Here is a 124,709-nt window from a genome sequence, read left to right on the forward strand (position 1 = left end):
TGTAAGTAAGAAAAGTAACAAGTAATTACTAATTACTTTTGCTGTTTAGTAATTAGTAAAGTAATGTGTAAGTGATTACATTTTTCAAGTTACTTGCCTGATACTGGTGGAGGTGTCATAGCAAAAACCTCTCTGTAAGGCTCCTATCTGACTCTTCAAACTTAACTGAAGCAAAGGGGGAAGACCTAAGCTCAGCACTGAGGCGATCCAACAGTGGAGGCCTGTTTCCCTGCAGAACAAAGTTAAGAGGATGGGAAATATTTAAAGAAATGATTCCCTGTGGCAACTCCAATGCCTTGGCACTGCTGAGTTTCCATATAAAGATAGAAACTGTAGGACCCTGTCAACTGATGTTTCCTGCTTTGACACCTCACCTAGTAAGCAATAGCTCAACTCAACTGTCTTCTACTTCTAGTTTACAGTATCCATCTTTCAGCCCCTAAAGAGAAAGCCCTCTCAGGCTGACCCTGGGGGTGGTTCTTTCCGTAGTCGAGAAAGCTGCTCTATGCTTTCCCTGCCTATTATGACTTGCAGGGCTAAAACTAACACATACTACCATCAAATTTACATGTCAGCAATCTATTCTTGTCATGTCAGGCTTTGGAGAGAGGTTGGTCCTTGGCCGCTCTGTCTTGAGGCATTTCTTTCCAGATGTCTGGAGGCAACATCTGGTGTAACATTCCTCTGTCCCTCAGTGGGAATTACCTTCAGGAACTCCTCCTTTGAAAGGAGCCATTTAAGCCCTTTAGGCAAAATCTGTCACCAGTGGATAATGTACAGCAACAGAACTGTTTTCTCCTTCAGCTAAGGAGAAGTATATGAAGCTACATTAAGCACACTTTATCACTAAGACTGGACAATTGAGTGGAAAATGTTCGCTGGTTTGATGAATTGCAATACAAGTCACATCCTGCTGATGTTAGGGTCAAAATTTGCTGCTAACAGCATGAACTGATGGATCTGTCCAGCCTTGTGTCAGCGGTACAGACTGGTGAGTGTAATATAATGATTCTAAGAGGCTTTTCTTGGCACACAGTACACCTCTTACTAACAACTGTGCACCATTTGAGTGTCACAGCTTTCATAAACTTTGCTGTTGACTGAGTGAATGGATCTAGGGACATGACAGTGGCTTAATTTTAGTCACAGCTCAACCATGTGAACCACGACTAATGTCAAAGAAGATGCTGTACTAGAGCATCTTTAAGATTAGTTGTGGTTCACTCACCATATCTGAAATCTGAGCTGAACCAATTCCAGAGAATAGAAAGAGTCACCTGTGTGATCTGGAAGATGTCAAAAATGAAATGCACTTTTTGTTCTATTGTTCATTATATTACAATCTTAGATATCTGTTTTTCCTTAAAATGCCTGCAGAATGTCCTGATTTGTTTGTCTGATGAATGTAGACTTCAGTACCTGTTTACAGACAAAGTGTTTCACCTAGCTCAGTTTGTGTTAAATGCTTACGAACAGCCTATGAGAGCACTTTATGTCTTATGTGTTGAAGGCACAGTCTGTGCCTCAGATAATAATATAGATTGTGTTCATATTTGGTTTGACATTGATGTATGGAGGTGTATTATATTTGTTCTTACACTCTCATTAAGTTATTGCTCTTATTTGTTATGTTTGTAGTGTCTTGTAAGCCCATGCGGGTTGGGCACCTTTTGGTGCATGACACTTTGAAATAAATGACCTTACCTAGCTGAGTGTCCGAATTTCATATCTGATACTCTCAGTGCCATTGTGACAGAACAAATAATATATCAGTGACAGATTTAAACCCATTTTCATAGAGTTGTAGAGTGCAAAGAAACTGCACAACTGTGAAGTTAAAAGCTAATAAAAAAGAGTTTAAGCTCACACCTGAGCAGAGACTATGGTTAATCTGTGAAAAATAACCAGGGCATATTTCTTAAAGATCCCCTCCAGACATGTAAAAATACTGGAACAATGATGTGTGTCTGATATGGTTATTCCACAAAAATACTATAACTACCATGTTAAAATCCTTAAATTGGCATCTGCTCCCTCTCACTCATTAAAATTCCAGAATCTATGAATACGCAAATATATTTAATTTCATAAGTTTAACTACTGGATACAAGATGTCTCCTACTTCACTGTAAAGTCCATTCTCAGTGTATGTGCACTGGAGGCTTCAAGTTTCCACATCACACTAAGTTGCGCACTGGACCATGATTGGCTTCCAAACTTAAAATCTGATTTTTAATAAGCACAGAGAAACTTTCCACTTTCAGCAGATGAATGTGAAAACATTAGACCTTCTAGTGTCAAACTCTGCACATACATCATCCTATACAGTGAGGCTCAAACATTCAACTGGAGGAACAAGAGGAAAAAGATATTTTTGAGTTGCTTTTCATTTATTTATTTATTTATTGGAAATACTTTTATTGGCTTTCTTACAGAGAGACAAAGATCGATACTACTCTCATTTCTGTGTGGTAAATATGAAGCTACAGCCAGCAGGCAATTAGCTTAGCTTAGCTTAGCATAAAGGCTGGAAATGGGGGGAAGAAGCTAGCCTAGCCAAAGGTAAGAAAATCTGTTACCTTCGTATTGTTTAATCTGTAAAAAAAAATACAGTACCCCCTGTTTTTATGCTAAGCGAAGCTAACTGGCTGCTAGCTTCATATTTACCATATTACCGACATGAGAGTTATATTGATCTTCTCATCTAACTCAGTGAGAAAGTGAATAAGTGTTATTTCCCAAAATTATGAACTATTCCTTTAAATACAGAAGATGCATTTTTTTTATGGTTAAGTAACATCAAGGACGTATCAAGGTATGTGCATTAAAATAAAGTCAAACCACATAAGCAACTGTTAAGCTCTGCTCTGCCTGCATTGATAATGTAGTTAAAACAAAAGAGGCGATCAGTCATCGTCCTGCCACACACCACTGCTCTAAGTGCATTTCACAGTCAGAAGAAAGTGACGAGTAAGCACTCTCACTGGACAGTTTGGTCTTAGGCCAATGTACACCCTCTCTTATTGTTGTGTGTCCCTTTGTTTTTCTATCTCACACTCGTGCTCTCCCCAGCAACAGAAGGTGATAATGGTAGAGCGTACAGTATGAGTCTGAGTGGTTTGACACAACATGTTCTGCTGTTGACACTCGTTATGTTATGAGGCTTTCTGACAGTTGGAAATGTTTACTATAATAGCCGGTACTGACTGGGGGGGCTTGACCTGTATAACAAGGTTTACCACACAGGTCAGAAATCAAAGTGCTTTTGCTAGCATAGCAAAAAAAACATATTTGAAGTAAGAGGCCTCTTGTCACCGTTAGATGTAGAAAAACCTCATGTTACAGATAGAAGTCCAAATGCTGCTGCCAGAGTCCTACAAAGAAAAGAGCAAATTTGATCACATCACATCTTTCCTTAGATCTCTGCACTGGCTTCCAGTTTCAGAAGTGATTATAAAATTTTACTTTTTATCTACAAATTCCAATACTGCATTGCTCCACAGTATCTCTCTGATCTGTTTATCAAACATGAACCTGTAAGGCTGTCTAGTTTTTCCCAAGGGCCAAATCAAAAGTTGGTGAAATGGCTTTTTGTTTTTATGATACTAGCTGCTGGAATACGTTTGCTAGACTGTATTAAATGTGCTTCAATGTTAACACTGCTGCAGACCAAAAACATCCCTCCTTGTTTTTAAATGTTCTTTCCTTTCTGTAAAATAGATTGTAGCTCCATAATATTCTATAAAAGTAAACATTTTGCTCTTCTCTCTGTCTTCTCTTCTTTGCTTTACTTTGTGTCTTTATCCATCTGTTTGCTTTCTTTTTGTGTCACATTTTAATGCAAGAGATCACTGACAGAACATGGTTGTGTATCAGTGAGATCTCTGACCCTTCTCTGAACCTCACAGATATGACAATAACACGTAATCAGTACTCATTAGATCTTCATATTGTGGCTAATGTGTTCAAATGAGGTCTCAGTCATAGTCTTAATGGTCTATTTGTTTTATTATATTACTCATTGGTGGTTTGTGGTTTAAAAAAAGGTCTGAATGTAGGTCAACAGTGCAATATCAGAGAATGATATCATCTACAGACTTGTAAATTAAACTGAATTGTTCATCAAAATACACTTCTGACATGTCGTTACTCATTTTATATCATTACATTTGGAGAGGCAAAATTACTGTCTTCTGAGTACACTTGGACAGCTCAGATGTTCAACTGTCCTTCCAGCAGTAAAGGTTAATTTGCCCGATAACACAAATTAGTCTGAGCCCTGCAAAGTCTTAATTCATTGGGAAATGTTGATTAAAACATTAGCATATGAAAAGATTAATGACCTCAAAGATGCTCCAGATAAAAGCAGTCAAAAGTGGTCGTGTTAAGTCGACCACCAAGATGAATCCCCTTTGATTGAAAACACTTTTTCGGGCAGTTTCTACACAACTGCACTGTAAAAAAAAAAAAAAAAAAATCATTAAAAAAAAAATGGTAAAAAGTCTGGCAGCAAAAGTTGCCAAACACTTACCATCAAATAACAGTAAAAAACCTTTAGTTATTGTACAAAGATTTATTTTAAAAATACGTATATTTACTTTGGACATTGTCTGCATTTTTACAGTCCAACCATTGTAAAATAAAAAGAAATTATAAAACATTGCTAGAATGTTAAACAAATGTATTAATCTGCACAAAAATGAAAAAGATTGCAGAACTACCTTAAAATTCCCTAATTTAAATGAGGACTCTTGTTTTCATACAGTAATCTTTGGTAAATTCATAGGATTATCCAATCCATCCACAAGACCTCCCCATCAAAGTACAGATTTCTGGATGTAAAACACAGAAAAATTATGTAAAATTACATTCCGTCTCCGATCGGAGCCCTCGAGAGCCTGTAAGGTTTGAGAGGGCATGGCTGGGGACCCTGGACAGGGGCCTTGACGGGAGCCCTCGAGAACCTGTAAGGCTTGAGGGGGCACGGCTGGGGACCCTGGACAATGGCCTCGACGGGAGCCCTCGAGAGCCTGTAAGGCTCGGGTCTGTTGTTGTTGTTTCTTCGGCCATTTCTGCCAATAAAATGTCTTACATGCAAGTGATTTGACTTTAAAGGGTATTCAATAGCTGTTAATTGAAACTCACTGTAGTCCTCACTGTTAGTAGTCACTTACACAATAGTGTATTGAGAAGGTTACAATAAAAATCTGTAAATATGCCACTTGTGAAAATTCTGCTAAAAGCAGTGTAAATTAACAGTAATGTGTATTATTATTAATTTGCACTTTTCACAAGTGGCATACTTACAGATTTTTACCATAAAGAGCAAAATGTACAACATACTACTCAACACACAATTGTGTAAGTGACTACTAACAGTGAGGACTGCAGTGAGTTTCAATTAACAACAGCTACTGAATACTCTTTAAAGTCAAATCCCTTGCATGTAAGTCTACAGTCTATTGGCAGAAACAAATACATTACTGTTCTTGGTTTCATTACATAATGTTTGTGTGGTACCTGTGTTAGTGAAGAGCTTGGTGGCCTCCGAGACCTTCTCTGTGTAGACTCCAGGTTTGTCATCATCCATCCAGTGACCACGTGGACAACCCTGGCAGCACGGCCTCGAATAGCCCCAGCACAGTGATCCAGACCGTCAACATCTTTCTCCTGCAGAGCGATGACACACTTATTCACATCCTCCAGCATGTGGTTCTCTGGGGACATAAAACAATGATGCAGTTGTTTATATGTTTTGTTAGTCAACCACCTTATTGCAAACATGGCACAAGCCTGCCTGGATACAACAGTTAGAAGTTAGTGTGGAAATGTGTTCTTTTTTTTTTTAACCGGAGACATGCTTTAACCAAAGATGGAACATGTTTGTACCAGTATAACTGAGGAAATCCCCAGCCTTCATCCAGTCTTTGCATAGCCTTGAAATCAAGAGTGCCGCTGGGAGTCCGACTGGCAGTGAGATGTCACTGTTGGGTAGATTTGGTTCATCAAAGACAGTAGCAGAGCAACACAGTACATAAAATAAGTGCAACGGAAACATCAGGTCGGACTGCTGTGTTTAACCAACTGACTGCTAACAGTGAGTTTAAATTTTAAGTATTTTTTTCCACAAACCTTGTTACTTGATATAATTACTAATTACTAATTATACAGCTGTTTGAATTGTGACTTCAAATGTTAAGACAAATTACACAACATCAAGGTGTTTCTTTCAAACCATGTCTCACTTTATTATCATTTTAAATGAATGATGCTAAACATTTGCACACAATTATAAAGTAACAGAACAAAGCATGGAGCTTATTCAGGTAATTAAACATTCAAAAGTCATTTAAAACGTAAATATTTAAACTAGTGTAGTCTGTCGGAACATTGTACACAAATAGACATAAACCAAAATATATCAACATGCTCTTCTAACTGTTGCATGTCAAAAAATGCTGGGAAGATTGAACTGGAAAAATTATATGGTTAAAGAACAATGTAGCCTAAGAATCTGATGGTTCGGTACAGTATATCCAATTGTTGCCATGTACTAATGCTCACCACATTATTGTAACCAAATACCTGCATCTTATATCAGTGCCTGTTTGTTTGTTTTTTTAAAGTGGTATTTTACATTTAAAAAAAAAAAAAGTCCCTCTAATGCAAGTTGTAACCAGACTGTCCAAGTGAGTGTTTATAAAAGTTTGTAATGAGCGAGTGAATGACAGAGAAAGTGACAGTCACTACGAGTAACCAAGACTAACTCCATGAGTAACTGAAAAGTGTGGCTAAGAGACTGATTGTGTGGGTGAGAGGGTTTGCTGATTTATACCAAGTCCAACTCAAAAGTCCATTAGTTTCTTTAGGAGACTTCATACAAAAGGTTTGACGTTCTCCACCTTCGGTGACCAAACGGGGTGCCTTTCTCAGGGTTTATCCCTGTGAACCGCCTGAAAAACAAAAACAGTGTATATTACAAACATTATTATTATCATCATCATCATCATCATCATGGAAATGTAATGTATTTTGACAATGCTACCAAGCAAAGCAAAAAGGAACTCACCTACTGATTTGCTGGATGAAGATGGGAGAAAAAAAAGAAAAATCATATGCCGCTTTCCAGGTGTACATGTGCCAACTCTACTGTTGTAGAGCGCTGCAGCCGGCTGCTGCCACTGCCGTTGCGAGCTGCTACAATAGTGTGATTGCATGCAGTAATCACACTAATTATCAGCCTTGACCTACAGTATTACATACACACATGCTGACACTCACACAGTTTAGACATGGAAATGAAAGGACTGTTTAGTACAACCCCAAAAGTTAAGAGGTATTACAGCACCATGATGTAAAGCTGCCTGTTCTTTTACTCAACAAATAGCTTGACTCAACCAGTGAATACTGAATTGTGTTACTATTGAATAGTTAGTTAACATCTTTTGTCATTTATCTTTCCTCTTAGGCTCAAGTTTAATTTTATTAGCCGTGTACCCAAGGGTTCCCCCAGCACCACCGCTCCAGTAACTGGTTGCCTCATCTGAAGTGGATACTGGCCTTTAACTTGAAACGTTTTTATTGGTGAGCGATTTCAGTTCTTCAGATTTCAGTTCTTCAGTTCTTCAGATTTCAGTTCAGTTGTTGCAAACATTTTCAGTTTCACATCTGTTTTGAAGACCAAAGAAATAATATTGCTCATAACTTCAAACTAGGGCTTGACTAACAATTATTTCTTGACTCATCAATTAATTGTGTTGTCTATAAACTGTTAAAGTAGGAAAATACACAATTTTGGTGTCATTTGCAGAAGCCCAAGGGAACTTCCTCAAATGTCTTGTTTTGTCCAACCAACAGTCCCAAACCCCAAGATATTCAATTCACAGTGATGTAACATAAAGAAAAGAAGCAAATCCGTATTTTTTAGAAGCTGGGACCAAAACATTCTTGTGAAACAATTATACAAAATTAAGATATAGTTGCTGATTTAATTTTCTGTTGATCAACTTTCTCAATTAAACGTTGTAGCTCTACTTCAAACCCTGCCCATATTACATTTTTGACATTATTACTTTTACACTTAATGTAGAAAAAACAAAAAAAAAATGTAAAATAATACACTAAATTTCTGTAGAATAACTTTTTTTTTTTTTACAGTGTGGGAATGTTGTGATGGAGATAAGTGATTAATGTGCTAAATATATGTATTGAAAAAGACAGGTGAATAAGCAAATCAGTTTTGGATAGGATCCATGTCTTCAAATTTACAGCATGTTTGATTCTTCAAAGGCAAAACAACACAATGAAGCCCCTCATCCCAGCAGTCAAACCCTTCTATCGCTTTCTGATGTTTTTGTGTCAGTCACTCAGATGACTCAGTGGAGCCTTTAAACATAATTAAAGAGCTTTTCTAAAGAAAAAAACAATTTGAGGATAATGCTTGTGGTCTCATCACACCACTTAGTCTATAAAATCACCCGAGACAAAGTTGAGGTAACACCACATGTGTCACATAACTGAAAATATAAATAGCAGTGGAGCTGTGAAAAAGACAACCTGGTCACATTAGCCTTATCCACTTATAGGAATCCACTGAAATAATGAAGGACTTCTTTTGCCATAGCCTACATGTTTTTAAGATTCTGTGTTCTTGTCTTTTCTCTTTTTTCAAATCCAATGTTCTTGTTTTCTCCTAAGCTTGTTTTGGAGAAACAATGGAAGATGTTCAGTTTTTCATTCATCCATAAATCAAGCGAGTTTTAACTTTAAATGTTTGGAAAGATAACAAAAATGTCAACTTTTTCTGATGACAAATGATTTTTCTTCATCACTCTGCAGCCTTTGACTGTTCTGAAAAGCGATGACGTAATTGAAGGTTATAAAGCCTCGTGCAGCCAAGGCCAAGACACCTCATTCTTTCCACTTGGTTTACCTGCTCAGGTAATATCATGTGACTGCTGCTGTATCCATGGCAATGAACCCCTGCAGATGCCCTCGACCCGGGTTCCTCTGACAGGCTGATTAGCATGCATGGATGAGGCCTGAGCTCTTCCCCGATTGGTCCTGTCAGCTCCTGGCATGGGCTCTGGCTCACCCCTGCAGAAAACCCAGCTGGCTATGTGCTCCCCCCGCCCCCCAATCATGCTCACGCCTGCTGTATTCCACATGACTGGACTGGTCCTCCAGGTCCCAGAGACCATGCTCCTACACACTGAATATCAGTGTCACAATGTATCACTGAATCACGTGCAGTGATCTCTCTTTGTAGTCGCCACAATTTTTTTATTCAATATAAAAAAATATGCAGCTGGAGCAGCAGAATCCATAAGTCTGCAAACAAAAGAGGTTTTCCTTGACGTTTGGTCTTGCTACAGAAAACTGATATGTTCTTATGTCATCATATTTCCAAATTTGCTTTATTGGCATGAATGTCACAACAACAATATTGCCAAAGCAAAGTGTGTGTGTGTGTCTAGGTCATTCACTGTCCCTCAGGTTGTGGCGTGTTAATACATATTAGGCAGCAAGATATGCCCTGTCTCCTTCTCCTGGGAGTATTTTTAATTTTGAGAGGTCATTAAGCCCCTTGAAATCTGAAATGTAAGAGTTGAACTTGTTAAAGTGAATGTTCCTTATTTCATTGAATGTTTTACATTGTAGGAGGAAGTGAATCTGTCTCAACCTCACCTGTGACCACATATTCTGTTTTCTGTTGGTTGTCATGATTTTTTGTGCTGCCCTTTTTCGATTGGCACTTCGATTGTCACTGATCCTGTACTTGTTTAGTATCTGTCTCTTCTTTCTATCTCTGACAGCAGAGAGATATTCTGCCAATTCATAATCTCTTTTTAGGGCCAGATAACATTCTAATCTGCTTTGGCTGATAGTTTCTTTCCAGTGTTCCAGATAGGTTTCTTTACATCGCATTATAATTTGATTTATTCTGATTGGTGTTTGGAAAGCAGTGTTAGTGTGAGACTGGTCAGAGAGTGTCTGAGAGGGGACAGTCAGTCTCTGCACCAACTGACATAGGGGACTCTTTTCTTGGCTCAGCTTATGGGTTTGGAGGGCTTTGGAACGGATGATGTCTAGGGAGCTGGACTTACGGTGATTAAAAAATTTGAGTGCTGTCTTTTGAATGTTAATTATCAGTGGGTATCTGCCTAATTCTGCTCTGCATGCATTTGTTGTTGTTTTTCTGTATACATGTAAAATGTATCTGCAGAATTCTGCATGTAAAGTTTCTGTTGGATGTTTGTCCCAACGGCTATAGCTATGATGACTGAGTGGACCCCATACATGCCATACAGCGCAATGGACAGGATGACACTATCAAATATTTTAGATTTTAATTGAAATTATAAAATTTTCTCTTAATTGCATTTAAAGCTCTTTGAACCTTTTCTTTTAGTGCATTCGTTGCCATATTGAAACTCCCTGATGCTGTTATGTCTATACCAAGGTGGGTATAACTCATACTATGTTCAATGATATGATTGTTCATGGTAAACCAGTATTTGTTCTCCTAACATCTGGGGCATTTTTGCAAAATCATGACATTATTTTTCTTCATATTTACTGCCAGGGCCCAGTATTGACAGTGATCTACTATGCCCAGCTGCTGCTGTTCAGTGGGAGACAGTAGAACAAGGTCATCAGCATGAAATAGAGACTTCACCTCTCTATCTAGGGGGGAGAGGCCAGTAGCAGCACATTGATCCAACTGAACAGCAAGTTCATTTATATACACATTAAATAAAATTGACTTAAATTGCAACCCTGCCAAACACCTCTTCTCTGGATGAAGAATTCAGTTTGTTTGTCTCCAATTTTAACAGCACATCTACTTTCTAAATACATTGATACACAGAATAATTTACCTAGACAACTGCTGACACAGATGTCATAGTAGTTAGTAGGATCTGATTTGTCCTCACTCAATGCATGGCGGAGATAAGCCCTTTGCACCAGATGTCAGGAAAACATCCTGACCTCACTGTAATACTACAGTAAAGTATATTATACTTTACTGTCTTTAATTGTTTCTCCTAATGTTTAGAATTTGTATAATAAATTGATCTGAATTCATTTGATTTATTGGTATTCTTTTCATTATTTTCCCTATCTGTTGCCTTTCTGCAAGTCACCATCTGAGGGGGCGATAAACAAAGACGTCAGCTGAAAAATATTCTTTGTACAACCCGTCAGCCGTCACTTTTGCCCACTCGTTTGATTCTCCGCTGCCTCTGTCCCAGCCCTCCAGCCCAGATAAAAAGGAACCTCTTCTAAGGTGTTTTGCGAGCATTATAAAACGGTTGCCATGGATACCCAGTCTGAACAGGCTCCACATACAGGCAGCAGAATAGGAAATGACAGATGCAATATTTCACATTTCAAAAATTCCTCTTTCTCTCGTCAGCGCAAGCTGATGGGCCGTTGTGTTAAAAATGCCAATGATCAAGACCCTAAGAATAGGTCTGTAAGGCTATTAGTTGTGGTACGTAAAGCTCCATTTGAGGGGCTATTTGTTTCTTGCTCCACAGAGGTGGGTTGAATGGTATTTTCCGCCTCATTTGGTCTTTGTTGTTTCTCCCTGAAGAGATGACCTATATTATCTAGAATGAGAGATCAAAGAAGGCTTTCTCACTGTGATCCCATGAAGCTTGCATCTTACAAGCCCTGAGAATCATCCCTGATTGCACAACTGCCTCACTGCACAGCGAAAAATGGCCATGAAGCTAAACAGTAGAAAAACAGCTTCTTTGTAGCTGCTCAGCCTACAGGGTCCATGATCCTGCAATTTAGGAGAAACAGAGCTTTTGATGTTGAGGATTGTAATTACTGTCTATTCTTTAGATAATGCACCCCCTGCACGTTGCTTTTTATTATCCTCTTCATAAGCATGTTCAGAGAAATTGGTGGAGAAGACTTTTCTTCTGACAAACTTTTGGTACAGCTCCTGAAAATTTAATCTTAAAAGAGCTGAACTCTGTATCTAGGGCTGTCTTCCATTACAAGAATATTCAATATAACCTCCATATTTTGGCTATGAATTCCCATTAGTGCTGCTAGCAGATGATATGTGAGCTAATGCTGGCTCCTATTTGTGTCTATGGCCCTGGTTGCCTATTCATCAGCCATTTACACTGTTGAAATGAAACAAGGTCACCAGTGGGAACCAGCTACCTGCTGGGAGCAAGTGTTCACCTGCTGCTCTCCACAACCACCCCCCCTCCCCCCGCCTGTGTTCTCATGTTCCTTTCTCCTCGGCAACCCAACAACTGGTTCCTCTACCGGGTGTCTTGTTCCATTTCCAGTGCTCCCAATGATGTCAGAGACACATGGATTCCAAACATAGAAGCGGATGGACCAGAAATGCCCATATGTCTCCATGACCTGTATCAGTCGCTACATTGTCATGCATCTCATTAGCCACAACCAGTAGCTGCAGATGGACCCTAATGGTCATTCATCAAAAGAAGGTTCTCTCCCTACAGTACCTGAGCAGACAATGGTACAGATGATGGTTACTGTGGGAAACTTTGGTGTGATTTATGAGGAGGTTCTTAACTCCACTGTTTGAATTACCATTGTGCAAGACAATGAAAATTGTAGCCTCAGTCCAAAAATGAAGGTCAACAGATTGATGTGTTTGCATTCAAGAAGAATTTGGCTTTCAAACCTATTATTTCTTCTTGGCCCTATTTTTGAACATCTGTTATGATTTAAGCATGAAGGTTTATTCTCACAGTTCTAATGGATAATCCAGGTTATATGTTGGTCTTGATATTCTATATTATTCTTATTACAAACAAATCCCATGAAAAGACCAAAACCAGCAATGAGTTGATCCCACTAACAAGTATTGCTTGTGTAGCCAAAGTTTTATGTAGCTTATTCCTCTGTGCTGTAGAGCTCCATTGTTGTCCAAACTATTAAAACAACATAGATTAGCCCCACCGTTGTACTGGGAACCATTCTTTATTTTGAGTCAGTTTCCACATACACCATCCTGGTGCTGTGAATGCCCCAACAAATTCACTATTTTCACCTGCTTAAGTAATGTTTGCTAAAAACTACAGTGCCCAGTTGTTTTAGTAAATTACTTTGCCTTCATTAAAAACAAAACTACAATATTTAGGACCCTGTTTTTAAAGCTAGTTTTTTACACAGACAGTGTAAGGAAATAATAATATAACATTATGATAATAATGCCAGCTTTATCCTTTCAAGAGGCACAAACTTCAGTCCTGCAACAACTCAAACCAGAGCAGCTGTTTTCTGTTTAATTGGTGACCGCATCATCTCCCTCTGATCTCTAAATGCTCTGAGCTACTATGAATTCATTTCTATGGCCTCAGAAGGGAGCATGGCTTTCATCCCTGCAACTGTGAAGCTCTCTGACTTCTGCAGCAACAAAGGCATTAATGATGACAACGTCTCCAGGAGGAAGTCGATTTCTCACTGAGCCCACATTCCAAGGTTCCACATTCCCAATTAGCTAGTAGAGCTCGGGCTTAAGAAATGAAATGAACCCCCTGCAGCTCCCGATGATGCTGCTGGAGATATCTCTTAGCTGCTAACCATCACATTACAGGCAGAAATAACATCCAGAGGAGTAAAGGGAGCTAGAGGACGAAGTGAAATGACATGACTGTCTCCTCTGTGCAGATAACAAAGCCGGTTAGATTTCAGAATGTGAAACGGAAATCCACTGGGACTGTTTTGACACTACAATGTATGTGAGCCCTACCGTGGTGCACCGTCTCCTGGGATGCCTGGATGGGTGAGGGATGATCTATTTTTTGATAAGCATCAGAAAATGGTATGAGAAGATCTGATACAGATGGGATAGAACTATGAATAGGAGGCACATCATTCATGGCAGACAGGACAGGAGAGTGGTTTCTTAAATAACTGTGACAGACATGATATGATCTCTAAGGAATAAACTGAATTATTGAATTACTGCTACACTGTGGATGGGAATGTCCCTCCCAAAGACGAAATCCCCAGTATTAGATTTGGTTGGTATCTCTCTCCTCTCTTTTTCTTCTCTTTCATATCTCTCTTTTCTCTCTCCCTCATACTCTCCTTTGTCTTTCTTTGTGACAGTGAATACCCATTGAACCCCCTAATTCATCACCATGCTCTAGGTGAGTTTAATTACAGTACCTGGGGATGTCTTGATAATAAATGTTTAAATGTGTTAGAGTAAAGCCATTAGTGTGATTTGGGAGGTCTGCAGAAATAATGTAAATGGCATTGGAGTTTCTGCAGAGTCTGCAAAGTGGTACGCTTTCATCTGTAGGTCACAGAATCTATGTTCCCCATAACAATGAGATAACAATAACCAGAATATTTCTCAAAAGCAGCATCGTAGCCAATAACCTAAGTAGTATAACCTAATAACCTAAAAGCCCTGTGTAAATGACTTGAAGTTTTTCCTCCACTTTAATATATTGAATTAATTAGGCAGATCAGGTGCTGGAACATCTTTGGCACAGAGCACATTAGCCACTGTCAACAAAGATGCATTTGGGGGTTCATCAGTGAATCCCAGACCTCATTTGGTGGGTAGCAAAGCTAAAAACAGAGGAAGCATGAAATATGTCCGTTTAAACTTCAAATGAAAATCTGAGACTCTGTTCTCAGGCTGATTGCTGATTGGAATCAAGGGTTGTTGAGTAATCTCTTGAATATGAGGTATTAACTGAGAGAGTGATGTGTTGCTGATGCTGATGATGTGAGTGAGGCTGCAGACTCATGGTGTGGTTTTGGTTGGATTCTGCAGTGGAAGTTATTTCCAAATGTATATCTAAAAAGTCAAAATGTACTACTTTATTTATGGCATTTTTGTGCTAAGCTGCTTATGCACAGCTGCTTAACAGATAAGGGCAATGGGACACTTGGACAGGCTGATGTGACTTCCACCTGAGCCCCTCCAGCAATTAGACCAACTCGCCAACAAGAATCATCCAATGTGGATGTAACACCTAGTGTACTGGTCTGTGTATTACGTCAAGTATTATCCAGAATTTCATATTATTTCTACAGACTTGTGACAAATTAAAGGACAAACCAACAGAAATGTTTTAGTAAATTGTTGGGTTACTATGAGCAGCAAGAATGGCTTCTATGCCCCAACTGGAGGGAAGACAGTTCCAAAAGATTATTTGGTGATTTGATGGTGGTGGTGGAGAGTGCTGTTTAACACTCCATGATTTACATCATTTTTACACTCATCAAACCATTCATTCTGTGACCCCTCATGCCTTGTATTGATCTGCATTAATTATGTGTCTCCACTCACTTGCTGTCAAAATGTACTTCTGCAGAATTACCTGTCTGTTAAAATGATTCATTTCAGTTGATGATTTTGTAATGATTTGTAATAAGACTGTCTGTCTTTCTCTCTTGGATACCTTGGAACAACATATTTTGGAACATTTGTTCACAGCAACAGTTTTAAGATGTTGTAAGCCTCTGACAGGCACTCAGAAACATCTGTTGTGTGTCACTTCATCTTCCTATATTACACAAGCTTAAAGCTATACTGAAAGCTGCTGCAGACCTATAGACCTACGCAACACCACGGATTAAAGACAGCTCTTTAAACCCCCCCTGGATTATTTCCTATGTCCGTGTATGGCATGGCTTTGCCTCCAACTGCAGCATGCACACTGGGAAATTTTTTTCTGTTCCTTCCACTAATTTATGCCATAAACATATTTCTGGAGCATAAATTCACTCCCCTCTGCCCAGTATAGCTGCTGCTTCTGTCTCCAGTCTCACATCACTGAAACACATCTGGACTGTCATATTTCATTTTGTTAAACATGCGGACGCAGGATACAAGCAATTATAGCAATGTAACCCAAGGGGAAAGGTAGATAGGATGAGGCGCATGATGTACAGGATGATAAATTTGGTGTATTTAAATTTGCCTTTCTCTGACCTCACCTGCACTGTGTGCAAATTGAAACCCATAACATAGTGGGTAATTTATTCATGCAATGTATTTTTTCACCTATTTATCAGAGGCATGTATATGTAAATAAGTTTGTGCTTGTCATTTGTCATTGCTAGCATAAAAACTCCCACTGTGCAAAAAAAACGTATATGGCACAAACGCAGCTGGCATCTGTATGACAGCCAATCAAGTTTAATTCCACAGGTTACTGCTTTTTCTGTCAAGACAGAAAAGAAAAGCTTGAAAAACAAAAACAATCTGTAGCTCTATAAGAGTTTGTTGTATAATATGCTGTATGATAAATGTCCTGATCAGCCCTCGTTTCTCACGTTGCCCAATAATCACCACCAATGGAAATGCGGTTGTCCCGCCCCTGCCGGTCTATTGTGAATGCGCGTTCAACTGGAAACCACTCTTCCAGCTTTGGCACCAAAGTGGCGCACCACGACATGCACAGCTGAATGAGGAGTGCGCCTTTGAAGATGCTTGACTGTCGAACCACAATTTCTGGTAAGACACGCGTTGTTTTATGATTTTATTTTTTTTTAGTTTTTCTATTAGCCTACCAGCAGTTTCTGAGCCTTTACCTTCGGCTGAATATCCGTGCTTCTTCTGTGTTTTACAGTCGCATCTGGTTCCACATTGACTTCCATTAGGCTGTATCGAGGTAGAACGGGGTTTGATTAGTCTTTTAATTTCATGGCAGATTGGTTTATTTGGGGGAGTATATTCGATCTTGAATAAATCGACGGACAAGAGTTTTGATGTCAGGAAGGCGTTGGACTTGGAGCAATGCGCACTTCAGTCGGTTCACTTTTATTCGAGAGATTAAGACGATGACTTTGTTGCAATTTGATAAGAGATATTTCGGTTTGTCTTACATATGTGACGCCTCATCTGTCAAATATGCGTGAAACACACGTAAAAAAAAGGTTATGGAGTAAGAAAAAAACAGTATTTTAAAGGTGGTGCTATTTAATCCAGTTAAACTTTTTTTTTATGGCTGTAATATTTCCATTGAAAACCGATTCTAATAAGTTGGCAAGACAAAGCTGTCAAGACTGGCATCACTGGTTAATCCAGGGTATCATTATTACACAGCTCTGAGTTGTAGTGTTAGTTATGAAAGCATGGGCTTCGTCAGGCCGTGAAAGAGGTGTGGATATTTGTCATTCTGTCTGCACCTTGCGAGCCCAAATATACAATGTTTAGCTTTGTGTTGGAGCGAGATGTGTCGCTGTGGCTCTGGATATTATCAGGGCACCTCCAGCCTCATAGCAGCTCATATTTTCTTCACGGGCTTTCCAACAGAAGGGAAACAGATGCGCCGTAATGTCAACAGTCGATTACTCATGCAACATTGCGCGAAAATATGCGCCCCCGCAGCTCGGACCGAGCGTCAAAACCACCCTCATCTCCATCCTGCCAGACGAGCATCTTCTAGACAAACCGAGGAGTTGGCAGCTTCCGTTCAGCACCGCAGACAGAGACACAATCCGACTTGTCCACACCCACTTCTGGTCTACGTTACCGCTGCCCTTCTCTCCCCAAACATAGAGAGAGATCCGCCTACGTTTTATCAGTTTTAGTGCAGGTTGACTTGCTCTAGCCCAGGAGGCATTTGAGTGGATATTGGATGTGATATAGAGAGAAACTAGCTATAAACAGCAGCTGACTACCCGCGTGTTGTTTGCTGAAGCTCAGGTGCAGAGCTCTGTGTTCTACTTGCCGTGGGAACTGCCTGTAACAACTTGGATCATAGAGGGATTTAAAAGGCCTTCATTGTCATTATTTTTGGCTGTTAAGATTGAGAGATCATCACCCAAAGCAACCTTTTGATAACGTCTTATTAATGGTCTGAAAAGAATTTGTGGAATAAGTTATACATGAGCCTAAGCCCTAAATCATACACAATTACGCACGATTAATCAAATTAAATACCTAGCTACCAGCACAATCAAGGAGGGAATGCTAGAGTCTAATTAATCAGCCTTATCCTCCAATTATTATTCACCCCATGTGGCTGAAACTCTTCAGCAAATGTCTGTAATGGCTTTGTTGCACTTTGGACCAGGGCATCTGCTATTGTGCAGGATTATCCCAAAAAACCAAAAACAAATGTAAACATCCTGTGTGGCAGAGAATGTGTTGGTGTGTAAACAAATGGCTAATAGCTCATATTTGCCTTTGTGATGCCTAATCTGTGGAGGACGCTGTCATCTTGAAGCACAGTTGCGTTGGTTCATGTTGAAATGGATTTGGGTGGAAAGCATGAGGGAGAGCGTTGGTAGGAGAGATTGGTGGGAGAGAGGAAAGGCAGAAAGAGAGTAAGGAAGCGAGAGTGAGGTGGAGAGAACATGCCTGCTGGCCTCCTGTCTGGACACATTACCTTTCATTGGCTGATATCGCACGGGCACTGCTGAATATAGACAAATAGCACTCCTTGTTCTCCGCTGTCAACTTAGGTACTTGTCTCTGTTTGGCTTACATCATCGTATTTATAGATTCAGCAGCAGCAGATGGATGTTATCTGTCGGTTTCGTGTCCATCTAATGACTAACATTCGATCTGCTTTTAACTGGATTTATGCAGAGAAGCAGTGCAGATTCTACCTGTAGGATGATCATGGGTACAAGGTTGGATTAACCTGCTACTTGACCCCAGGGCAAAAATGATCTGTGGGCCCCCATTAAATCCCCTCTCCCCTTTTCTTCTGACGTATTTCCGTATTTCCAGTATTCTCAGTATTATATCACCAGACAAATTTCAATTTAATCACATTACAGCAAAGTAATTGCTCTAGAGTGAACCTGGGGCCTTTCCCTGAACATCTGGGGTCCTGGTGTAGATGCCCGCTTTCCCCAGTTGGTAATCCAGCCCTGCAATGGGTGATAAATCTGGATTACATGTATAATCTCTTAGTGAAATGAACATATTTACTCCAGCTGTTGCTAAATGTCTAAACCTTCTGCTTATCATGTATATAATGAACCTAATGTTCTTCCTCTTCTCTTTTGCATCCTGTCAGGTTGAGTGACAAGCCTGCTGTCCAATCGCCACCATGATAGCCACAGGTGGCCTGCTGCGCATGAACAGGCGCCAGGATTCACTCCGCTCCAAAAACCGAGCGGAAAACAAACGGAAGCGGAAATCCAAGAAAAAGAAGAAGAACGATGTCGTGGTGGTGAAGGGGAAGCTCAATCTGTGCTCCCCGGCAGGTTTGGTGGCTGCTGTTGGAGTTATAGTTCTCATGGTTGGGATTTCCATGGCCGTGCTGGGCTACTGGCCCAGCCAGAACCAACATGAGTACCAGGAGCGCCGCAGAACTGGAGCATACCACCCCAACAGGATGAGTTACTCCAAAAGCCCACCTGTTTCCACCAACGTCACCAATGATAAACCTCCTTCCGGCCAGAAAAATTTATTAAACCATAGCCATTCAAACAGCAGCGTCCCTGACCCCTCTCCTCACTGTGGCTTCCTCTGTGACTTTCTGAATAATTACCTGTACTCAGACAATCTGAAAGTCTTTGGACCGCTGGTAATGGGAATCGGCATTTTCCTCTTCATCTGCGCCAATGCAGTACTCCATGAAAACCGAGACAAGAAAACCAAAATCATCAACCTGAGGGATATCTATTCCACAGTTATCGATCTGCACAGCATACGGTCAAAGGAGTACTCTCCTCTCAACGGTTTGGTGAACTACACCCAGTCGAGGAGTGCCGAGGGCCCGTCGGGTTCATTCCCTGCAAGTGGGATGCTCGCTCGCAGTTCCTGGCCCTCCACTGGACTCAGTTTCCAGAGCGAGTTAGGTGGTGACGAGGTGTTCAGACGCCCGTCGTTGGCCAGCAGGCCGCGCAGCTGGTCCAGAGATGTCCAGACATTCACAGACACTGTCTACAGCATCTACAAAGACTACAGCAATAGCAGCGAGCAGGCCCCACAGCCCCGACAGTGGGAGACCACCTCTATTGTCACCTCCTCTGTGAACGCTTTCACCCTTCCTGTCATCAAACTGAACAACTGTGAGGTGGAGGAGTCTGAGAGAGCAGAGGCAGAGGGGCGCTCAGAAGAAGGGGTCGTTATTGAGACATCTGCTGAAAACATTAGAGAGGAAGGACAGGCCATCAGCAGCCAGATTGACGAGACGGATGCCAAGGAGAAGGACGCCTCAATGACGGATCCCCCCCCTCCCCAGCAGAGCCATGAAGACACATCCACAGACGCAGCTGACCAACAGGGGGCGCAGCAGGCCCAGACTCAGCTCCAGTGGACCCCACTGTTTCCTCCATCACCTGTTGCCAGGGCGATGGGGTCACGGCTGTCGCTCAACTCCCTCACGGATCAACCTAGGTCTGCACGCCGCTGCAGCCTGTCTGTGTCTGTGTGTCGTCAAGGCGACAGAGCCAGGCGCTTCAGCTGCCCTCGTCTGGAGCGCTCCAACAGTAAGGGCTACATCAAACTGACTGACCTGGGGGGCGAGTCCTTCGAAGCCCCTGACACAGACACTTCTTTAGTGGCCGCTGAACAGAAAGTAGCAAAGGACGCAGCAGCAGCAGAAGCTCAGGGAGAGGAAGACCTGGTCATACCCAACACCTCTGCAGAATCCTAGACTCATTTTTGCTGACGAGCCTCTTAAAACTCTTTGATGTCTTGTTCTTTGCTTCATACCTTCTTCTCTGGTTGCTGTTGTGAGGCTTGCCATTACAGAAGAAAGGAAACGCGGAGAGTAAGCAGCTAAGGACTATTGAAACATAGCCATGAACACTCAAGGGCAAGGCTCTTTATAAATAAACCACATCCACAGCTAAATATTCAGATGTAATTTTTCTATTTTTTCAATGTAGCAAGAGCAATACTAAAGACTTGTAAGGAGTTTTAGTAATGATTTGTAAAAAAGAAAAATCCTAGACCAGATCTGATTTGAAAACAAAGATGAGGTTTAGCTTTTTTTTTTGTATAACAGTAGGGCAAACATTGTAGCTTGTAGAATTGCCAAAAAATGTCACTGAAAACTACTGTACCACCTGTCGTACTGTAGCATTAAAATATGCCACAGAAACCTAAATAGTCTAGATTTGTTTCTCTACATTGTTATGTGAATACCACGTGAATAGGTGAACTGAATTGAATCTCAGGTAGACGTTTGGTTTAGGATCGGGACCTTGAGGATGAGGTCATCCCTATGTGCACACTTGTTTATATGAAAATTCATGGTTGAATAAACTTGACTGTAACACCTCTGTCGGGTCTGATAGGTATCCTTGTGTGATATTAGATTAAATGCAGGGAATGCGAAGTAGATTGTTTGCTCCAAATAGTTTTACTTGCATTAAGAAAAATTAAAAAGATGAAGAACTAACACAAGTTGGCCTACGAGTGATTGAGTGTGTTGCAAACCGACAGACTGTATAGATTTTGTTTTATTGCACTTTTGCTGGACCTCTCATTACTGGGAAAGACTGCAGTGGTATTGATGTTACATTATCTGTGCTAACTGATCTGAGACCAGCAACCTATAACTGACCTTCACAACCTTCCCTTAAGTAACTGGCTTCATTTTTTAAAAGGGGGGATTAGCAGAGTAATCTGCTGATTAAAATTGATGCAAATTAAACAAAAAACAACATTAAGCATTTTAGAAAGGCGTTGGCTCACGACAAGCCTGCAGAACAACGTCAATACTTCTTGGATTTCACAAGTCTGCAACTGCAATACTATTCTTCCAAAAGATACTCCCTCATTTGGTGCTAATGATGGTCGTGGAGAGCGATGTGTCACACATCAGACCAAAATGTCCCATAGGTGTTCACTTGGGCTGAGATCTGGTGACTGCAAATGCCATCTATTCATATAATGCATGTGATTCACGTCATTTCATAGTCACCGAACTATTCGGTGATGCTTTATTTCCTGTATGGAAGCCTCTGCCTTCATTGTTTCTTCACTCATTTACTCTGGTTCTCCTTTAATTTGTCAGCAGTTTATACTTGCTTCCACTACATATGACATAACTTGAGAGGCTCTAAGTGAGGCTGCAAGAATTGGAGTAGTTAAATTTTACAAGTGGTGGAAAGAAACTACATTTACTGTACTCAAGTACAATTCTGATTTATGTGAGTGTTTCCATTTTATGCTACGTTATGCATCTACTCCACTACATTTGAGGTGGGAGTGTTGCATTTTTTACTCCACTGCATTTATTTGACAGCCATATTTACTAGTTATTTTGCAGGTTAGGGTTTAACACACAAAATAATTTTAAAAATATGAGGGATTGTTATAGATTTGAACTACCCAACAGTATATAAAACAAATTAGTGCCACCTCAAGCAGCACAAGATTAAAACGCTGCTGACATATTTATATATTAGTAATGATATTCCAATATAAGATAATACAACACTGGCAGGAACCATTATGCTGCATAATGAGTACTTTTATCACAGTTTTATCACACACTTTTATTACAGACGGGAACAAATTAAATGAAAATCTGAACAAATGAGGGAAGAAGTAAACCAAATGTGGATGCTTCCATACAGGGTACACGAGATGACAGAATGGTTTCATATGAGTATGGAAATAATGTGAGTCATACTATGGTCACAGTTCCCAGATCTCACCCAACTGACCCAATTGAATACTTATGAAAGAGTGCGGAACTAATGAAAGTGCCCTCCATCACCATCATCAAAACACCAAATGAGGGAATATCACTTGGAGGAATGAGGAGAGTTCAGAGTCTATGTCAGGGAACATTCAAGCTGTTCTCGGGGCCTTACTGTCCACTGTCCTTTCATTTGTCACCCATCTGTATATTTTATATACTTTTACTTAAGTAATCATGAATGACTTTTACTTGTAATGGTGTACTGTATATGCATATTGGGGTATTACTACTGCATACCTTCACTGAGTTTCACATGTTCACACTTTATGCACACTGAAGGCATCTTTCAAAAAAAAACCGTTCTTGGTTTGGAGTCTTATCATAAAAGCATCAAATGCAGCTCAGCCTAACGTGGCCATCTAGTGGTCATGTGATATGGCGATTATCATCACCACCACTACCAGCAGGTGGCACTGGAACTGTGCTGGTTGAGTCGTTTTCGTGGGCGTGCCCGTTTAAGAGTACTACGGGGGCCGTTTTAGAACCAGGAGGGGCGGGGTTAGCTCGGTCCGTCTCTGGGAAGGTTTGCCAAAACTGACGCTTACAGGTGTCTATTCCTTTCCACCCTGGCGAGCCCCACGTCGGGATTCCTTGTCCCCGGTTACACACACTGACCTCAGCTGGTGTTAAGGGAGCCGGTATACGAGTCAGGTAAAGTGCTCGGTTGTGTTTATTAAGTTTATTTCACTTGTTTGTGCGCTGTTAAAAGCCACAGAAGCGCTTTGCATACAGTATCTAAACTGTTGCTGGACAGCGAATCAAGTGCGTTTTGCGTGATCTGGGCAGCATTAACCAAACTGTTAACATCTGGAAGGGTCATTTCCAGACTCTGACTCAACGTGTATCCTGTCAGTAATGTTTTGTTTCATTTTTCATTTGTCTTTCTGTTTCAAACTTCGGGCTCTTCAACATACTGTGACCTGCTGCTCGTCTGCTGACTTGGAATGTGAAATGGTGAGTCCCAATTCATTCACATAAGCGGGAAGTAAAAAAAAAAAAAAGAAAAGGAAACGAGTAACATACAATAGTTTGTGACAGTTACTAGTCCTGTGTTTAAACTGAGTATAGCCACATAAAGTGAGATTCATTTCAGCTTTTCCAATTAAGGCTACAGGGTCAGACAGATTGCCAAAATGTCAATTTAAGTGTTAATAGTGTGATCACAACTGTTGCTTTGCCTCATGTTTAATCAAGAAGATCATACAAAAAGTTGTTGTAGCAGCTGTTTTAAAGCTTCCACGTCCTTGGCTTTCTAGTGTTAAAAATACCAAACTGTGACATTTGTTCCCATTGTGTGTGTGTCATGGCGGTCTACAAAGTCTGTATCAGCATTTTTCTCATGTTTTATTAACTTTGAGTGCTGCTATCCTCATAACTGCTGAGCAAACACTAGTTTTTCTTCATACTCACACATTCTTATTCAGACACACACACACACACACACACACACCTGATCAGACGTTTGCTGGGCACAGGCACACTGTTCGGAAATGGGAAGTTCTCACAGCATGTGTTTCCGCTTATATCCTCCCCCAAAATAGAAATGTGAATGAATCAAAGAAGGAAGAGCTCTTTGTTTTAATACTCTCTTTCATAGACTCTCGGCTGCACATTTAACATCAGAGAGGTCCTGAAACACTTAACTGCCTGGTAATATTTCTAAACTTTGTGATGTCATAAAGGTACTCATGGCCTTCATTAAGACTTACTTAATATTTAATGATTAAAAAACATCAGGATTTCGGATGGACCATTGATCTTTTGTAGTGCCCGTTATCACAGTTTAATAGTTTTAACAGGTTTATGAGGTTGAATGATGAAGGTTAATGTACAGGACCAGAGAGATAAGACTGGGCAAAGTCCATAAGACTTGTCATGTTGATTGGTTGATGGCGGTATGTACAGTCCTGCACGTTTCTCTGTAAGTGCCCCTGAATGGACAATTGGAAGGATTTGCTGAGCTAGGACTCCTGCAGTCACCATGACTGAGTCACTTACCTCAAAGAAATCCTAGTTTGGAAAAATGCACTTGCTGTACCTTATATGCAGGGGAGGTAGTAGTGTCATTTCCCTCTTTATCTATTTTATAATATAATAATGTATATTTCCATATGTATTTTATTTAATTATAGTATTGAGACTTGAGATCAAAGGCTTAAAGATAGATAGATAAGAGACAGGAAGAAAAGTGCTTGATTGCTCCTCGAAAGAGTACTTTCAAACGCTGCATTCTAGAGATATCAGAAAATCGGAAATTTGTATTTTCTCTAACATTGCGGTTGACCATTTATGAACTCAGGCATTATTTCCAAAAAAGAGGTTTCCAAGATGCACTTTTAAAAGTCACAGTCACATGTCTGTAAATCTATTTTTACATCTGTGTGGTTTTATTTAGAAACAAGTGAATTCGAAATGGAAAGTTGCACTTCCACTTGACAAAACTCTACTAACTTGCTAGTAAGCATTCTCAGATATACAGTAAATTACGTGATACTAACTGTAACATGGGAAGGTGTATTTAAATTTTGCGGGTGACCATGTATCTTGCCTGGTTTTTCCAAGCCGGACTGCTGGAACACAGGAAGGTTGTAATTATGGGCAAGCAGCGGGGAATTTCCAAATTCTGACTCTGACTGGAATGCAGCATATGTATCGAAACTGTATTTTTTAGCAGGTATAAAGTCTGAAGATGTTGTTTAGACATTACGATTGAAAGGCCAATTTTTATGACCTACCTGAGAGAGCGTTTTGTGACCCCATTGACCTTGTCCTTTCATTCCTCACTATCTTTTGGGCACTTCATATACAATGACATATCAAGGTTATATCTCATTTCTACAGGTCAAGGAAAGAGTCATTCATGTTCTCATGTATTCCTTGTACTGCTGCAGATTATAAGGCTTTTAGAGGCTCTACAGGAGTGATTTCCTACGGTTGTTTTGATGCAATAGTCCAAGTGATGAACGCTATCTCTGACTATTCATCTTAAGAATTTAAATCAATACCACTGTCTGTTCAGTTCATGATCAATAGCACATGCATTGTACTAGAGGAGAGGACATTATTTTACCTGCTGCTCTTTGATGCTGTGACTCATTGTGCTGTGTCTGTATAAAATGAGGGATATGGAAGGGCTATGTATGACTCAGAAATAAGGGTCAAAGGTTAAAAGAAATAGTCTGCAAATCTCTGACACAATCATGATTTAGTGATAAGACATGCAAAGGTTGGAGTTAAGTAATGTCGGTAGACATTCATTGGATAAAAAAGGGCAAAGCTAAGTACTGAGTTATTACATTAAACCCACAATCTTCCCACAATGCACTTATGACCAAGACGGTGGGCTAACTATTAAACTCCCAGTGAAATGAGAAATTACATTTTTGATCTCCGTAGGTAATTGTTCATATAACACTGTCCTGGCTTTAAACAGTATATGTAGAAATATTCACAATTGTATAATTTTCTCAGAACTGAACTCTGGTTTTCAGAACTTTTACATTATTTTCACTTATTGGAAAGCAATATACCATTTGGCATACTGTTTTACTAGTAGGCAAACAGTAAAAAATCAAACAAATAGTACAATAATAGATAATTGGAAAACAATCTCTATCATTACAATCATGTAAAAACTCTGAAACTCTGACCGTTTATAAGTGACATGAACCCAAAACATCCTGATTGCTTGCCCCAAGACACCAAATTTGCATTATTTAGTATTTCATTTACACATGGAGATAATGTTTGAACTTAACTACTTTTGAGTAGTAGTCGCTTATCTAAAATGGAATTACATTGTATTATGACAAAAGACAGCAATTTTTATTGTGACTTTAAACATGGGGAGAGGACATCACAGGTCAGGCCATCATGCATCTGTAAGTTCACTTGCCATAGTGTCCATCAACACATCTTCCTGAGCAAGACACTGAACCTGCTCACTTGTTATTTTTACTGTGACATTAAGAACTGAAAGTGTAAAATGCAAATTAAACCATAAGGACAGCTTTTTTTGCCCCCAGGTGCACGGTTGTTTGTAGTCAGCTGAAGTGAGCTGAACTCGACACGTGACTGCATCACTGCTTACGATCACCAAAGCCTTCGGGGGCTGGGAGAGATAACACGTATGACTCAATCTTGTTGAGTGGAGAGATAAGCTTGTTGGGAGTCTTGTTATCTCCCACTGTTGCCTGATCACTTGAGAGCGGTATGGGGCTGTCTTTGCCTTATAAAGCTACAGCTCCTGGGATGGCACCCTGACAATTGCCGGGTATTTATAGTGGAAAGTAGGGGTTAGCCTCGAACTGTGCAGAGACCTTTTGTTTCCTGCCAAAAAATCGATTGCGTTGCTACCAGAGTATTGCTATAAACTAGCATTGGGTTTCATTCTGCAATTAATCCAAACTACCGTGTGTCCCCTCATCTTTTGATTAGCTAAATATGGTAAAAAAACAAAAAAACAGTTTGCATAAAGGAATATAGCAACAACACTTTGTTTTTAGCCATGCTAGCGGCATGGCTTTTACGAATGGCTATGTTCGTTTTGACGGTCAGTTGTTCAGTCCATCATTTCGGCTCTGATTGAAATGTCTTAACAACTATCAGATGGATTGCCTTGAAATTTTGCAGAGACATTCATGGTTCTCAGAGGATTGATCTTAATGACTTTGGTGTTCCCTTGACTTTTCCTCTAGCAAACATTTGTAGTTTTGAGTGAATTGTCTTGATAACTATTGGATGGATTGCCGTGAAATTTGGTACAGACATTCATGTTCTCCTCAGGATGAGCTGTAATAACTTGCGATCCCTTAACTTTTCATCTAGCACCATAATCAGGTCAAAACTTCCACATTGCAAGACTAATTCTTTCCCAGCCTCGGCTATACTTTGTGTAATATGCTAATTAGCAAATGTTAGCCTGTTAATATGCTAAACTAATATTTAGAACACAATACCCGCTTAACATCAGCATGTCAGCATTGGCACTGTGAGCACGTTAGCATGCTGACGTTAGCATTTAACTCAAAGCATCACTGTGCCAAAGTACAGCCTCACAAAGCTGCTAGTGTGGCACAGTAATCAGCATCGTGTATGTTCCTTTGGGTTTACAAGATTAAATTGAAGTATAAAAGCAAAATAATTAAGCAAGTGTAGATGAAAACTGCCATATCAGTATCAAGAGTCAGGTTGACAACATTGTGTTCTTTTGGTTTTAACTATGTCTTTAAAATGAAACCAAATAAGTCTCACATGTAAATGCTGCTACTTGGACACCTTACTATTTAAATTTTTCTCCTAAACTGAAATATATTCTATATTTTAGCAGTAAGCTGTGAAGGTAAGAGTGATTCCAGTTACTGCTGCATTTTTTTTTTGCTCCAGCCACACACTCCACACGTGCTGCTCCTCCCTTTCTTTTAAAAAATGCCCCCTGTGTAATCATCTGAAGGGTGCAAAGCTTACCGCTTACCAAAGGTTAGAAATACGCACCACATTTATGATCCCTCAAGATAAGACATGCTTCCTACATGCTAAAAAAAGGGAGTGCTCCTCACCATTTTACTTACTTATTAACAGTACGATTTAAAAAGCCCGACTTAATGTTCAGTTTCTGTTGGGAGATGTAGTATGATGAGGATGTGCTCAAGGTAGGGGGTTGATTCGGGAGCTTTGGCCCAGTTTGGCGTGTCAAAATCAGACTCTAATTTGGCATGTATGCTTGCTGACCTGCAGCCCTTTGGGAGTCGAGGCATTTACAGCTGAGTAGAGCTCGACAGCAGGGGACAGTAGCTTTGGCTGGTTAGAGGTGAAATACAAAGCAGAGCTGGAGCCAGTTCACTTTGAGTTCATTCAGTTCAAATGTAATTTCTAACTACAATTATCGAAATTACAATTAAGTCATCATTGTTAATAATGTATTCAAAGATTGGACACTGGAACCTTTTTTTAACATCAGTTGAGAGTTTTCAATTTGGATATGAGTTAATTTTAGAGCAATATAGGTTGGCATAAATGCAGCATATATCATCTAGTGAAGAGAGTGTCTGGTAAATTCACTGATAACGGAGGCTCAATGTGTGCACGCCTGAAGACAAAATGGAAATGTGATTCTGTGTTTGGGCAAAGATCCTTTTAGTCTAGCAATTATTTTCCATCTGACCCCAGGGATGGCAGGGAATGCTGGCCTGGACTTGTTTTTTTTTAATTGAATCACATGGGTGATTTACCATGTATTGTAAGGGACATGTTTCAATATAATTATATACTGATGAAGTGCCAGCTTGCTTGTTCTGACCACGGCACTGGAAATTGGATTTCTGTAATGATGTTCATAAGGTGACTGATTTTGGAGACCGAGCATATACACATATTCATACACACCTGATTAAGATTTGAGGCAAAACTTTTTTCCCCCAAAAAACGTCAGCTTGCTGAATCACATGTAAATGAAATACTGATATAAAATTAATTCATTATATCTACTTAAGTTGAATTAAATATGAAAAGCAATACCAAATTGCTGTGTAAGCAGGAGAAAGTTTTAAGTATCATCAGTGTGATACAACTTTCCTCCAATGTAAAGTTTCAAATCAAGCTAAATAAAAGGGGCAGTAGCAGTATTACTAGTTAATGTTGTGCATGAAGGGAAACAAAGTTATGTTCTCCTATTATTATACTTGTCAAGATTGTAAGAAAAGACACTGGAGGAGTCATGTGGGTGCCGGGCAAGATGGCTGCACACCAGCTGAGCTCTGACAACCCACCTCAAAGTTTTGTTTATTAGAACATATTTATTCCACTTTCTCTGGTTATAGCTGCCCTTACAGTTAGAAAACTGTTTATTTAATTCACCAAGAGTGTCAACAACTTTGCAAGATGTTAAAGCCTTCTAAGGGCACTAAAGTGAACCTTGTGGCTACAAGACAGAGCCCGCAGCCAGAAAGTCACCTCACACCACTGAAAAAGAAGGACCAAGGTTCCAACATGGAGAATTTGCTAGTTGAGGTTGGTTGTATTAGTGTGACTCTTCTTGTAGTGGCCGCTGATGTATCAACGATAAAAGAAACGACAACGAAGCTAGAAATGTTGTGAACTGGGTCGAGGACCTTGAGAACAAGAGCCAGCGCAATAATGTCAGACTGATTGGTTTATAGGAAGGGGCAGAAATGGGTGGTCTGATTAAGGGTGTCTAAAGCATTATGTCTGAGGGATTTGGCATCTAACTGGATGGGGAGTTTGAAATTGAGAGAGCAAATCCAGCCCTGGCCATTAAACCCGGCGAGGACCAGCCCCCCAGGTTGGTGCTGATATGATCCCTGTGCTCCTTGGTGAGAGAGAAAGTCCTACAAGCAGCCAGAGCAAAGAGAGGAGTGGCATGGAAAAGATGTGAAGTTTAACTTCTTCCCAGATATTCCCACTAAGGCCAGGAAGATGATGCAGGAAACAAAGGCGAGGTACACGCTCGCCTATCCAGCTGTACACTTTACATGGAAAAGAAAAAACAATTTCTTTACTAACAGTGCAGAGGCCGAAAAATTTATTGAGGACCAGTGTGGGGAATAAACAAGATGTGCTTGCAATAACAGTGGAAATAATTTTTCAGGTATGACAGGGTGGGGAGAGGGAGCAGGACAGTGATTATTATACCAGAGGCAGGTCTATGAGCTGGCATAGCATGAACCTTACAATGTGCCTTCTCTTTATTTCATTTCCTTTTGTGGGGTTTATCCTGCCTGTTTGTTTTTGTGTGTTGGTTAATCTGGCAGGAATATTTGATTTCTTTATAGTGGGTTGTATGATTTATCTGTTGTTTGTTTATTGCTTGAGCATGCAGCACTTGCAGTATTTATTAGTTATAACTGAACATGGAGATGGAGTGTGGCAACTTGTCTTTCACGTAGGGAATTTTCAGTTCAGATGCAGCCATTCTGGAAAATGTATGTTTGCACATGAGTGCATGAAGTTTAGGACATGAAAATGGTTCATTTCATATCATGGAACATGAATGGATGTAGTAACCCATTTAAGAGGAAAAGGATCTTATCATACCTTAAAGGTAAACAGATTGATGTTGCATTTGTGCAGGAAACACATTTTAAAGATGCTGAAGTACCGAAATTTAGAAGCGACTGGATGAGCCAAGTATTCTACTTGTCACTTAATAGCAAACAAAATGAGTAATGATTCTAATTAAAAAAACTTAGTTTTGTACTGCTTGCGGAATTTAAAGACAAAGAAGGGAGGATAATTTGGATAGATGCCCTTATTAACGGGGTGAAAGTGGTACTTTGTAATACATATGCACCTAATAAGGAAGATCCTGACTTTATCAATGAGCTAAACAAAACTTTGGGCACCGAAGAAGGACAAATTATTTTGGCAGGAGATTTTAATCAAGTGATGGACCTTGTTACTGATAAAAGCAAATTTCAGACTTTACTGGTACTGAGGGATAGGGCTGCCTTACATATGCTCACAGATGATTTAGGTCTGGTGGATACATGGCGGTTTGGCTCTGTCTGTAATTGTGGATCAACACTGTGTATAAAAACTTAAGCCTGCTGTTATTAAAAATAGCATAATTTCCCCATTCTTCAACATCTCGCGAGGAACACGCCGAGGTTGCCCCCTCTCTCTCTGTTGTTATTCACAGTTTTCTTGGAACTTTTGGTAATCATAATTAGAGTAGACATTAATATTAGAGGGGTGAAGGGAGCTGGAAAGGAGCATAAGCTGATGCTTTATGCTGATGATATCTGATTACTTATTAGCAACCCCTCCAACTCCTTACCACCATTAATGAACGCCATCCAGTTATATTCTGATTTGTCTTGTTTCAAAACCAACTGCAGTAAATCTGAGGCTATGCCACTGTCAAAATCTTGGAATTCAAATCCAGTGTTTCAATTCAGTTTTAAATGGGTGCCAGTTGGAACAAAGTATCTAGTGGTTAAACTCAGTCCGAATCTGGATGAAATAATTACTTTAAATTATGACCCACTACTGGGCAAAATAAAAAATAATCTGGATAAATAGGGAGTACTGAGACTGTCACTTTGGGGTAAAGTGAATGTAATCAAAATGGTTGTAGCTCTAAAACATGAAGCCCAGAATCAAAAAGAGTAAGATGTGTATGGGCAGGCAAAAAGGAGGACTTGGTTTACCAGATGTTAAGGCATATAATCTAACTTTCAACACAACCAAACTAGCCAAACATTGGGTTAGAGCTGATCCAGATTTAGATTGGGTAACTATAGAACGGAGCCTGGCTGCACCATATTGTCCCATTACCGTTCTATCACAACAGGTGGAAAATAAATATCTAAATCCCATACGGTCTTACTCAAGGAGTGTGTGCACTACGATCCATAAAGCTTGTAGACCAGTCATACTCCTCAGTCCTCACTCTGGAATAACCCTAAAATGTGCATTGGGAAAAGAACAGTGTACTGGAAAGAAAATTCTGAAAGAGTAAATATAATCAGTGATTTGTATGAGAAAGGGATACGTATGTCATATCTGGATCTGCAGAGGAAATGTAAACTTTTAAGTAAAGGGAATTTCTGGAATTATTTACAGATGAGACACTATATTGGTAGTAAACTCAAGAACAGTGAATCACTAAGTAACCCTTTAGCTGAATACTTAATGTTATCTCAGGAAGTTCATAAAGCTTCAGTGATTTATAGTGTTCAAACACTCCGTGGGTAATTCCTGTAATAATATTAAAATAATATGGCAGAAGGACCTTACAACTGATATTGAAGATAATGAGCGGTCAGATATTATATCAAATGTGGGGAAAAACATCAGAGAAGCTAGAGGGAAATTAATTCAATATAAAATAGTACACAGATATTACTCGACACCAACTAAACTTCACAAAATGGGAATTGCTGATAACAATCGAGTGAGCCGAGCACATATTTGCACTGGTGTAAAATCTATATTGGGGAATTGGTTGGGTTCCTCTCTGCCTCTACACCCACGTTTTTGTCTCCTTGGTGACAAGACAGTGATACTTAATATATCGAATAATAAATTCAGTATTTTAAAAGTTGGTCTTATCACAGCTGTAAGACTTGTACTGCAAGATTGGAAGAACCCTAAGTGTCCCAATGGAGGAATGGAGTGATGAAATGATTAAGATTTCATCATATAAGCACATGTTGGGAAGAATTAATCATCGGGGGGGGGGGGCAACAGAGAGTTCAGTTTTGGTTTCATGTTAAATTGAACTTACAATAGTTAATTAATGACCGAACATCTCTTGTGTCCATGGCTTTATTTTAAGTTAAGGGAAGGCCGTCTTCTGTTCTGTGTAAATATCCTGTACTGTATCTGCTCTATCATATGCCGTACTGCTCCAAAAAACATATAAGAATTTTAATTATTAAAAAAAGGAAAAAAGAAAAGACATTGGATTCAAGGTTAATCAAGGTCAAGGTCAACATTTATGACCAGTCTGAGCAGAGGAGTTGCACAGGAACTAAGTGTCTGTACACAGCAGAAAAAAGTGAAGACTTAAGCAGCCACATAAGCTAAGCAGAGTCCAGAGATCACATGTTGTCTGTCCTGTGTGGTATTAATCATTCTGCTGACCAAGGGCTGTTCTGGAGGCTGTGAGGAGTCATAGATCTGCACTCACGCTTATCTGCGAGTCACTATACATACAGAGACAGAGGACTCATAGACAATAGAAACTCAAAACATCAGCTATTATTGTAGAAGTCTGGGCCTGATATTTCAGTACTGCAAATATTTCCTTGAAGCATCAGTTATCTGTAAAACTAAAGTTATTTGATTTAATCTAAACTTCCCATGTACAGTATCATTGTCAATCAAGCACAGTTGGTGATACTTCAATGGAGACACACAATTTCCTGTGCAAGGGAACAATTTAATATATGATTATTACTCAAATCAGCATGTGATAGCAAGTTTTTTATGAATTTTTACAGAAGTAAGAAAGGAGAAATGAAGTATGCTCGAATATTTGTGAGTGTTTTTCCAATCTAGAAATCTACTGTGGTTTTAAAATGAATTGAAGCAGTGAGCAGTGAGTCTTTGTCTTATAAAACTGGTCATATTAACATTAAATCAAGAAACTTTTGGTTTTGCAAAAGCTATGCAAGTACTGCAGATTCCACTGAAAACAGCTCTCATCCACTATTAGCTCATTGTTTTCGTTCTCCAGACTGACAAAACCAAAACAATGCCATTGATTATAACTGAACGCAGGAGGCCACACAAGTCAAACGCACATCAGCACAAAATGGACTAGAGCTGAAGTAAACAAGTGACTGGTGAAGAAAAATGGACTGTCAAAGAGAGACAAATATTTTTGTTGTTATGTTGGTTGATGAAAGCAAGCCAAAAAAAACAAGTGAATATAATACTGAAATTTAATAGGTGGACAAAAAGGGACTCTCAGAAGATGCACATGTTGCTCTGTTTTTGCCAGATGTGTAAGAAGCCAGTTGTTTTCTAACACAGTAGCTATAAAAACCTAAAAGGCTGAATGCACATGTGGTTTTTTTTTTTTGGTTTCGTTTTTTACAACAAACGCTTTGACATGTCAATTAGTAACGTTAATAATGGCGGCGTTCTGTTTAAGTGTGCACTTTCTAGGTCCATGGTGTGATTGATACTGGCTCAGTAATGGCATAGTGAAAGCCCGGCTGTAAATGGGATGGACCCATAATTAATTTTATTAGTTACACGTGTGTTGTATCTGCTTTAACAATCAGATACATGCTGTGAAAGTGTCGTATTCACTGAGAGTTTGTCTCTGTTTCTTTCGCCCCTTAGTGGCCATAAAGCAACTTTAAAGGAAAATGACACCTTAGTTGTTTTGTGATAAAATTGATGTTATTTGTATCGACTTTTTTACAGATCATAACAACAACGGTATGACTGAACTGTGCAAAATATCTTCCATTTCTCTCTTTTTTAATGGCTATCATGGAAGTTACTTATTACCTTCAAAGGGGAGCAACATTTGATCGAGTTAATTAGCTCAGCCAGGTCGACTTTGTAAGCTTGCCAGCATTTCTTCCTGTATACTTCCTTGAGTCTTGTGCTTTTATTTCCTTGTCTTTTGCCTGTTAAATATTTTTATTGCATTCAGTTTTTATTAGCTAGAATCAGGTTCAGTGGGTTTATCTTTGTAAAGCACCTTGAAAAAAATGCTTTTATGATGACATTGTCCTCAAGTCTGAAATATACATCACCAAACTAACAAAAAAAAAGGATCCAGACATGTAAGCCACATTGCAATTAGCTGTTTTTAACGATGCAAGCATATAAGCATGGATGTATGATTCAGGGAAAAGCTAGTGTGTAAGCCCTCATTTACAATTAAAGATTGTTTACTGCATTACAGGCGCACAGTCACCACCCACTGGCCAGACGGGCCCTGGTGAGCAATGTCTGAGACGATCAGTCGGGTCATGACAACACTGTCCCAGACTCCACCTGCTCTAAATGTAGATAACTATTGTTTGGCTGGGCAGAGAACAGACACCCTTGTTAGCAGTGACTGCCTGTCGTATGTAGAAAGCCTCAGTGCGGTTGTGTCAATTTGTTTTGGGACTGTAAACAAGGTTATCATTACAATAATGTCTGGGCTTTGAAAAGAAGAAAAAAAAATGAGGAAATGAAAGAGCCAGACTTTAGAGAAATGTAGGAATTACAGTATGTAAATTTAGTTACTAAATGTTCACAACAAACCACATATTCTTCTCAATAATGCTTGAACTTGTGGGGTTTGTTTTTTCATGCTGTATTGCCATCAAAGTACATACTTTTCCTTAGACCCCTTTGTGGTTAATGGATGTATCACATCATGCTCAGGATGACAACCAAATGAGTTATTGCAGCGTCTGAGATCACTGTGAGAAAACTTTCCTTTTGACTGCCCTCCCCAGGTGTTATTTTTCCTCCCTGCATAGAGGGTTACAGGAATATTTTGTTACATCTATTGTCAGGCCACTGCAGCTCTGAACCTCACTCTCTTTACAGCTGGTTGCTAATAACTTTGGTGTTGTAGGAATTTAAACTGTCACACAAATAGTAGCTAAATCACCTTGGACTGTAATGTGGATTATTTGTCATGCAGAACCGCAGCAGAGAAAAAAATCTCTGAAGCTGTAATGTGCATGACCGTGTGTTCATATTTGTGTACTGTACAGTATGTCTTGGCATGCAGTATACTACTTGAGCATGAAAGCAATTAAATGAAATAAAAGTCAAATGGGTGACCGAGTTGGGTCAAGTTCCCTTTGGGAGGCGGGAGGCAAAAACCCACAAATCCCTAGAGGGAACAACCCAGACACTAATTAAAAACTTGCTTTTATGTCTGTATTTGTGCACGCACGACCACATAAATGCACCTAGAGGAGGGCAGCAGATGTGTGTGTGTGTGTGTGTCAGTGTGTTCATGTGCTCACCATTTGGCTCGTACTTTTATGTCTTGTGTTATGTTTTCAATGGGGAGGATATCATAAAGTGCTCCAGACTGGGTGCATATTGTCAGTAAGTCTGTTTGAAACTATGCTAGTATTTTCTGCAATATTTAGTTCAGTAATGGAAAAAACTTTCAGATCCTTAACTTAAGTAAAAGTACCAAAAAGTATCAAGTAAAGTATCAAAAGTAAAAGTACTCATTATGCAGCAGAATGGCTCCTGTCAGTCTTATAAGATTATAGATTATATTACTGGATGGTGCTGGTGAAGAGTGAGCTAATTTGAACTATTATATATGCTGTTGGGTAGTTTAATCTATTTCAAAAACACACCATACATGTTGCATGTAAAATTTTAATCTGTGAACTAATAACTGTCGCTGTCATATAAATGTAGTGGAGTAAAAAGTACTATATTTCCTTTTTTTAGATGTTGTGATGTGAGGGAAAAAGTTGCACAGTTGTGAGCTGGTAATCTTCCTCTGGACAGATCATGTGAGCTGTGTAATTTTGGAAAAGTGGAAAGTGAAACCAATTTTCTTTTGCACAGTACATCAGAGCTGTAATGATTAGCCAACTGACAGAAAATTAATTGGCAACTATTTTGATGGTCTATTAATCGTTCCGAGTAATTTTAAAGGGGGGGGGGAAATGCTATAATTCTTTGGTTCCAGCTTCTTAGATGTGAATATTTTCTGGTTTCCTTAGTAAACTGGATATCTTTGTGTTGTGGACTGTTAGTCAGGACAAAACTAGACATTTTAGGTTTAATCTTGGGATCTGGGAAACAGTGATATTTTCTAAAGATTGATCGATTAGTTGCAGCCCTAGTACACCCTATGATGATGTAAGGATTTTTAAACAAATCCCAGACATCTTCTGGTGTGTGTTTTGATGTGTTTAAGTTGGTCATAGTAATTTTGCCTCAAACGCCTGGAAAAGAAAGCAAAATTGACTTTTATTTATTTAGTTTCTTGTTTTGTTTTGTTGTTTTTTTTTTAGTATTTGTTAATAATCAACATGCATTCTGGATCTGGCTTTTATGAATTTGTGGTGTTTTTACTCATATTAAGTAGCCTAAATAGGAACTACTTAAGAACAACTACCTCAAAATTATACTTAAGTACTAATTCAGTTTCATCTAATTACATTACCTTGTGAATACAGATTACTCGCACTGCCTTTTCCCAGTAAAACAACAAACCTCGTGCTATTAATTCCTCTGCTCCGTGTGCGCGTGTGTATATATATGTCTGTGTCTTTATATGTGTGTGTGTGTGTGTGTGCGTGTGTGTGTGTGTTTGTGTTTGTGTGTTGGGTGGGGGTGCTGCTAAAATAATGCCCCGGCTGTCCTGATATCCCACAATTCTACTCTCAGCTGCATAGTGGAGTTTGATAGGCTGGTAGAGAGGGGAACTGCAGCAGAGTAGCACCGCTGTCAGGAAACAGGAGCCCACTACGAATGCAACTCGCATAACCAGCTTGAACGAGGGACGGTTTACCTGGTAATAAACCTTTTCTTTTCCTGCTTTCTTCGCTTTATTTTACACTGAGACTGTCTTACATGAGATGCACGCTTCCCGGTTTGTACAGTTTCTTAGTTTTATTTCTTCGCATGCCTTAGTCGGGTCGTTTTGACCACAACACCCGCGGCCGATGACAGATAATTAACATTAAAATACACTTCCCACTGTATCCACTCAGACGGAAAAGTCGACAGGACGTAGCTAACCGTGTCGGCAACATTTTTCCGTTATGTTTTTGTGTTGTAACCTTTCTTTGCGTAACATTGTAGCGATATGTTTTGTGTGTGTGGGTTTTTTTTTTTTTTTTTTTTTTTTTTTTTTTGCTGAATGGGCTGCCTGCGGCGGTCGTTATTTTGTAGCTACAAGTCTGAGCTTTGGACAGATATTTCAAAGGAGCACACCGCTTAAGGTAGGCTAGCGTGTTCTAGTTTCGTGGCAGAAAGTGTTAAATGGGTGAGAACAACACGACAGAGATGCTTTTACAACCTATTTCCCCGCATTTGACATCAATGAAGGACACCGCTGAGTCACTGGCACACGCCGGAGCGTTTTGTAGGCAATTAATGGATGAAAATTGTCACATTGTCGGAGGTTAAGATGGTATTCTTGGGTGTTTTTTGATCTGCAGTGCGGTAGGCGTGGTTAGGGGCAGGATGACACGGTCTGGATCCTCTTTTTAGCATCCTTACATCCTTGTAGGCAGGGAATGCAATGGCCGGAGTCTGACTTGACAATTTAATTGAGATGCACAGTAAGCTGTGCATTGGTAAGCAGCAACATTGTAGGCCTTGTTTGCAGGGTTGTCACAGTCCATTCAGTGAGAGTGCCCCTTTGATCACAGCCTTAATTTGCTTCAATATGGGTACAGTGAGTTGGAAAATGCACATAGTTATCTTTCTGTCCCACTTTTGATATATATATATATATATATATTAGGAGGATGGAGATCTGTCAGCAAAACTTAAAATCTGTTGCTCAAGTAGCTCATGCCAGATTTTATTTTCTACAACCCCAAAGCACAAATTTGTCTCAGAGAGCTTTTCAGTCTGCACAATTTACGACAGCCTCTATCCTTAAACCCGTGATTTGGAAAAGGAAACACCCCAAATAGGCTATATGATTACGTCACTGTAAACTTTCTGTTGAGCACCACAGAGACACAATTGGGTCATGTAAAGTGGGAAGTAGCAACAGCCTCTTTTCATTGTTTTTGTTAGTAAAAAAGATCAACAATGATTAGTTTTATTTTATGCTAATATTTTACATATAAATGGTATTTATCAAGATACCTTCCTCTTAAACTGTGAGTGATTCTCGTCGGGTAGAACAGGCCCCAACAGAAAGCAAAAGTAATTTTCAGTAGCATATATGTTTTGCATTTTGTTATGGGACAAGATTAGAGTTTCCAGGCCCAGGCTGGAATGTTTTCCAGTGAGCAGACACGGTCTAAACAAATTTCAAAAAACAAGCGCGGTGTAGACTTGTCCCAACAACACAAAGGCTCCATTTTAACATAATGTTCTTCAGCAGACATGATTGGTAATCAAGTCACAGCTGATTTACTGATTACCTATAGCTAATCTCATAAAATGTTTAATCTCTACTGGCCCTTCTCAGCGCCTGTTTAAGAAGTTATTAGCTGTTCATCAAGCTGCAAAAAGATTTAGTTCTAATCTTCTACATTAAGTGAGGATTTTCTTTTTTGTTAAAGTAGCAGCACAACTGGATTGAGAGCTACTAACTCCAGCGAACACATTTTTCAATAATTGCTGTCCTCGTCAGCGCCTTTTGGTGATGTTTGTGCCAGGCTTTGAAGGAAACCAACCCTGGCCTTAAGCGACCAACGAAGATACACTGATGGTTTCACACAATGAGGTGTACAATCAAAACGATATGTTAGTCGGTCGGTCTGTCTGCTGTAACCCTGAAGGGTCTTGCTGCAAGAGAGAGTAATGCTAAGAATGTAAACGCAGCAAGCTGATGGGATTTATGGCATCCTCAGCAAAAATGCTCTCAGCCACAGATTCACCTCCTTGTTGCTTTCCTTAAATGCTGCTGTGCAGGTTTGGATCGTTTAGTTCAGTCATGTCTTTGATGGTTCAACTGAATTTTTTGGAAGTCTGGATGAAATAGGGTGTGTTACAGCTTTTAAATGACTAAATCAAATGTGCAACAAATGTATTTTACCCATTTGTGAGACTGTTTGTACGCGAGTGTCAGGGAAGATCTTCCATCTGGATGATATGAATATATGCCAAATGTGTCTGTAGCCCAACGCTATTACAGTAATATGAAAAAGAGTCAGCTTGAGATGTTTTGCTGACTCACTGATGTTATGTTTTTTGACATTTGTAGCTCGGTAGAGACGTTTATAACGTACAAGGAATGGTTGGATGTCTTTGCAGGCTCTGTAAATGAAATACTAGTCTTGCATTGCCAGATCTGTGTCCACACTTAGTTTGTGCTGCACCAGAGCAGGAGAATGTTCTGGCTAAACATACTGAAGTAGAAAACGGATCTGGGTTGTTTGGATTTCTTGAATTGTCGAGGGCATGACTACACATTGCCAAACATTGACATGTAACATGCTGTTAAGGAACATTTTCTACACGTCCAATACATCCAATTCAACATGTAGCTTGTTAGCTTGAAAATTCTCACTAGAGTCAGACTTACAGGTAGTTCCTCATTTTATGGCACCAATTTAGGTGCGCTGGCATTTTGGTAAAGACATGACGGCCTGTTGTCATCTCCTCTGCTGGCCGATCCAGCTAAATTTGAGCTTTGTCCGTTCCAGTGCTTCTTGTTTTAATCGTTCAATTCTGGGTTCTTTGGGAATGATGCAGGAGAGCATATTTGGCATAAGTCTTAAAGGTTTCTAAACGTCTGGGCCGCAACTAAATTATTTTCAAAATAGATTAATCTGATGATTACTTTGTTGATTATCCAATTAATCATTCGGCCTATAAATGTCATAAAACATTGAAAAACACCCATCAATTTCCAAAAGTCCAAGATGATGTCTTCAGAGATCTTGTTTTGTTCAACCAACAGTCCAAAACCCCAAAAGATGTTTAATTTACTACAATGTAAGACAAGGAAAAGCAGCAAATCCTGATATTAAAGAAGTGGGAACCAGCTATTGGTTGGTATGTTTTTCTTGAAAAATGATTTAAGCAATATTTGGTTATCAAGAATTTTTAACAATTGATCAACTGTTGCAGCTCAACACAATTTAGCATTTAATAAAAATTGTTAAAAAGTAACAGACAGATCTTCTCAAAAGTAGTACTGACTTCTGTTGTTGTGACAGCACTACCGTCACCACTGGTTGCCACACATACTGTGCATGCCGAGCTGAATCTAATGTTGCATCTATTATAAGTCACTGTTGTTAGGAGTATTTGCCGAATATCTAAATGTAAAACAACAATAAATATCAGAAATGAGTGTTGCTACCGAAGCACGTGATTTGCCTACAACATTCATGACAAAACATATCAATAATTTCGTCAGTGTTGTTGTTTTGAAGTCAGGACTGTTAAAAACTCTTTGGGGAGCAGAGTTGTCTCAATTGAGTGGCCATACCAGCTACATAGTATCCTGTTACAGTAGCTGGGTTTGTGTGTGACAGCTGTCAGCCCCGCAGCCATGTAGAGAGGGTCTCATCATATACGGTAGGCCTGCTCAGGATGGGCTTTGACGTGTCAAGAAACGCCAGCTATTCCCCTCCGTGTAACCTCCACAAGCCCCCCAGGGGGGCTATGGGTGTGGGGGCAGGGGTGGCAGGGATGGGCCCAGCTGTGGTGTGCTCCGGCTAATGGCACTCAGCACAGATGGCAGCTCGTCATCCTTCCCTCTGTGTGTGTGTGTGTGTGTAACTCCATGTGCGCAGGCCACTCTCCAACAGTGTGCATTACAATTACAAATGGACCTTAAAATGGAGGTTGTATGCATGGGACAGCATCAAAGCATTTAGTGTCAGCGATCAATTATGTAACGCAGCCACATACTGATAAGCCTATACCAAGCTTTTAGCATTGACATGAGTCTCCACTGCAATAAATAATCTCACTGCTCCATCTCAATGTAATGTGATTTTTGATTTAATTGGTTTGCTCAGTAGCAGACAGACAGGTTTGACTGTTTATATTGGGAACAAAGACATGGCGGGGGGGGGTTAGGAGTAGTGACATTATTGATCTCCTGAGGATGATTTGTTTCAACAGGAAGACACGTGAGTAAGTGGATTCTGGCTGCCCCACCTTAGAAGTCAGACCACTAAAAAATATTAGCTTTTATCAGGTGTGACTGAGGACAATATATCTGAGGTGACACTTGATAAAATGATCATGATAAACGATAATCTGCGAGATAAATTTGATGGCATCTTAGGGTTAATTTTTGCAGCGTTTGTTTTTTTTTTCTTAACATTCTTTTATATGTCAGTCACGGTGGCTGTCATTGTTCACTTTAAGTGCTGAGTTCCTCTTTGATTAAACATTTGTTGCTAATGACAGAAACACATGCATCACTTCCTGTGTGTCCTGATTTTCCAAGTAAAAAACTCACCAAACGCAGAGCAGGAAAAGCCGTCATGATCTAAGAGTTTGAATCTCTGTTACACAATATTAATCAGCAATAGAGCAGCAGAGAATATGTTTATTTATTTGAAAATGTCAATATTAAATTTACTTTTTCTTGTTTTTAATTGACCTAGTTGAGTTTCATACTCTTTATGATAAGCCTATACTAGTGCAGTCATCAGCTGTTTCTGTATACAAGCAGAAATCCAGGGCGCTAAATGAGTTGTGAATACAGCTTTCTGAATGCATAATGTATGTACCAGTCCATGGTGAGGCACACACACACAAGGCTACTGTGTGGGCCGTTGTCTGACCCTGTGAAGAGCGCCTGTCACCAGTGACTGAACGTATTCTTCCTCCATTTCTATGGTGCTAAGATGTTCCTTTCCTTCCCTCCTACTATAGTTCCTGTTTCATAGGGGCGTTAAGAGAAGCAAAGGTTAGCTGTGCAGCCATCGTCTGTCAGCTGATTGCTTGAGCCCCGCTCTTCAACTCTGCCACACATGACACAATAGAGAAGCAGAGAGGCTTTGATAGGATTCTGGTTGAATTGCCTCAGTGGTCTTTTAGAGTTGCTTATCTGTCCTCAGAAAACACGTTCTTTTAAAAGCCACGGTTGGAATTTGGGTCTTGTGACTTCATCACTACATTCACATCGCTGCTACTCAGACCCGTAATCGAGATTTGGTAATCTACTGTACACTATGCAGACTTTTTATAGCACCTGAAGTCACTGATATTTGAAAGGGTTTAATCAGCATGTGGTGTTTGGTGACCCATTATGCTTCAGCTCCGCACTCCTGACTTCTGTGAATGCAAAGGCAGAAGTGTTTTGTTTCATTTCCAAAGTCCAGATTTACTGTTGCTGCTGCTGCTGCTGCTTCTGTAAGTCAACATAATTCTGATCCATTTTAACACTAACAAGTGGTTTTTGTTACTTGGCTAAGATTTATTTGGGTTTATATTGTAATCTTCTTTCAAGTTAATTCCATAGGGATTCAAATCCACTGCTCATTACCAAAGAGAAATTACCCTTCGGAGTTCAAAAAGCAATTTCCTGTGTAAGAATTTGTATTATTCTGAAATATAAAAGGCGGTAATACCAAATGATATTGAATCAAGAAGTTCCTTTGATTCAGGAATATAGAAATAATGTGTCTGTCACCGAGTGTGAGAAGAAGAACAAAACAACACGGAGGCATGAGGAGGGCATGGACTCCAGCTGTTAATAATCCAGTTATGTGCTTGCCAGTTCAGTTCACAGCAGGACAAGTGGAGTTAGGCATGTGGGCCAAATTTAGTCCTCCTTAAAAGCCTCTGTAAATTTTAAGTTTTTCTGACCGAGACAGGTTTCTTATTACAAATTGTAAAATATCTTGACCCACAAAATGCTAATTCAAGCTTTTGGCATTTCCAGATAATCAATACCAGCTGGTTTTTCTTTTATTTTTTTTTTTCTCTTCATTGTGTTTTTGGGCACAGCACTCTGTTGTCGTTGTTTTAGCATTTTAGGCTCTGTGTCAAAAGTTTTTGGGGGATCACCTCAGCTCACAGTGTGGGCTTTGTTGATCCAGAGGCTGCTGTCCCCAGCTTCGGCTGGAAGTCTGAGATCCTCCCACCCCAGAGTAAACACGGCCCTATAAATAGAGCTCAGGGAGAAGGAGGCCAGCAGCAGAATGACAGGCATCCAGACTACAAACCCCAGATTCTCTGTAGCAGAGGCCCACTGTCCCACGCACACACACACACACACACACACACGCCCTCCAAACCCCACATCCCCAGTGTCAAAGCCTGTGGGTACGGGTAGCACAGGGGCCCCCAGCGCGATCTGTCCTATCTGTCATCTTTGTTTGGCAAAACTGGCTATTAGATGTTTCCTCTCATTACCCAGTTTTAAGCCCATGGGACTGCATCTGTCACTGGTATGCTGCTATTCACAGAGGGAGAAGGTCATGCTATGAAAGACATTTGCTGGTGTGGTTCAGATACCTTGGATGGTTGCGTGTAAACAGATAAACTGTAGACTATGAAATCTGTCAAGTGCAATACTGAGGAAAATGCTACTCTGATTGCATTCTTTGATTAATAGATAACTGTTTAGGCTTTAAATTCTGGAAAAAAGGACAAATCCAGTCCAATTTGTCATCTTTTAATTGCTTATTTTGTTTGAACAACAGATAAAAAAAACACAAAAGGGTTCAGTTGTTGTTCATATAAGATTGAAAAAAATAGTAGATGATGACATTAACTAATTATTTTAGTGTTTTGAATAGGCTAGCACCTAGATATGTACATCATTTCACATTTGTTTTAAACCAGTTGTATCCAGCTGCTGAGGATATGTCAAAAGATTTTTATTTTAAAGTTTGTGGATGTTGAAGCAGTCTAAGTACTTTCTGTTATCAACAGCTGAAACCCCTGAGATTATTGAGAATGAGACTTGAGTGCACCTAAGCCACTTCGATTAATTACACTTTTATTCTACTGTCAAACAACATCCACATGTATGCATTTGCATCAGAGAAGAGCTTATCATTAAACAAAGCTGAAAGCAACAGTTGATTAATTTACAACAAAGTCAGCTGACTCATCAAGTCGTCTCCTTTACTCTCCTCTTTCATATCACTCCAGTGTGATTCACCATGACGACTGAATCAGGCGCAGACTCGGAGGCCAAGCAGCAGCAGGAGAACAAGGAGACAGAGAAGGGGACAGCTAAAGCAGCAGCTGAACCCGCCTCGCCTCAGAACCAGCCGGAGCAGCTTCCCGCCGCAGTCGGACACAGCACGCCGGCCAGGAAAGAACAGGTCAGCCTCTTCATAACCACATGCTCTCCCTCTGTGTGAAATGAGCCTGCAAAAAAGGAGTATATACAGCCAGTTGTCATGGAATTATCACGCACCTAAACTTTTAACATATTTTTTTCTGACTCATTCTTGTAAAAATATTCTTTAGAAATATAATCAAACAATGATTTTTAAGATGTAAACACTGTACATGTCCCTCTAGATAAGGCTTGAATTTGAGAAAACATTACACACCATGTATCCCTCCCCCCTGAATGAATTGTGTCTTTGTGTGGAAAATGTAAATGAACATGCAGAGAGGGGGAAAAAAAAATACTGACAACACCACCAGTGTCCTCAATGACAGTTACAACCCTGCATGAGATGCATCACGTCGACAAGTAAACTTATCTGTATGAGCGCTTTCATGCTTAGATCGAGAGACACCTGACAAAGTGGTTTTCAACCCTCATATTATGTCAGCTGATTGCACTGATTAGCACAACTTCACACAGCTGTGGGGTTAATGAGTAAGATGAGCTACTGAAGTAGTAAAACCTCATGGTGTTTTACGTGGTTTGTGGTTTAAAGGTGCAGTATGTAGAATTTAGTGGCATATAGAGGAACAGACTTGGCAGAAATGGAATATAATGTTCATAAGTAGGTTTTAATTAGTGTCTAATCCCATGAAAATAAGAATCGTTGTGTTTTCATTACCTTAGAATGAGCCCTTTATATCTACATAGGGAGCAGATCCGCTTTGATGGAGGCCGCCATGTTTCTACAGTAGCCCAGAACAGACAAACCAAACACCGGCTCTAGAGAGGGTCTTTCATGTTTTTTCGCAAGTTTCGCAGCCAACGTAGATTCTCCTACAAATTTGGAAGGGGAGGGGGGGGAGGGGGAGGTGTATTCATGTGGTTGCAATCTGCAACCTCACCGCTAGATGCCACTAAATTCTACACACTGGACCCTTTAAGAGTTTAGGACAATGAAATGAACACAAATCACCAAAATGTTAGTAAAGTTCGATTGTTCTGGTAACACCTGGTAAGGCTGACTCTGTTGACCAATGATGAAGGCTCTTATTAAAGCACTTTTTGCATAAAACAGCATTTTTTTTAATATCACAACCTTGATTTTTAAGATTCCCACCACTTTGACGCTTATATCGTCAATTTTAATTAGAGCTGCAGCGATTAGTTGATTAATCAATCAGTCAATAGACAGAAAATTTAGTGGCAGCTATTTTGATAATTGATTTATTGTTTTGAGTCTTTTTTTTTTTTAAGAAAAAATTCTCAGTTCCAGGTTCTTAAACGTGAATATTTTCTGGTTTCTTAAGTCCTCTGTGATAGTAAACTAAACATCTTTGGGTTGTGAACTGTCAGCTGCGACAAAACAAGAGCTTTTAGGTTGTGTTTTGGGCTTCGGGAAACAGTGATCGATATTTTTCATAATTTTCTTACAGAATAAGCAACTAATCAGTTAATCAAAAAAAAATACACAGATTAATTGATAATGAAAATAATCGCCTTAATTTTAATAAACAAAAACATCTACCATGTACCTGCACCATTGTGGACTCAAACACTACTTTGATATTCTGGTATAGAGCAGACGTTTCTAGTTAAGTGACTGTGGCCTGCATCCTGTCCATTTAATGTCTTGGACAGTCCAGGTCGCTACCGATGTTATCTGAACACTAAGTGCTTGTCTGCAGATTTCGGCCCAAACAACTTTCAGGGCTCACTATCTAATCAATCTGCAGATTGAATTTCCAGTGCTTCCAAACTGCAGGGGGACTGTCTCAGACTAAATGCAGATTCCTGCTTATTCACTAAATTATTAGTTGAAGGGAAAAACAGTATGACTTGCTGTACACGCATACGCATTTTTGTCTTCAATATGTGTAGTTTTGGCAGTCACAAATATGTTACTGACGTAGTTCCAGGCACTTTTTTATCCAAAACAAATTACTTCCATTTGATGTTTATGCACAAGCTTGAAGTCACACCAAACCAGTTGTGACACAAAGAGTCACAGAAATAGGACGTTAACTCACTGCAGCAGGTTTGAAACCCCTTTATGTTTATTTTTCATCTGCACAAGTCAAGATGTTTCTGTCTGATAGATGCAGCCTTGAGAGTAAAAAAAATAAATAATTTAAAGATCTAAATGAAAAACTAGGTTGAAAGATGTTTGATTTTCTGTATATAAAGGTTCTCAGACTGCATTAGTGCTGGGATTAGCTTTTGAGCTGTCCTGTCATGTTATTTTTACATTTTTGGCATGTACAGTAGCTGACAATCCTGTCTGAGAATTTAAAATAAGTGTAACAGTTGATTTATTTCAATTCCGTAGATTTCTACCATTTACAAGCGGACAATATTAAAGAGTCAAAAGGTCAGAGTCACCGCAGCCAGACGCAGACTCTGAGATTTGTTTTACCTTCTTATGAACTGCCATATGTTTGAGCACAAAACCGCAATTTGAGCATGCTCTGGTTCACAACCCCTCTGACCCAGCAGTGTGGCGTTTATCACAATGTGGTAGAAGAAGAATGAAGTATGGGTGAAAAGGGGTGTTTGATGAAGTGAAGAAACAGAGCATGACTTTAGATGTGAATCATAATATGGTTTAATGAGGGAGCGGCAGAAGCATTCATTATATCCTGGGCTGGGAAACAAAAAATCGTAACAAAATTTAAATGTCTTAATGTGAAGTAACAAAGCTGCAGGAAAGGAAGTCAGGAAAGGTGATGATACATGCACTTCTCAAATGTATCATTCATTTAAACATCAGAGATTTTGCTATACAGCGTACATGTATACTCTTCTTTCTAATATATCTGGTTGTATTAGTCCACCATTATGATCAAGCACTCTGATGAGTAACATACCATTCAATATTACATTATATATATATATATATTTTTTTTTTTAATTTAATCTTTATTTAATCGGGTAGTCTCATTGAGATTGATCAGCAAACAGAAACAACTAAAGCCAGACAGTCACGATCAACAAACACTTAATAAAAACAGTTCTAAGAGTCACAAAAACATCAAATAATAAAGCTTTAAAATCTCCGAGGGGTATGAAAGACTCTAGTTTGAGGGCAGTTTGCAGGTCACTCCATTTTAAAAGCTGCATAGTACCTGAAACCAGTTCTGCTGAGATCAGCGAACACATATCAGATGTCTAAGGTTAAGTAGTTACTGGGTCGTGTTTCTCTAGTTGCAAGATTTCAATGAGAGAAGAGATGTGAGGTAGTTTGGAAGCATTTATAGATGAATATAATGAGATGATTATTTCTTTATGTGTGTATGGAAGAACATCCAACCTCATGATACAGAGAACAATAAAGAGCATAAATTCTGTCATTAGTGACGAAGCATAATGCACCAGGATAAACAGCTGCTTAAGTAATGATTGTTGTCTACAAACTGGTTAATAATATAGTTTATATCATTATTTGCATCATGAAATTACTTTAATGCATCCAATGAGATCTTGAATTTCTCTTTAGGGCTGCTACAAGCAATTATTTTCATTAGCAATTAATCTCTTGATTATTTTTTCCATTAATCAATTAGTTGTTTGGTTTATAAAATGGTAAAAACGTCGAACACTGTTTCCCAAACCACAAAATGACGTCCTTAAATGTCCTCCTTTTGTCCTCCTTTTGTCCCCACCAGCCTAAAGAATGACTCCAAACGATTAATCGATTATCAACATAGTTAGCAGTTAATTTAATAGTCGGCAGCTAACCGATTTTCTCTATTTCTTTCATTTACATTTGCTATTTTTAAAACGTTCAACTCTGCATTTAATTATACTGCACAGCCCTCATCGTGTCACGCCGAGGTTGATGGATGATGCTCTGCAATTGTCAGAGCTGTGTGAATTGGCAGGAGCAAGGCTGAGAGAAATCACAACACTCTTGACACGACACTGTCAGCCTTCCCTGTGAGACGCATGCCCCAGCAGGGTGCACTTATGAATGAAGTGACCTCCGTTTACAGTCTCTCTACTGTGATTTCATACATCTGTGGTGCTTGTCTCCATCTGTCATAAATAATCTGCAAATACATCCTTTGTTTTGTTTTTTTTTTTTGGTTTTTTTTTGCAAATTCTAACTTAATCGAATCAAAATGAAGCTGTCACTGTCATGTTCTCTAAAGGTGATATTAAGGTGATAATTTTCCGGTGTGGTGAAGCATTTGAATATGTCCACACGAGCTACAGTAGACACGAACAGTGTGACGGATATAGCCTGAAGAACCAGATAAGAAATGTGTAATATAAGAATGAAAAGTGGCATTAAATCCACTTTTGTGAGGAAAGAAGGAAAAACGTCTTAGAGCCAAAGGCCTCTTTTTCAGCATAAAGTCACTCAGGAAGGGCTTTGTTTTCAGCGAGGTGGAAAATTGGATTTTCTCTGTTTAAGACAAAATGGCGGTACACCTCTAGCTCTTCTCAGTGGGACCTTATTACATTCACTCAGGGTCCCAGTCTCTATTTTTAGGTCGTAGACATGTGACAGAACTCGTGGTTTTGTCAAAGACAGCTACATTAAGTAACTGACCTGTAGGGCCGGGGGGAGGCGGTTAGGTAAGGAAAAGGTGAGCTGAAGGTATTTTTCATTTCTGGTCTGTTCCCTCTTTGAGCCTACAATGATTATACTCTCTATCAGAACATCTTTAGTCATCCAGTAAAATAAACATACAGGGCTTTATAGTCATGAAAAGCAGAGCAACCTAATGGTTTACTATAAAGGGAAACAAATCCTCACATCACATCTGCATCAAAAAACATCCAGAGAGCACACTGGTTTACATATAATTGTGGTATATAGCTCATCATTAAGTCCCACTTGTTTTTCTCTTTTCTTCTCAGGAGCAGCAGGAAGAGGACCAGGTATCCCACAGGTCGTCCACCAGTCGTCTCTCCAGGTCTCCTTTAAGAGGAGTGAAGAAGGTGAAGATCATGCAGTGCAAAGTCACACTGCTGGACGGCTCTGACTACACACTAAATGTAGAGGTGAGACCCTGCGGGTGTGATGGGGGTCGTGGATGCGGGAACCGAACGCTTGCAGTTTGTTTTAATGTACCAGTAGAGTAGGGGGTCGATTTTAAAGATGCTGCGTTTAGCATTTTAACATCAGTAATAGAGTAGAGACAATTAATCAATCAGTCAGTTGACAGGAAATTAATTTTGAAAAAAATAATTGAAAATTGGTGCAAAAACACCAAATATTCTCTAGTTTCAGCTTCTCAACTGTAAGAATTTTCAGCTTTTCCTCATCTGGTTTGATAGTAAACTAAGTATCTTTGGTTTTGGACTGTGTTTGAAGCAGGTCAGGCTTTTAATTTCAGGTTAAAACAGCTTTTAAATTTGCAAATAGTTCAATTCAGTTTTCACTATTCTAACAGCTTTTGCACATTTGCTTACTTACTCTGCGTGCACATATGATATTTGCTATTCTGTTTTTTTTTATGCTCTGTGTATGTAAAGTAAAACCAGAGATCTAGAGGGACTCTGCGTCCTCTTTGCTAACGGGGTTGGAGCAGGGTCTCTGAGAAAGTTATTTTCATATTTCGAAATAAGTAATGCAACATGTGGCATGATTTACGCTTTGTTTCCAAAACATTAAAAATTATGGTTGATAGAGAACAGCAGCTTTTATTACTGCATTAACATATCAAAACAAAAAAAAATCATCACCACCTCCCTTGATTCTTACACTGGTGCTGCGTTCTGGATTTTTTTTTTCTGTGTATTAATCTCATGATAAAATGACATAAAACGAAAATGTGCTATTTTGACAACCCTTCTTAGAAGTAGGGATTTCATGGATATCACCGCATGTTTACATTTGCATTGAGTTAAATTGCTTTGTGGGATTTGTTTTTTGTTGCTCCGAAAAAAAGCTTCTCTGTGTAGTCTCGAAGAAGAAGAAAAAAAATTATTCATAAGACAGTTTTTATATGTTAAGTTCTTACGTCAAAGCTCACCCACCATCCAGAAATAAACCCTATGAAGAACAGAGAGCCAGCAATCAGTGAAAAACATGTGTCTTTTGTGTTGTAAATGTGAAGCTTATAGCACCGCTAACCTAGCAGTGTGGCTTTTATCATAATGTGGAAAAATTAAATATGGTAATGGGATGTTTTGGGAAGAGAAGAAATAGAGCATGAGTTGGTTGTTAATCATAATGTGTTGAATGAGAGAGGAGGGCGAGGTGTAGGATTGATTCTTTCATCTTCTTGGCTGGACCGTGTTAGAAAAAAAAAATTAAATGTATTAATTTAATTGGCCAAAATAAACACCCACGATAAAGCTGTCTCATAAGTCTTGTAAGGTTTTGTCGGATTTCTTTTGAACATTTTAAATTTGCATTGTGCAAGATCGCTTCTTAAGGTTAGTTGCGCTGCGTAGCCTGGAGGGGAACAATAACTCTTATGATCTAAATCTCCTAAATATCCAGTATCCAGAAATAAACCCACAGATGCAAACAGATCCCACAATGAGTCAAGAAAATGTCTTGTAAGTGTAGGAGCTCCGCAGCATAATAGCCGCTTTCTGCCCTCAAACAATCATTCTTTCTCTTAGAACATTATTAATTCAGGAATAAATCTGAATAGTGAACTTATTTGGCATTTCACCCTTACATAGTTTCTTGCCTAACAATACAAAGTTGAGCCTTCTCTCAAACTTTTCAAGCCTTTCAACTTTGTACATTCCCAAAATGTGTGTGCAGGCAGCATGGGGGAGTACCAGACCTTCCTCCTTCTCCCCCCCCGCCCCCCCAAATCTCCTTTTGAGCAGATTCCTCCCCACCAGGGGCTTGGATAGAGGGATTAGCCGACTGTTTTTTGGAGGTGGCGGTGAGATGAGGGGTTCTGACCGTGAAATAGGAGCATTTGTTGGAGGGAATCAGTGTCATTGACTCTGTGTGTTGGCATGATTACTCGATGTCCCACTGCGGCGCTGGAAGGATTCTTAAGGACGGAGATCTGAAAACGAGGGGTCAGTTCGGACTTCTTACCCTTGAGACGGACCCTGAGTTCATTTCTGAGCCGCTGTTAATTTAAAGCGTTGCTCCAGTTGATGCACACATGCTCTGAATAAACTGAAATGGCAGTAGAGTAAGATTTAGACTAAACACATGGTGATTTTTCCCATAACTTACATATTTATACGCATAAGAGCATATTCATTTATCCAAATTAACAGGTAGACAAAAATAATTAAATCACATGATTGAAACCTGCTGTAGCTCCAGTTGAAACACAAAACACAAAAATGCTTATTTTTTTATCCAGAAGTTAGATTCTAAAATATACAGTATATGATGAGAAAAGAAATAATTGGCCAATTTATTGCCTCTAATTAGTTTGTAGGAGCTTTTCTTGAGAAAAAAAGAGCAAAAGTTGATCAAACATGGCATGTAAACTACATTACATACCCTAAAGTTGAGCTTTTACTGTATCCACAACAACTTTCCTAATTATCATTTAATACATCGAGCCCCCATTTAAAATTAAATGATATGTCTCAAGTAGTTTATACTTGCATAACCCGTGGTAGTGCGTACCTCTTGTAAACATCACTGTTTACGGTGTGTGTGTGTATTTGTGTCCAACAGCAAGTGTAGAGTATTGAATGACCACGTCCCATCTGTTTACTATCCCGTAATCTTCCAGTCCCGCCCCCCCTGCCAAGTCTCACCCCACCTCGCTGCGTTCCAGCACCGACACACACTACATGAGGAACACTTAGAGATGACCAGATTAGGTTGGAGTGCAGTAGAGGAAATGTAAGCAAGAAAAATAAATAAGAAGGAAAATTTTGGATTCATCTGGAGTCACCTGTATAAAAAACTGAAATGTTCAGTTGAGTTTTTTTTTCCGATACTCTGTTCCACATGTTTTCATAAAGCGTCTCCTGCACATTTTATAGTTTGGCTAGTAAACTACTGCCAGGAGCTCATTGGCCTACTGGTGCTGAAACAATTATACAGCAATCCTTTTGATAAGACATTTATTTATCAAGCAAAAATGAAAAACACTTGCTGTTTCCAAAAATAAGGACTTTTTTTTCTCTTTTCATATCATTGTAATTTGAGTATTTAATCTGATAAGAACTATTTTAAGTCATCACCTTTGGTTTTTGGGAAATTGTGATAGGAATTGGTCATTATATTCTGACATTTTATAGACTTTATTGATTAATCGACCAAAAAGAATCAATAATTGAAGTTTTAGTTACACTTCAGCAAGCCTGTGGACTTTAAGTCACAACACTGTTTAGAGATAACAGTCTGTTCTGCTGCTCCATGTGCTGCTGACTGAATGAGACACCTTTTTTTAAAGAACAATCTTACAAAATCAAGTGGTGCTAATTGTAGCTAGTGACACAGCAGTCATGAGTCACACCTGAATGATGCTGCGAGGTCAAAAATACCTGTAACCATAGTAACAATATCTTCACAGATACATTTTATACAGTAGTTACTACAGTAGTTCATCATTAGAATAAAAAGCAATAGAAATCAAGAAAGACGGCTAAATAATCGTCTGGATTACCCAGTTGGTCGAATCCTAACTAAGCTAAGAGTGAAACACAGTCGACACAAGCCAAGTTAGCTTATGTTGTTTCACCCAGTGATGCAATTGAGGTCAGAGGATCCTCAGATAGTTGCCAGGGATTCCTCTTCCTCCCTCCCTATCCCATTTGAAACCAGTCCAAAATGTCAAGATTTGACATTTTTATCCCCCTGACCTTGTAGTTTTCAGCTCAACTCAATTTCCTCCTGAGGGAAAAATGTCCTTACTAATCGTTTCCTATCATTTTCTGCGACACAAAACTGCTGAACCTCCTACGCTTCACTTTAGAGGGTGTTAGCTCTCAGTGAAGGGGGAGGCGGAGGGGTCTCACATCACGTTGTCACATATATCTATCCTACCTCCAGCATTCATGACAATGCATCCTAGTATATTTTTAATACAAGATCCAGTTCCTTCATATAATATATGAATCTCCAAACACACTCAGTAAATTTGGAAGAGAATATCTTGTAATTGATCAAGTTTCATGTTTCTTTTCTAATTGGAGATCATTTTTCCTTCCAGTTTCCTGTTTTTTTTTTTTTTCCTTCTTAGTGAAGCCAAAATTCAAGCCAGATCAGCAGGCTTCATCCTCTGCACACATTTTTGCTACTTTTTTTTATTTTTTTATCTGTTTGACAACAATTTGAATAATCCTAAAGAGAGGTTTGCAGTTCACAACCTTTTTTTTTTTTTTGTGTGTGTGTGTGTGTGTGTGTGTGTGTGTGTGTGTGTGTGTGTGTGTGTGTGTGTGTGTGTGTGTGTGCGTGTGTGGAGGCTCTGACAGTAAAGCCAGGGTTAAGTGTTCGCTGAGAAGCTACTGTCACAGCAGGGCAGCAGTAGTCTGACAAGACTCTGCTAATTCCCTCAGAGATGTTCTTCTGGTAGGATTAACTCTGCCACCATCGGCTTTATTGCTCTGTTAAAATCACGAACATACTGTACACTCCAGAGCCTCTCATTAACAGGATGTGCGCATGCTTCAAGTCTACATGTGCGGACGCTTAAACATATATGGCATGTGTCCGTATCACTACCATTCCTGTACACTTGCCAGGTCTCCGTGTGTATTATATTAATGAGCGTGTTACTCGTTTAATGACTCCTGCTGCTATAATAAGCTGTGACAGCGGTTTTTCGGCGTATCGAGACGTGAAGAGCTGGCTTAGGCTCTGTGCGGGCTGGAGCCGTCTGTGTTGTGACTACTCGAGCCTTAAAATATCCCCATCTGAGCTGGTCAAATGAGTCTGTGAAGTCCAGCCTTCCTCCAGCGGGCAGATGATTGAGCTCCAGCTGATAACATCCGGCACGCAGTTAGAGACGCGCTATCGATCGCCCTCGCGTAGCTCATGTTCACCTCGGGTTCAGAATTTTGAAGGTGAATCATGCTTTTTATAGAGGAATCAATCCAGAGTGGTCTAGCTTGTTGAGGGTGTGGCTGTGATACTATGAGGGGTTAGACCATGCGGTGTAATGTGCTGTATCATCATGATGTTTCTCTAACTGTGAAAAAATTAATTTCATGTCGCTGTTCCGCAAAACCGGGTTTCGAGGATGAGTCATTTTTATTTGATTATCTCAGTTTAATTAAAAAGAGAAGAAAGGCAAGAAGGGGAGTTTAATCCCAAAGCATCAACATATTGCACAGCCTGTTACATTTTGTATGCACGGTATTTTATTTTTATCATGTGTACAGAAATTAAATAAATTGAATATAGCGTACATAAGGCACACAAATGTGACTTCCTATAACATTCTTTCTATGATTTCAGGCAATCCAGTCAGAAGCTGCTAGAATTTAACAATCCTAGATCTTGACATAAAAATGAAAAATCAGTCGACACATATGGAAAATATCTTCAATTTTGGTGATACAATCTTTTTTAAATAATAGTTGCTTGATTGTAAAAGGTGGGATGATTGTAGTGTGCTTGTCAGATAACTCTGTGTTGAATAAGTGGTTTTTGTTGTTTTGTTTTTTTTTCCCCCCTCACAGAAACGAGCCAAGGGCCATGAGCTCTTTGATAAAGTATGTGATCACCTCAATCTACTGGAGAAGGACTACTTTGGCATCACATACAGAGATGTAGAGAATCAGAAGGTAAAGGAAAATGTGTATGAATAACAATAAAAGTGGCATAGTGTGAAGCAGATTGTTGGAAAACAATCAAATATATGCAAAATTACACTAAAACTTTCCATAAAACTTTCCTATAATTTAAAAGACTGTGTTACCATGATGAACTTATTCATAATGGCAATGTTTGATTAAATTTCTTGGATTTTAAGTCCAGCAACAGTTATTTACTTTCCAATAATTGAAAATCAGTTATGATTTATGTTGTCTGTTGCAGAATTGGCTGGATCCTTCCAAGGAGCTGAAGAAGCAGATCAGGAGTAAGTACAGTAATCTAATAAAGCCACTCAAGTATCCGGAGTATTCCTGTTTTTTTTTAACAGCCAAATGAGGTGTATGCGGTTATAGAAAGCTGCTTCTGATAATTTAATGTTCTTTCTACGTCTCAGCTGGTCCCTGGAACTTTGCTTTCAACGTAAAGTTTTACCCTCCGGACCCCTCCCAGCTGACTGAGGATATCACAAGGTGAGTTAGCGTTTAAATCAGGCCGATTGATTTGTGATCTTTGGCAGGCATTTGCTTCTTTGATGTAACACTGTTAATCAAGCCTTCTATATAAGTGGACTTTTAAGTTTCAGCTTTATTGATTTGGAAAAATGTAGTTTTTAAAGGAAAATGACAGGACAGAACAGATTATGCAGATAAAACTATATTAAAACCCCTTAAAAGGTCTCAAAGAAACAAGGAAATCCAGACATGCTGGATTGGAAAACAAAATCAAAATGACTCGACTGTCTTATTCTGTCTCTTCCCTGCTCTCTTAGGTACTATCTGTGCCTGCAGCTGAGAGATGATGTGGTTTCAGGCCGTCTACCCTGCTCATTCGCCACCCACACGGTCCTGGGCTCGTACACAGTGCAGTCTGAACTCGGAGACTATGACCCCGAGGAACTGGGCAGCGACTACATCAGCGAACTGCGCTTCGCACCCAACCAGACCAAAGAGCTAGAGGAGAAGGTCATGGAACTCCACAAGACCTACAAGTTAGTCTCAGCATCATTTCTAAAACGCTTCGATGCAGTCCTGGACCGTGATTGGATAAAGCAGGCGTCATTCATACAGCCGCCCGATATAGAGAATGAATATAAACCCCAGAGAATATGTAAACTGGGTGCAATAGTAGTTGATAAAAATATGATTTTCGCATTTAGCAATCAGTCACAACACATAGAGCTTTTTTAAATACTGTTTCTAACATACGTTCATTAATGGACAAGTTGTAGATTGATGAATATTATTTGGATAAAAATGTTTTGGATTTGCTTTGTTTTAATTCATTTTTTCATTTTTTTTATTTATTTTTAAGGACAACACATGTTACAGTGTTAACAACCTTGCTAATTTTCAGCTGCAGTCCTTTAACAAGATGCTCTGAAATAAATTAAGTGACGGTTAACAATTACAGACAGAGGACAAGAAGATGCCATAAGGACCGTAGCAATAAAATGAATTCTCAAGACACTGCACAAGCCACGCAGAGCAAAACACTATTACAATAATACAGCAACAATATCCACTATTCAGTACATGTGGCCAATGCAAGCAAGACGAGGCAACAAAACACAACCAAGCACTACTGATTATAACCATTTTTTGACACATGCAGAGCAACAATAAGACATAAGACATGAATAAAATATGATAATCATAGTGTTAATCTTTGTAAAATGTTAAAAGATGCGGTTACAAGTTAGTAGAAATGTAATATCATACACCTAACACATGAGCCATCCAGAGTCATAATTATCTAAAAAATGAATGGAAACGTCTTTTCTTTTTCACAAGCAGCAGAATTTCACAGCCATTTGTGTGTCTTAAAGAGCTTTTTCCTCTGAATGAAAACAAAATCACAGAAATGATCCTACACATACAGCTGACAGTGTTTTTTCAATTTGAAAATGTTGGGTTTTAATATTACAATTGTACTTTTTATGTCCCAGGTGTACATCTATTGAGTTAAACCCTGCATATTACAACTTAAAGTCAGTCATTCAGGCTACCTGAATGATGTTCACAATCTAGGATAATAATCCATTCTGAAAGGCAACATGTCTCCAGATATTTGATTTGTGTTTTCCTATAAATGGATCTAGCTGGTTGTCCTTTTGTCTGAGCCTGCAATTCTCTCTGTATTAACAATGATTTGTGTTTAATTCAATGCAGTCTTGTCTAGCTCAGTGGGTGGAGCGAGACCGTGACAGTGCCAGGATTAGGTTTTCTCTAAAGGCCATCTATGCTAAAAATTGATGCACTCATGGTACTCTGCAGAGCTTCAGATGAAAGCACCCATAAAAACAACCATTAGAACAAAAATGTATCATTTTGCAGAGGCTTTAATGCAATAAAACTGTGAATTTCTCCAGTGTTATGTATTTACATCGATCAGAAAGCATCAAACCTCCCTTCGCTATAGTCACTTTACTGTGCTTGTCGACTCTGCACGTCTGATCTGTCGTGTCCTTGTCCAATCAGGGGGATGACACCAGCTGAAGCAGAGATGCACTTCCTGGAAAATGCTAAGAAGCTGTCTATGTACGGTGTGGACCTTCACCACGCTAAGGTAACACATCTAAAAAAAAAAAAACTCAATTTATGGTCTCAAGTCAAACTTAGTCATATACAAAACTTAGATGGAGGCAGCTCATCACAGCTGTAGATGTCAAGATTGGTTAAAAACATATTAACCTATTAAACATTGTGTTGCAGTTTGGGAAATGCGCTTATTCACTTTCTTGTTGTGAGTCGGATGATGAGCAGATTGAAACCGCTTTCATGTCTGTTTAAATATGAAGCTAGAGCCAGCAGCCAGTTTGTTTAGCTTAGAATAAACACTGGAAACAAGAGGGAAAAGCTTGTCTGACTCCAAAAATAACTAAATCTACCTACCTGTAATTCTCTCTTATTGACAAGTTTTATATCTTGTTTGTTTAATCAGTACAAAAACTGAAGTAAAAAAAAAAGGTTTTACAGGGGGTTGTGTAAGCGTTTTTCCCAAAACATTAAACTATTCCTACTACTACACCACTATTCCTATTCCTAGTAGTTTTCAAAAATGAATCTGTCGCTCATGTCTCCAGTATCGGAGTCTCAAAGATTCATTAAGAAGTGTGCAGGTGATATTTTAAATATAATAGTTAGATCTAACATATTGCACTCACGCAATCAGTTACAGACGCTTGCTTCCACAAACAGCACTGCTTCAGAAACATCATGGCTGCTACAGTAATGCCTCAGTTTAACATGCCACTGCTGCACCGCTGATTGACTGTCATTATGTCACTGCTTCTTCTGTGAATTTGAAGGGTGAGAGGGCAGGGGGGTGGGGGGGTGGGGGAGGGGTGTCTGGAGCCCAGCTTGACTCGAATGATTTTCTTGCCGTTTGTAATCCGCCGGCCAGATGGGATCAAACACGACATTAGAACACAGGCAGTAAAGGGAGTAGTGGATTACAACAGCAGGACCCGCTGTCATCACAAAGGCAAATTACAGTCATCAGTCTCGATATGAATCTGTTATCAAAAGCGCTTTCGAGAGCGAAAACGGGTCGAGACGCGAGCGATGGAGAGGATATTGCCCCCTCGCAGATTTAGATCCATCAGAACGGAGGAGATGACAGAGATGAGGAAGAGGCCTTGATCAGACTGAGCAAACATCAATGCTCGCTGTTGGATATGTGAGTTATAGTTTTGATATACAAGAGAAAAAAAAAATATATGTACATCAGACCAGCATCCCTCTTTTGTCTTTTCTCCTCTCTCATTAAATGCAAAGTTGATAGGGAGTCTCTATGAATGCTTGGCTCCAGCTGAGGGAGAGGTAAGAGGCTGCATTCCATGTGCTTACCTGAGTGTATCGAGTGTACGTGTGTGTGTGTGTGTGTGTGTGTGTGTGTGTGCGTGTGTGTGCGTGCGGTTGCTACTTGTGCATGGTTACATTACAAAGTTGTCATTTCAACATCCTACTGTTACTTATAAGACTGGTTGTTCCTGCTTCGGATCAGCACTCCCCTCTCAAACCGTCATTATTGGTTTCACCTGCTCATCTCAGGCTTTGTGCAGTGAAGAGCATCATTTCGTGCTTCATCCAACATTTCTCTCCCCCAACCCCCCACCCCCCCTCTCAAGACTTCACTGTTGCTTTTTGCCACTCAGTGCCTCACGACTCATTAATCAACGGCACCGCAACCTGCACAGAGAAGATAAGATTACCATATGCCTGATTCCACTCTCCACCTGCCTGCTTTACCCTGTTATTATCACAAACTTGGCTCTGTTCAAATCTTCTTTATCCTGCTGTGCACAGACTCCTGAACACCTCCCATACGGTATATGCTGTAGAGTTTGTGAGGTTTATGTTATTCAGAACATAAAAATAAAAGAGCAATGTTGTGCTCAGTGTCGGGAACAAAAGTAGCACTTTATGAAGGAGTTTCATTAGACTAATTATTGATTTTTTTTTATTATTTTTTTTTTCTCCCATCTCGGTGTGTGTCTCGTCCTCAGGACTCTGAGGGAGTGGAGATTATGTTGGGAGTTTGTGCAAGTGGCCTCCTCATCTACAGAGACAGGTTGCGGATCAACAGGTTCGCCTGGCCCAAAATACTCAAGATCTCCTACAAGAGGAACAACTTCTACATCAAAATCCGGCCCGGCGAGGTGAAAACAGTAACGGTTTCTTTAAATAGCCTAATTATATTTATTTATAGGGATGTCTCAAGTCGATTGGCTGGTTTGGTGCCAATGTGCAGATGAAAGCATTTTTTATTCTTATGTAACAGCTATAATACCCAATTCCTTTCTGACTTAATTTCCTTTTTTTGTATCCAATTGTATTGTAACCCAATTTGCTTCTAACTAAACAACATTTCACAGGTGCACCATGACTCCAAAATATTGCTATTGGTTAAAAACAGCATCTGAGCTTCAGTATTTTATTCATCATGGGAATGAATCTTGTCCAAATTTTCCTAACAATTTCAATAACAATCTGCTGAAAACTATGATACAGGATATATTTTTTTCCATAAGGCAGATCTGTTTATCTGTGTTTAATGTTTAGCTGTGTTATGAAAGAAAATATAATTATCAGATGGAGACTAAAGAGATTTGGGAAAAGGGGGGACATCAGTAGTTATATAATGTTAAAGCAACATTATTTTAGAAGGTCAGAATTTGTATATTCAAAACAAAGGGCATTAGTGGCTTTAAGATGGGAACTATTCAGTGAATCTAAATAAATCCTTTGGTCTCTGTTGCAGTTTGAGCAGTTTGAAAGCACAATCGGGTTCAAGCTTCCAAATCACCGCGCTGCCAAACGGCTGTGGAAGGTCTGCGTCGAACACCATACCTTCTTCAGGTAAGAAATAATAGAAGCAGCTTTTCAAGTAGACGCAGGCAGGTTTTTAAAAAAAGATATAGTAAATCCAACTTGTCAAACTAAATAAAATAATCAGATTTCCCTGAAATCAGTAACACTAGCTACTCTGTTTTCTCAACTCTTTGGCATCTTTTGTTGTTAAGTGATCACAGTCATCCCAGCCTTGTAAATGCGATGTAATGACCTTACATGATTTCTTTGTAGATGAAATAGAAACAGTGATGAGACTGTTAGTTGTTGTTGCCATTTGGACAACAAGCAAAGTTGTCTTGTGCTGCTTTAAGCAGAAAATTGTCTCCTGGGTTCTTTTGAGTAGCGAGCCAAGCCTGGGGGCTCTCTGGAGAGTATTCAAATGAGTAGGCGTTCTAATGTTTTATAGCGCATAGCTGAAATCTGTGTTTTATTTCTGGTTTGATTAATGTGTATGTTTGTAACCTGTGACAGGCTCGTATCCCCCGAGGCTCCTCCGAAGAAATTCCTTAGCCTCGGCTCCAAGTTTCGCTACAGCGGCAGAACGCAGGCTCAGACCCGCAGGGCCAGCTCTCAGATCATCAGACCCGCTCCGTTGTTCGAACGCTCTTCCAGCAAACGCTACAACATGTCACGCAGCTTAGACGGAGGTGAGGAGCACTTCAGAGTTTATGTTTAACGGCCACAAGTGCCACCCAAGTTGAAATGCTGTCAATCATGGACTTTTTGTTTATTTATCCAGCGTATGTTAAGCAGGATTATATTTTCAGTAGCCCCTTTTTGGCATCATTTTATAGTTTCTTTACATTAAATATGCAAACAAATAGTGCTCAGCTAATTTTAAGTCTTCTCTGAACTGGTGGGGGCAATTTATTTCTTTCAAAAGAAAGAAAAAATGTGTTTGCTCCCGACAGTTGGCAAAGCTACTGTCGAATTCCTGGCACATTTTAGCAATGCAGCGACAATTGGTATCATAACAACAGTGTGCATGAACAAATCACACTCTTTATTGCTCTGCTCATATTTTCCCTGTTGATTATTATAACAGACTCTCTTAGTGTCCATAAACTGACACGATTCCAGTCCATCACATTCATCTTTTTCCTCTGATTTTCCAGCTCCAATTATGGAGAACCATGAGACTCTCATGAAGGACAGTGCAGCCGACGGGGCAGCCAAAGTCATTGCCAAGGGAGACATTATCACCACGGTAACGACAGAGAAGAAGGCAGAAGAAGAGAAGGCGGAGCAGGAGGACACCCAGATGGAGGCTGCAGAGACACCAGAAGCTGCTGCAACAACACCGCTCAGACAAGACACAAAGGTAAACCGCTGGACACCGTCAGTGCAGTCAGAGCTGCAGTTTATTTGGATAAAAGAACCTTTCAGAGGCTTTTATTGTTTTGTTTTGGGGGGGAGGGGGGGGTTCAAAGAGCTTTAGAGGTAATTTTTCGGAAATATGCCATCGGATTGTCAAGGAAACGGATCATGTTTCTTAGAAGCTGCTGCAATTTTATCTTTTTAAGTCCGTTTTGTGATTTTTTTTTTTTTAGTTTTGTTTTCTTTCTTAATGGACTTCTTAATGGCTGATGGAAATATCCCAGTTGCTTTCAGCTTAACCCACTGCAGTAGACTAGGCCTGAGTGCTTTTCATCTTATGTGCGCTTTACTAATTAGCTTTTCTTTTCTTGTCCTTCCTTTGACCCCACACTATACTCGTGTGTGTGTGCTCATGCGTATTCGCCCCCTTTCCCCTTCGCTCCTCTCCATTTACACACACGTCATCCTTCCATTGACATTTCTCCTCCATCAGTGCTCCCCTCGTGTATACACAACCGACCCCCTCCGTTCTGAGCTCTCACTCCCTTCATCTCCTGTTTCATCAACTAAAGTGCGGCGAAGGCGCAGGGAGAACGCGCGTAAACGGGCCTCATCAGTTAGTCCAGCCAAGAGCATCGTCGGCTGCCGGCGGCGGCAAGCCCACGCCGACCGCAAGGCCGCCCTGCTGGAGGAGCAGGCGCTGCTTCTCACGGCCCGCAAACAGAGGCTGGAGCAGGGAAAGAGCCGCGGCGGCACACTTTTCTCCTTCTCCCTGCACCTGCCCGACCTGTCCTCCATCCTGGATGAGGACGGCTACATCACCTTCCCCGACCTGTCAGAAATGCGCTTCCTCCCAGAGTGCGCGCAGAACTTCCTGCCCATTAAGTCACCTTCACTCATCCCCTGCTTCCTGTTCATCTTCTTCTTCCTGCTCACCACCTCCTTTTCCGTCCCCTACGCCCTTACCCTCTCCTTCCCCCTGGCGCTGTGCCTCTGCTACCTGGAGCCCAAGGCAGCGTCCCTGACCGCCTCCATAGCCCAGGGCTACCATGACCATGACAGTTCAGAGGAAGAGGAGGTGTGTGTGTGTACGCCTGTATGTTCCAGTACCCGCCTCTGGCTTAGAATCATTATAACGGTTAACCCCTTATCCTGTCCTGTATCTCGCTCTGCTGTTTCACCAGTCCAGAGCCGACCTGGAGACTGTGTCTGTCCCAGTGTCTGTCAGTTCACCTACTTTCAGAACCTCATCTCTGCCCGGTCACACTCTCATCCTGTAGATTACATCCCCCATCAGCATCACCAGTACACAGAGATGAACCTGCAAGTTTCACCATTTCATATTTGATTGGCTTGTATTTACTCCACCTTTTAATGAGAGGGTTAGACACAAATAGCAAGCACCTTTAGGGGACTATTTACTCACATGGGTTTGAAATTTGACATTTTTTTTTACCACATCTGCACATAAAGGTTTAAGCAGCATCACTAACAAATTACAATGCCGCAGTGTAAAACAGTCCATCATGCAAATATTTGATTTAGCATGTTCTATTAGAGAGATCATGAAGAATTATAGAAGTCACCTATCTTCATTTAGTCACTAATCCTTCACCAAATCCCATTTTTAAAACACAGCTTTGTGCCTAACCCATCTCAGTATAAACCCATCGACATTCATGACTTTACCGTAGACAGTAGTGAATGCCACAAGACCAGCTGCATGCAAACAACCTCCATATTTTTCTAAGCACTCTGTCTCTCTGCATCGTTATATGACTCAAGCACAGCAGCGCAAATTAGAATGAGTCATTTAAATGGAACTCCTGCTGAAAAGGCCTAAAAGCAGCTTACTTACTATAGAGCGACAAGATGTGATTCTTCCCTCAAGCAACATCCTTTTTAAATCCCAAATGATCAGCATAACATAATGCATGTTGTGATGCAGAGAGACGGATAAATGCATCAAGACCACCCCTAGTGTCAACGTACATGAAGAGGAGGGGGGAGGGCCTGAAAGTCAGGTTACTGTTCGTCAAAATTCAATTATTCTTATTAAGTGTTACATGTTTTGCACAGTGACAAACACAAAAATGTTTTAGCTGGACTGAATTCAACATAAATATAAAACAGAATTTAGCTTTTCTAAATCCAAAGCAAATTTCATATTGCGCTTAAATTCCAAAGTGACTGACCGAAGGTTTCAACTTCCTCTGAGTCTGTTTTGCTTGCTTACTTTTCATTTGCTTTTTTTTTTTCTTTTTTTTTCTTGTGTTGTTATTTTGCGAACCTTCTCCGTAGTGTTGTCTGATTAATGTGTAGCTTACCGAAACAACCAGTGCATTTCCATTCGTTCCATTTGTGGTTTACAAGGAATCTTTTGTTGACGAGAAATGCAATTTTCAAGGGTTTACAAGTTGGGTTTTTCTCGTTTTCTTGCTTGCCGCAACGGAACGGTTTCGGTCTGTTTCGACAAACCAGACCGACAGCGAACAGACCGACTTTGCCTTTGACGGAGAGATGACTGCCACAGAGGTTTGTACATCGAGGAAAGCTGCGGTGTTTTTAAGGCGTGAAAGAAGTACTGACGGAAAATAGAAATGAAACTCATGCTGAATCATAGGTGTAATGCTCGTTTTAGTAATAAGGAGAATTTGTGCACTTGAGATTCTGCATGTCATGCATGTATTGAGTACTGATGACCATTTAGCTGTTGGTTTTTGCTGACACAGGTTTTCTATTCTGCCACCCTGTCTGCAATTTCCTCCGTATCAATATTTTTAATACTTTTCCACTGGCCACATCCCAATTCCTGTAACTTTACTCTTTTTCTTTTATACTTTACAACCACCATCATCTCCGTCTCATATATCTCTGCCTGCCCTCCTTGTTGCTCACTTTCTCTTTCCCATCACCTGATTCACCCTCGGCATCTCTTCTCTTTCCTCCTCGTCCTTGTCTCACGCTGTCTCTGTGCTCTCCTCTTTACTTGCTGTCAGTCGGAAGCGGACGACGACTCTGAGATGCGGACTCAGGTACACTGGGCTGACTTTGTGGCCTTGCTCAGTGCATCACACCACCACCACCAGATGCACTGAGCCACTCAGACATCAACCATCAGTGCCGTCACTTCCCACCTTGGCTTGCCTGCTGCTGCTGCTGTTGGCACGCTCACTATCACACCATACACCAGACTGACCATTCAGTTTTGCCTGAATTCACTTCACAGACTGCTGCCGCAAAGCTGTCGCCGCTTCTAAACGTGCCATTCCAGCTCATTTCTCAAGTGCTTTTGTTTGTTCATGTTGGAGTCGTATTTAGATTTCTTTTCCTGCTGCTGCAGGATTTCAGTTTTCAAGTTGTTGGTTTTATTTTCATCCTTTTTATGGTGCAGTGACTTTTCAGTGGCCATCATGTCATGTCACAGCCATACCCATAGGACAAATCTCCCAATTTCTCCTAACAAGAGTCTATATTTAACGTGCCATAGCACCTTTTTAACTATAAATCCTCTCCCTCCTTTTGTCTTTACAGTATAGTTTCATAAGACGAGTAAAAGGGGAAAACGTTTTTATCAGGCATAGTAATCTGATGCTAGAGGTTGGTAAGAAAATAATGCATGACTGAAATGTGCATGCAGGTGCTTTTGGTATAAAGAGTCCTAACAGGACTGATAACAAATATATCTAACCCGCCAGTATATCTCTGCCAGTTTTTGGTTTCCGTGTGTGAATTGGAGTTATAATCACACTTATATCCTAACAGAGTTCCTGCTGTGAGCATCCAAATTAATTTTTGTAAGAAATGAAGCGACAGAAAATATATTAGTGTAGAACTCTAATGAGATTTGGGAGTGTTGTGCTTAATTAAACCTGTAAAACTAAATCTGTGAATCAATGCATGAGACCATTTATTTTCATGCTTGTCTTAAATGCTCTTTTAGCATTTAAGTACAAGTTGCTACTGTACGTTACTGCGGTTATCATGTGGGTGGACCCTTTTGCTGTTATGCTGTATGCGATGTATGTCTGAAATTCACACTGATGCACAGGTAGCCTGCACAGCCTCCTAAACAGGCCTGTGAACGATAAAGAATAAGGAAGCGCATAATGCAGTTGATTAAGGTCTGTATCATTTACATTTTGGTTTCCAGACCTTTTCAGAACTGCATTTATGCTACCCAATGTATTTTTTTTTTTTTTGTAATTCATTGGATATGCAAGCTACCGTTGCGTACATAAAGCATGGCCGCCGTTCCCTCCACGCTGCTCCCCCCGTACTTCATCTCCTTGTATCATGGTTGACCGGCTACTGCAGGACACCGAGCCTCCGGCGGAGATGGTCAAACACCAGACAAACATCAGCGAACTGAAGCGCTCCTTCCTGGAGACAGACGTCATCGTGCCGGGCATGACAGAATGGGAGAAGAGACTCTCCTCGTCCCCCGCGCGCTCACCCAGATTGGACGAAGCACCAATGATAGAGCCGCTGGAGCCGCAGGACGTAAGCTTCAGTCCACAGCAGACTAAATGACGGCATGTGTGTGTGAAGCATGACATCACCGAGGATTTATAGGCATCAATCTAAGGAGTGTTTTTGTGTAATGAGTCATAGAGCAGTAAATTTAATATCCATAATGGCTATAGAGCCATATTTTCTGCATCAAAATGAGTCTGGAGCAGTATATTTTCTCTTCTAAGTGCGTATTAAAAGAGAATATGGGCACTTTGATAGAAGAAATTAATCTGTAAAGTCATTCAGAGTTAGTGCGCGAATAAAGTTGCACGTTAAATCCCGTGTCTGTCTTCGCTACAATCTCCTTATCTCTTCACCATATCTCATCACCAATTCAATAACATTAATTTGTCTCAGTAATGGATGGTGCCGTCATTAATCAGTAATATGATTGTTGTTCTCAGTGACATTACATGCTTGAGTTGAGATTTTCTCTGCGTTACGCAACATAATCTGATGAACCCACGCAGGACAAACGAGCAGCACTAATTACAGTATCTGAGGACTAATCACTGACATCAAACGTGTCTCTGACTGGCTGAAATGAAAAGACGTTGACCCTCTGGTGGAGCTTTGGGATCCAGATCTGCCTCATTTGAACATTGTAGTCACACTCTCTTGTCGTTTCTTTTGTCTGTCTCAATATGTGTGACCTTTTTATTTTATTTTCTTTCTCCTGCAGATCGAAGATGAGCAGCCCGCGGGTAATGAGATAAAGGAGGAGGTGGAACCTAAAGCCACTGAGGTAAACTGTCTCCAGTTTGTTCGACACTTTTTAAAAGTCTGTGGTTTTTTGTGAGTGTGGTGTTGTGTGTTGCTCCTTTTATCTACATAGCTCCAGACGTATGTGGACACTGGCACGCTGCGGTATTTTGGCTCTTACTCTTTTTCTTGCCTTAATCTGCCCTTTGTCTTATCTCTCGGAAATTATGATTCAAGTTCAAGTAGTCCATTTGTTTCTGGGGAAAAAAGAACAACACAACTCTTCCGTTACATGTAGTGACATTTTTCTGGTGTAAAGAAACACTTTATTCTTAGTTAAGGAACTACAGTCATTTTTTATTATTATTATAGCCTTTTTGAACTCATAATCTAATGTCACAAGTGCTCATATTATTTCAAACATTACCTTACACTTTCATATATACGCTATAACAGACAGCACTACAATATCTTTGCAGAGAGTGCATCTCCGTCCAAGTACTTATGGAGCTCAGTCTGCGTGTCGTTTGTAGATGAATTGTCTCTAGAGCTTATTCCCGCTCTATATTGGCTGTCGGATTCCTTCTGTGTATTAACTTGAACGATCCATTTTCAATAAGCCAAGTGTCTCCCCAGGCGGCAGGACATCTGGTGAAATACGTGGTGGATAGTACCGTAACAGATGGGGCCACCTCCTCAGGGCCACACGGGATTAGTCTGTCAACCACTATGGATGACGACGTCTTCATGGACGGCACCCTCAGGGAGGTGGAGGAGAAAACCCCGGACTCCCAGGAGGAGGTGTCTGAGAAGTCGATGGCGAAGATCAGCCCCGGAGCTGTCAGACAGGAAGTGTCCCAGGCCATCAGTGACAAGAGAGGGATGCTCATTATCTTAAAAGAGGCAGAGGACAAGATGGAAACAGAAGGAAAAGAGACGTGTACTTTGGTCGAGAAAGAAGAGCCTCTAGTCCCCGGAAAGGCTGAAGACGAGGAAAGCGAGTTGTTGTCTCCCTCTAAAGAGAAAGAAAAGCTCAAAGAAGACACCACCGTTGTCATAGAATCCCAAACTATAGTTGTCAAGACCTCAGGTCCGAAGACTGAGATAAAAACTGATGACATGACTCAGATTAAAGTTACTGGCTCGCCTAAGAAGGCCATGGCCTCATGGATTTCAGAGGCGGTGAAGACAGAAGCTTCAGAGGTCATCAGCGTGTTGACAAACGAAGTCAAGGAGGTGAAGACTTCCGAGGAGCCACAGCAGAAAGCTGGAATCTTCACCTTCGAAGAGGTCCAAACTGAACAGGCAAAGTCCAGCCTGAGTCAGATTACAGTTTCTGAATCTTCAGCTACATCCTTAGCAGTGGTACTGTATGAAAACCTAAAAGCAGCAATTCAGTTTTGGCTACCTCCCTCCACATCTCCACCACCCGCAGCCTTACCCCCATTACCTTCCCTCCAGCAGCAGCCAAACCAGTCTAACAACAGTGTAATCAAGTGCTGTGCATGGCTAACGGTCCCTTAACACCCAGCGTTCACTCTCACACTTGCCAAAACCGCCGGTTTCTGTTGCAGTCAAGCCTGCTGCTTCTTTTTGATACAACTGTTTTGGGTTTGTGTTTGAGTTTGTTGACAGCTAAAACAGCTCAACTTGCCTTAGCAGCTGGCTCCCACAGCTGATAAGGAAAGAAATAGGGCCTCTGACTCTTGTTTGTTTTTTTTTTTTTACTGTTTTGCTCAGCTGCACCATTCCTTTTTTTTTTTTTTTCAGCTCTCTTATCAGTTCCCTGAAAGCGGTGACTTCATAGCTCTGGCTCAGTGCCACCGCTGCAGCTTTCCCCACCTCACCCTCCAAAATCCCCTCTGCCTCTGTAACAAGTCAAGAAATAAAATTGTATGGGTCTACCTGAAAAAAGATTTCACTGTTCTTAAGAAACAGTTTTTCCAAAGAAAAAAAAAACAGATTAGCGGAACTTTGCTGCAGGTGGATTCAGCAAAAAAAAACAAAAAAAAAACCACATTTGTTAGAGGTTTTAGGATTTGTTCAACTCTGCGTTAGTGTCAGCAGATTTAGTGAGCTACATAATGGTATTCCATACAATCCATACAATATTTACATTTCACACTTCATTTTTCCCCACCCTCTGTCTTATTGCTCCTTGTTTGGTGTTTGACTTTGTGTCCATTCTGACTTTCCTCTCTTTTCCTTTCTCTCTGTCCCTTTTATCCATCCATCAGTCTACGCTGGGATGGGTTTCCTCTTCTCTGAGTTCCACCTCTCCAAAGGTGACCGATCTTCTCTGGTCCTCATGAAGTGACTTTAAATATATTCCTCTATCATATGTAATAGGGGTATATATTTAATATGTATATATGCCTCTATCATAATATGATAATTCTATGTGCGCAGTGAAAGTCTCCAAATGAATAACCTACTTAACCTTTTTCCTCTATCAGGTGTGATCTGAAACTGCCATGTACTATGTGGATCATTTTGTAAACGGCGGTGCAAAAACATAATCTAATGGTACAATTATCATTCACAGGCATCAGCTGATCCGGAGGAGAAGGCAGTGGTTGCCACGGAGACAGAGGCAGCGCCAGCCGAGTCGACAGGGCCTACGGTGAATATCCAGACCACAGAGGCTGCAAAGGCCGAACCAGTGCACACCACAGCAGCGGAGCTAGAGCTCACAGTCAAAACAATTTCAGCAGAGCCTGCAGAGGGGAAGCTAGACTGGGCTGTAGTGTCACAAGAGGATAGAAACAGCAATAATTTAGGAGATCAATCAGTTAGTTGTGAAAAATCTGGTATTCCTGACTCTGCTCCATCTGTATCCGACAGTAGTTATTTACCAGAGTCTGCGGCGCTAGCAGCAGCAGGAAAGGAATTTGCGGAAGTAACAGATGTGGAGAGAGAGGATACACTGATGACGGAGGAGGACGCACTGATGTCAAAAGACAAAAATTATGATTTCAGATTTACTGTCGCTCCCGCTTACATCAGAGATGGTGAAAAGGAAAAACACAGCGAAGAGGAGCACGCTTCGGAGGCGGAATTAGCAGGAGAGAGAAAGCACACAGAAGTAGACGGCAAGAGAGTCCAGTTCTCCAGCGAAGTGCAGTATTTCGAGGGAGACGAGTTCCCCACAGAGTTAGAAGATGGTATCGAAGAGGTGGATGAAGAGGAAGACGAATGTTCACCGGCATGCAACTCTCCCAACGTCCCGAAATATTTGCCATTTGAAAAAGAGAAGTACCATCATGTACAGACGGACAGCTCGGAAGACGAAGTGGAGAGAATAGAGAAGGAAGAAGAGACGAAAGAAGGAACGAAGGAAGAACCAGAGGAGGAAATAAATGTCAAACTAGAAGAAGACTGTGTTGATGAAAAGACTTCAGAGGTGAGAGAAGATGTTAAAGAATCAGAGGAAGAAGAAAAAGGCCAAACTGAATTATTAAAGAAAGAGGAAACAGAGGAACCAGACCAGAAGTCCACACCACCTCCAGCCTTGTCTCATTTGGAGGTAACCCTGCATCAGCTCCAGTGGCTTCAGCCTGGGCCCTGTAACCTCACCTCCACCTTCCCCTCCTGCCGGCACAATCTGCCACTAATAATCAAGGGCAACACTCGAACAAAAGCATGGACATGCGTTTTGACTTGCTTAACATCACGGTTTGTCGCTGAGCAGATCAGGGGACCTATGATATGATGTGGTGCACACACACACTTGATCGAAACCTTGTGATTTGCATTCTCCAGTATCCTCTCCTTCACTGGATTAGGGACTCTAATGCATGACTGCATGCTCGTTTAGAGATTTAAGCCCTTCAATGACTGTCTTTGGCTTAGTTTATTAGCATGCGACATTTATTTGTGTCAATTCAATTTCATGTACAACAGTGTCGAGCTATTTTAGGAACAAAGACATACAGTGAACACCAACAGTAACGTGTTTCAGACGTGTCATTTATCTAGAACACAGATGGTTTTGGTACTGCTGTGCTCTTCCCTCCGCATTTGTTTACTTGTTCCCTTTTTACCTTTTTTTTTTTACCCACTAGAGTCCTGATGCTGCCGAGGTGTGTTCCAAAGAGGTGCCTGTGGTCCACACAGAGACAAAAACTATCACCTATGAGGCTGCAGAGGTACGTATGAAGATGATTTTGAATAGACTTAAAGCTGCACCAACCCATATTTCTTTATGTTAACAATGGATCAAATGACTACATGTGTTGTGAAAGTTTTTGCCGTCACCCAACTGTGTTTCCTATCAGCATCACAGAACGTTTTAGCCCCTTTTTAGCTCATTGTTTTCACTATGCACTATCCTTCAAACTCTGCTATCATAAACCTCACTCTCACACCAGTGGGCAGCTGTTTTTATCCAAGAAAGCTCTGAAAAAACCCATTGTTCCAGCACCAAACGACAGACAGGCCAAAACTAAAAGGAAAATAAATATTGGACTCACTTGGACACACATTAAACTCCAAATGAATGCTAATGTTGCTCCGTGTCTGCTAGCTCTCAAACTTGACCCGTAAGTGCTTTATAATGTGATAATATGTCAGGTGGCTTTTTTTTGTTTTTGTTTTTTTTGTTTGTTTTCTCCAGCGTGTTGAGGAGCGCATGTGCCCCCAAGTGGGCAAAACAAACTAAGTAACGCAGCTTTAAGGCTACTGTAATATTTGAAAAGCTAGAGTGAGTGTTTTGGGTTTTTTTTTCTACTTTATTTGATTACACACATGAAATGTCATTTTAAAAGGTGTGTTGCTTCTCAACAGGTCGACACTAACGGTGACGCAGACCCCGGGGTGTTGCTGAGCGCTCAGACCATCACCTCGGAAACCACCAGCACCACGACAACCACACATATCACAAAGGTCAGGAGTTCATCTGTTGTCCCTTTGGCCTCTCAAACATGACTACAGCCTATATGTGTGTCTGTTTTAGCCGTTATCTGCCGTCTGCTGAATTCAGTACATACAGAGACGTGTTAAGAGTCGAGAAAAGAAGTGTAACACAGAAACAAGCCTCAGGGAAATAGAAACACACTTATGGTGCTTTTGATGCTGAAAGGTCACGTTCTACACATACACACACACGCACCCACACCTTTTCACTTCTGTTTTACTGGTACAACGAGTGATGTTAGGTGTTGTGTAACTGCATACAGCAGCCTTTAGCTGATAAGTCTGACCGTAAGTTTGATAACTTTATTTTAAGACAGGAAAAAACAGACTGTTCTTACGGCTCTTTATGAGACTGTTATAATTTTTTAATTTATTACTTACTGTGGGGAGAGAACTAAATTTAGTCCCTGGTTGTTCCAGTACGAACGCCCGCCATTGAAAACTTTTTGCAGTGGAAATGGGCTACAGTAATTGTGAACATAAATTTCATTACATCTACACTATTGACCTAAAAACTTCAAGATATGCTTGTCATCAGTTGCCTTTCTTCAGGATTTAGGCCAAACCAAGGGTACTGATAGCACAAATAGGAATGAAAATGGTGTTTATTGCCACATGTTTTGTGCAAATACTGACTTTCTCTGTTGGTCAGACGGTGAAAGGAGGAGTATCAGAGACAAGAATCGAGAAAAGGATTGTCATCACAGGAGATGCAGACATTGACCACGATCAGGTCTCTCAGCGTTTTTGATCTTGTCATGTTGTTTTAGTTCTTTTAACCCCATTATACTCATCGTTATTTTTTGTTTGCTTGTAAAGTCAATAATTGTATTTGAGCAATGATCCTGGAAAGAAAATGCTGAACTGGACCTTTACTTAGCATCTCTCAGCACATTTTTACAGTCACATGATAGAAAGAGGCTCAGCATTATGACATTTTAAACAAAACATTCACATATTTTTTATTAACTCGTGATGCTACTTTAACAAATACTGAAAGTATGACAAATGTAACTAATAGTGACTTCCCTGTTGGCATATTGACTCACAATCCAACACCCCCGCTCCTTCCCTGCCCTTCCCCATTCTCTGTCTCCCCCTGGTGATCCCTCCTGGCACTGCACTCCCGTATATAGGCTCTGGCTCAGGCCATAAAGGAGGCTAAAGAACAGCATCCTGACATGTCAGTGACCAAAGTAGTGGTACATAAAGAGACAGAGATCACGCCAGAGGAGGGGGAGGACTGACCCAGGTAAGCCAAAGAGGTCCCAGTCCTGGTCCTGGCCCTGTCCGGCTTAGTCTGGTTTTTTTTAATCTGGTTAGACTGGGCTTTTTCAAGCTGGTCTCCATTTTCGGGCATGCTGCTTTTCCCATCAGCACTTCTTCACAGACAGCCTTGCTTCTGTAGCACCTACAGCTAATGCATCATGCTGTTGTCATTCCAGCTCCACTCCCTCCCATAGGGAAAAGGTCGGCTAGTGCGTGTGCACTCTAAACCGGATATTATAGTCTCAATTCATAATGACAAGGCTTAAAAACCTTTACAGTAATGCTTCTGGCAGTCTCATGCAATCTCTTGTAATTTGGTGGCAACACTCCCCCTGCTGGAAAGAAACATAATCCCCCTTTTTTTTTTTTTAGAGAGAGAGAGAGAGCTGCTGTTTGTACAGTAAACCCAGACATCTCTCTTTGTTTTATTCAGACAAGTTTGTCTCTTTAAAAAATCTAAATTGCAATACTGATCTTTACAATTTACACAAACTGCTTCCTAAACAAGCGAGACAATCTGAGACAATTTTCGTGTTTTTTTTTTTTTTTTTACCTCTAAATACAGCAAAACAAGTTATGTTGACATAGCTGTGCCTGCATATACAGTAGAGTAGAGCGATATTCTGTAAAAGCATTTTGCGTAAGTTGTTTTGTCTACTTTGTGCAGCCTCACAAAGGGCAGCAGCAGTGATGAGCGATTAAATACCTGCTGAACTGGCTTCTGCTTCTCAGAGCGTTCAGTCTATGGCTGCTTACATATTGACTGAAATCTGATCTCATGTGTACACAGACATGGTTTAGTCTATTTTCAACTCTGCTCATACATGAAAAATCAAATACTTAAACCGGGTAACCACTTTGCATCCTGTGACATATTGGTAAATAGGAAATCTGGTTTCCAATAAGTATCAGTTAACCAATGAATTATTTGCAGAAATGCAGTCATTTATGCTGTTTTGCATGGAAGACCTCTGCTCTAATAGCACCAGTGTGATACTACGTAATATGTACACCAGGATTTTTTGTATAATTAAAGACTGATAACAAACTGGTTTACTAATATTCTTCAAATAAAAGGTCAGTAAATTACACCAGTTGGTAAATCAACAGTGTAAACATGGGTTTAATGCTCTGATCATTGATGCAGCACAAAAGCCAAAGATAATAATAAAAATAGTACTAATCTTACACTATACAAGCAGCCTAACTCAGCAGTTATTAAATGCACAGGGGTTTATCCCTGAAACATTAAAGCTGTGTTTCCAGGACGCTCTCATTTTACCGCTCCTTTCAGTTGCACTCTGCTTTCCGTGTGGGGGGAAAAATAGGTCAGCAGTCCTTGTTGCAGTGTCTCCACAAACTTCACAAAAGCAACCGTTTGTGTTTCAACTTGTCCGATGTCAGTATTGTGAGGATTATGACAGGTGTGGAGCTGCGTGAGGGGAACCTCTCATTCCATTGTACCACAGCATGTCATTATAACCCCGCCATCTTTCCTCCTGTGCATTTTGTCTCTGGAAAATAGCCATTTTTTTTCCTATTAATCCTTATTCACCTCTTGGCTCTGAAGCTTATTATTTCATTAGCTTTTACTGAAACAGTCCCAAGGCGCAGGGTTTGGGATGAACGAGCGTGCATGTGTGTACTTGCGTGACTCACCAGATGGGAATGTTTGGCTTTGTTTCTGCGGCCTTGCCCTCAGTCTTCTCTGTGTGTGCGTGCGTGTGTATGTGTGTGTGTGCGCGCTGTCTAACATGTTTGTAAGAACGGCTGTGTTTCTCAGCTCTATTAACATGATACTAAATGTTTCCTTTGTGGTGTTTTGGATGCTCGTCTCTTTCAACTGTAGATACACACAGAGCGGTGAGGCAAATATAGCATCAGGGAGGAAAAAAATTGGAGTAGCTGCATCCATGGGTGTAGAGATTAAAAAAACAAACCACATCATTACAGATAATGATGGTGTTCTGTTTTTCTGCTTGTCTTCGCTTTCAATAGAAAGTAAAACAATTTGAATTCATTTTCTTGGATACCACTGGGATCATTGTTTGTAAAATACAGCTAGTGCCCAAGAAGCCTGTGTGTATCTATGTTGTGTATATATGTGTTTCTGTAGCTCAGCAGTCCTTCTGTGCATCTAGTTACGCAGATAAAAACTGATGTAACCTTTTTATCAGGCTCAGTTTCAGTCTTTGGCTCCCGCTGTAAGGCCGGGTGTACTGTGGAACTGAAGGTTCAGACGTGATAAAATATTCAGGATGGCACTAACTGCTGTTTTCCCCCCTGCTCTGCTCTTCCAGGAGTAAAGCTGAGGGCTGTTTTCTGTTCAACCTCCCAGAATCCAACATCCAGAATTCCACATATTACGCCGGGACTCTCAGAAGACTAGAAAGGCTCCTACTCTCCGAATGCTGCAGCTCGCCGCCAGTCGCAACCATCACCTGCAAAATAAATAAATGCATTTTGCATGAGAAGGACGCAATGTTGCATTATCAAACAATTGCAAGATTATACGGAAAAAAAATCGTACGATTTTAAAAAAAAAAACGGTTCTCGATCCATCTGCACGCTGAATCCCTGTGTGCAGCAAGCAAATCATTTGCTTTCACTGCCTTATGACTTTGATGCATTTTTATGATTGAGAATAATTATTGTAGCAACGTTTTATTTATGAAATAAAGCCATCACTCCAGAAACTTAAAATTGCTGTAGGCTGTATATGTTAGAGCATACACTATTTAACCTTGCTGTTAGAAGTGCCAACCTCATTTGCCAGCAAGCATCGCCTCACTCACTCACTCCAACAGTCCAATGATTCTCCGTCAGGTATGCCACTATAGATATCACAGCCCAGTACTGTACATATCAAAGCTTTCCTAGGAAAATAGCAAATTATCTTTCACATTTGATTTTTGTCATGTCTACTTGAATTGCATTTTCCTTTTTATGATCATTTCAGTATTTTATTGTTTCTCATCGATTGATTCCACCACTGCTAAAAAAAAAAATTGTTTTTGAGAAGGTCTATTTTGGCGAATGCCAAGGAATCAAGATTTCTGTGCAAGAAATAGATTTTATGTGCCTGTGCAGGCTTTGAATGTGTTCCAGGGTAGATGATCGGCTGCAGCACAAGTCCCAGGTTTATGTGACTGTGAGGCAAAGGGCTCAGACTGCCGAGCTCTGCCCAAACTAGATGCAAAGCCAGGAGAGATCTGTCCCATCCACCCCAACCCCCACCCCTACCCTACCCTACCCCACCCGCTCATGTCAGCTGTATGCCTCCCTCATCTGTTCAACTATATCTGCATAACCGAGTATTGTTCATGTACAGCGACGTTTTCCTCAAAATGGTGAAATAAAAGTGGCAAATGCATTTGTTTTAATTTGCTGTTTTCTTCTCAAATAATAAAATGTTGACAACAGTACTGAAAATTGTGTCGCTGTGGATGTCACCTATTGATGAGTGTTTGTATCTTGGGGTCAGTGTCAAATACATTAGGTCACATGGTCAAGAAAATACTCAGTGATAATTCAAGGGATTTTGATTTGGTTTTCCATGGACTCTGACTTTTGAATGCAGATAAAGATTTTTAAAAAATACCGGTTGTTACCATTAAATAAGAACTCACCCTTAACAACCTACAAATAATCATTTACCCAGATTTATTATGCAACACAATGACACTCTGTGCTTCAAGATGGATTGAGTCACTATTTTATGGCAGTCTTCAAGCTAAAATAAATGTGTAGTAAAAAATAATAATAATCTTAAATTGCAAGGTTAGAAAATATCCAAAAGATACTCTTTAACTCAGCAAGCAGTAAGAGACAAAACAGATTTCATAACCTCAGGCACTAAATTAACCTGATGAACAAGATTTGATTATTAAAACCGTAAAGTTGTTTTTTTTTTTTTTTTTTTAATAATTCATATAAACGTAAGAGGTTAAAACTAAACCCAACTGTTGCCCATTTATTATTTATTGAACCAAATGCTCTAAACACTTAATTGATTGGTTAAAATGAATACCCTCGGGCTAATTAAAGCAGGATTTTTATGGCTAAAGGTAATTATGCTCAATCCGCGGAGGCCCCGCCTCCTGTGTACGTGCGCGTGTGCCAGAGATAGACAAAAGGTAAGAGCTCTCACTCTGTCTCTGTTGCTGGGTGTGAGGAGATAAATGCCAGCGGCAGACCAGCTGATCGAAATACAATGTAAATGTTGATCAGTTGTATTTATGCTGATATTTCTGTGTTTAAAATATTTACTTTACAACGTTCACAACAGCTGCTAAGACGTATGACCAGTGGTGGAAAGTAACCAAGTACTTTCCATTCATATACTTTCTACTACTCTTTTACATGTCAAGGGTAAATCTTCTATTATTTATTCTATTATTTACAATAGTATCACTACTATGACACTATTACATTTACTTAACAGTGACTTAGATTTTACAGATAAAATAAATTTTAAAAACTGATGCATTATTATAGATTGAAGGTCCTGCATACCCTCACAGGTGTTTTTCATTTATGTGGATGATTAGACCTGCTCAGGTTTGAATTATGCAAAGCTCTGCTGGGATTTGCTTGAGCTCACCAACAAGAATAATAAAGTTGTAATATGTCCTGCAACAAAACTAACAAGATGGCCTCTGAAATCATGGGGGATATTTTATAAGATAAGGACTTTGTTGATTTAACACTTTGAAAAGTGACATTATGCATGGATGGATTTAATGTCTCCATGGGGGAAATTTGTTTCCACTGTGCATTACTCGTTTTACATTCCTCCAGAACATAGACAGATATACACACATACATTACATACTGTACATGCAGACTAATGCAAAGTGTTTTCTTGTGATTAGTGAGCAATGGAGCTTAAAACTGTTATGCAGAGGGGACAAAACTTCTGCTAGAACTTACCTGAATCTGCAACCAGATGGGAGGGAAACATGGATTGCATAATGACTTCAACTTTGTAATAAGTACATTTTAATGATATTACTGTTATACTTTTATTCAATTATAGTTTTGAATGCAGAGGATTTTTACACTGTGGTATTGCTATTTTAACTTAAATAAGTGATCTGAATATGTCTTCCACTACTGTGCATGACTGTTGTGGCTATTAAGTAACAAATAAACAATAACAATTAAATTTCATTAAATTGACATAAAAAAAAACCCAATGATTTTTAAACTATGTTTAATCTATTGTCATTTCATTATTTGTTTTATTGTGTGCTCTTCTGTTTGTATTCTTGACTTGCATAAATATTTTAATATAACTTTTTATCACATTATTACATATTTGATATGTATAAAAATGAGTCATATTTTTATTGTGTTAAATGCCCAATAAACCTAAAATAGACTGCACAAATATACACTATCCATATCATTAGTTAAAGGTCTGGCAGGGAGGTGGAAAGTTGATTTGTATTCCAAATGGACCATTTGGCTTTAATATTTCATAAATTATATTTTCCTACATGACTGCCATCTTAGAGGAGTGAAATTTGGTGTTTTTTCTGTGTTCCCACAACTGGAGAGAGTTGGCAAAAATTAGTAATTAGTAAACAAGTTAAAATCAAACAATACATACGAACAATAAGTAAAAAATAATAATAATTAATGTGCAGGGAGACAAAATAAGCCTATTAGGGTTATTGATTACCTTTACCTAAATAATATGCTGCACATACATATATATATACAAGAAAAACAAAATCATACTATTAGGGAAAAGAAGCAATGTTAGAAATATTCCATTACAAGTAAAAGTCCTGCATTAAAAATCCTACTTAAGTAAAAGTACATAAGTATTATGAGCTTGATGTAGTTAAAGTATTGCAGTAAAAGTAGTGGTTTGGTCCCTCTGACTGATATAATATTATATATGACATCATTAGATTATTAATACTGAAGCATCAGTGTTAGAGCAGCATGTTACTGTTGTAGCTGCTGGAGGTGGAGCTAGTTTCAACTACTTTATATACAGTTAGCTAGTTTAGTCCAGTGGTTCCCAACATAGGGGTCGGGCCCCTCCAAAGGGGTCTCCAGCTAAATCTGAGGGGTCATGAGATGATTAATGGGAGAGAAAAGAAGAAAAAACAAAGCTCTGATACACAAATCTGTTTTCAGTTTTTAGGCTTTTTCTCTAATCTTTGATTTTTGGTGAAATATTGGATCATTTGAACATTTATTTAAATGAAACCATGTGAGAAGTTTAGAGGGAAAAATCACTGTTTGTTGGAGCTGTTAACAACTAATAGATCATCTGAAATGTGACCCTGACTACACACTGCTTTATGTAAGACATCAAAAGTCAAAAAGGTTGGAAACCACTGATTTCATCTTTAACAATGTGTTGTATTTTAAGCTTGTTATATTATCCATTGTGTCAAATCTTCATTTGAAAATTAACTAAAGCTGTCAAATAAATGTAGTGGAGTAGAAAGTACAATATATCCCTACAATGTTAAATGTAAACACAGTACTTGATTAAATGTACTTCGTTACTTTCCACCACTGCTTATAAATGAAAGAAACATGTTATCTCTCCATCTGGACTAACACTCTTCCGCTGCAGAGTGACTCCTCTTCTCGGATATATACGATCTAGGTGTCGTACATGCTCCGGTGCTGTAGGTGGCAGCAGAACAATGCGGCATTTCCTGTGGAGCCCAACAGTCACAACAAGAGGAGGAAGAGGAAAAACGACAGCTCTGGATCGTCGTCGACTGCCTTGCGTGACAACACAGGGATCGCGTTCAGGCTTCGGGTATTAACATTTTTATTTTCTCTTTTGTCGCGTCGAGCGGCGCAGAAAGCGACGCGGCGTGGTTTTTTCTGTGTGAGTTGTTCGCCTGTTGGCCGCTGTGTTCTCCGCTGTTTGTGAAGTGCTTTAAAGACACCGAAACATGCCAATGGAGGCTTGCTGACCAAAATGGCTGGGCGCAGTGAAATGTGAAATATTCTTTGCTAAGGTTATCCTTTCTACACGCAACGCGACTGTCACGCGAACACCGCGGTTTTAACGCATTGCTTGACCTGTTAAAAAGTGCATTTGTTTGTTTCTGTTGCTGTTTATGTTTTTATTAGCATTACTGCGGGTTTTATCGCTGTCAGGCCTATCGTATTTTTTTTCTAAAAGATTTCTGCATGATTGATTTAGCCACTTTTACTTATTCTTTGTGTTTTTGACGGTCATCTGCAAACAAAAGCGCTGCTAGTTGCATGTTAGTCCTGTAATTGCGTGTGATTGGGTGCTTCATACTCGACCTGTATTTATTATTATAAGAGGCATGCAAATAGCGCTCCACCCCTCAGCTGTGCAGGTTACACACATGCCTACTTTTGTTGTGATTATTAAAATATGTGACTGTTTTTTTTTTTTTTCTTTCTCTCTCTTCAGGTTGCCAATTTGACCTGCAACATGTCAGACTTATTGAGATATATCGACTATGACCATAAAGCCACTTTTCTGAAGATGCTCAACCAACAGAGGATGGAAGGTGAGCACTGTGATGTGGTGGTAGTGGTGGAAAACATTGAGTTCAGGGCTCATCGCTGTGTCCTGGCCGCCTGCAGCAACTACTTCAAAAAGCTCTTCAAGAAGCAAAGCGACGAGGACAACTCCATCGTGGAGTTGGACTTCATCCGCTCCGATATCTTCGAAGAGGTGCTCAATTATATGTACACAGCACGGCTGGCTGTGAGGAAGAAGGACATCAATATGATGATGTCATCTGGCCAAATCCTGGGCATCAACTTCCTGGATAATCTGTGCACCCAGAAACGCGAGCTGACCAACATGAAGACCCGGGAGAACCAGGCCCCCGGCGACCACGGGATGCGAGCCCAGGACGCCATCCTGAAGGAGCTGGCCATGGAGGAGGTGAGGAAGAACAGCTTCTATGACCAGGGTATGGATGGTATGGGTCCTGGGGGCTCTCACGTGTCTCAGCCACACAACTACAACACCAACATGAGCAAAGACCCCCACAGCCACGGCTGGGGCTCCTCCTCCTCCAGCGACATGAAGCTGGAGTACCTGCTGTACGGCCACCGCGACCACGGCTCCTGCCAGAGCACAGGTGCGAAGCCCATGGACCACAACGCCAAAAAGGAGCGTCTGCTCACCGCCAACCGCCCCTACGGCTGCGAGCACTGCCCCAAAGCCTTCACCACTGCCGCCCACCTCAAAGAGCACCTGAAGATCCACTCCGGCTTCAAGCCGCACCGCTGCGTGGTGTGCGGAAAGGCCTTCATCAGGGGCCCCGACCTGAAGAGGCACGAGAGGGTCCACAGCAACGAGAGGCCCTTCGCCTGTCAAATGTGTGAAAAGGCCTTCAAGCACAAGTCCCACCTGAAAGACCACGAACGGCAGCACCGGGGCGAGCGGCCATTCAACTGCGGCTCCTGCGACAAAGCCTTCATAAAAGCGTCGGATCTGAAGCGCCACTGGAACACCATGCACAGCGGCAACCCCCGCAGACAGATGTCTCTGTCTCCCGCCGCCTCCCAGCACGGCACGGCAGAGGCCGCCGACCAGAGAGACTGGAAAATGGAGACCGGGCCACACTCGCACAACTCGGGGGACTGTTGAGCCTGCAAACACACCAAACATAAGCACACATACTGACAACACAGACACACTTACATGCATCACTCAAACTTAAACATGTATACACACTGACACAACCCCCCTGTGACAGGCCGCGTGGCCTGACATCACACGGACAATGATCGGAGTGAGTAACGAGAGATCATAGCATGTTCATAAGACTGTCGGGCTGTATTATTATTCTAAAGAGTTATGTCAAAAACGATGTTTTCTTTCCACTTGTAAAATCATGTAAATGTTTAGTTCACTCTACTATACATATATTTTTCACAAAGCATCGTTGCTATCTAGACTGGGGGTTCTCATAACATTATTCTCTTTTACTTTTATGGGATATGTAACATTTAAATGTTTGTTTAACCTTTAATGGATTTTATGGAGATAAAAGAGAGAAACAGTGGGGATGGGGAAAAAAAAGATTTTCTGCATAACATTTGTTGCATTGAGTATATTCATGTGGATGTTTTTAATGGATGTGTTTAGTTGTATTGATTGATATTACACTGTAAGAGTAAGAGTCACCATTTTGCATTTGACACAGATGATACCAAAGTCTTGGGCCTTTGTCGGATTGTCTTAAACGACTGTCCTGCCCAAGCAACCGGCCAACTAGATTTACTGTTATACAGTATAACTGTCATCCAGCTATCAACAGTTAATGATAGATGTCTGTATATACTGTAGCTTAGTTTGTTGCACAATTAGAGTACACAATAATGAATTATGCACATATAACATTGTCCTACTCCTACACTTTGACAATAAACACCATTTGCTGTGTTTTATTGTTTTTTCCGAAGTTTGGTTTTTGTTGACGAGAGCTCAGTGTGCGGGATTTGTATCGTGCAGGTTAGTGTAGCTGTGCCACGCCCAAATCAGCCTGAAAGTACCTGAAGACTCGGTGTTGGATCTCAAATGTTCCTCTGTAATGTTGAAAATTTGGAACTAAATGAGCAACAGCCAAAGTTTATTTTAAAAAAAAATGTGTTTGTGGAGATTAGAGGTGTTCAGAGGTACTATAATTATATTCTGCTGTTACCACATTGGTTATAACTTGGTTAAATGGGAGGTTTTTTGGGGAGGTGGGGGGGGGGTTACGGTTGACCTTTACTTTCCAAAGTGAGCACAAAATCTTATCTATGTGACATTTGTGTCCACTTGAGTTCTTACACAAGAATAAATGCAAAGCAAGAAGTCGATCTTTTAAAATAATAAACCATCTGGAGTTTAATTCCACTCGAAACTTCAAAACGAAAGTGTAACTTCTCCGAGCTCCGCAGCAACTCACATTTTTGATATGGCTCAACAACCGGGCCAGAGGGGAGCTATTTGAGTCACAGCTACATATGTCAAAGTGTTTAAAAACTGGCATAGTGAAGCATTTTAGAGAAGAGCTGCTTCTTTAGATGCAGTGTTTGGTTTGTCAATTATATGACTACATCATAGCAAATATATAACTGGGACAACAATACAGTAACAAGGATACTTAGAAATAAAGCTGAAACGATTAAAAGTGAAGTCACTTGACAGAAAATTAACTTTCTGATGATCAATGAAAGTCATTTTTCAAGCAAACATGCTAAATATTCTCTAGTTGAAGCTTCTCAGTGATGAGGGTTTGTTGTTTGTCTTCTGTGATTGCAAACTGAATAAATTAAGGTTTTGATCATTAGTTTTACAAAAAAAAAAAAAAAAAAAAAATTTGAAAATGACACCTGGGCTTTAGGAGACACTTTTCCTGACAATTTATCAATTAATTGCAAAAAACTATCAGCAGATTTATTCATAATGAAAATAATAGTTGTAGCTCTGCTTAGAATAAACTTTCCTCCATCCACTGATGTACAAGATTCTCAGCCTTTGGTTTGTTTATAAGCTCGGCTTAAGCAAACAATCACATCTGCTACCCAGCCCCCCCCCCAACCCTGAAGTCCACCGCACCTTGGGTCTGTGCAGCCTGTTTTTTTAATCCCTATAGTTTAACACTAAAACTAACCTCTTAGCGATTTAAAGTGTTTTCATGAGTCACGACACCACACTGCACAGGACATAAAACCAGCAAACACACACACTTAACATGGCTGTACTCCGTCGTCTGGTAAAACTTTCCAGCAGTTAACTCCCATACTCTGCATGCAACACTAGATGGTGCCCTGTTCATAGTGATTGACCTGTTGCTGCCCAATTTGACCTGCTCATGTTGACTGTCCAGGACTAAAAAGTAAGCACTGAAGATACCGGTGGAACGGTAAAATAAAAAGTTAACGGCTTTATAAAGGAGGCCGAGCTCACTGAAAAAGACATATGGCGGCTGTGTGGAAATGTATGCGCTCTCACACCTCAGTGTTTTCCATATATTTACATACATCTGACTCCGGCGGTTGGAGAGAGGCCAGTGCAGTATCAGGGGTTTCACAGCCGCCTGCTCTGTTTGCGTTGACAGTCGGATGGAGATACTCTCCACCTACTGTACTTATGACTGTTTGACCGCACGGTCTGGAGGGAGAGCATCCTTAGCGGGGGTCTTGTTAGCCGCATGTATCTTAAGATTGATCTATTCTCGACTGTCAACAGAGGAAGGGTTTGATCGCCTGTAATTTGAGGTGAAACAGTTTTGTGGAAAACTGACATCAGTGTCTAAAGGAAAAGGCGGGCCTTTGCCTCACTGATGTCAGTAGATGCCCAAGATCTGTTTTCTGCATTTCCTGGCCCTTCTGTAGTGTGTGTGTGTGTGTGTGTGTGTATGTGCGTGTGTGCGTTTTAAAACTAGAGAATGATGCAGGATATGTTTTGCATCACACTGTTGGACTGATTGGAGCTGGGTGTGTGCCTTTGTGTCGTGACTGCCTGTGTGTGTATTTCTAAAGAAGGTTGAAATGTAGTGCGTGCATGAATTATATTGGTGTGTGTGTGTGCCAAGGGATTTGAGTGATGAGGGCTTATTGTGTGCGTGTATGTGTGTGTGTGTGTGTGTGTGTGCTCAAGCATGTGTCTAAGCCCATTTATATGTGTGTGCACGCATGTGTGCGTGTGTATGCATGTGTAATGACTGGGAGAAGGGGGAGGTGGACGGGTCTGTGGAGAGTGTGAGAGTGCATTCATGCGTGTGTGTGCGTGCGTGCGTGCATCGGAGAGTGTTTATGTTTGTGTGCGCTATATGTATCTGTAATGAGTTCTGTGTGTACGCACGCACATCCGTATGTGAGTGACAGGCGGCGAGTGAGTGTGCATTCATGCATGTGCCTCCCTGCGTGTACTCATCCGTGCCTGTGCGTGTGGATTGTGCATCAGTATGAAGGAGGTTGTGAGTGTGTGTGTGTGTATGAGTGTGAGAGTCCTTATTTGTTTTTATGTATGCATGAGCTCGCATGCATGTATGTGCATGCGAATGCACACATCATCACTATTTAGGGAATTTACGTGTCAGCAGGCTGAATTCTATAATGCAGGTAGTCACATGAATGAATATCTATTTGTGTGTGTGTGTGTGAGAGTGTGAGGCATACATTTGTGGGAGTATGCATCTAGATTCATGTCTGCATAAGTTTATGTGGCTTTCTGAGTGTATATGCACTCTTCAGCTTTGGTGTGTGTGTGTGTGTGTGTGTGTGTGTGTGTGTGTGTTTGTGTGTGGCATATATATGTGGGGGTTGCGCATCCAGATTCATGTCTGCATAAGTTTATGTGGCTTTCTGAGTGTATATGCACTCTTCAGCTTTGGTTTATGTGTATGTGTGTGTGTGTATGTGTGTGTGTGTTTGCACGTATGTGTATATGTGTACGGTGAACACCCGGTTTCCATTACCCCGGCCGGCGTGGCTCCCTCAGCCAGACCACAAACCTCCTGTCTCCACTCTGGCTCCACCCAGCGCTGCCACAGGCTTCCCAGAAAAGAACAGCGTCTAATTAAAAAACTTTAATTACATTCATCTCATCTCTCGCTCTCTCACTCACACACACTCGAGCAGAATAAAACAACTGTATACAAACAATTCCATGTGATAAATGGGCATGAAAGGCAAAGCCAGCACTTTTTTTTTTTCTCTCCCCCCAAGCAGAATGGCTTTTAATCAGAGTTGCTGACATTCATGAGCCATATAGTCCCCTGTGATGTCGTCCTCCACTTGAGCACCATCTGGATTTTTTTCAGTTCTTAAGGACTTCATGATCATGGTGTCTCTCTGTCTTCCACTGTCCTTTCATGAGACATTTTATCTCCCTGATTTGATCTCTAAGGCATCTTAAAACTAGAAAAAAAGAAGCATAAATCATCTTACAACTGTGTATCTCCAGTTTCTTTACAAACGCACACTTAAGCTATTAAATTGATTTGAGAGGCAGCACTTAAGGTATGACACAAATGTAAAATAACACTCGATTAATGGCTCATCTTCAGAGTGGATGTCACATTAATGGGAGGAGGATCTCTTAGGAATGTTCCCGGCCGGTCTCACTCATCGGCTTGAACACAGGGGCTCCTATCTGACCAGCTTCCTCCTTTCCCATCAGACCACATAGAAGCAGGTTTATTAAGGGTGACCTGGTGTGTCCACAGACAAGGTATGTCTTTGTTGATCGGCATGGCGTTGACCCGCAGAGCCAGACCGGTGGAGGTGGGTTATCAGGCCCATCTCCGCAGGGCTGAGAGAGGCGGCCAGATCGCTGCGATCTGCCTGCTGGAACCCATTGTTCAGGGCCAGACCAGATGTTCCAGTTGAGAGATTACCATCGCATCACTCCTCAGTGGGAAGCCCAGGTCAGCTCGGCCTCTACTACATCACTGTCTCCCCTTTTTGTCCCTACTACTCTCCTCTTATCTCCTTCCCTTTCCCACCTGCTGTTTTCTCTACATCCTGCCACACTGTCCGTCTTCCTCATCTTTCCTCTCCTCCTCTCTGTCCCTGTTCCTTGTCCTCTACTCCCCCTCTACTCCCCTTCCTCTGCTTTCTCCTTTCCTCCCTATGTCCTCTAGTCCTCAAACGTTCTCCCTTCACCCCTTTCCATCCCTCTCTGCTTCCCTCATTTTACCTCCTTCCCTCCATTTGTGTTATATTCTGTACACACATCTATTGCATGTCTGTCCATCCTGGGAGAGAGACCCCTCCTCTGTTGCTCTTCCTGAGGTTTCTTCCATTTTACCCCCATTTAAGGAGTTTTTCAGGGAGTCTCTCCTTATTCGATTAAAGGGTGTAAGGACAGGGGATGTTGTATTGCTGTACAGACTGTAAAGCCCCCTGAGGCAAATTTGTGATTTGTAATATTGGGCTTTACGAATAAAAATGACTTGACTGAACTTCTCTCCTCTCCTTCCTCCTCCTCCTAATTTTTCCTTCCTATTCCCCACTCTTCTCTCCTCTCCATTTCATCTTTCTTCTTTGGCTTTTATGTTTATGATCAAGCTGTCCCCCTATCAGTTAAGATAAGATAGAACTTTATTAATCCCGAAGGAAATTCTTGTGCCAGAGATCCTTCAAAACTTACAGCAATATAAGAATAAAAACTATAAAGTAAGAAATGTATTGTATAAGGAGTAAATGCTAACACCTGTGTCTAATAGAATAACAATAAAAGTAAGAAAAATTTAGTAAAATAACCTAAAATATAAAAGTAATATTGCACGATATTTATAAGTAATATTGCACATGATGTTGAAAAAGTTTTATTGCACATGATGATATTGTTCTCAGTGTCCGATGTTTCATCTGACCTTCCTGCAGAAGGGAGAGGAGTTATACAGTCTGATGGCCACTGGTAGAAAAGACCTCGGTGGTCTCAGTCTATGGCTAAAGGTGCTCTGATATGACTCCAGTGTGGCATTCAGGGGATGAGAGGCATTGTCCATAATATTGAGTTTGTTTCCTCCAGTTCCACTGCCAGGACAGAACCCGCTTTCCTGATGAGCTTATTGATTCTATTAGCATCAGCTGTCTTCACCCTGCTGCCCCAGCACACTACAGTGTAGAAGATGATGCTGGCCACCACAGTGATAAAACACCTGCAGCATGGTTCAGCAGATGTTGAAAGCCTCCTGAGAAAATACAGGCAGCTCTGACCTTTCTTGCACAGAGCCATCTTATTGTCTATGTGGATTCGGATGGGTCTTTCACCTCCTAAAATCCACCACCAAGTCTCCTCAGTCTTTGTGATGTTGAGTTGCAGGTGATTTAGTTCACATCCCTCCACAAAACTGTCCACCACACTCCTGTGCTCAGCCTTCTGTCCCCTACTGATACAACCCACAATGGCAGAGTTGTCTGAAAACTTCTGCAGGTGGCAGAACTGTGAGTATCTGAAGTCTGAGGTGGACAGTGTGAACAGGAAAGGAGACAGGACTCTCCCCTGGGGTGCTACTCACTATTATGTCCAACTTATTGTTCTGCAGCCTCACATACTGTAGCCGACTTGTGAGGTAGTTGGTGATCCAGGCCACTAGTGGAGCATCCACCTGCCCAGTAACTTAATCCTGAGCAGAGCAGGTCAGATGGTGTTAAAAGCACTTGTTAAGTGGACAGCCAGCGTCTCGTCCATTGGAGGAGTGTTCACCCAGTCTAAGAACTGAGTGAACAGCAGCCACAGCGATGCGTTAAGGAATGATCAGGAACATGTGAGCTCATACACAAAGTTGGGAAAAACAGGTGATTTGTACCTCACTGCTGTGAGCTGCTGCAGGAAAATAATTTCCTGTGAACCAATTTAGCTGTTGGCGACGAGGTGGAGCCAGCCGCGGCACTTCAAGGCGCTCGGCCATGCGGAGGCACCTGTCAATCAAGGCCAGAGTGGTGCCATCGGCCTTGGTTGGAAGATCTCCAGCACCAAGAACCTGGGAAGGCTCCTCTTCATCTCCTCCACCTCCGACTTCCAACTACTCCTCTGAGAGACCGCCTGAAGCAGCGAGGGAAAGCTCATCCTCAGACAGCACACCGAGCTGTGCATCTTCAATGGAGACGTTGAAATTGGCTGGGACCTTCTCCATACCCATGTATTCAGTGGTAGGGAGGTTATCAAACATGTGAGCACCCCATGACTGTCCTACTCCCTCATCGAAGTTCCCACCTTCAGGGCCAAACTTTGCAGATGAGTCGAAGGCTTCAGACAGCAGAGGATTTCCATGTGCAGCTGAGTTTCCCAGCACCCTTGATAGGAATGCCATGCATCTTTCCAAGGTCGTCCTCTGGAGTCAGTGACAGTGCGCACAGGTCCTTGGGTTAGCAAGTGCCTCTTTAGCATGCACCATGTGGAGACACACTGGGCAGGCATTGTGAGTATCTGTCTTGGAAAGAGAAAACCCGCAAGCACTCGGGCATGGATGATTTTTCACTTTCACAGCTTTGCTAGCTTTGCTAGACTCGCTGGAAGAGCTTTCCTTTTTGTTTTCAGGGACTATTCCACTTGGCAAGTGAGCTTGCTAAACAAATCGCTAGCTTGCTAAACAGGTGTGAAAAGCGGTTCTGTTTGCAAGGTTAAACAAGTGCACATTAGCTAGGCTAAACGCAGCAAGTTAGCGAGCTAAACAAGTGCTGTGTAGAGAGCCTTCGTTGTGACGCCTTGGGCAATGAGCTTCTCCTCCTCCAAGCAGGCAGTTAATTCACAAGCAAAGTCAGGTTGTGCAAGGTGAAATGCAAAAAGGAATTCCCCTGACTGCAACAGTCTCATTGACCTTGACAGGCATTTTGAAAAAGGTTCATCAGGTTGGTCTCACGAGGACGCGATCCCCATACTGATGTGTTGTACCAAGTGTACTGACAGAAAGGGAACTTTTCTTCCTTCTCTCCTTTGCTTTCCTTTCCTCTCCTCTCTTCTCATCTCCTTTATCTCCGTCATCCTCCCTTATCTTTCCCTCTCCCCTCCATCTCCCTGTCTCCCCTTCTCTCCCTTCCTCTGGCTATCCTCCACTCTGTCCCTCTGCTCTCCTCCCCTCTCATTTTTCTCACCTGACCTCCTCAGTCCTCTTTCTATCTTTTCTTCTCTCCCCTCCTCCTCCTCCTCCTCCTCTTTCCCTCTCCTCTTTTCCCTTCCCCTCCTCACCACCCAGAAGAGATAACAACTGAGGGCTGCCTTTGGTCAAACACAGAGCATGCTGTTGTCCTCCTTTTCCCTCCTCACCTCCTCCCTCCTTCACTCCTGCCCTCCCCTGCCGTTATCTGTCTCAGTCATGGAGGTCTCACTCTAATGAAATTCCCCTGCTGATCACACTGACGGATCTAAAAGGCACTGTTTGGAGACCACATTTGGGGAGTAGCTGAGGGCATAGAAAAGAAAAAAAAAAAACATCTGTAATCTGATTATAAAGAATGTTACCTGTCGTCCAATCTGGAATCTGTTACTCAGGAAAAAACATTTAACCAATTACAAAACATTTGATTTAAAAGAAGAATATGTTACTTGTTGAGTTATTCAAATGACCTGTTTATCTACCTGAGACTGTAGATAACATCATCATTTTACAGATGTTTTATATATTGTATATATTGTACCACAGTTGTAATTATTCAGTACTTTGGATTTACTTAAAATGGCATCTAAATTATATTGAAGGTAAAGTGCACCGTAGTCAATTTTCATTATCATACTGGAGTTTGCCCATGAGATAATCATTAATCTGTAATATTTGATGAAATCGATAAAATTCGATTAGGGAATATAGATCCTAGACCGGGATGTTGTCAAATGGTCCACAAATAATTTGCAGTGTTGTTTTAAGATGTGGATGTACTATGTGATTGGGGTTTGTTGTACAGGTTAATTAAGTCATTTAGGCTATTTGTGCAAAAATTACACATAATTTAAAGCAGAGATACTCTTCTTTAATTTATAGTCTTGAATTACGCAGTCAAAGTGACAAAAAACAGAACATAAGAGGAAAAACATACAGTATCTAAACATTCAACACAGACTCATATAATAACATACATATTAGAGGGTGGGGTTGTTACAGTGTCCACATCTTTCTTAAATCAAATCACATTCAATATGTCCACTACCACTACTATGTAAACCATGTATCTTTAAAATGTCAACTTTTCATAAGCTAAGAGAAACAGGTCTGTTTTCAGTTTTGTGGGCATGTAAATGGTTAATTTAGCTTGAGAAAAAGCAGAATGTTTGCAACCCATGAAAGAACCCTCAGTTTATCTAAACGATTAAAAAATTGGAGAAAGGTGGTTTTCATTGGACAGCAACACAACACAGAGACTCTTGAGATCAACAGGTAACCTGAACTGGAGAATTCCCAGCAGACATTTTGACGACATATCAGGAAAAGCACAGGTGTTGCTAATAACGTTAATAACCACTTCATTTCATTTACGTGTTCCAGTTTCAAGGTCCTGATGTTCGTGCAATGCTGGCTCACTGTCATGGTTTACTGGGACACTTGAATTGAACAATAGCTAATGTTATTATCAGTTACACCTGTGCTTTTCCTGCTCTTTGCAGTGAAAAAGGTCTATCCGCCTGATAACACTTCAACAAAGCAAACACCACTACATGTTCATGACTGACTGAGTTTCGCCTAAAATATAAAATCTGATTTTGTATTGACAAACTAAAGTGTGCAGCCCCTCTGGTCTTTAAGCGTGAGTTTATACTATAGTACACTTCTTATAGATGTATTTCACTGTAGTGCTGCCACTCCTTATAGAGGAAAGAAGATGTTGTTTGGCACTGAAAAACTTCAAAAGGGATGTTGAGGACGCAGGTCGACAGGCAGGAATATGTGCAAAAAAGGTTGTGTTTATTGACAAAAATATTAATGAAACAGAGGCAAAGAAAAGAGCAAAAAAAAAATACTTAAGCTAAAGCAAAACAACAACAAACAAGTAAATAAATAAAATCTGCCACCTACCTGCCACCTACTCTCACTCATCAAAATTGACCAGACTGACCTTCCTAACTAGAATCTACCATCCACCGTAACTACTTACCATCTAATCAAACACAATGCAATTTAGTTTTCTGCTTCCTACTTGAACTTGACAGGGCCTAGTGACTCACTGCATAATGCACTTAATGAAGCACACCTGTTTTCACTAGCACTGATTAAGCAGATCTGCCCCACCATCACGAATCTCTCTCAAAAAAGAAACATCACAGCGAGACTGAACTGCATCTAAGAGACATAACATTGTGAAACACAATCTACTCAACTGAAACACGTATTCTGTAACTTGTGTAACATGACTAATAAATAACAGATTAACAAGAAGAAACATTGGACTGAGAGTAATGATTTAACACAAAGTGTGCATGGTCCAACAACCTATGTGGTCGTTTAACTTGGAGGACTTGTTGTAATGCTGGGAACCAGGGCCTAGTGTAAAGGGAGAGGAGCAACGTGTTTTCACACACACCACTGCAAACACTTGAAACAGGTTTTGCATAAAGTCTGCAAACATTAACAGCAACTTTATGTACGATTTGAAGCCCATAAGTTCAGTCAGGATGTTATCTGATTATCAGCAAACTGTTGTGTGGAAGTGTGTTTAAACTGGTTATTCAGTATATTCACTCTACAGTAATCAGATTATGTGTTTCACTGCAGATCACTGTCTTATAATATAGTTGTAACCATGATATCAAGATTATTCATTCACATTAAGCTGACTTCATACAGAAGTTTGTTTTTCTGTCAAACAATAATTCAATATCTAACTCCAATGTGGAAGAAAGTCAGTTTTAGGATTTGTGCTAATTTTAATTTTAAGCTAGCTGATAGATGCTCTGTATTACCTAAGAATTTCATGTTTCATATGTCTTCTTCCATGTTTGAAATGACCTCTTAGACCAGGTGGTTTAAAAATAATCATACAATAAAACATGTTTTCTCTTAGATTTGAGGTTCTTTTTTACATAAAAAAGCTGTCAAAAGTATTTCAACTGTAACTGAGGAAGAATCAATAATGAATCCCCAGTGGAGCATTTAACCAGACAGATAAACACAGTGAGTTTAACCTATGATTGGATTTGAATGATTGCCCTTTAACCTCCAACTGTAATCTGTTGCAAAAAACTCTTCTGTTTTATGTAGACGACCTAGATTTACTTGTATGACATACGAAATGATCCAAATTGCATTTCACTTACAAGGTTCTTGGAACAGTAAGATCCTTTACCAAATCATCTTTGTAATCGTCTCCAGACGCAACTCGGGGTAAAGGCTGCCCACTTTCTGTCTTCCTCAACCTCCCAGATCATGACTTCACGATCACAAGTTATTCTGTGGTTTCTCTCAGAGGGGAAAAGGGCACCACTCTTTAAAGGAGAAGTGAATCTGTGTGTTATTCTGATCCCCAGAGTCTACTCTGATGCTCTGCTTGAGATTCAGATGTGTGTCGAGCTGTTTTCAAGGGGCTCGTCGACCCGAACAACCTCAACAACCTCAACAATGTTATCAGTAAGGTCTGTCAAAGCAGAGATGGAGGTGAAGCAAACATCTCATTCAGCTGAATATTAAGTGAATCCTCTGTGGTTGCGGTGCAGAGAACAATGGCTGCACAAACCTGTTGAAACGTTGCTTTATGTGAGTTGGCCTGAAGTTGAGAGCTTCACCTTCATTTTTCCTCAGCAGGTTCAAATATCCATTATCAGTGGTTGTTTCCGCAGTCTGTGTCTGCAGGAGTGTTTTTTTATTTTATGTTTAATCTGAAGACGCCCCCACTGAGGGAAAAATAAATCATAAAAGGTATCACTTCGATCTCTGTCTGCTTGGCCTCTCTCTGTCTTGTCTATGTCTGAGCATAGAGGGGAACTTTGAAGTCAGCCAGCGGTGTTGGGGTCTGGGTTCATGAGAGGGGCCTCTGTTTTCTTCTGCCAGACGTTTGGACCGCAGGACCCTCGCTGGGCAATGCACAAGGTTAGAGGAAGTCCCTGAAAATATTGACTCATCACTAGATGTGCACTTCTGTGTAATTTGATATGAAAATACGTGCATTACATGCATATGTCTCTGTTTTTTATTTTCTTTTTTTGATTAAGGATTGAGCAGAATAGTAAATCAAAAACAAAGTGCAACAATAATGACACATTTGTACAGTAAGTCCAATTTTCTCGCTTTCTGTTGGCAGTAGCCCCTGCACTGTTCAACCTCCTTTGTGTTTGTGTCTCAAAGGGACACTTAAGTGCTTAATTTTTGCTCTTATGTCACACAAAATGGAACATGTGAACAGCTAAAGTGTCCTCTAAATGCTCCTCTGGTTAACTAAGGTGCCACTATGCTGTTAAGTAACGGCAAAAATGAACCATAAACACAAATATAACCCTAAAACCCTGCATGCAAAGTGTCCTTTTTGCCTCCTGTACCTCAGAGAGTCTGTCACGTCACAGCTGCTAACTGCTGGTTTCTCAGATTTCTGAAGAATGAAAGTTGAAAAGTACAAAGAAAACTAAATGTCATTTTCATTTAAATACATTTCCACTTTTATACTCTCTAGCATGGATTAACATAAAACAATGGTGGTTTGATTAAACCTTGGCTGAAAAGCCAAAGAAAATAGCACCACCCAAAAATCTGAAGCAAAGGAAAATTCATTAAAAATACAATAAAAACAATCAGTTCGAGAAGTGCGTAATATACATAAAAAAACATACAGAGAAACATGATTCTCCCAAAAAACAAACAAAAGAGAAGCCATTTTTGCATATGCTACTTTTTTCAGGTAACTTAAGCTTCTATCTAAAGGTAAAAACCAACTCAAACTTTACGTTTTTTGGGTCAATGTCAAGCTGAAATCACTACAGCTGACGTAGCATCTTATGAATTTTGGCCAACACGTATTAACGCATCCAGAAGACACAAAGAAACATTTACTTGAAGTCATGTTTGTTTCAACCTAATGAATATAAATCCGATATTCACTCTCCTTTTAGCTCTGGTTTGGTCTCCACCAACTTGTAAGAAAATGATTGCACTCTTTAGCAGCTTAATGCTTCACTATGTTCACCAGCTCGACTCTAACTTTGTCTGTTTGCTGTTAGGTGTTTGTCAGGATGTGTACAACAGGTTGTATCAGAGCTAGTTTCCTTAAACAGCTACGACTGGAAACAAAAAAGGATGAGAGCAAAATTAGCAGAAACCAAAACAATAAGCAAAAAGAGGCTAAAAAGCATAGTAGAACTGCAGAGCTGGGTGATATGTTTGTTACTACAAGCAACATCTCTCACATTGCACATGGTCATTTGACCTGTTGTTAAAAAATATTAATAAGTGCAGCTTTGAATGGTGATTTTGACTTTGTATAATGCATCTGTCACATCTGTTGCTCAAAAATGACGCACAGATGGCATCGCTTTCCCGCTAGCTTACTGCCTGTTTCATAACATTTTGCAACCTTCACCATATTGGAAGCTTTAAACCAAGAGCTTAAAAAAAGTGAAATTTCCTGTCTACATTTAAACCATCTAACCTCACAGGAAATAAAGTCTCTGTTTTAACAAGTGACTTAAAACGTTAAAAAAAAATGACCGCTTTGCTCCACAGTTGTCACCAAAATCAAAGCAACACGAATCCGGAGATAACCACTTTAAACTTCACCCTGAATGCATCTGCTTTCATCCTCACACACATGACTCAAATCAGTCCGGAGCTGGCGTTATCAGCAGCTGTACCCTCCTCTGATCCACAGAGAGCTGCTCCATGAACAGCGAAGGCCTTGTCTCAAAACCATCACAAGTGGTCAACAGCCAGCGCCGCAGCCAAAGGTTTTGAACTCACAATCTGGCAACAACCACCCGACATCATGTAATGTGGTGGCTCAGTTGAAGCGGTTAAGCGGTTATTCAATCAGAGCAATGTTGTGGCTGACATTTTCAAAGGAAATCTCCTAATTTTCTAGGTAGAGCCTGCCAACGTGCTGAATGAGTGAAAAAGAACAAAGCGAGTAGTGGAAAGATATGCGACCGTCAGAAGAGTTTGCAGTTGTTACGCTCACATACTTCCTGGGAAATCATCTGAAGCCGTGTTTATCACCATCAAACCAAACTACAGAGTTCTTTACACTCGAAGACTCAAACAGGGATTAAAAGTAGGACATTTATCTGCCATATTCCCACAATCTAAGATTTCAAACCGAGGCTTAGCAGCGGTAGGGGCTCCGGCGGAGGAATGAAAGCACTGTTTTTACATTTGAGTGTAGGATCAGGGAGGGTCACATAGCTCAAGTGCCTAAAATCCAACCTGCTGTCATAAACACCTCATATGGGAGAAGGTCAGCGGCCCGCTTTCAGAGGGATTTCAACCCCCTCCAGCTCAACAGTTGCTGCACAAAATGGACGCACTGTGTAGGGGAACAGGTGGAGTGACGATGACGGTACCGTTACAAGAGGTTAAAATAGGGTGTCATGTGCTCGAGAGCGGTGACCTATTTCTCTGCACATCTGCGAGACACTAAAACTGAAGATAATGCTGCTTAAGAGCAACAAGAGCGAGGGGACATTAGTTTGATTTATACCAACGACGCACCAGGAACAGCTTATGGGAGTGGAGCGTGTGAATGTAAACAGGATACGGCGTTGACTCTAATTCTATACACACACTCACTTAGCGCATGCCTTTCCCCTGCAGTGTACACACACCTATGACACGGCCCCGTCGGCTGTCGGGCGGGCTCTCTGAAAGGTTAAAGAAACTCAGATGATTAAATGGCTCCTGAGGTGAATAATTCACCAGCTCGATAAAGTTGATGCGACTTGAGGGTTCAAAACTCGAGGCGAGCGTTGAAAGAGAGTGGATAAACTTTGAACGTGCGCTCCCTCGCTCACCCATCACCACCACCTTCCGCACACACGGACACACACTCGGACGTGCACACATAAGTTAAACATGTGCATAGGTGTCGGGCAACGGATCTAATATCTGAGGGACTTTAAACATAAACACGTGATCTCAAGTGTTTCCTATCCATCATGTCATGGACACAGATGGATGAGGAAGGCGGAGGAAGGGATGTGATTTATTGACGAATCCTTTATGACTCTCCACACCTACATTAGTTCAAATGTTAGACTGTTATTTTTTCCCCAAGGAAAATGCCACTACAAAGATGAACGAGCTGACACTGACACATTTGTTCCTGCCCCAAGGGAAGGCTCATCATTATTGCTTAAGTGAGCTAGTTAATAATTGATTATTTTATTAATGATTATTTCATTAGCTCTTTTATCAGCCTACACTCATTCATCACTGGCCATTAGCTGAACTAAGATTAAAACTTCTTTTTCAGCTTTTTTCCTTCAAATCTTCTTATAGCTATTTAAAGGGTCGTTCCACCCAAATTACAAAAGTCATATTTTATCACTAATCCTTCATGGCTTTATCTAGCCTTGCAGATTTTGGTATATCTGCTGTGGTTTAAGCATAACCATATCATTTTCTACTACTACTGTAGTTTCAAATGTGGATTATTCAGAGTAAAAGGCCCCGGACACTGTGTGCACAGCGATCTTGCAGGTTCATTGAGTGTCACACTGTGCATGATGGATCTAAAGTATTAAAATCTTGCTCACGATCTGTTTCAGACTGTATGATAACAATCTCAAGGCATGTCAGATTGTGCAAGCAAAGACACGTCGTATATCTGCTCTGTTCTTAGGTTTTGCAAATGCAGCAAGATAAAAAAGAACAAGCTTTTGGCTTTGCACTGACACCTTTCTCATAACTTTAAATCTGCTGTAATTAATATTTTTAGATTAAAGGATATGTTCACAATTTTTCATGTCTAAAACATTGAATTATAATCATTCCTCCTGTTCATACTGGTTATTAACAGATGCACTTCAAATGCACTTTCAGTGTAAGTGATGGGGGCCAAAATCAACAGTGTGTCCACATAGTTTTGTGCAAAAATGCATTTAAAAGTTGATCTGAAGCTTATATAAGACTTCAGCAGTCTGAGTCAGTCATTTTAAGTAGATATCATTTACAGTTTTTTTAGCATCAAACAGTGTTGCCTGCAGTGTCACCTTGCTAATATATTCTGCTTCATTTCATGTTAAATTCTGAATAGTTAGTTTGTAGACGTGTGTTGTAGCAGCAGTCACATTGTGAAAATTTGGTCCTAAATTTCTGACACTGGCAGAATTTTGACAAAGGCTGTCTTTGGTCGCCAAAGATATAAATTTACTGTTAGTGGATCAAGAACCATTTTAAATTGACAACCAAAGATTTCACTGTCATTTGGGAGAGTCCATAATTACTCAATGTGTAGGGCTTAATTAATTTAATGATTAATAATTCATAGATTTTATCTGCTTTTTCACTGAAATTCCATTTACCTTCATTGAGATAAGTTTAGGACGACAGTAGAAGTTTCAGAGATATATCAAAACATGGGCAAATAAAACCAAAATTATTTGCATGACTAAAAAATACTAGAAGTAAGTTGGAATATGCAGTATTTAGGTGGACTAACCCTTTAATTGATTGATTGCATTGATCTGCAACTTGCAACAGTCACCAGTCTGATTTATATCCTGTAACACATCCTGTTACATCCAGATTTGAACCCATTCAGGCACACTGAAAACATTAAGGGTTTGAGCTCTCTTTTTTTTTGTTTCATTTTTCAAAAGAGGCTACGAAAGGCGAACGCCCACTCCAATCTGCATCTGTGGGTTGCTGGTTCACATTGAGGCGGTCGTCTAATGAGAAGCATTCCTGCCTTAGAGAGAGGAAAAGATGGCTGGTCTGCAAGTCCTTTAATTTCCAAGATTTGTACCTTTGATTTTGGCTTCCCCCTAATCGCCCCACTGCAGCGACACCAGGTTGCCTGTGTGTGTATGTTTGTGTGTGTCTGAGGGGGTGGGGGATTCACACATGTGGTTTTGGGTAGCCTTCAAGGGCAGGCCACATGTTGCTGGAGTTGCTATCTGCTTGGCGAGGTGGTGCTGAGGAGGAAATGTGATAGGCGATGTTTTTTCTGCCTCCGTCCCACAGCGAGGAATGCAGACAGTTTTGGTTGGGGGTATGTCATTACTTCCAAATTGAGAGAAATCTAATGTTGCCATTACTGATGTCAGTGACGTCTGGCTCCTGTGTGTCATAACATATGATCGCACACAGGTCGATCCAGTGCAGGACAGAAAAACATCTGGTGACATTAAATCGACTTACATACACACAGTGAGTTTTTAAGCTTCAAAGCATGACCAGAGTCAGAAAAAGATATGAAAGTGAAATTAATATAAAGGAATTTGTCTCGGTAGGGTTGGAGTTGAGATACAGTACAAATGCTTTGCCGTGTACGATGTTGTTTCCTTATTATTAATCACACACACATCAAGGGGAACCTGTAGTCCAAAATGCATATTAACCTTTTTATGTGATTTAACCTCTTGACCCCTAATTTGCCTCTTAAACTTCCCCTCCAGTGGTTTAAAGTAATGATTGCTTGCCCCAACACTTAATCAGCATTTTTTATGGCTCCGCCAGATGTCTTATGCAGCATTTTATGCACAACTCTTCTAATTCAGTTTGACATATGTGGTATCTTTGGAAACTTTGGGGTCTCCACTAGAATTTAAGAACAATGTTTGGCTACACAAAATGAGTTTGTAACATTTCAAGGGTTCAAGAGGTTAAAGTTCAAAAAGCCAAATTGATTTTAATAAGATGTATATTCTAAAATGTTCTCGCTCTATTTACACAAACATACATAAATCACCTCCTGTGCTGATGATGCCATTGTAAGGATAGGAAATACATTTTTTACAAAAATCTTAGTGTGGCCAAAAATCTTGTTAACATAGAGAGTATTATGATAATAGTAATACAATTAGTTCAATTATCTACAATTTTTTGTCAAAGCTAAAAGACTAAAATTATGACTAAAACACATTTTGTTAAACTAAAGTAACCCACTGTGGTTAAATTCATTTCTGTTTGAGTTGAAGAGTATCCTACATTTCCCAGAATGCATTTTCCCCAAACTGGTTCCATTAAACTGTAGCCTACAGGTGTTGGTCAGAGTTTCTCTAATTGAGTCATGCCCACCAGGAACTCAAAACACAACTTGTGACTCCATCACGTTACAGTAACTTCTGGTTCTCCTACGTTGACTTCTCCTTGAACAGTTGCAGAGTGTTTAATGTCAAATGTTGAGTCTTTTGATGCTGTTTGTTTGTTGTTTGCTGCTGACATTTCGAAAAAATGAAACACTGTGCAGTCAAAGTGTATTGTGGGTGCCAAAGAAATATCTTATCACTGTCTGTGTTCAGCTGTTTTGAAGATAAATGCGTCAAAAATAACAAGAAAATGGAGGCAGGGCTGATGGATTAGCAGCAGGTATTTTTATCGGTGCTGATTTAATGTGTTTTAATGGGGATTTGTCCAGTTTTTTCATGTCGTGTTTTTGGACTTCTCATCCGTATTGGCTTTAAGAATAAGTATGAGAGTTCACTCTTGATCTTGGAATCAGTAGTTAGACAAAACTGTCTCAACTCAAGGTCCGCTTACTAGTTTTTTCCAGAGCTTCATCCATATCACTCTGTCTCCATCAGTGGGGGGAGAAAAGTCCTGAAGCTTGCTTAGAAAACTCCAGGGATGAAGACAGTGTGATTCAGTTGAAAACTCCATAGAAAGTAACAGTAACTGGACTTTTAGTTGGGATTGTTTTGTCACAACACTATTTCCAAGGTCAAACATGGACTTTCATGTTTTACTGCTTGTCTGTAGTCATGAACCGGCATTGTATGTTTTGTTCTGAAAGTCCTTTAGTGCAGCAGCATTTTGTAAAAGCAGTCTACCTGTCCAGTACTGTGTGGAAACATCTGGGCTCGCTTGTTTAGCATCTGCCGGAAGAGAAGCAGTGTCAGTACAAATCTCATCGCTCTTTGACACTGACCCAGATTTGCAACATTTGGCAGCCGAAAGGACTGTTTATGGCCTGGCTTTATGCAAACTTCTGAGTGTTTCTCTTTTTTTAGTTTCACAAGATATTACACAAGATTAGGAATTAAGGCATTTCAGGCCTGAAATTGTTTGCGTGTGTGGTTGTGTCTGAACAAATTAATTGGTCTTGTCACCTACAATTTTGACTTTGTAGTATGAACTTGTTGGAGAGCTGAGGTGGAAAATGGAATATTAAATGTAGCTTTCCTCAAACTTTGTAAAAAGCTATTAACACATAAATTGGTTGCTCTTATCGCTGAATTTACAGAGAATTGTTACCTGAGTTCCCTTCAGCTCTACAGAGTATTTTAGTGTCTATTAGCTCTTTGTTTTGGTTTGGTGAACATAGTGAAGTATTTTTGCAGCTAAAGACCTATATATTTCTCTCAGGAGCGGGTGGAAACCAGACCAGAGCTAAAAGGATTATAAATATTTGTTGGGTGACCAGAAACATAAATCCAAATGAATGCTAGTGTTGCTTCGTGTCTGCTGGATGTTAAAATAAGTCATTGTTCACTAACTTCATCATCGTATAAACTCTATGAGTTGATAATATTTCTGTGTTGTGGATAGAGCTTGTTAGGCCGACCCACATGGCAGAAAAACTACTTAAAACTGCTTTAGTTTGGAGTTTAAGAATAATTTCTGGTTGTGTGAAAGTGAGAGGGCTACAATTTGAAACACGACAAGCTTGGAAAATTAGAAAATTGCAACATATTTAAATAATTGAAGCAATTTTTAAGGACTAGGGCCGTTTATCTTTGACAAAATAACAAATGATATATTTCTTGATGGCCCTGCAGTTTGATTTTCCTCCTTTTAAAACTGATGATTGGAAATGAATTTGTACATCTGGGCTAAACTGAAACGCTCCACTGAGGTCACAACATTAGCTTGATAAAATTCTCATAAAATCAGACTCTTTGGAAGGAACATCAGCTTCCACAACCTCTAAATGACAGTCTCTCCTTCCATGTGGCTTTGTCAACAAAATTTACCAGAGTGTTGTCGTCCAAACACTGAGTAGTAATAATTTTAACAGTTTTTGGATAACTGTTCGGTGCTCACTGCATGGTGAGGTAGCTGGCAGAGCGAGACTCTTGCGGGTCAGAAGCCTCAGAGCTGTGGAACAGATGCACACGATTAACTCAGGCTACTTCAGATTAGATTCCTTTTGAAGTTCAAGTTCCTTTTTTGTGACATTTTCTTTTAGAGACCAGCGATGCCTTGTAACCCGAGACAGAGGGGAGGGGTGGGTGAGATGGGAGGGAGGTGTGGGGGTCTTTTTGGGTGGTCTGTCCCAGAATAAGGAATGCTGAGAGTTTGCCTTTGAGCTCATACAGATTACTCTGTCGCTCAGTATCTGATTTGGCCCTAAACACAAACCTCACCACCTCTAAACATGCACACTAGGCCTTTATAGAAATCAGCATCAGTGCGTTCACCAGTCAATACTGCATGATTTAACATTGCTTTACAATCCTTTAACTGTTTTCAGTATTGTTTGCAAAAAGAAGATCAAAGGCAAGATTCTCAGTGAAGGAAAATGTACTTTTTAAAAAGTTTTTAAAAGCACATTTTTAAACAGTTAAAATATTTAATTGACTTTTGGGTTTTGGGGGGTTTTTTTTCATTGAAACACAGTCAGTTGCAAAAAAACAATAGTTTTACTATAATCAAATAATAATTACTTCTTTGGTTCAGAAAATGATTATGAAATATTTAATGGATGAAAACAGAGCAGTCATTTGAGTTGCACTATGAATGAAAAGTGGAATTAAATGTATTATGGTTTATTAATTATATTGTCTTTGCATCCCAGGTGACAAAAAGAACCTGATCAGATAAAACAATAAAAACCAGCATGACTATGGGTTCTGATCAGACTTAAAAAGCACCGAGGAGTTCGTACTTTAAGCAAACAAAAGCTTCGGGAACCTGACGCCATCATAAAATCTTTATAACCTATATAAATGTCAAGATATATGTTAACATAACATGCGAATTTCCCCTCTGGAGATCAATAAAGTCCTATCTTAATATGAATAAGCGTTTTACAGGCTTGAAACATAAAAACCAAAGGCCATCACATCCTGCTAGCCCCTGCAGCATCAGCCCAAAAATGTTTAATTTCTTTATTTAAACATGTGAATGAGAGCAGCAGGTTGTGGCACAAAGCCTTGTTGAGTGATACTGAGGCAGAGACAAACATTTTGTCTTCGGTTGTGATCGTGCGCCTTTGATCTAAAGTGAGAGATATACATTTCCTCTCTGCAAAACTAAAGCTGTACATCACACCTAAGTAGATACAGGCAGGCGGTACTTAAAGGATGAGGGCGTACTCTGTTTATCTTCAACTCTGATAACCAGTCACAACCATTTACGCCTGTTTCCGCTAACATTTACCTGATGGTTTTGCTGGTTTTTAATGTGATGCACTGGAGGAAATGGCTTCTCCAGTGTCATTAAGTAATCCTGCTATAGAGAGGAGCAGCTTCACATAACACCTAAATATGTAATCTATATTATAGGGTTAAGTTCACTAAACTTTTGAAAACTTTGGACTTTTGAAAGCAATTTTTCCAAGAGCACATACATACAGTTTAAACTCTGCCTGAAATTTACCAGTGTTATATCTGTCACGGTCATAAATGTGAGTCTACAACAGTATGAGCATGCATCAAGTTGTTAGACTATATCCCTGCAAGTAAAAATACAGGAAAATATACACTGTTTGGAGCAGATATTGCATTTCATTCTTAATTCATAAAGTGTGCATGCAAAAAAAAGATCCTTGGCTCAAAGAAACAGTCACTGTTCACAGAACTTGGGGACTGATTTGTCCCTTACATAAATCTGATATGCATTTATAAAATGGAAACCAAATGTTTAAATAAATGATGAACTACTTTGTTAAATCTGCTAACATATGTGTCACAGAATTGGATAAATGTGTTCCTTCTCTTGCTTCTCCACAACAACAACAAAAAGAAAAAGAAAAACATACTACGTGTTATGTTTTTATCTGCATGGTACTGGATGAGCTTATAAGGGTAGAGAAGCTGGGGATAACGATGGAAAGCCACATGAAAATAATAACGCCAGTTCTCCATAAAAGTTCTCCTGATGAAAATATGACTGCATCCATTCAGAGCAGCCAAAAAGGAATTTTCTGCCGCTGCCCACTACTTTTGGTAAGCCCTCTATAAATAGCGGTGAATAGAAAAATTCAGAGAGGATTGTTTTTGCTTTACAGTAATCATAATGTGGGTTAATAGAGATGAAAAGGCATTAATCTGAATCCGCTTAGTTATTTTAAAGCTGAAAAACAACAAAAATTTTCCTTCAAAAATTTAGATTTTATCATTTTTAGAAGTGAGGCCTATAATAACAGTAAAAAATAAAACTGATTACATCAACAGTTAAAAGATAAATATTAACAGCAGTATTTTAGAATATAACTGCACCATTAAGATTGTTATTCAGAATGCAAATAGCAGGCACTTTGACAGATTATGAGGCAAGTGTCTGAAGATAGTTTAGATATTGTCTGACACGTTCCTCCTCCCATCTGTTTCCAACCTGCTAGAGGAACCAGACAAAATGGCCCTGCCAAGAGATGGAGTCAGTGAAATGTTTGAAAATCCATTGCCTCGCAACTCATCAGTAATGAAGTGTTTGAAACAGTGCGGTCTGGAGAGGAGGTGGGGAATGAGACGGTTTCAGGCTCTGTGACAAATCCTCTGCAGGTTTTTAATGGCTGAAAGAGTCGTAAAACACTTCGGCCTTGTCATTAATAAACTTGAATCTAAAGCTCTGAGACACTTTACTTAATCAATATCTTCTTAAACCGCATTCAGACTTTACTCAATATTTCATTTAAAATGGCGGTGAAGGAATCACATCTGGACTTTGTGACGGGGCGGACATGTTAGGTCACTGCATTAAACCGCAAAATGTTTCACAGTAGAAATTGAATTCTTCCAGCCAAGAGTTAAACCGTGTTTCACAGATGTGTTTTCATTTCCAAAGAAAGCAAATGATAGTTGTAACCAAGAGTCGGACAATCAGTTAAGATGACCATTATGGCTTGGTCTACATACTCACGTTTGTCTAAACTAGTACCAATTTATAATAGAGCATACTTTATATTTGCCAGGAGGTGAAAATGTGCTTTGGTTGAAGTATATTCCTCTCTCAACTCGTCCTCACACACCAAACTCAAAAGTCTACTTACTAGCTTTTGGAGCATTCAACCACATCTCACAACCACATCAGTGGTTATTGTATAAGAGACTCCTGGTCGATTCATTTGACCACTTGATAGCTGATGCTGTGACCGGTTTTGATCTGGTTTTTACAGTAAGCTGATGTTGTCTGTATCCAGTCTTTTTTCAGTCTCTCGTCCAGGTTTCTTGCTATTTCACTGATGTAATGTTTTCAACAGCTGTTACATGTGTTATGCTCCACTTCGGTCTTCCAGGGGCGTCATGTTTTCAGGGTGTACCAACAGAGATCTTAAGGTGTTTGTAGATTGTGGTTAGATGTTTTGCCGAGCCAGCAAAGTAAGGGAGCCCTGATAGGATGCTTGTGGTGGCTTGGTGCTTACTAACAAGGAAACAGGTAGTTTGTCACTGCCTTCCATATAACCCATGTGAGCATTTTAAGATCCACTGCCCCTATTGTAAGGATTGTTCATCAGTGCCTTGCAAAACTGTCACAAAAAGGATTCATGAGTGTTTTCTGATCTGCCGCCTGTTAGTAAATTTTAAGCAACTGATGGTGTTTTCAGGGCTGTTTAGTCCAGTTGAATCAGACTCTGGTTCATTAGTTCATTAGTGCGTTTTGTTTGGGCAAATCTGAACACAGCAATCATGCTCAGTCTCGGTCTGGTCCCAAACGAACTCTAGAGCAGTTTTTTTGTGTTATCCAACCCATCCACTAGGCATATTCTGCAAGTTTGAGCTAAACGGTACCTGAAGCCAGGTGCACTTAGCATACTGAGGTGTGGATGAACAAACTCAACATTTGCTAGCAGCTAGCCAGAGACTGAACTAAGGTCTGACCTGGACTAGTGCAACAAAGAGCGTTGCATTTGGACAGAGGACCTTATTTGGGACTTTCTTCCTGTGTTCTTGCTCCCACCGCTGCAGACACTCCATCTGACCAATGAGAGGAGAGAATGTTCTCACACGGTTTGTAGTAATTCATTGTGGTTCGCTTGGATTTTTCTGTGTGTGAAAACAAACCGAACAAAGGGGAAAATGCACAAATTTAACCAACAAATCCACTGATTCAGACCAAGTAAACTACATGTTTGAAAATGCCCTAAAACTATCTAAAAGTTTGGGAAAGATTGTGGTCACGGTTAAAAGAAACCAACATTTCTTCCAAGTAGCCTACTGGTTAAGACATGTGCCACTTAACCGCAACATCAGCGGTTTTATTCCAGCAGTGTGAAATTGTTGCATGTCATCTCCCATTTCTCTTTCCCTTCGTTTTCTGTCATCTCTCTACTGTCTCCATAATAAAAACATAAATGCCAACATTGACTCATGGTAAGAGACAGGATGCCAACTACAACTGTGGTGTCAAAGTCAAACACTTTGTACGCCTGACCTCCTTCCAAGAGGTCATATCGTCTTCTGTTGTCGGCCTTCTGCCGAAAAGCTGTTACTTACATCTTTGCTTGAACACATCAGTTATTATTCACACAACCACAAGACGTTGCTTGTTAGGAAAAAGTTTAAAAAAAGCACAGGTTGTTTTACGTGTTCAAACAAACAAGCAGTGCTTTTGTTTTTCTGCTGAGAACACCCGCTCCCCCCTTAGCTCTTTAGCTAATTCATCATGACAGTTTATTATACGTCATGATCAGTATGCCGTCACTGAAGGGTCATAAGTTTGTCACGTTGCAATCAAATGTGTTGTTATAAATCTCAGTAAGTCAATAATAAAAGGTCATGTTTTTCTCACTTCCTAATATGGATCAATATTAATTAAAGACAGTGCTAATTATGCTTCACAAGCCAACTGGATTTTTCACTAGTGAAATGCTGAATTGTTCTTATTAATGGCTTATTACTGATCTATACAGCATTACTAAACGATTTACTAAGAATATGCTTACAAACCTATAAACCTTTTGTAAAGTATGACTTTAAGTGGTACCACTAAACATTTATGTACTTGAGGGCAAATAAAAACCACCTTGTGCCTAAATAAGCTCTAACAACAAGCCATAAAAGTACTTGTGAATGCCGTTTGATTCGGTTTACAAATGGGGCTCATATTTTATGTCCTCTACATACACCCACTGCTTCTGCTTCGCATTCACTGTTCAATGCACAAAGCACCACATACCCCACAGTAATTCATAAAAGAATGGGGATTATCTTTTCAATTTAGCCAGCCCTTGATGTTATGCAAACAAGATGGAGTGAAGAGGGAAAAAATCCAGTTAGTTGGAAACCATGGAATCTATTTCTTAAACCCAGAAGAGCCAAATCTGTCTGGCTTTAAGTTGTAATGTGCTACAGCTGACCCCCCTCGCTTTCACAGCCTCATTCCATCTTTCAATCATAAGATTATAACAGATTTTTAATAGGACACAGATTCCACATTCCCCAAGTTCGTAAAGGCCTACGGGCATCCAAATCATATTGTTTCACATTCAGCTTGAAAGACTCTGAAGATGACAAAAAGCCTGTGACACACATACACACTGTTCTCATAAGGCGATGGCCAGGAGCAGAGTGAGGTGATGATCTGCACATTATACTCACAGCTTCACTGGGAATTGTTTGCCTTAAGGGAAACATAAGAGTTGAGGAAGGGAATTTGTTTGTGATATTTGGCTGGAGATGTACCCTGAGAAAATAAAGTTAGATCTTTGGAAACTTTTGAGGAAATTACCAGTAAGGCTTTCCATCCAGTTTACTTTGGAATCTATTTAATGACTATCTGGTTATCTGGTTTCAGAAGAAGAGATTGTCAAGTAGCCATGTTTTCATCCAAATGTAGCGCAAATTTTAACCTGATTTCCAGAAAATTGGCATTAGAAGGTGCAAATTAATGTGTTTCCATCCACTCCATGAGTTGGGCTCATCAAGATTAGTAGTCGATGGCACTAATTCTCCGGCCTGGTGCCATTAAAAGAATAAGAATAACGTGATGATATAAGTAATCGTAAATAAAAGAGCACCAGTCAGACTTCAATTCATGGAAAACCATGTGGCAAACACAATGGAAATAAGTAATTTATGGTTGATTAATGTATCAGTTTGAGGAATGTTACAGTCTCACTGGTCCACACAGACGTTTTTGCATCTTCAATGGAAGTTTGAGTGACGGTTAAGTCACGCTTCATGTACATCATGATTTATTTGCTAAGTCTGTTTCTGTTTGCACTTAGTCGCATTTTATTTTTATCAATACCCCAACTTATGCCTGAACTTAACCAAACCTTTTTCCATGTAGCTGTGTAAGAGCAGAAAATGGTTTTATTTCTGCAGAAGTGATTTTTTTTTTTTTTACAGTTTTGGGAGGCACAAACAAATAATGTCACCCTGCTGATGCAGACGACAGATCTGAAAACCCTTTGTGTCGTTCTGACAGGCAGTCACCAACTTTACCTTTTATCGTTTAATTTGGTTTTGCAAAGCCATGAATACCTTCAAGGAGAAACTGCACAAAAGTTTGCACTATTATACCCATTTGTACAATTAATCACACCTTTTATTTTTGCAAGTGTGGCTATTCAGAACAGCTGCAAAATCTTTTTGCATTTAGACAACGTTTTGCACAGAAAACTTAGTTTAAAGCATACTTAAACCTTTAGATTGGTGCAATTTTTGTTTTTATGATTTAAAAGCTATAAATGCACTCAGAGTGTGTATAAACTATAACTGGTAGAAAGTTTTATACAAGAATCTCATCATAGACATAACATGCAAAGGAAGGTCTGTTTGATAAAGTGGTAAAAGCTTCCTTCCTTCTCTGTATCAAAGGGAGGAAGCTTAGTCTAGTTTCAGATCATGTGTTGAGCAAACACGGGTGGCTTCACAGTGACCTAAGAACGTGACATTTAAAGATGTTTTCTGGGTCACTGAAGCAGAACTCAACACTCTCTCAGTTACATCACACACACACCTGAGGATTGAAAATCGCTCAAAAGCTAAAATATTTCTACAAACATGCCCGTCATGCACATGTATAAACACACACACACACACACAATGGGGAAACATGAGAAATGCTATGTGCTTTGCAGAGTTGAATTACACACAAATGCAAACAGGCATGCATGCACACACACACACACACACACAGTGACTTATAGGAGAGTCAGACACTGCTGAGTGGTTGCATTGTTGATGACAAGGACCCATGGAGGAAGGACAGGCTTCCTGTCTGTGATCTTGTTGTCGTGGAGACAACAGGGCTCAGTCAAATAGATTAGCTGAGATCCTTTGATCTTTAAGAGGGAAAGCGAAGAGGATCCTTAAACTGGCACCACTTTTCCACATAAAATAAACCACTGGCATAGTTTTGGGAGTTTTTCAGTGACTTTCGTCTGCCTCAATGGTCACTGGAAAAAAATACATTTTAAAACTCTTAAACCAACACTTTGTAAGTTTGGTTGCAGACGATTTGTTTGTGGCAGAAAACATTTTATTGGATGAGGTACAGTAAATCATATAAAGAAGCATTCTCTATAGGGAAATATTTGCTACCTGCAATATTAAAGAACCAAGACAAACAGTCAAATTCTGAATAAAAGTAAGAATCTATTTTTTCATTCACTCATGGACGTGGCATTCGTGGTCGTGGAGAATTAACAGGCTAACTCAAAAACTTGAGTTAACTGTTTAGTCCGGTTGAATCGGACTGTTGTTCATTTTTCCCTTTGGTGCAATTCGTCTGTCTGAACACAGCAATTGTACTGGGATGCAAACCAAAACTACAGTATCAAGACACTTTGAGGGTGCGGTTGAACTCTGCAAGTTCGCGCTAAACAGCTAAAAACTAGCCAGAGAGTGAATCAAGGTCTGATTTAGACTAACAACAAAGAACAATGGATGTATTGAGTTCGATCAGGAGGGACAAGTGAATGAAGTAAAGTGTTTATTGTACAGGGGATAGTAATAAGTCTTGTCAAAAGTCTTTGGCGCTTAGACTCGACAGGGACGTTTTGTAATCAATGGACATCAGTCCCGAGCAGCAGCGAGATAAATCCTCCCATGGACTCCAGACACTAAGGCAGAGAGGGAGACAAACATATGTAAGAAGACAGCCACATGACGATAGACTGACAATGGAGGTGTGTCGCCGTGTTATTGGATAGACGTGACCAGCTGATGTGAACAGCTGATAGCTCAGTTGACAGCCCCAAATAATGACAGCAAAGAAAATTATGGGTGAGCATGCGTGAGAGATGTGAAAGGCATGATGGTATGAGAAATAAAATACTTTGTCTTCTCGACTGAACCTTCGCTACGGCTCCATGAGAACTGAGTACCGTGTTCAAAAATGTTGACCATTCATTCCTATTCAAGTTGCACATGAAGCCAAAAAAAGTCTGCCATGCCATGACCCATAGAGCATGTGCACTACAGTCCTTCTCCAGCTGAAACGGTTCAGAACATGTGTGTCCGAGACTTCCTCTGGCCGAGCCGGCAGACTTCCAGTTGGCTCCTTGTTCAATTGAATGGGGATAAAATTTAATTGTGTGGCTCCTCTAGACTTTCCAAATGTTATTGGCCCGAATGGATCAAATATTGATAGTAAAACGAGTCATTTCGCAGAGTTTGTGATACTATTATTCGCTATTTTACAGCTGCTCCTTTTTCCAGTGATTGTGTATGGTAAAAAATGCTTTCTGGGCCAGTATGCATCATGTGACCGACCCAGAAGTTGTAATTACACGGTTTGGCCGCTATGTCAAATTGCCTTCCCAGCCCAGCGCAGTTCCTGGGGGCTTGCGAAGAACATTGCATTTGGCCAGACCTTTCTCTGGTGTTCACATTACTGCTCCAAATTCAGACCAATGATGGTAGTGAATGTTCTTAAGTGGCTTTTTGGTTCTCTAAAATTTTTTCTGTGTGAAAAGAAACCAAACCAACGAGATACAAATTGACCAACTCATCAACTGATTCAGACCAGAGCAAATTAACTGTAGGCTCGTGTTGCCCTCAAGTGATGTAATGTTGTCCTCGTACCAGCAAGTCAGTGTGGTTTCTCTAAGTTGTCAATACATTTACTGCTCCAATGTCAACAAAGCAAACACTGGTATATTTATTGTACTTGACGATTAAAGACGTTCTGATCCTGCAGTTCATTTAAAACCTCTCGAAATTCCACGGCAGCAAGCTCAAAGACGATCGCTCACAAAACGTCTCTCTGTATTTGTATTTAATAAACAAAATCAGCTCTTAGTTGGTTTTGTTTATGATCTGCTGGGTTCAATTGCCCTCCAATCAAAACAGGTCTATCATTCCACTGTTTTTAGCATCTAGCATCCATTACGCAGCCATTGTATCGCCCTGCTTTGGTTTACTGCATAAACAGTTATCTGACATATAGGACAAACACTTCATGTCAAGTCTGCCTCACAGAGAGAGAGGGGGGGTATGAAGAAGTGGAGGGAGAGAGAGAGCGGATGGAAAGACTGACTCTGTTCGCCATAATCTGTCCTTCCTCCCCGAACAGACGAGATGGGACAGCATAATTTTGAGGAGGTCAGATTAATCTCACTGTCTCAACCTTTCATGTCTTTTTTTCTTCACAGAAACATTAATGTCCCTGGTGACCGGTGACCTGAGGGGAAATTCTTAATGTACGCCTTTATGTTTTTGTGGTTGGAGCCGAAGATGGAGCTGTGTAGGCTTCCTGCCAAACTCTACAGTGTCACATGAGGGTCATAAATCAAAACTATTATGAGGTTTGTGTAATGGTACAGTACCAGCGGTTATGGAGAGTCGATGGAGGAGACAGATTTGATTCAGCTTGTGTTCTGTCATGCTGCTGATGCTGGTGTGGTTGTTGGTGGCCTGGTGGTCAGACAGACTGTCCTTCAAACAGAGGACCACTGTACAAACCCGCTGTATCAGCAAATATTCAGCCTGTGGAAGTATCCTTAAAGGAAAAGTCAACTAGGAAAAAAATCATTGTACATGTACAGTGGATTTCAGTCTATTTTATTATTTAAGGGTGTATTTTTCTTATCATGACACTCTCAGATAAAACCAAGTTCGTTACTTAAGAGGCAGAGAGACCAATTTCTCCATGGACAGCTGTCTCAGTATAATACTGTTGTTGCAGTATAGCAACAACAAACAACAGAACATGCTGCAGCTGCAGCTTTGACCAGAATAAACATCATTTTTCTGACCAGAATAACTGTCTAACTGTCTTGTTTTTACTGCTGCCATCACTCTCTCCACCTACACAGAAAACCCACAGCTGAAACGAGCAAGTTCAGACATGTTCCGCGGGTGTCGTCACAAGTCCTTCTGGGAAATGTAGGAAACAGTTAACTGAAACACAATTATATGAGGCTGGTTAAGAGAAAGTAAGTTTACCAAAAACAAAAAAAAGGTCAATTGTGACACTTTAGCATAAATACACAGTGAAAAGTTTGATTGAGATGTTCTTTGGTTGATTTATTCAGACAGAAGCATGAATGTCATAGTGTGTCTTAGTCATGATTTTCATTACATTATGATTTAAGATATCAAATGGGACTATTTTCCTCAACAAAATATCTCTTTTTTGGTTTATCATCCTGTCAGAATCTGACTCACAATTTTGGTCCCAAACTGCTGATAAAGATAAAGAATATAAATGTTGTTGTGGTGAGAGTTTCCTCTAAGTTCCTTCTGTTTTTATAGTGTTTTAGACCGTTAAAGTGTTCACAATTCAGTTATTTGTCTCGTGGAAAGAAAAAGTCATATCTGTCAGTCATGGTCTTTATGCCTGATTTGAGATCTTTTGTTAACCACAGCTATAACCGTCAGTAAATCCTGCAATCCAGTTAAATTTTATTTGAACATTTGTTTTTACTTTTATATTCTAAATACATTTCTCTCATGTAAAAGCTGTGATTTACACTCAAAAAGCTGATGAGTCTCATTTTGCTGAGGTCAAAATGTTGTTGAAGAGACTTTTTCCAGTCGTAAAAGTGGAGAGAAATGTCACCTTTTGTAAGCATACTTGTAAAATGTCTCAATCAATCTTCAACAAGCGATATTTGTTAAAAGCTAGTTAGAAAACCCTACTGTGGATGTATTAAGAGAACTGTGTTCCACGCTGGCACAATATTAAATTCAATGGAGGTTGATCAGTATACAGCGAAAATGTTCAGGTTTCCACACTTTTGGGCCAATTGAGCATCAGAGTCCTTCTCTACACACATGAATGTCTTGAAGTTTTTTACATTTTTACTTTACTTATGTAAATGCATACATTTTAATCATCAAAGGGCTCATTTGGAAGTATTTATGACGCTCAGTACCTTCTTTGTTTTTGCAGCCTTTTCTTTTGTAGTGTCTCAGCTTACGTGCATCATGTGACTGTGACCTCTACACCAAAATCACAGCACAGCCTGGCGTCATTCTTGGAGGCTACATAAAACATCCATGTATGCTGACGACTTGATGTTTTCCTGCTTCAAAACCCTCAAGTGATAGTTGTTGTTGTGCTCACCTACACAAGCCATTAATGAGAAAACATCATATTGTTTGTTTCTATGGATTCATATTAATCTCTGCTGTTTTCTGTAAACTATTACACCACCAAGACACCCCCCACTGTCTGCTTTGGTGTGGGTAACTTTACAGTAAACTCGACTGGCATGGAGGCAGCCCCCCCTCTTGCTCTGCACCCATCTTCTCTCTCTTTTTTTATTTTTTTTTTTTATTTATATATAAGCCTCTCCACCACAAGCCGGTCCAAAGAGCATCTGGTTCCTCTTGGGCCTGCGGTCACAACACTGAGAGAGTGCCACATCAAAGCTCCCTCTATCCAGCCCACAGAGAAGAGAGGAGAGCAAAAGAGGAGGAGGAAGAAGAAGAGAGAAAATCTGGGACAAATTCTGTTTCACACACACACCGCAAATCTGTCTTTGCTCATGGAAAAACTGCAGCGCACATCAGTGGTGTTGTGTTGAGAATCCATCAATCTCTGTGCCCTGACCACTTCACTCGCACAGATAGTCTGACTTTGGCTCCCACGCTCATCCTTTTACTGTTTTAGAGGCTTTGGCAAAGAGTTTTAAAGCTCTATAATTTTTTGTCAGTGTCTATTGTATTAGTGTTACATCATTTTTATACAATTACGTTTAATGAAACTGTGATGGCAAGACTTAACCTCAACCTCTGTCATCTGTGTGTGCCTGGAAGTCCCTGAACAAACAAATCTGCACTGTGAATAACATCAGCGGTGATCAAAAATCCTCTTAATGGCTTTCCTGTCTTCAGGCTTGGGCACGCACACATATACACACACACACACAGAAAGAAAGAAGATCAAATGTTGAGGGGTGTGATGGTATGTTTTGAAATGTGACCCCGTAGCAATTTACCTGTCACTCAGAAGCACAAAAACACAAACATGAGTGTACCTGCCGCTTCCTGCTTCCCTTTGTGTCCGACAGCTGAGGTCCTAAAGAACAATTTTCTCTCTGCACAGACATGTTTTGACATTCGATGTGAACAGTAATGAATTACCATTAAATTACATTTAGTCTCTGCTCTAAGGCATCTATATTAGCAACAGATGAAGACCATGCGGGCCAGGAGGGTGGAGTGTTGGTTAGCAAGGACAGCCAGTAGTGAATCGATTCAAACCCACCAGAGCTAACAGAGATTTGAATTTTAATGCAAAAATAGATAATTGCAACCTCTGCAATGTTTGTGGCATTTTGAAATAATGCATTCAATGACAGTCAAGTTTTGTTAAATATCTTTTTATAACTTCTTTCTAGCTGTCACTTAACTTTTTGTTATATCCCCTTTCCTTCACCCCCCCCCCCTGTACACCCCACCTGTGCTTATAATAAGGCAGGTTGAATGCAGAATACTTTTTGGCAACCTCTAGAAAAAGAGCGTGACCTTGCTGCATTCACTTTTTTTGTAAAATTTTAAACATTAACACGTTTTGCAGCTGCGGCACTGCTGGTGTGAAATAAATATGCCGGCCGCACAACCAACATCAGTACAGAGCCAATACTATTGATCTCATCACTCTGGAAATCCAATGAATCCATCTAGCTGCAGACTATTAAGAGATACTGGGAGTGCAGAGGTCAGATCCACCTGTCAGTCCACAGATGGAGTGGTTGAGGCGGAGAGTCTAAAAGCCTGCATGGGAAAAAATCTTATAAATACCAAAAGAATAGCTCACATTTCATCATAATGTGCCGATACAAATTGGTTATATTTTTTGGATCACCTTTCTAAGTAACTGAGCCATCAAAATTTAGAGAAAAGTCTCAAATTCTGTCTAATAGTTACACACATTTTGGCTTCTATAGAGGAGCGCTCTGTTCATTACTGTGGTTGTTCAGTTAATAAACTGTAACCTCCAGTCAATAATCACTGTGAGGCAACAGCTACCAGTCCTCAATCTTGGAAACGACTCTTTCCAAGCTACAGAGCTTATAACTGATGACTTGTTTGTTCCTTTAAAATACTAGAATGTTAGTTTAATCACATCAATTTGATTGTAATACTTGAATTACCTCAATGCCAGTTTACGTCAGTCCTAAAAGGTAATCCACTCTATTATAACATTTGTTTAATTCTTAATTTAAAACGATAATCTGCTTTGGTGATTATAAGACAAGAATCATAAGAGAATTCACTTTTGATTTTAGTTTAAAAATCCCTTAAACTACTGGACAAAAGTCCTTGAAGTGCTCAGAAAAACTGATTTTGAACATCTATAACTCTGTGCTGATTTTATGATACAATCAAAAGCTTCAGAACAGCTTCTAAATTTTAGGGACACATTGCTTTGATATTTCTGCTTTAAAGACACAATGTAGGCTGTTGTCTGTCTGTATGTATGTATGTATGTTACAAACAGCTTCCATAATCATAAAATGCATCATTCATGTGAAACATATATCGTTTGCCAGCAAAGTAAAACCTCTCATTGATATTTACAGCTTGCAAACCCTTCAGCTTTTATTTACTGGCTCTAGCTGTCAAAACAGCATTTATTTATATGAATATTTATTTTATTAAACTTTAATCCCCTTGATCCCAGCTATAAATAAGAATGTCATCAACTTGTGTGGTTAAAGACAATATCTAAAAACTTCTATTAATTTAAAAGTGAAGGCACGACCTTAAATGGTGATTGATGGATGCATTTTTTTGGCTCCCTCAGCGTACTTCATCTCCTTGTGCCTTCAGCCGTTCCTTCGCCTCAGTGAGACGTCTGATTGTCGTCTTCCTGCCACCTGTGAGCTGAATGTTCTGGATGGTCAGGAAGCGTTTCACAGCTTACTGTTCCTCCTCCTCAGCTTCATGGCGGAGCCTTTGATGCATGCAGCTGCCTGTCACACCCAGGGGAAAACCACTTGGAAAGAAATAAGATGAAACGGCTTTATCTGACTTCGTGACAACCCTTTAACAAAACTGTTCATTCTTTCTGTTTCTTTTTTATATTTTGTTTACACGTTGCCCACTGGTGCCGTATTTCCCTGCAAAGGCTCTGATGTTGAACAGATGCTATTAACATGTTTTAATACAGCATCAAAATGCAAGCTGGGACATCTGCAACCTGTATTGATTTGTGAAATTAGGACCTCAAGACAGATGTTTTGAAAGCTGTTAACACTGAACATTTTGTGCTAGTCCATTAAAGCCTTGCACACAAAACCTACAATATCACTGCGATCAGTGTGCTCAGAGGTGTTCGCACAAACTAAAAAAACTAGCTATGTTTTTTCCAAATCAATAGAAAATGTAAACCTAATGAAAGGCCTTACTTGTCTATCTCAAAAATGCTACAGACATCAAACTTGGTTCACAGGGTGCCTATAATGTTGCCCTCAGCCTATTAAAGGCACCATTTTTTTTCCCTACGCATTCTTTAGATATTCCACGCCCAAACGCACCCAAAAGTCTGTCTGCCTGGATTTTCAGACATTTTAAATGAAAAAAAAACTACTTTTTTCGCTTCTTATCCTCCATATTTCATCCAATCGTCACTAAACTCGGTACATAACATATTTGGATAACCACAAACACAGCACACGCATTTGTTTTGGATACTGCAAACCGTTATTTTATAATTTGTTACCAAATTCTTGGAGGCATGTAGTCATTCTCCAAAGGAGCGACAGCACGCAAAAGGGCCAAGCATCACATTTTTTTCAGAAGTTATGCTTTTTCAATTTAATTTTTTTCTTGTATGCCCTCTTTTAAACACTTAGTTCCTACAGAGTTGGTTTTCTGGTCACTAAAAAGATTCATCATGGGTCATGGACATGCTTTTTGCATAAATCACTGCCGTTTCAGTCGGCTAAAGACCTATGGTTCTCTCTGCCTGCTCAGTGCAGAGCAGGATGGTGCTGAGTCCGCCTGTGTGTTCACCAAGCAGCTGGCACCACGGAGGACAAACAAGGGCCTGTCAGAGAAGGCCAGAGGCCGCTGGATGGGCCAGTGGCCACAAAAACCACAAGAATCCTGACTCTGGCATGGCAGAGCAACAGTTTAGGCCTCTTTTAAGTTGATTTAGAGAGAAAAAAGGGTCGTTCTGTGTCACAGATTTTTGCGAATCTTACCTTTTATATGCCTTGTACCAGTAATTACACTTCTTCTTCAGTTTCCATTTTCATTTTGTTGTTCTTTTTTCCCTCAGAAGAAGCCATTTGCTGCAGCTCGTTCTTGTCCACCGTGAAAAACAACCTCAGCCTTCCTGAAAATTGCCCAAGGTAAACAATCCATCACAGAAAACATGACAGCTTATGGGTTCTGTCAGTGTTTCAGTTTTATCATTATTCCTTTGTGCTGAGCCGAGTGTTTTCATATCAGCGCTGCATTACGTTAGGCTCTGCGTACTGTCAATCACCTCACACCCGCAGGAAGACCTGTAGGTCTGCTGGAGGAAGTAATCGCTCAAACGCTTGTGGCCTCACAAATGTTACTGCAACATCTGGGTCTTCCTGTGGGACAACAGTTTATTTCGAGCTACTGTACGTTGGACATAAAAGCCTGGGTTTGTAAATGATACAAAAAAAATTTGCTGAATGACTTAAGGAAAAGAAAACTAGATGAAGACAGTGGGAGATGTGTTCCTTCAGCCCCAGCTTCTCCCTCAATTATTGTCCCTTTATTTCCTTCCAGTGGTTTCTGGGAATTTTTTCAGGGACAATTTATCCTTGACCCTGCAGGCTGCTTTATTTCAGAGAAGCTCTACACAATGGGATCTCTCATTGCACATGGGAGTATTTACCAATGCAACACAGATGAAAAGACCCCCCCCCCTTCTCCTCTACTCCTATGCTTTTTTTTCTCCCCCTCTCTGTTTCTCTGTTTCCCGCTCTGAGTCTGGATTGATTTAACTGAGCTGTTTCAGTTGTCTCTGCAGCAGCAGATGTCGGCCATATTGAAACTGAACTCGCAGCCAGGCTTTCTCGACTGGGCTCTGGGCTACCTCACATGTTTGACTCATTGTTTGGCTGCTGAGTTTTTCTAAGGGAGTGGTGGAGGATCACAGTCCTTCTCCTGCAGTTAGAGCAAACTTGGGTCAAGTGGTGTTTGCAAATATATTTTGTGTGTTTTACCTCACATGATGAGTTTACTTGTCAGGAAATGTATTACTCAGCCTGTGAAAACAGTTGTCTTTTGTGGTTCTGGATGAGCTTTGTCAAGTCTTAGAAAATAACCCTAGTGATGTCATCAGAGTTTTTTTTTTTGGTTTAGGCTTGAAGACTTATATTTTTTAACAGACTGATCACATAACAAACTGGGGGCATGACAGACATGGGCATTTACCAGGCAGAGAGGGTTCAACATTGCATTTTGGGAACTGTAGGATCCAGTGTTTCTGGAGTTTGACCAATAATTGAGAATAAAAGTAAGGATATCTCAACCTCTGCTGCACAGATTTTATTCTGTCTCTTGTGAATCTCCATCTTTATGGAAGTGTAATGCTAAATCACTGGGGTAACCCTTTTAGCTGCATATTACAGTAGTTGGCAGCTGGCTTAAAAAAAAATATGAGAGTACCAGTAAATGTGGCTATTTGAGAAATAGAAGATGATGAAGAATAATACTTAAAGCAGGATAAAACAAATTATATGCAGCTACTATTTGAGCCATGTGTAACATTCATTATAAAGAAAGTCACTAGATTGGCACCCTGCACAACAGGAGCAGCTGGAGCTTAAATCACAGATTGGAGCAGGATTAAAGCTCTTAAAAAACAGTTTTCCTTTAAATATGCTGTAATCAGCGTTTTTGTATTAACAATGGATCAAATGACCATGTGAATTTTGTAAAGAGTTGCTTTGTAGTGACTAACGTACCCACAGAAAATGATCACCAGACTCTGTAGTTCCCCTCAGCTCTACAGAGCATTTCAGCATCTTTCAGCTCATTGTTCTGTTTTCGTTAACTCTCACAGCTCCTCATTGTCGTTTCCCAAGTCACCTCAGAAATAACGTTAACATTTTAGTAATATAAAAATGTAATTTCAAGGAGGCAGGGTTGTGTTTCCAGACACAGCAGACAGCTGTTTTTAGCGAAAAAGCTTTGATAAACCAGCTACGCTACCTGTCCAGCACTGAGCAGCTGACAGACAAAGTTAGCACCTAGCTAGCCATTTAGCAGCTAAAGAGCTAGACATATTCCTCAGAAAGAGCAAAACAGAGCTAAAACAAATGTGAATATTGGACTTACATTCATCAGGTGGCCAGAAACACGACTCCCAATGAATGCTAATGTTTGTCCTTATCTGCTGGATGTGTTAATTAGCAACTGGTGGCTAACAAGTTCTCTATATCAACTTAAAAGATTATAACATGTCAGAGCGACGTTTACAAGTTGTTTCCTCTGTAAGTTATGATGTGTACTGTGATTTAAATATTAAATCTGAAGATGTTTATTGTGCCTGCGTCATTCCATCAAATTTAAGTATTTTAAGATGTCTTTTATGCACCATTTTATACACATTTTCCCAAAATCCAGCCTAACATATTTGGTACATTTGGAAACATTCAGATCTCCACTTGAATTTTAAGTTCAGTGGGTTTGAGCAACGTTTAGCTGCACAGCATGAGTCTGTACTGACTGACTGAGTTAGATGATAGTTAACATGTCACTGAAAACACATTGCTGTGAGTAACTCCTCTGGCCTACTAACAAGCAATCAAAAGTTAATTAATTAACATCCCATAACTCAGTGTGAGTTTTATGTTCATTGTGTGCCACTCCCTTCTCATTCCGCTTTTTACAGCACCCTCCAGAAATGACACAAACGTCTACAGGGAGACATGAAGAAAGAGGCAAACAGAAAACAGCACAGTCATCCAGTCTTCAGAACACGACCTTAATCAGAAACAGAGAGACAGCAACTTTGAAATGTCCCCACTCACATTCATCTGCACTGACATGTTTAGGGACACTGATGATAAAGGCTTAACACAAAAAACATGTTGGAAGGAGCCCTGATAGTTTAAAGAGAGAATAACAAGTTTCAGTATTTACAGGCAAAAAAAAATCATAATCACATTGAGTTTATTATGAGATAATGTCATCACTCCTTGTAGGAAATGTGATGGCAAAGTAACGGCACAGTTTTGCTATCCCACTGACCCTTTTGAGAATCAAAGCAGTCTTATTTCCACCTCACATAGATCACATTCCTGCAGTGACACAAAGAGGGTGCAGTGATGCTTTGATTAGCCACACAGGACAACACAGGGGTCAACACACCAGAACAAGCCTCCCAGTTTCACCTCCCTGCCTCTAGCCTCTCCTCTATACAGCTCCCTTATTAATACCCCTTCCGGGCTTCTTGCAAATCCCATCAGTCTGTTTGTCCGGATCTCGCTCCGCGGCTTTTCCGGAACCTGAGAAAAGAAGGAATTGAGAGAGGAGGGCTGGAGTCACTCTCCCAGAGCGTGGATCCAGGATTAGAGGAAAGAGAGCAAATACCATGGAGCGTACCGAGGGAAGCAGCCATGAGGGTTAAGACTCCAAACAATAGAAATTAATTAGAACTCCCTCAGTGGAGCATTGCTCTTCTGATTAAGGATTGGAGGATTATTGGATAAGCACATGAAATACTGTTTTTGTATTCGTTGGGGCCTCCTTCGCTATCACTTCTCATATGTGAAAGCACGAACCCAAACTTCACACTGTAAAAACCATTTTAGCATAAGTTTGCTTGGTGACTTGAAATTTTATAAGTTGACAGAAACTTATTTCAATATTTAAGTCAAAGTTTAACCCAGTTTTCCACCTTTTAATCCCCTTAAGTACCTTTAGAAATTGGAAGAAAAAAAATTATTCCACACTGTCTTACAGTAGCAAAATTACTCAACTGACATTAAAATTAATCGCCAACCATTTTAATTTAAAAGAAATTTTGATTATCAATCAAAATTTCCAAATATTTACCAGTTCCAGCTTCTCAAATGTGAAGATTTGTTGCCTTTCTGTTTGTTTATTATAAACTGAATATCCTGGTGTAGTGGACGCTTTGGTTAGAGAAAACAAGCAATTTTACGGCGTCAACTTGGACTCTGGGGACTATAGAACATTTTTCACTATTATCATTTGGAGTTGCAGGCCTAATTCCCAAACAAACACCTCACTGAAACAAGAAGACATTTTTTTTTCTCCCAGGGTAACTCACAATGCAAGTGAGCTAAACAGACTTCAAATACAAGAAGTTGGCAACTGCGAAAACAGTATTGCACAACAAAATCAATGATAGCAATTACAAAACAGAAAAAGATGAGATTCCATAAACAGGAGTTAAAACAAAGGAATAAAAACGAATTGGTAAGGCTACGGTATAAAGGAAACAAAAGATTCACAGAAGTATAGACTAGTTGCCAAATTACATTGTTCCTCATAGCAGGTGGTGGATCATGGTGAAGAAACAGAGTATCGCCGGTGAAAGGCCAACTTTAAAGATACCCTGTGGAGTCTTTGACCTCTAGTAGTGCTATGGAGCAGTCCTGCCGATGGTTTCACACTAATACAATGATCCACAGGTGGCTGTAATGTGCCAAGAACCAGCAATGTGCCAACAAAGTGAGAGAAGAAGACTGCAAGCTCATAATAATCATGGATGTAAACACTGCATGATTTAAAATGCTAAAAAAAAAATCAGCTTTACAAATGTTTTATAAGCCCCCATAAAAAATACAAGACATTCTAGCATCTAGTACACATTTACATAAAAGTAAAAAGAGTGAAATAGATAACAGTTATCCCAATAGTAAGTTAACAGGACTTGGACTTGTTATATTAGCAACACATTAGCATCACACAGCTAATGGCTAGCTTTGTCTGCACTAAACGCAGGAAAACACCACAAATCAACAATCACAGGACAGGTATTTCAAAGAGTAGCTCTGAGTAAAGCCTCAGCTTAGGTGTTTTAGGAATACGCTATAGATAAAACAGTATTTCTTGGTCACGTTAGACAAAACGGTGGATGTAAGTGTCAATTAAACTGCTGTGGAACTGTGCCAGTATAGCGGTTGCTATAGCAACATAATGTGACTTTTAATCAGCTTCAGTGATTAAATTTAGTAGAAATGTTCTTAAGATGTCTCTAAACTAATGAGATCATAAAGTAATTAAGTCTGAATCTGATCACAGATCACAGCAAACTTAACTTAATAGGATTTCAGTTTTTCGGTTTGCAGCAGTTTTGTGTTAATGTTAAGGTTTAGGGTCCTGGAGAACTCAACAGCAGTAAGAAAAACATACTTAACAGTGTTTTATTACCATGATGCTTCATTAAGTTGTCAAATTAATTAATTATTCATATTTGAGGTTTCAGACACCCCAGCTGAGATATGTGGTTAAATACAATGGATTTACTCTACATCTATGATTGGTGTTAACAGTACTTTTTAAACAGCAAAGTGTGCTAATGTCTATCTGGATTTCTGTTTATTGGAGTTTAATATTTCATAACAGATAATTCATAAGCTCTGGGGCGTAATTGACCCTAAACACAAGTAAAATTCTGTACTTTTTTGTCTACGAATGACTTTTTGATAAACAAAATTAATATATATTTGTTCATGAAGAGCCCATATAAATATGAAACATGAAATATTCCCTTATTTGGTGTAATGGCAATGTTTTATGGTCATTTCAGTATTTCATCACCTTTATCAAAGCAAGCTCGGTTTGTGGTAAAAGGAAGGGTTACCGGTTCAAAACCCTTCAAAAAACCCAACAAAAAACAGAAAAACATATATATTTGAAGGAAAATGTTACTTTATTTTGCAGTTTGGACTCCAAATAATGAGAAAGTAAAGCCAATGTTAATGAAACACGAGGTTAAAGGAACACAGTCAGCTTAGTCTCAGACCGGCTAAGTAGATGAATGAAGAGGAGCTGGAGAGTCGCCTCGGGGTCAAAAGATCAGAGAGTCAACAACAAAGAACCACAAGTTGAAAGAGAGAGAGAGAGAGAGAGAGAGAGAGAGAGAGAGAGAGAGAGGGTCGAAAACTCAAGGCCAAGGCCTCTCTCTATCTCTCCCCCTCTCTTTCTCAACAGGTGTTGGGGAGGAAAACACTCTGTGAAGCTTCCTCCCTCAGGCAGGCTGTGATGAGAAGGTGTATAATTTGAGAGCCACGGTCAGGAAAAAAAAAGTGCAGCATTCATCAGGAATGACAAATAAGAAGGAGAATGTCGGAAACAAATTAACTCTGTAAAGGCTTAGTTTGGTCTTAATAGCACTTAACCATCAGCTTCTCCCAAACAACACTTAGAAATGTTATTTTATAGTATAGGAGATACAGTCTTCTCCTAATTGGAGATAAAGTGAGGAGTCTTTTGTGATTTCAATATATTTTAGTCATGCTCAGTAAACTCTAACATCCCTCTACAATTTCCAAGTATTCCAATAGCTCTTTAGGAATGGGATTAGGATTTTGCGAGACACAGTTCTTTGGAAATTATTAAGAGGAAAGAAGATATTGTTTAAAAATGAAAGATGTTTTTTGTCCTGAGAAAGGTATTAATAGGTACAATATCTGCACTGCAAAAAATGTCGATCAAGTCAGTCTCACATGGAGATAAAATGTGGGTTTCTTTAAACACAGAGCGGAAAGTTCTTCAGGGAAAAATAATTAAGTTTCGAGCATGG

At 40.1% G+C, this 124,709-nt stretch overlaps 3 protein-coding genes and 1 long non-coding RNA gene across 16 annotated transcripts; all 4 read left to right on the top strand.

Annotated features, from left to right (window-relative positions):
* The first annotated feature begins 16,365 nt into the window (after nt 1-16,365).
* On the top strand, nt 16,366-21,343 carry LOC122993157 (transmembrane protein 200C). Its single transcript, XM_044367070.1, has 2 exons — nt 16,366-16,483; nt 19,002-21,343. The coding sequence occupies exon 2, from the start codon at nt 19,035-19,037 to the stop codon at nt 20,586-20,588; it is 1,554 nt and encodes a 517-aa protein (XP_044223005.1). The 5' UTR covers nt 16,366-16,483; nt 19,002-19,034; the 3' UTR covers nt 20,589-21,343.
* A 1,810-nt stretch (nt 21,344-23,153) lies between these two features.
* On the top strand, nt 23,154-77,184 carry LOC122993156 (band 4.1-like protein 3). 12 transcript variants are annotated; one of them, XM_044367069.1, is made up of 27 exons: nt 37,476-37,623; nt 44,865-45,040; nt 49,921-50,064; nt 55,630-55,734; nt 55,988-56,030; nt 56,160-56,235; nt 56,535-56,753; nt 58,243-58,330; nt 59,542-59,586; nt 60,273-60,425; nt 61,028-61,125; nt 61,591-61,766; nt 62,235-62,440; nt 62,930-63,514; nt 64,918-64,971; nt 65,436-65,471; nt 65,971-66,036; nt 66,754-66,939; nt 67,634-67,696; nt 68,290-69,018; nt 69,891-69,938; nt 70,199-71,179; nt 71,718-71,801; nt 72,439-72,537; nt 73,220-73,300; nt 73,704-73,819; nt 76,137-77,184. In XM_044367069.1, exons 2-26 carry the CDS (start codon nt 44,876-44,878, stop codon nt 73,812-73,814), a joined length of 4,641 nt encoding a protein of 1,546 aa, XP_044223004.1. In that variant the 5' UTR covers nt 37,476-37,623; nt 44,865-44,875; the 3' UTR covers nt 73,815-73,819; nt 76,137-77,184. The 12 variants fall into 12 exon arrangements, with proteins under 12 accessions (XP_044223002.1, XP_044222994.1, XP_044223004.1 ...); XM_044367067.1 differs by lacking the exons at nt 37,476-37,623; nt 62,930-63,514; nt 65,436-65,471 and adding an exon at nt 23,154-23,300 and having other exon boundaries at nt 44,892-45,040; XM_044367059.1 differs by lacking the exons at nt 37,476-37,623; nt 62,930-63,514; nt 65,436-65,471 and adding an exon at nt 23,579-23,603.
* Nucleotides 77,185-80,527: 3,343 nt separating this feature from the next.
* On the top strand, nt 80,528-83,259 carry LOC122994247 (zinc finger and BTB domain-containing protein 14-like). Of its 2 annotated transcripts, none has more exons than XM_044368828.1 (2): nt 80,528-80,629; nt 81,263-83,259. In XM_044368828.1, exon 2 carries the CDS (start codon nt 81,284-81,286, stop codon nt 82,454-82,456), a length of 1,173 nt encoding a protein of 390 aa, XP_044224763.1. In that variant the 5' UTR covers nt 80,528-80,629; nt 81,263-81,283; the 3' UTR covers nt 82,457-83,259. The 2 variants fall into 2 exon arrangements, with proteins under 2 accessions (XP_044224763.1, XP_044224764.1); XM_044368829.1 differs by having other exon boundaries at nt 80,533-80,701.
* A 17,190-nt stretch (nt 83,260-100,449) lies between these two features.
* On the top strand, nt 100,450-112,719 carry LOC122993938. Its single transcript, XR_006406469.1, has 3 exons — nt 100,450-100,536; nt 112,144-112,485; nt 112,595-112,719. It is a non-coding gene; the product is annotated as an uncharacterized LOC122993938 (long non-coding RNA).
* The last annotated feature ends 11,990 nt before the right edge of the window (nt 112,720-124,709 follow it).

Source organism: Thunnus albacares, chromosome 12 (genome assembly GCF_914725855.1).
Source record: "Thunnus albacares chromosome 12, fThuAlb1.1, whole genome shotgun sequence".
NCBI lineage: Eukaryota > Metazoa > Chordata > Actinopteri > Scombriformes > Scombridae > Thunnus > Thunnus albacares.

What these genes read in the sequence shown, in the direction of transcription:
- LOC122994247 (XM_044368828.1), top strand. Translation starts at nt 81,284, where the DNA reads ATGTCAGACTTATTGAGATATATCGACTATGACCATAAAGCCACTTTT.
- LOC122993156 (XM_044367069.1), top strand. Translation starts at nt 44,876, where the DNA reads ATGACGACTGAATCAGGCGCAGACTCGGAGGCCAAGCAGCAGCAGGAG. An exon ending in CTGACTGAGGATATCACAAG is followed by an intron (nt 56,236 to 56,534) that starts GTGAGTTAGCGT and finishes CTGCTCTCTTAG; the next exon opens with GTACTATCTGTGCCTGCAGC. An exon ending in TGGACCTTCACCACGCTAAG is followed by an intron (nt 58,331 to 59,541) that starts GTAACACATCTA and finishes TTAAATGCAAAG; the next exon opens with TTGATAGGGAGTCTCTATGA.
- LOC122993157 (XM_044367070.1), top strand. Translation starts at nt 19,035, where the DNA reads ATGATAGCCACAGGTGGCCTGCTGCGCATGAACAGGCGCCAGGATTCA.